Source organism: Scomber scombrus, chromosome 3 (genome assembly GCF_963691925.1).
Source record: "Scomber scombrus chromosome 3, fScoSco1.1, whole genome shotgun sequence".
NCBI classification, from domain to species: Eukaryota; Metazoa; Chordata; class Actinopteri; order Scombriformes; family Scombridae; genus Scomber; species Scomber scombrus.
Window position 1 is genome coordinate 9,019,483 of NC_084972.1, and position 144,179 is coordinate 9,163,661.

Below are 144,179 nucleotides of genomic sequence, written 5' to 3' on the forward strand. Positions count from 1 at the left end.
TAGGGAAATGAAGCAGATGCTTAATTTTCTCTTTCTCCTCTCCTCAGTGGATTGGCTGACTTTGGGATATTACATCCAAATTAGCACTGTGAAGTGACAGGTTTTTTTTCTCTCATTAGCACAGTGACAAGTATGAATCAAAGCCTCAACAAAATCCCCTCTCACATCCATCCTCACGCATGGACTCCTGAATTCTTCAGTCATTTGACCTTTGGCAGGACGTGTGATTTATTCTGGAGCCACTTCATGCACATTCCTACTACCCAACTAACCTCTGTGTATACTCAGTGTGCACCACTAGCAGCCCTGAAGGGCCGTGGCTCAGATATCCTTGTCATGTAACACCTAAAGACAGTCAAAGGTCAGGTAGTGGAGGAACAGAAGGGCCACAGATGGAGCTGCACCGACTGGCCCTGTTCTGCCCCAGCGCTGTCACATCACCACGTGCCTAGTCCCAACCATCCCACCATCTCACCCCCTGGAGGGCCAGACCAGTTTCTTCACACACACACACACACAGACACAGAGGGCCGTATATGCACTCCTGGCTACACAGCCACACATTAAAACGCACACATTTCTGCACACACACACATATACTGGATAGATTAATGAGGGGTAACATGCATTTGAGTCAGAATGCAAGGAGTTTAAGTGGCGGTCTGCTGAGTGCGTCCACGGTGACCCCCGGGCAACATGGTGAACACGTAGGAAGAGCAGGTGGTCAGGTTTGTGGATAGTGTGGCATGGCTCTCTCTTTCTTTCTCTCTCTCTCTCTCTTTCTCTCTCTCTCTCTCTCTCTCTCTCTCCCTCTCTCTCTTTCATTGTGTCAAGCCCCTGGCATTCTTCCAGTGTTAAATGTATTTTACGTTTTCACACCTGTCACTTGGGCATTTCTGTGTGACCAAGAGGAAAATTATATTTATTACGATTTAAACTGTCCCCTTCATTTATTATTATTTTTGCATCAACAAATATAAGTTGATCCAATACAGCCAAAATAGCAACATATGTGTTTCATACACATCTGTTGAAGCCATATCATTTAGAAACATTTCTCACTAAATTGGAGGTTTTCTGCAGTTTGCTAAAAATCCAGAGTGATTAGTCAGCTGTCAAAACTGTGGTCAGTCCAAAACCTCTCTGAGGACATGAGTTTCTGTGCACAAGGTCCAGGATGTAAATGATATATCACCACTGGCTGACTAACTGACATGGAGCTTGTCCCACACTCTCGTTTTGAAGTGTAGTCTGGACTACATACGTCAACTGCATTTATCATTAGCACAGGGCTTAAGCTGTAAACAGGCCACATCATTACCAAGTCTAATTACATTTGGGTCCAAGTTCTCACTGCAGACAGACACTAGCACACACACAAGGGCACACTTCTAAACATATACACACAGTTGTCCAGTGCAAGTAAAAGGGCAAGCTAAATAACAGTCTTGACTACATTAAACAGTATTTATAAAAGGGTAAGCTTTTAAAATGGATATAAGCAAGCAGAGGCATTTTTTGACATCATTTTGAGTCCACTGTTGCAACTTGGAGCCAATATGCACATCAAGCAAGAGGTTTGAAAGCAGTAGTTTAATGCTCTCTCATCCCAGAGGCAGTGCTGACTCTCTTGGCAGGAACTATGATCTACAGTTCAAGCAGGTGACGCCAACAAAACCTGCGGAGGGTTTGACAGCACTGCGCTGTATTACACCTTGGACTTCATAAGAGTGGAAGGCCTGGATAATGATCTGATGCACAAATGATCAGCAGCACCATGTCCTGATTAGCACTGACAGCCTGATGACGAGAGTGCTGTGACAGCAAAAGCAGTAGTAGGAGACTGTGAAAGAAAGACATGGCGAGAGTGAGGTAGATGCAAAGTGAGTGATGAGAAAGAGAGAAGGAGAAGTGAGAAAAAAATTTCTAACACGAAATAAGAAGAAGCGCCATAACAAAGTCTGGCATGGAAACGTCTTAATCAATGAGAAAAAGTGTGAGAAAGGGTGATTAGGTGGGATGTTTATGTGGTAAATACAAACGTCCATTACAGCTGAAAACATAATCAATATGCCCTTTTAAAGAGACAGCTAGCAAACACTGAGACATTCCCTAGTGCTTGATAATGCCACCAAAATTATTTCCCCCTCCATCTCCCTCTTTTTTTCAGCCCCTCTCCTCCTTTCCCCATCTCATACACCCTCACCGCGACAATATGTCATGCAATGGATATAATTGCAATAATGCAATTTGGTTTGGAGGCGAATTGAGAGAATAATTGGACTCAACCCCAACGAAGTGACAGGCTAATGATTTAGCATGGCCACTGGCTATTGTGAGAAGCGAGCGCTTTCAACGCTACCGAGCTAATTTCCTCTGATGATGGTCTTAGCGTGTTGTCTTTGTGTCGGCACAGAGGAGCATATGGCCATGAGGCGGACGGATAGATGATGTAACCCACCCACCCAATGCCAAACAAACACATGTCTCTTGTCTGGGAGAAGCCACCCACTGTTCTCAGTTACTTCATGCACAAAATGGGCCTCATTTGAAGTAAAAAATAAAGCAAATCCCAGAGCAAAACGAAGTCCAAAAAAAGTCCTCATCTCTATTCACTTTCCCCAGACACAAGAGCTCTGTAGGAAACCAAAAGAGAGCTGCCAAGAGAGTAGAAAGCATTAGTATAGCCATCACAGCTAATTGCGAAGTGTAAAGAAAGACCACAACTTTAAATTACTGTAGCAACTGCAGTCAGTTGGAATGGATATGGGGGGGGGGGGTTGGGGGGATGAATCTGTATGACTTTGAAGTAGAAACTATTCTGATGTGGTACTGTACAATTTCCAAGCACAATGTTTGTAACGTATTCTGATAAAGAATACAGGAAATATACAGTCAAAGCACCTAATGGTACAGCTGTACGACTTTGTTCAAAGAGAAATTAGCATTTGAATAGAGCGTGTGCCCATCACTCGCACAACAATAACAAGGCAGCAGCGCTTTAACCAGTGACCGGTGTTGAGAAATGTCACATCTTTATACCTATTCTGTTTGATGAGACGAGAATAAGACTTCAAGACGTTCTCTCCTACTTCTGCAAAGTACTGCTCAAGTGAAACAACCACAGATAAGCTTGTTTCTCAGTCAGCGGACATGATGTGAATGTGAAGTGTGCAAAGTCAAAAGAGCCTGTGAAACAGTGTGTGCTTGTGTCTGTGTTTGCGTGCATGTGTGTATATGCCCATTTGTGTAGTGCTGGCATACACGTGTGTATATGTGTGTGTGTGTCGGCAGACTGACAAGCGGGGCTTGAAACCGCGATGGTGAATTTATTTATATCAGCTCGTTTTATGAGCCCCACAGCTGGTGAGATGAAAGGGTTACCACAATATAAATGATGTGTGTGTGTGTGTGTGTGTGTGTGTGTGTGTGTGTGTGTGTGTGTGTGTGTGTGTGTGTGTGTGTGTGTGTGTGCGCGCGCGCGCGCTTCTAAGTATGTTTGGGTGTGTGCAAGAGCAGATTAATGACTTTCATCCAGGTAAAGTGCGGAAGTCTCACAAACTTTTATTAGTTGCTTTCTGACATTTTGTGCCAGAGGCAGACAGAGTGAAATGTTCTCCTATGACACTGTTCCTCTCTCCGTACCCTTTTACTAAGGCGCTATCATTTTTCTCCTCCTTCTATCTCCCTGTTTTTCTATTTTGTTTCCCTCTTCCTCTTTTCCTTGTGTAATTTGTCCTGTGTCTTTCATCATTTCTTTCTTTTATTTCTCTTTCTCTCTCTCTCGCTTTTTCTCTGTAGCCATCTGCTCTTTTGTTTCTCTCTGGCTATGTTGTTGTCATGCATGGGCATGATGTCTTAGCCACCATTTCACACACAAAAAAAGCAATACAATAGGAGAACATAGAGAGAAGCTGGAGAGGAATGGAGGCAGGCAGAAAATACTGTACCTGGCAAGCATAAAATCACCAGGGCTGGGCAAAGTGGGGGCTAAAGGAAAGAGAAAAGCATTTATGAAAGGTTAGCACCATGAAAGCCTTTCTCTCCCCCCCCCCCCTGCTCACTCCCTCTCAGCCAGAATCAATGCTCCAAAATCCCCCAAAGCCAGATCCTCTTACATCCGATCAATTATTCAACCTGCCTCTTTTGTACAACCACTCCTGTTTACAAGGACTGCCTGGCCAATTGTAAATGTTTGCGTGCCCGCTGAGCCCCCATCACCTCCCAACCACACACATTGATTACACAGTGATTTCGCTCTATTCTACCATCCCCCGTCGCCTCCACACCACTCACATCTGCGCTGACGGGGCATCTGTCAGGTTGGCACAGAGGCAACCGTAGAGGCAGATAGCCCTGAGCTCTGGGGGTGAACAGGGTAGAGCGGGATGAGAGATGCCAGTCACCGCCTGTGGAGCCTGTCATCTGGGCTGAGGTTTGACGGAGGGCACGGCATCTGGCAGCCAGTCCCGGCAGATGTGCAGGCACGCTCAGGAGGCTCTGAAAATGTGCGTCAGCCTGCTCTACAGCACCAACAGGGTGGCTGGTAGACAGAAAATATGGCCCAATCTCGGCGTCCACACTCACGGACTCACTGACTTTGAGGCTCATTCCCACTAAGACTGCGAGGGCTTAGGGCTGTCCCACTGTCAAATCGTCAAGTGCATGAGGGCTTTCTTGCAGATTTTTTGAGACCTTCATGCACACTTCCATAAGTCTGCATTTCTGCAGACTTTGCCTAAATGAATCACCCTGAATTCAAACCGTTGTGGTGTCAAATACAGGGTTACAAGGGGAAGCCCAGAAGCGTTTTGAGCCCTTGCAGCCTCTCGCACTTAAGCACTTACCAGGTGACGTCAATTAAGTCCGTGAGGGCTCAGAGTTTAGGCCTTAGGGGGAACATTGGGATTTGGCCTATGAGTTCCATCTCTCAATATCACTTTAACATATAGAGAGCTGAAGCTCCCCCCTAACCAGTGAAATGGAAATGTATACCCTTATGTTATTGTTTTAAGATTATGTTAAGCTGCCCTCATAGCCAAAAGCACATTGTAAGACTCTGTCTCTCTGCTTCCCATGTGAAAATGTTCCCAACAGGTACCATCAAAGGGGAGTTGTGGGTCTCGGTCACTCACTTTTTACTTCTCATTAGACAAAGGTAGAGAGGGAAAGGCAGATAAGGATTCGGCCTTCAACTCTTAATTCTTAGCAGAGAGTAAAATAAACTCTAGAGATATGGTGAATTGATTAAAAATACCTGTTAGGGTGACGAATATGGGATGATTGTGTAGCACACAGCTGTACAAATACTGACACTGAACTTCAGCCTACCAAAGTGAACTGGTTATTGCAGTAAAAACTCTGGAAGACAACTTGCTCATTTAAATTTAAATTTCCACGACTCTGAATCACTATAGCTTCATTAACTCAATAGATTTTCTAACCAAGGATTATTTTAATCTATCTTTCTGAAAGGCTGAAATATGTTCCTGGGGTTTATTATTCTAAGCTAAATATTACTGTGAAAGATAGTCTTAGAAATGGTACTGTCTACACCTTGAGCAGATGTCATAACATCACATGCAGGCTGGTGCTCCACTATGAGTGCAATATTTCATGAAGGGCTCTGTCATAGCTCTTTCTGAAAAAAGTGAAATAGTCTCAAAAGATTATATTCTTTTACCTTGTGTAGACCAGATATGAATCGGTTTCTCCTCTGTACTGTGGGCCATTGTGGCCCTGGTAGAGTCGGTTGAAAGTTAATCAAACCGCTGGTGGCCAGTCCCTGACTTACAGCTACACAAACGTTGGTGTGTGTGTGTGTGTGTGTGTGTGTGTGTGTGTGTGTGTGTGTGTGTGTGTGTGTGTGTGTGTGTGTGTGTGTGTGTGTGTGTGTGTGTGTGTGTGTGTGTGTAAGTGAGTGAAAGGCACCTCATAAGGTAGTTTGGGCATGGGAGGATTACTTAACGGGCCTATTGGGCCCAAGGGATCAGGGGGCCCCTAAGCCAGAGACTCTGTATGAATTTGCCAGGTCTCACTTGCAAAAGAGGTTTTAATCTCAATGTGAATTCCAGGTTAAATAAAAAATAAAATTTGCTGTTTTTAGCTTTGTGTTTCTTGTACAATACTAGAACCCCATAAGTCCTATTAAAAAGCTGAAGGAGTTGCCTAATCATTCATTCTGAAGATTTGACAAGAAAGAAACCATTGTGATACCTTTTAAGTGAGTGTTTATTCCCTCAGTTTATCTGTAGGATTTAAGGGCTGAGTAGTCCCTGCAATATGGGCCTTCAACTCTGTGGGTAGAAATCCAAAAAGCAAAACAGCATTAGAAGCTCTGTCCGAGGATCGATCAACCCCCCCTCCCCATACAACTGCATGGCCATACAGTACATTTTTTGTCTGATATTTGAGGTGCTGAGAGTGCTGCTTGTTGAAAAATATTATGCATGCTAGATCACCTACACTGATTGATTTATTATTATTACTATTATTCATGTTTTGTGGTGTATAACTTGGCTGCTCCTTTAAATACACTCACCAGCCACTTTAATAGGATTACCTGTGCAATCTAATGCAATCCAATACAACAGCTCTGCCATAAATTCTACGCTTACAAAGCTTTAACATTATACATGGTGATAATTCCTTTATGTTTGTAATTGAACTGCACACTGATCGTAGTGGGTGGTGGTGGCATACTGGAGTGCATTTTGGTAAGAAAAATGTTCCTAATATTTTGTCCAGCTCAAGTTAATGGAACGGACTGAATATAAGAAGGGCCATTCGATTTTAATGTTGCCATTGACAACGTCTGGGGGCCTACAAGCACCTATGTAGTTAGTTCAGTATGCTTTTCTATTCCAGTGCCTCAGTAATTGAGAAGACCACAGTTCTGGCTTCTGCATATCCATCTGACCTAGATGACAGAACTAATTCAGCTCAGATCATTTCTCAAGCCTGAAGATGATACAAGCCCAAAAGGATTGCTCCGAATAATTCTTGATTATGGCCTGCAATCTATGTTTCCAAATGTTTATGTCGCTGCAGCTATTTCTGACTCTGCCTGTCAGTAATTGCGAAGCAGAGCAGTCATTCTCTCTCCTGTTCAGGATTAAAAATGAATTGAGGACTAAGATGACGAAAAAAATGCCTCAAGCACTTTTTTTTTTCTTATGGCAAATGAGAGCAAACTGACCAATGTTATTGTCGATGATTTTGCATGAAGCATGAAGAGAGGAAAAAATGCAAAGCATAATGTAAGACTATTTTATAATTGATTTAGGCTCATACACTTCCTGTGTTTGCTATATGTAACACCATAGCTTGCTTTCAATTGTTATTTAGGCTTGTTTTTGTTAATATTATTTATGTCTTAAACTCATCTCTTATTTGTGATTGAGAGCAGTGTATTTTGTTAATGTGCTCTTGGCTTTAATTCAGTGTGCATGCGCTGTAAATCCTGTGTTGTTGAGATACAGGTGAATTGATTTCTAGTTATTGTGCTGTTGGCTTTGAGTGTTCCCATGCTGTAAATCCTGTTGAGATCCGTGTGAATGTATGTCTTGGTTAATATGGCGTTGGCGTGAATTGTGTTTATGTGCGCCGTAAATCCTGTTGAGGTACAGATGATTTTGTTATTGTGATCTTGGCTGTAAGTCAGTGAACCTACCTTTTACCTTTCACGCATCCTTGCCCAAGGGCCCATTGTCTCATAATCCGCCTATGGCTTTGGGTAAGAGCTCTCCATGAATGCAGTCCATGTGTAGAAGACAGCCGAGCAGGTGGACCCAAATGCAGAGACCGAATGCAGGGCTGAAGGAAACGGTCTTTACTCTTTAGCAAAAACAAAAGTGAATGACCAGAACAAAACAGAATACAGAAAGAGACTGAAAACATAGAACAGAACTGGAACAAACTTGACAAAACTAGACAAAGGATCCAACAAAGAATGAACAGAAAATCAAGACTTAGACACTTAGGCAGGGCTAACGAGATTGATACAGGACAGGTGTGAAAGCTGGGGAAAAAACAATGATGAAGGCTAAGCTAACAAACATGATGCAGGGCAGGTGTGTGAGGAGGAGCACATGAACACAAGAGAGGAGAAGGAACACACAAGGGAAACACAGAGCAAACCAGAACCCTGAAAACACAACAACTCTCAATAAAAATCAATAATAATCCAGCACAAATAAAACCGTCCAAGAATAAAAAACTCAAGTACACCACACCATGAGCTAATTCAGAAAGCAAGAAAGTTCGAAGATAGTCAAATAATGAGGAAAACCAAATGATCCAAAATCATAGCAACGTAAGAGTACCACAGTAAAACCTAAAGAACAAAACAAAGAGTTCAAAAACTATAAGGCCATGACACCATGTCTTTCCCAATTTAATAACATTTTCTCAACACCCTCTTCTGATGTCATCTTTCCAACTTTATATAGCTATGATCTTCGCTGTTTGGTTCCCCTGCTCATTATGTTTTTCTTGTTTCTGGAGCAGAACCCAGAAGTTACAGTTTCACTTTGGCTTTCTGTTGCAGCTGTATTGAAAGCTGACATATCAGAGAAGCAAGGCATAGAAATTTACGGCATTAGCATCACCATATGAAAACTAGATAAATATTTAGCTTAGAAAATGGACAGAAAACCCCAGGAACCTGTTTTAACTTCAGAGAGAAAAGCCTGGAGCACACTGATCGATTTGCAGTCTTAACAGTGCAAACAGACACTTCATATGAGTCAAAGAGAAAAGATGTTTTAGCTTTTCAGAAAGATGGATGGGAAAAAAAAAACATCTACACACTGAGCTACAGAAACTAATGGAGCAGAGAGTTGCTAAGAGATGGGGCAGGAGTGTGGCTCTCAATTATGCTACAAGTAGCCTACCACAACATTGTAGAACTTGTGAGTCACCCGCGTGCAATGATTTTAAATCTGTAGCAGCAGGCCACAGAAGCAGCGGAACTAATGGTTTCTCTGTATTTGATCCTCCCTTGTTCTGTCTCATCACTCTCTCCATACCTCACCTGCCAGGGAAATTTATGAGAACGCTGTTTCTCCACCCAACGTACCGGACAGGAGACATTTCTCAGGAAAAAAACCCATTAATTTGGTAAATAAGGAAGTTTAGCACATTTGGATAATTAATTATGAATAATTCATGCATACCTGTTGTTGTCATTGGTGTAAACAGTGAAACACCAGTATGCTATTTTTCTACTTAGCACAAGGCTGTTTGTCATACAGATAAATTCATATTTATGTGTCAACCCTAATGTGGGTTCTCATGTCAGGGAGCTCGCTACATGGTTGCAATAATATAGCGTGACAGTACAGGAAATGCAATTTCTTCAAATTAGAAACAGGCTTTAAATAGCACTATAACCATATTGGCCAAGAGTGCCACAGGCCGCACACCAAACCATGCTTTTTGTAGTTATACGCTTAGCAGCAAGAAACACATTCCCCTGCAAGCACTACAACTCATCATATTGTCATAATATATGTGTGTAATCTTATAGCTTTAGTCAGCAAAATTAAATGTCACTTGTGTCACGCTTATGCACCACATACCACATAATACAATGCAGAGATTGTGTATTGAAATGTATATTGCTGGTGTCTGATAGCTGCTGTGTATGTTATCTGCATTACTGTGCATTCAGCAATTGATTTTTTTGTGTGTCGTGGCATAAAGGCAAACAAAATTAAATTTACACACATATGCATTGCTTACATTCAATGCTAAGTTATTCACACCCCCTGTGTGCAAACAGGACTACACCAAAAACACACAAACACACAAACACACAAACACACACACGGAGCCCATACATACATTAAAAGTCTATAGGTCCTCAATACAAATGGCACAGTGATAGCAGGTAGCTAATATGCATGTATGTAGCTCTCGTATTCTCCCAAACACACACACACACACACACACACATGCATGTGCACACACCGCAGGGATCCTCTCTTTATCAGTGCTGCTCACATTGGCACAGACACATGCATTGCCAAGACTGCCAGGCTACGGCCATGCTAATGTAGCCCGTTAGTCTAACAAAGGCTCAGGTCAATAGAGCCTCCAGTGGCTAATTGCTTCAGAGAGATAAGTGAGTTTGACGACGCAGCAAGGAACGGCTCTGTGAGAGAAAGCAGTGAGGGAAAAGATGTTAATGAATCCCCGTTCACTCCACCGTCAATATCGGCCCGTCACAGGCCTGCCGGTTGCCGCAAAATGAATATTAAAGACACTTTTGATTGTTTCCTCTCCTTTTTTTGCTTGGTTTCATTGAATTTTAATGGGCTTTGTTGTGGTGTTTTTGTCACATATTCTATGGTGGGTAAGAGACTGTAGCTAATGCAATTAATCCCCACACCATCCACCTGATGGCAAACCAGCTGTGGTAGCCAGTAAAATTCACGTGACTGTGTTGCACTATTCCAATGTGCTGCATCAGAATACTGAATGAAGGAGACTGACTGCATTATGTTCTATAGTGAGCTGAATGGTGGGGAAAAAAGGCCTGAATACAATTAAATGGAGTTTAATAATGTATTTTTGAGAGCCTTTTTGGCACACGTCGTAGCACATTTGAGTAATTAGCCTATATCTTACATTTTTTGGGGCTTGAAAGATTTGATCTCTTGAAGGAAACATTTTGGCTTGACTTGATTTGTTCCCTCTGAAGTGACAGCGACAAGACTAGCGACTGCCATGCGGCACTGATAACGCAGATCGGATCTTCTTAATCAGCTAATCTTCCTCTGACTTATATTAAATCAATGTCAGTTTCAGGAGTTGCAGCCTGTTTCCTCTACAATGACAAAGCTCGCTTTTCCTAGAGCTGACTCAAGTTGTCACACATCTCTTTGCCTCTGACAGACTCACTTCATCTGAAGATTACCATTCTCACTGAACATGAATCCTGAACCCATATTTCCTGTATATGGCTGGAGGCTAATACAAATTGGACTTGACAAAAGATGATGCATAAGCCAAGACAACTGTGTTTCATCCCTTTATTTCTCCCTCTCGGAAGCGTTTGGTTTGACGATGCAAGTGGCCTCTCGGGAGCCACCCAGACTTAGCACATAAACAAAGACATACTTAAAATACTCTTCACCCCCCGTTCCCCCCTCCCCTCTCTGAAACACTATAGCTATACCTCTTTATCTGTATTTTTTTTCTTTCAGGTATCTCATTGCTCCTCTGTTTTCCACTCATGCTCAAAACTGCCTATCTTCTCTCATTAGCATGTTGTTCTGCAGTCATTTCCTCCAAGCTGTTTGTTTGCTCCTGTGGGTCCTGCCCTCTGGGTCCCACCAGTTGCTAAACCATGGAGATGAAAGCATCCAGCCTGCATGGGACATTTGGGAGGTTAGACCCCTGCTGACACTATAGACATATCCACTTCCACTTAAAAACAAAATGGGTAATGTAAGTAATTCAAACAGTGAATATATTTATTTCATTATTTTAAAGCCATCTGTTTACAAGGATGCAGAAAACTTGACGGTTTTTATACAAAGAGCAGACAATGTATAGACCTGTGGATATGTTTGATGCCTGCTAAATTTGCGTGCTATGTAGCATCTCATTAAAGGTGAATATGGTAATATGCAATCCCTTCAAGATACCTTGAGGCATCTTTGCAAGTCCAGTCGTCCTCCTCATAAATTGGCAAAGGTGGAGGAGTTCTACTGCAGGGCTGGTCAGCCTGCACAGCAGTTGTAAATGTATGTATGGTGCACTTTGCAAATCTTCTTGTTAAATAACAGTGACCTGAGACAATGTGCGAATCGGTCCTAGGCACGCCTTCTCCGTGTCAGGGTCTGAATTGCGGCTGGAGCTGCAGCTTCAAACCCTAGCCACCAGGGAGCATCACAGTGCAAATTGTCCTCAAATATTGATTCTGCTGAAGAAAGCCTTGTAGGATGGAGGGAGCAAGGCGCCAGGCTCATCCACAGAACACCAAACCTCTGGGGGAGAACGAGAGAGGCAGAAGGAGAGAGGGAAGGCAAGGATCCCCTCATATGGTTTGAATTTGCACAGCTCTGGAGACATTTTGCCTTATGTTGGCTATAATTAAGTTTTGCCACTTCATCTGCTGATTCCAGTTCTCGCACATCAGCGTGTCTATATGGGTGTGAGTGCGATACTTTAAAAAAAAAAGTGAGTACATGTCGGTGTATTTGCTTGTGTGTGAGTGTGGCTGCAGAATGTCATTGTATCCCCACTCTAAATGGACCATTGTTGCTGAGACACCGCTCAAGGAAAGAGGGCATTGTGGTGTGACTGGCCTAACTGCAGTGCTGCACCGTAGGCCTAAAAATATTCCATGTCAGTGGTCCCGAGAGAAGCCCAGTGCTATCCAGGCCTCTCAGTAATTAGAGAGTGGAGCTGCCTGCCACTGGTAGCCCTGCTGTCCCCAAGCTCCCTCTGGCTCAGAGCTCAGCACTGGAGCTGAAGAGGCAGCAGCTCGGTTCCCACAGATTTATCATAGCTCACAAAGCAGCACGTCTGAAAGCAGAGGCTCTCATTCGAAGAGGACCAGCCCCAGGCGGGCTAACCCCTGGGCACAATGACCCAACACATTCACATATCAGAGAGTCAGACAGACACAGTTTGAGAAAGACCTGCACTTGGATGTGTGTCGACGAGAGAAAAAATGGATTTGGGGAAAGCGTGAGAGGAAAAAGCAGCACACTAGCACAAACAGCTGGGAAATAAAGATACAGTGTGTGGGACAGGCTGAGTGAAAACTATTTTAACTGTGCCATCTTTTTCTATGCTACGCAATGTGTTGGAAAAGAGAGAGGGGCGCAAGAGAGATTCAAAGACGAGGGGAGTATGAGAGGGAGAATGCACAGAGATAATTGAGAGATGTAAGACGGTTGTTTGGGTGCTACACTATTGTACTATTGTAGCGCGGTAATGATCGAACCCTGTAGGGGGAAAAAACATGTTTGCCAAGGGTTGAACTGCCATTATCCCTGGCAATTATTTCAGTATATCTCACTGAAGCATTGATGTGGAGAGGGTTTCTGAGGGCAATCAATGGGTGATGTGCATACAAAAACATACTGTATCTCCTCATAAAGGTAGTTAAAAAGACCCCTAGTCATACAATTATATTGCATTTGCAGTGCTTTTAAAGACTAATAACCTGAACATTCACTGAGAGAAAAAATAAACCATTCCCAATAAGGTGAAATAATAACATAAAGACAACTCATCCCCCTTGTTTGAACATTTTATGGGCCTCCTTTTAACATTTAACATAAGAGATGTCATAGACCGAATATAATAGATCAAAGATAGATAACTTTAAAGGCTGAGATTGGAAATGTGATTGGGCAAAAATGAGACAGATGAATCACACTTTGCTAGTTCATATTGTACCAAGCTGTATGTAAGCGAAGCTCAGTAGCTGGAGCCATTTTTAACCAATAACTACTCAGGAATAATGGGGCATGATACATACAGTATATTTATCTACTTCAAGTGTCAGACATTTTACAAAATGCTCACCTTCAATTCCATGTGACATCCACAGCCAAAGATGGGAGATATCTAGAAAAACAAAACATTCCCAAATGCTTTCAACTAGTGCAAATATCTTACATGAATTTTTAATATGTTGTTATGATCCTACACTGCAATTCCTAATTGGAATTGGAAACTGCAAAAGGACTTTTGCAAAACAGTCATGATGGTAGTGACTTGACCCACAAGAGCAATTTGATGCTAATTTGCTATTTGCTAGTTATGAGCTGCAATCTGTTTCATTTCTCCCAAATCGTCTCCACCATATAAGCTCTACATATTGACAACAGGTTTGGATTGTGTCCAGCAGCACTCTAAGCACAGCTTTTAGTTCACATCTCACACTCACCCACAAATGCTTTGTTGAAATATATACTTTGAAATGCTTATTCAGTGTTTCAAATTGACCTTTTTTTTTTTTCTTTTTTTTTTTTAAATCAATCCACACTTCGTCCGTTATTGGAAAATATAAGTCCATTTTTGTCCCGATGTACCCTGGGTGTCCATGATTTTAGTCCATTGGTCTCAACAACCAGCATAGTGAATATGCTGTATGTTTGGCTCCACATAGCCGAGTGTACATAGTTTGTAATGAGTACATTTTATCCCATTGTTTTCTGATGGATAGCCTGGCAGCAGTTCTTTCCTTGATATTTTCCCCATTGTACAGTAAATATGTGTGAGTCATCCATCCTTTCCACATGGAAAGCTTCAGGTTTCCTCGTGGCTCAGTGGTTCTTTTGCTATCGTGTGACCTAAAAAAGAAACAATACCACAGATGAGAGCTGAGAATCCTTTTTACAGAGACATGTAATTACATGGAGGTGCACTAAGTCTGTGCTTTGCAGTCAATGAATGAACGTTTCAATTTGAAAGATCCAATCAGGAGTCAGAGGGAAATGTTCTGAATCAAAGCGCTTTGTATTTTTTAATTCCTGGCTCTCTGTCCTTTTTATTGGACTGAAAAGGTTTGTTTGCAGTTTATTGTGCAGACTGATTGCAGGGACCAGCAATGTCTCAACTGCTAAAGCCAGGGTTCACATGTGTTTCCGAGCTGTAATGGTTTGTTTACACTTGGGCAGCGAGTTGAAGGTGTATAATTGGAGATATAAAGAGCTTGTTTTTCAACTAACCTTATCCTATGTGCATTTGCAATAAACATATATGCTCATATATCAGTGCTGTTAATCTGTAAATTGTCTGTTTTTCCACAAACTGAGACATGGAATTTGGCATGTGAAAATATGCATCTTATGTTGTGGTTGTCTTTGCTTCTCCTTGTTAAATAGTGTTCCTATACCTAGGCCAGGCAATCTATACATCTTTCTACAGAAAACCTACGCTGTGTGGGAGTGAAAGAGAGATGGACAGATACAAATCATCATGGTGAATGAGATACTGAGGTGGTGAAAGGAGGTCATGGGTAGAAAAGGAGACGTAGGATAAAGAAAAGAGACAGAGAGAGCGAGAGAGCGAGAGAGCAGGGCCGTGCGAGCAGTTGCCAGGTAATCGATGTCTCATTGCAACTATCTTCAGTGACATCTGCCACCAAGTCTCCAAGTAACTGCACCCTGGTCCCAAAGCACCTTGGAAATGCACAATTAATGTCCACTGATGCAGTCAGCCATTGGCTCCTCATTCCTCTCTCAGCTGATCGGCTAGTCAGACAAGGTGGGGGGAGACAAAACCAAAAGAAAGGGAGAGAAGAAGCAGAAAGATGGCAATGTGCGGCAGAATCAGGATAATTGCACCTATCAGTCCCAGAGTTGGTGTAATGCCCTGGGTCATTAATTCCACTGCCTGTGACTGAGACCAACAGTGCCTCTGTTCCTCAGTCTATCCCGCTCACCAATTTAATTATGATTCTTAATTGTAAAGCCTCTGTGGAAGGCCCTCGCCATAATGCATTCTAATGAATGCGACAGATGTTGGGCTGTTATGCCATCTCTCAAGCAATTACTCTTATGGCGCCTGTGCCGCTTCCCTCACAACTGTTTCTCTTTTTATTTTTCACCTGTAAATAAACTGCACCTGCTCAATCCCACGACACGCACTCTGGCATGTATATACGCACACCCCCGTCGTCAGTCCTGCAAATTAACTTTCACACTTCAACAGCTTACAAAGGGCCATGAAGGACCCTCATTTAAATCAATTTATCTCATCTGAATAGCATCACTTTACATGACATCACACTGTGGTTTTGCATCTTACAGAGCGTACAGAGGTTTTGTGTTTTCTGCATCCATTGTTCCTTTCACCCATGCCAGAGCAGATACAGTTGTATCAGATTAATAAATAAGGCTCACTCTGGGCCTCGCTTGTTAATTAGCTCTGTATTGCGCCTGTAATTTTTATTGATGTTTGAAGTTAGTACTTAAATTAGACTATACTCATTTGTGGAGTCTTAGAGATCCAAACTTTGCTTTGCAAGATTATCTTTAATTTGTTTGGTAAGCACTTTCTTTTCATATACAATGCAGTCATCTACAGTGTGAAAAAGAGGAATAAAAGTCATCAAGTTGAAAGTTTGTTTACCAGACACTAATTGAGGCAAGATATTTTCTCAGAAAAAAACAAGAAACATCAGTTCAATTGAAGATCAAGGTCAATTCTAACTACATCAAATGTTAGTCAAGCTGGAAGATGCTCAGTAATACATGTATTTATTCTTTCTGGACATCATGTGTTTCTCAAGGGACTTTATGATGTGAGCACTGATAAGGTTACTTGCTTTGTTGTTGCATACGAATTAGAAGACGTTCTTTATCAAAGACTCTACAGTAATTGGGGTTGGTTGGATATAAGTGTAGGTGTCACCGTGCAAACAGAGAATACAGCACAGGCAACACATGCAAGGAGAAGAGCACCATGTGTGTGGTGACATGTGCATAAAATATACACACAGTAATTGCACTGATACGCACTGAAGAGATACAGGCATGCAAACAGGCTGGTAGTTATACAATCGCACAGACACAGACAGGCATCCTTCTCACCTTGGTGGTTTTGACTTTGTTGCCAGTGCTGCAGGACCAGCCAGTCAGGTCAGGCAAGACCTTACACTCCTCTCCATCCATACACGGCTGCATCTGGCACCACCATTTCTGGGCTACAATGGAGGCTAGAGTAGTGAATGGAGGAAAAAAATAGACAGCAGGTCACTGAATGAAAAAAAAGATTATTCAGAGCACTGAATAATGACAAAACGCTAGACTAGATCAGATCAAAAATAATGCCTGCACCATATTTTCACAGTGTAAATGTCACAAGCGCTGTCCATGGTGCTGATCCTCTCTCTTGACAAACATCATGGTCTTGAATTGCTCACTGAGGAGTCATGTGAGGGTTTTTATTCTGTAATAAGATTATTGTGATTTTCCCAGTAGTTATAATATATAGCAGGTAACTTTTTTTCCTCTTCATTTTAATCAGATTATTGTAATCCCTCGACATAGGATCTTAAACCCTGCATGAAATAAGTATGTCTGCCATTCACAAGAAAATAAGTAGACAGAATAGAAAAAATGTGACCAACATAAATATTTCACTGCCATACCTTGGAAGCAATAACTAATAGAATTCCCAAATACCCTGAATAGAACTAATCAGACATGACTACCCTGTGCTGCTCCTCTAAAAGGGCAGAGGTCTTTGAATTAATATTTTCACTACTCCAAGAGATGAATTTATGCATATTTTCTGCAGTGGTGCATGCATGAGTATGCAGTCACTACCGAGAACTTAAACGTAAACCGCTTCACCCACCTTCCCTCCTGTTTCTGGTATAATCAGCATTATGAGCATTATGAGCATTATTCACTTTGCATAATAAAGAGAACAAGACCAGGATTTTGATGAAGTATTAATTAAAACATCAGTGTGCTCACATATATCCGAGATAAGAGACGTAATGTTTATGATTTACTGTATGATATTTGCAGCAGCCTTTTGATTTTTTTTAAAAGAAAGTTCCTCAGTTGTATCTAAATCAAGAAAAACGTGATCTGCTGCATTTATATGTGCAAGAAAATTGATAAAATCCAGCTTCAGAAATATGGGCAGATCTACAGTTAATCCAGTATTAAACCCCAAAGTTTTCTCACTTATTTGCAGCTGATACTCAAATCTTCTAGATCATCTGACCCACTGTCTAAACAGGAGACAGCCCGACGGCTAAGAATAACTCAATTTCCCTCTCTTAAAACTCATCATCTATCCATCCTCCTGTCTCAACTGTGGATGCAGGCATGGATAAAAGAGTGCACCCATTTCTCCAACTTCATTAAGTTGCTGGATTGATGGTGTTTATACAGGATCTCTGGTGACTACTGTTTTCAACAAAGGGAGGAGGATGAGGTAGTATTGGCAGGAAAATGAGCTTTCAACTACATAATGCAAAAGAACACAGGCAAATCCTCTCAAGCATCGTGTAAGAAGAAACAATGTGGCTGAGGGGAAGAGAGGGAGGAATAGGGAGGAGGACCAGGCTAAATAATAACTGTTCACCAAGAAAACATCTTTGTAGTGTGGAAATGAGCAGTGAGGGGAACTGAGAGAGGCAGAAGTGAAGGGTAAGAAGCTGTTTGAGGGTGACTATCCAACAGAGAAAGAGTGAAGGAGCAGATTAAACAAAGACAACAGAGAGAAACAAGTAACGAACTGAAGCGGAGTGGAAAAATAGGCAGCACGAATGCAACACTAGAGACAGGAAGAGGTATAGGAAGAAGAGGGAGGCCACACCAAGATGCCAGGTCACCACCAAAAAAATAAATAAAAATCTCACAGCTATCACAAAGTGTAATGTTGAACACATTGTTATGATGCATGAGCTCAGTGGCAGTAAGCGGTTCTAAAAACCAATGGCTGTGTAATGCTTGTTAATGTGGCCATTACGGTGTCGACGACGGCGCTTTGCACTACGAGAGTGTTATTTAGAGCTAATGGGCATGGCCTTTGAGTGCTATTATGGAGTTAGCTTTCCCTGCAAGCTTATCTCATGCTATACTGGGAGAGCGGAGCAGGCGTGACCTATAAGCACCTGCATGTCAAGTCAGAAAATGAACAGGGGCCCAGAACGTGGCCTGTGATGTCATGGTTAGTTCAGATGTTGGACAGCACTCACAGATAGGTCTCAACAGGTCGATGATAAAAAGATTACAGAGGTACTTAGTCTGTCTGCGGCAGTTAATTCTGAGCTCCTCATCTCTGGGGCCACGTTTTTCCTCACCTTACTAATAGTGAATGTGCAGAGAAAGATGGCTGCCAGTTTGATGTGCCATAAAGCTGTGCTGTCTTCAAGGTCAGCCACTGCTAAAAAAAAAGAGTCTTCTTTTGCTCAACTGTATCTGAAAGTAGAGCATTTATATTCTGCTTTAAATTCATAGTTCAACATTTAACCTCTCTCATGTCTGTTCACTTTTAGACAGAGCCAGGCTAGCTTTTTCCAGGTATTCAGGTTTTATGCTAAACTAGGTTAACTGTCTGCCATTAGTAGCTTCACATTTGGTATTAATGTGCTTTTCTAACTCTAACAAAGAAAGGGAATACGCGCATTTTCCAAAACATTCAACTCTTGATTAGAAGAAAAATACTTTAGAGGGCATTATAAGCTTAGTGGCTTTTAAAATGATGGAGCTAATTTGACATTGTCGGCTTTACACTCTGTCTGCACAATGGTCCCTGGGACATTTTGACTATGATATTCAACAAGAAAATGTGAAAATGAATCATTGCCAAGTTCTTGAAATAGAAAAAGGATGCATATTCTCCAGGAGAAAAAAAAGATATGCACAACACATGGAACACTTCTAAGCCTACCTACTCTAATTGCATCAGTCTCATTAAGAGTCTATATTTATATTCACAAAAGGTGCATATGCTAATTAAAATAAGGTTTAACGCTCAAGTCTTACATTTCATCACAGTTACTATCAGCTCATTACAATGAAATCTGCACTCAAAATGGCTCCCTTTCAAGTTCTCCCTCAAACTTAAAGTGTGGGATCAGCTAAGGGCAAACGTCTAGACAGTGCTTTGCTTAAGGTGCATGTGATTAGGCAACACAAGGGACTGAGGCTATGTTACTCCCCAGGTTCTCATCTAATCTCTGGGGTTCTCTAAATGGGGTCTGCAGAGGTTTTGCGCCACGAGGCTGCCTATAGCTCTGCCTCTCTTCCTACTGATCACAACATGTCAATCTAACACTCACCTGATAGTTGTCACTCATTATGCCTATTGTGGCTACAGCATTTCATTTTTGTTTGTGCACGAGCAAACATGTCAGCTGAATGAGCATTCATCCCAACACAGCCCCTGCTCATTTCTTCCTGCTCTGCTGCCTGCATTGTCGTTGTAATGTTTGTGACATCAAGTGGACAAAGTTGAAACTGCATCCACACGTTCACTCTCACACATCACTGATGTATTGTTCAGACCTTTGAGACCAAATATAAGCCTGTATGCCTAATTAATGTAATACTGTTGTTGATATGACGCTTTGTTGCTGGCTAATTAACACTTTTAGAATGTATGACATGTTCCACCTGTGCAGGTATTTAATAAGTGTTACGGACAATTAAGACCCCGCCACCATGAAAAAAAACTATATATATTAGCACTGCTTTGCTTGTGAGATATTTCTCTCATTTTCACCATTACTTCACAAACACAGAGTTAACACCCTGCTCTCCCCCCCGTGGAACCAAAAAACAGGCTTAAATCAATCTGACATTATTCGGTGGATTTTATTTCATACTATATGAACAGTAGTGATTCATCTATGACTACGCATCATTTCTTTTGAGAGCACACAGAGAGCACACACAAGCCAGGATCAGCCCACTACGTCTACTTTCAAAGGATGATGCGGGAAATGTATTATTTCATGAGATGAATTGGCATAAGTCACCAAGTTCAAAGGGACTTCCTTCACCTCTAACCCTTTCATCCAAAGTAATTCAAGTCAGATGATGAAGAAAAATAGGCTAACCTTAACTAATTCAATGATTCTGTTATGTCATTCAAATGTAGACTGATGTAAGGCAGGGCATACAATATGTGCACTCAGGCGTGCGTCTGTTAGAGTGTTTGCCAGTTAATACTTTATAAGGGTACCGCCTGTACTCACTCAATGGACCAACACAAAATGCAACGGGGAGTTTACTTTTACTTTGCATGTGTACGTACATGCCTGTGTGTCTATGTGTTTTGACCAGTGTGCACATAGATGCCCTTGCGGGTTTACAGTGTGTGCATGTATGCAGTCCCCACTGTGCAGTTAGTATTAGTCATAAAAGCAGAATCACACGCAGTCCCATGCCCTTGCTCCCAGGTCATTACTATTTAAAGGGCGTATGATGCACCTTCACACACACACACACACACACACACACTGTACAGAGGTACAGATACCCTCAGGCATTGTAACTGTTCCACTCTGTGATCCTGGAGTGCAGAAGCAGTTGGAGAGAGGCATCCATCTCTTTCTACAATGATTTACTAACACACTGTATCTCTGTTGCCTCGACTCACACAGCCATGCCAGCACAGCCAGGTATCCATGACGAGAAAACACAAGTAGTGAGTGCGGTTGAAAAACTGTCAGAAATAGATTATACACGGTGAACACACACACACACACACACACACACACACACACACACACACACACACACACACACACACACACACACACACACACACACACACTTACAGGAACAGACACTGTCAAAATGACAAAAGCATGACATTATGGAGCAGATATTACAGTAAACAACAGCAGGTTGAAACACTTAACTAGATTTCTTTGCCCAAAATGAAACACGGTTTGTCTTGGTTCACCATATCACAAACCAAACTAAATCCACTCATCCATCGTTTTTATCAGGTCACTGTGCTCGCTGTTTTCCTCCACCGCCAAAAACACTTTAATGGCAGTGTTCGGGGAGAAAATTAAAGTTCTTTTTTACTGTTACAGCATCTCAGACACACAAAAATGCAAGCGTTAAAGGTTAACCAAGTACACTTGTCCATGCTGTATGGGTATTGTTACTTTTTTTTTCTACATTTAACCCTAACCCTAACACTAAACCCTAACCCTAATCCTAACCACCAACCCCATGTGACACAAACACACAAGTGGTACCCTGTGCATTTCTCCTGCAGAGTGTTCTTAAACACAGATTGACCTCTTGACCTCTGCTTATTGGCTATTAATTCTCCCCCTTAAAACTTTCCACGCTATGACTCAGACTTCTCCAAAAACACCTTACAATTCACAGCACTAACTTGTCACTCTCACACACGAGTGCCACTAATTCGAAATAAAAACAGAAAGAAGTATGTTTCTTGATTGATGAAAAAAAAATCTCGGAAAGTACAGCGTTGAATAGAGTTCAGTTGAAAAAGTTAGGCTCACAGTAATGGGCCCCACCGTGCAGCAGCCGGTAATGGGACCTGCTGCCATTTACTCCTCTTTCAGCCGGCATCAATAATGTAACTCCATTTACACTATGACTTTTCTACAAAGGCTGGCTTCTGAGAGGGGTTTGTCTCTTTCCATCAGTGCTCAAGCCTAAAAGGTGTGAGTAGCATGCGTACGTGTGTGTAGGTGTGTGTTTGTGTGTGTGTAAGAATGTGTTGGATGAGGCGAGATCTTTTGTAACTGTGAACTCAGAGGTCAAGCATGACTCATGAGATAAGTGCTGCTGAGCACTGGATTTGGAAGTGAGAGGTGGTGAGACTCAGAGGTGAGATCTGAATAGGAAATTAGAAAACCTCATGACTAGTGTGATAGAGGAAATGAGGGGTTTGTGTGTAACTGTGTGTGTGTGTGTGTGTGTGCGTGTGGGTGACTGTGTGTTTGTGAGGAAGAAAGAGTGGGAGCGATTAAGAGCATCAAAAAGAATTTATCACTGAATGACTTTCAGTCATGCAGTCGTCCTGTCTATCTATTATTTTCTCATCAGTGTCATTCCTTCCTCTTAGAAGACTTTACCAAGTCCATACCAAAAGTTTCACATGATTCCTTATTCATCCCAACTTTCATTACAAAACCAATCATCTTTGCTATGGTTGCCTGATTTTATCATTATCGAGCGATTGTTCCCATCGAGGAACTCATCAAAGAGGTTAAACAACTAATCTTTTTTATTGGGTGAAAATAGTGTTGAAATGAAGTAGCAGGTATGTTTGTGATGGAGTCATTTGAATGGGAAAAGCACCGTCTACTGGCCACATGCGAGAATAGCAACACAGACTGGATGAAGGTTGAGAGACGGCTGTTGTAGGAATAATGGGTCCCAAAATAGAGATGCGTACTTCTATGCAAATAGATTAGTTTAGGGCAAGATGAGTTTTCTTTTCCTTATCAAATTAAATAAATTATAAAACCAGAAAACAAAGATACAAAGAAAGTGTGCTAATGAATAATTAAGTAATAGTTAATAATAATTAACTAAACAAATAATCAAATATACAAAATTCTATAGTTTAAAAAAAGTGTAACTAGTTATTTACATTTTCCTAAATTGAAAAACGTTCTATACTTAAATACAATAACCTTTTTGCTTTTATTTACTGAGATAAATACAGTGAGTGTGCTTAATTTCTTCTATATTGTCTATTAATAGAAGTCAAACACAAAAGCTATGGCAAGGTGGTGAAGGTGTTTATTTATTTGTTTATTGTTTCCTCTTAACAATTTCCATATCTTTCATTTGCTGCATTAGGAAGATAATATGCTAATACTGTATTCTCATAAGAAATAAACAAAACAAAAATAGTAAATCTGTAACAAGTCTAAAGAAATACATTTCTTCATTTTTGTTCACATATCTCTAATCAAAGTCTCTATTTCTGTGTGTTTATCAGTCATTCGGGTGTGTGTGAGTATAAATTCAGTTTCCAGCCCCCGTCTGACCTTAACAGTTTGAATAACCCTTCGAAGATTAACTGGCTCTACTCGCGTATGAGACAACTATGTATTTTCTTGTGGTAGGGGGCTAATACAGCGTGATTGGATCAGGTTGGCTGACACTGTGTGTATGTTTGTGATCTCAGTGGAGCGTCTGTGGATGATGGGGGTCACTGACACTGCTTGTTTCTTGCAGGGCAGAAGCTCTCCGAGCGAACAAACGGGTAGAACAAACGTCAATGAAGACAATCATCTGTCTATCATTTTTATCCACACACATATGCAGCATGCATAAATAAGCAAAAACACATGTTATATTTGTATGTACATTCTTGCTGTGTATGTGAGAGCAAAATTCTATAATACATTTAATTTGCTTTCAATCATTTTTCCTCAAACCCCAGATGTTAGATCTTGACCTATAAAAGAGATCAGAGGAACATATTTCTCCATCACCATCTGTCATATACTCATGTGGCCCGGCTAGATATGAAATGGAATGCTGTTCCGAATAAAATCAGGCTTTTAAAACTGCAGTTTAAATTTCTAGTCTTGAGGCTGAGGCCGTCTTGTCCGATAGCTGTCGTATATTTGCTTCTCCTTTGATATGGCACAGGGGAATAAGGAAGGCAAGGAGACACTGGTGACTGGGCTTCTATTACCTGCATTAGTGGCTTAAACCTTTCATGTTACGTGATCTCCTTGGGACATGATAAACTGTTGGACTAGCAGGGCAGAGATGAGCAGCCTTACTTTGTCCCACAAATACCTTTTAAAAGTAGAATTTAACCGCTTATCAAAAGTATTTGTAGCATTTTGAAATGTTAAAATTAGGTGGAAAAGATTGATATGATTACCATACAATCATGGATGGATTTATAGTCTAGGAATTGTTTTTCAGGTATTCTTTGTCTCATTTTCTCACCTCTTGTGTGATTTTTTTTTCCTAGTATAGAAAGGATAACATTTTCCCCATTAGCTTTCCATGTTTTTCCATCTGCCATTAATGAAACTTTGAATGGTCTGGTTCAGTTTGTGCTGGAAGTGGAACAAAGTAATTACAGTTTTAACATATAACCAACTGTAAAGGTAAAGCCTATATGCAATCCCTGCAGCAGACTCACTGACTAGTATTATCTCCAATCTGCTAATAATTAGTTTACGGTGACATATTTCATGAAGGAATTGAAAACAATTTCTAACCTCTTTAACCCTGTCTGTCAGATTCTTCAGTGCATCCATCATTACACACACTAGCTGTGCATCCAAAATCACAAAACTTTATTGTAAATTGTTGTCGTCTTTCCAAACATACTGAGGAGGTCAGGTGGAGTTGTGGAAAAATGTGTGTAAAATGTTGTGTGAGACAACTAGAGTATTTCTGTTTGATTTAATGGTGCAGCCATAAAAACATGACATTTTGGGTTTGGGTATTTTACTGACTATGTGTGTATGATAGATTTACTGTTGTTGGAACGAGCTCCTACTGATTATACTTTCATACAGTGTGGAAAAAATATTCATTCTAACTTCAAAGCTACTCGATGGCACATTTAAAGGGAAAGGGTAAAGGGCTTAAAAAGGACACTGCAGTTGAAGTAGGTGATGCATCCACTACAAAGACTGATGCTTTGCAGTTGACCAGTATAAACAGACTGTTGGTCACTGTGCAGCTGCACAAAAGTCACTGCGAGGTATGCAGTTTGCCAAACACTGCATAGTTGTGCTTTTCATTGCATAGTTTTATTACAGTTTGTATCTGCTAGATCAGTTTTTCTTCACATAAATATAAACTGACATTTTTTACAGAAAACAAAAATGCACACTGGCTCTTTATTCATTTAAGAGATGTGACAGCTGCCTGTTTGGATACATTTGCTACTTTTGGAATTGATACTCGAAGCCAGGCGTTAAAAAATGATAAAAAATGAATATATAAAGGATTTACAGGAATGTGTAAATACTAAGGTAAGATATATGAATATACATTCACACACACACACACACACACACACACACACACACACACACACACACACACACAAGCACACTGGGTTGAGAGGTTTTTACCTTCCACACAGGAGGGTCTGGCTCTGGTGGTGCCCGCGACCTGCCCGGGGAAACAGGAACACTTGACGGTTTGAGAGCGCTCCTCAATCTTATTCTTATTACAGCAGCGATGGTTAGCCACGACCTCACATGTCCCCTGTTTCACCTGGTAGGAGACTGAGACAGACAGAGAGAGAGAGAGATATGCAGAGACAGACAGAGAGAGAGGGGAGAGGGGGATTATTTGCTACAAATTCATACTTTTAGAGGGCTTATTTGTATTTTGATGGTTTGTTGGCACTAAAATCGAGTTTAAATTCATATATATTTGTGATGCAAATAACAATAATATGAACACCTCACCAGCCACTTTAAGGATTAAAGAAATCTGCTGAATTATTTACTTTTGTATAAAGTCTTCAATTTATTCCAGTCTCATACTCTTTGATTCATAAGTAAACACTCTTTAGCGAGACTTGGCTTTCATTCTCAGCCCGGTGCCCTCATTAACTTCGTCACAGAAGCGGCTCTGTTGTTGTCATTGTGTGCAGGAGAAGAGTAGAGAAACAAGGAGAGCAGGAAATGTTGAAAAAAAACAACATTCTCTCTTTGGACTCCTTTCAGACAAAATAAATCACTTGATCTGAGCAAAGAAAAGACATGCACATTTTATGAGGGAGTTATGTGGTGGAGAAGAGTGACCCACTAATCGGATACACTTAAATCATTATGGATTCTAGACAGAACCCATCAGTGTTAAGTGGGTATACGCATGTGTGGGCGTGTACATTCTACATGTGTGTGGATGGCTGCATGTCTGCACCTGTTCTCACATATCACTGCATTTCTGTTGCTGTCTTTGTGCTTGGTTTTGTGTGTGTATGCTCCTGAAAGTCATAATTTATATAAGGATAATTGCTTTTCACCTGACACCTCAAACACATAAACAGCTTCTAATCTCACTTGATTATCCTCACCCTTCCCACGGGACCTCGGTCCGGTTAATTATAACATTCCCTTGACAGTAATGGGACAGAAGGGCACGCTTAACTTAAAGTAAATGTTCACCCAAAGCTATCTGCCCAGTGGTATTTAAGTGTGTGTGTGTGTGTGTGTGTGTGTGTGTGTGTGTGTGTGTGCGTGTGTGTGCGCATGCTTTTAATGAGAATTATTTCCGTTAAGTCAAATCGTTTATCTCTCATTACTCCTCTTCAGGGAATTGCGTTTTGTTGAATAGACTAGTCTCCAAATGCTTTGGGATAATTGTGACTTAATTCTGTTTAAAAGAGCTCACGGGGGTGATTCATGTATGAGGCAGCTGTGGATATCTTGACATCATCACATCTGTCACATGCGTTGGTGTAGGTTCTGTGGTCTGTTCGCAGGTTTTCAACACACACAGTGCAACAGCATGCTGAAAGGATAATGTGTGAATAGGCTTATGCTGTATGGTAATGTTTAGAAGTGTGCACTGCCTACAGTGTCTGCTTGTGTTATATTTTACTCAGCACATTAAACCCATGAATCTCTCAGGAGGAGGTTTTTTTTATTTATTGCCACCGAAAGGAAAACGCACCGACCACAAATGTTGGATAAAATGTTTAGTAAATCTAATCTTTGCTTATGGCTTCTGAACGGATTCCAGCGGCCTTATCTTCGCTCCCAAAGCTTGTTGTGCACTCCGGAGAGTCTCTGGCACCATTTCCCAGAGCACAGCAAACCCTGTTGGCGACATTACTACCTATAAGCTTCTTTACAGCCCTGGAAAAACCTTGGTTATACTGTACCATAAGCCCAGGTTTCATTTATGTACGTGACTTTACCCAGACTCCAAAACTTTTCATGCTCAGCCCGAATGATCTTTACAGGTAGACACAAAGGCGAGCACATAAACACACACACACACACACACACACATACACATACATTCACAGCTGCTAACAGACAAACAGAGCACACACACACACATAGCAAACACACACTCTGTAGAGGGTTCCATTTCTGTAGGCCATGGCCCCTCTCATCCTTTCTGATTTAAAGTTTGTTTGTTCTCTTCTCCAGAGAGCACCATCAATGATCCCTGGCTCTCTGAGGGCGTACTATCATCCCTCCACTTTCATTTCCCTCACTCCTCTCTTTCAGGGTCTACTGAGGATGGAGCAGCTGCCGGATCCCCCTCGCACACACACGCACTCACAAACACACGCAGGCATAAACACACACACACATAAATCCACTGATAAAATCTATAATAGAACAGAATAGAACTTGATGGGACAAGGGCTGTCAGTGCAGCATTATTACAACAGATAATGCCAATTTCAGTATTTGGTAACAATGGAGGAAAAAATGATTGTGACCAATATGATAATGAATAAGGATATAACGAGATTTGGGGGAGGGGGGGGGGGTGTGAAAGTCTAAATCAAACATCATCAAATTGTTTTGTTTGTAATCAGACTTGTGCCCTCATTATCATTATTGGAAATGAATTGTGCTGTTTGGTGACTTGGCTGCCCCCCCTTCACCCCACTCCCCATCTCAGAAATAGGCAGCTTGTTAGTGAGAAAGTGGGAGTCATACAGGAGGAGGAGAAGCAGTGTCACAGGCAGCAGGGAGAACAAAGAGCGGCTCGCCTCCTGCTGGCATAATGAGGTCAGAAGGTTCACAGGTCTCCTCTCTTTATTGCCTACATCAGACCCGGGCTAAGGCTGTTTGTATTCTAAAACTGTAAAGCTGTGAGGGTGAGCAGCAGGGAAGTGGAGGAGAAACCCACCTGAACTTTATTTATGCCCCTTTTTTTGTGTCAGCCCAGCTTTTGCAGGCTGATTTGAATTTAAATGAAGAATACATTAGCCGATATGAGGAAAATTCCTAATGTTGTAAGGTATATGTTAGGTATATGGGGATAGTTTACACGATTCAAAAGTGTTAGAGAAGACAGCATGACTCTGTTGGGTTTTCTTGCAGTTTACTGTGGCAGTTTACTTTGAGAGTCCAAGGTGCTCTTGAAGCAAATCATTTAAAAGGTTTTCTTTCATGGAAAGTTGAAAAGGACATTCAAAACAACTTCAGTGTGTTTCAGATGTTGCCGGTGTGGCCTTCATCAGGGAGTATCAGAACAAACTACAGGCAGAAACACGTCTTTTATACTGATGAATTATTGCCTTGAAACGATCACGAACTGCAGCAAAATGATGAGGGGAAAAATGTGATAAAAATGTGGTTCTTTTTGCAGTTGGCTGAATATTTCTGACAGAGTTTTTTAATCAAATGTCCCTGTAATTACGTCATCTCCTTTAGTTTGATAAATAAGTCTGGAAATTTACTGAAGATTTCTTTGGAAAGTTTTGCATGACCAATAACCTTAAACTGAGCCTGCATGCATACTTAACTCCCCACAAAGCTGTCGTCCCACACAAATAAGCTACTTTCAACTTATCACATCTGAAAATATGGAGATTTAGAAAAACATCAAACATGTTGCAACTTCAGAACACATTAGAGTCTGTTCAGTTTGTGGTTTTGCTGTCAACTTCATAATATAGAGCCAATTCAAACAATTCGACTTTTAAAAGGTGAGGTGGTAAGATTTCTATAAGGCATTATAGTTATATGAATAAAGAATAAAGCATGGAGGAAGTAATATTAGAAGTTGTATATCGATGGCAGTTTGACCTTCTTTTTTTAAAACTTTAATAACCGACAGCCGGCATTTTCTCCCATGCAGAGGTAAAGATTTTTCATACCACAACCAATGATAATGTGCCAGAAAAGGTCAAAATACTAATGTTGATTATTAATTTCTGTAGAATGTATGCAGTGGGTGGATATGTCAATGTGTGCATGAAGTTATGTCTAAAGTGAATATGTTTGTAGGCCTGTAGGTGTGGGCTTGTGTCTAAGCACATATACACACACATTAAAACAAGCTGCGTAGGTATGATTTATATGCCCTTGAATATCCAAAGTACTTAATCAATGATTAGAGGTTAGAGAGCCACACAGTTTACAGCCAAAATCTATTTCATATAGGAGAAATACACTCAAAACCACCCACTCTTGTTGCCCAGAAACAAGAAACTTGTGTTAACCAATGTTAGCACTTTTAGTGCAATATATCCATGTATCGTTTGTGGTGTACTACAGTACACAGATGTAACTGGGGCTATTCACATTCACTGTAACTATGGAAATGGCCACCATTGTCTAAACTTTCAAATTGTTTAGAACCAACTATTCATAAACATTAAATCGATAGTGCAACCATACAGAATTGGGGAGAAAATTGCCTACATCTGTCTTATTAGAAGGAACCTGTATGATTTTCTGTAATACAAAAGTTCATTTTCAGAAGATTTTCTGCATCAAAGAAGTAATCAGAATAAAGTCAGCTGTGGCTAACACCAGCTTTGAATTGAAATGGTACAAAACCACAACATGTCCCACATATCAGAAAAGTGGTTTGGAGAACGTGTTGAAGCACAGCAGCTCAACTGTGAGGCCTCTCAGTTTTGTCTTCTCTCCACCAGCCCCTGTTCAGAGCACTGCTGCCTCTCACCCCTCATCTGTAGTCTGCCTTCAGCTACATACACATAATAACACTGTATCTAATGTCTCAGTGTTGCCTTTAAACCATTCTGTTATGGCCGTCTCAATGTAATAGAACTCACAGCACACGCTGAGATGAAGACTTCTCAAGCATGGCTAAATGCTTCTATTCCCGCGGCGGGCGAAAAAGGAGGTGGGAGGGGTGGCAACAGTAGCTGGGCAGCCAACAAACCAAGCTACCTTGAACTGATGGGTTATCCAGGCGATTGATGTATTCTGACAGACACAGGCAAGCAGGAGAATCATGCAATTTATCAAAAAGCTGTGTCTTTCCGCTGTCAATACCTGACAGGCATGTCCGCTGCTGTGTAGGACCAGATCTCTAGCAAATCTGTCGGAGTCAATGTGGAAAGGACTTACTGTTCAAGACAGCAAGATTACAAAGATAAGTTGTGTGGAACAAAGTGGAAACTATGTCAAACATCTTCCCATACGCTCTCTAAACATCAACATGAATACATGTTGCAGCTAAAACTCCTGTTTTTCTTTTTTTATCTCTTATCATTCCTCCTTCCTTCCTTCCTTCCTTCATTTGCCCTCTTCCAGCACGAGCTCACTCTTTGCCCTTCCTTACCCTCCTCCACTTTCCTCACTTGCTCCATCTCCTCCTCACCCCGATCCTGCGCAGCCCATCAATCCTACTGACATTATCAGTGTTTAACAGGCCCACATCAGGCTTCACCCGGCTTTATGCTAATTATCATAACAGGACGATGGTACGATGGTGCGTAATAAATCTATCCCCAATAAAAACCTGCTCGCTGAGACCTTGCCAGTATTGTTTTTTAAGGAGACATCTCATAAGAAGCTCAAGATAAGGACACAGAGGCCGGTGTACAGTATACTCAAATATATGCAGGGACAAATTCAAGCAGTGTCTACAGTGTGAAGGAGGCGTGACTATGACAGCAGTCCCTTTTATACAGTTGTTGCTCATATGAGCTAATGTGAATACAGGAGGTCCCGCTAACAAATAGATGAAAAAAAGTATCTTTCTGGCGATTTAAGATATAATTTGTCATCAATAGTATGTTGGAGCAGGGAATTTTAGATGATGACACAGGATTAGGGATTAATCCCAGACACCGACAAATGTATTGGTTTGCTGAGTGTTCTATAATAAGCTGTGGAAAGTTGTCATGCTCACTGTTAGTTTTGCACTTGGTCTCAGATAATCACATTTCAAACATTCAAAAAAGAGAAGACAAAGGGTATAAGGGAACTTTAGCTCCAGGGATTTAATAAAAGAATAATGTTGCTCAGAAGCAGAAATCTAAGCGCACAGACAATGGTTTTACCTGCAAGAAAGTTTGGATGTTTAAATAAGAAACAAGACATAAGGTTGAAGTGGGTAATTATTTGTATTGGATTATTTGACACCTCTGCTGTTCATTGTGCGACCTGCTTATGAATTGCTTGGTGTAATTATTATGAAATGCTAAACTAAATGAATAGCAATTAAGATCTGATGGGTGTGCCAAAATATTTCTCTCACTGTGTGTTTGGTAAAAGGTTTGAAAATGTCCCACGCAGTTTTGTTCTATTTGTGAGGGAGCTAACTGTAAACATGGCAGTATGAATACATTAGCTTATTTTTGTTAGCTGAATGTTTCAGTGTTATACAGATCTGGGTAGGGGAAAGCTCTTACCTGTGCTACAATATTTAAATGATATGCAGTCTGTTTGTGCCATTAACACTTAATGTTATGTGAGCAGCTGGGAATGAGAGCGAGAAGGACAGGGGTTATTTTGTTCTGGGCAACAGCTTTTTATATCCTGCCTGCACTCATTTGTAGGCTCTATATCTATTAGTATCTCCATGCCATTTGCTAGTCAGTGGCAGGTCATGAGGGCCATAAAATGTGATACATTTCTCTAAATGTGTTTTTATTTTATTTTACATTTAATCATTTTTATCATATTTTTAAAAAAAGATGCATTCAGTATGTTCTGCCCCCGATAGGCCAAATAAAACATGACTTAAACTGATATAAATTGGTTTTAAGACACCTTAGGGCTGGTGTGCATGAGCTGAAATTATTAAGACACCATAACTGTGAGCCAGGAACACATTTTGTTGACTCATTCTTGATATTTTAAGCCCATGAGAGTACTCTCAGAAAACCAAAGAGAAGCAGGTGTTATTTTTTCCACACTGATTTAAAGTGACAACTGTCGGCCATACTATGTCTGCATGGTTTGTTGACATTCACTCCATCCATTCCCATTATAGAACTGTTTTTGAGGTGAGTTTCTGCAAAATGAAAGATTGCCTCGGAGAATGACATCGAGTAAATGAGACTAAGATTTAAAAAAAAAAAAAAAAAACATACATCTAGTAGAGCATTTTTTGACCTCTAGAGCCACCATGTGGCTGTTAATGGTACATCAACAGCAACGTGGATCAAACTAATGTCTAACTGACCTGCCAGCAAAACAGCAGTAAAACACTTAAGTAGAAACATAGAAAATGTATCTAGCAGCCAAATATTTTTCATCCTCACACTGCTGTGTTAGTGTGTGCGCGTGTGTGTGTTTGCGTGTGTCATGTTGGTATTCACAGCCGACAAGTACTAAACCTCCACCAATTAGAGTAAACCCTCTAATAAAAAGTGCCAGTCGGTTTGGAAGCAAGTCATCTTGTTCCACAGCAAGAGTGAAATAAGAAGGGGCTGGACACCCATGCTGACCTTCACAATATACAGGGCCTGCAATTAGTAATGTCCCTGCCGTAAGCAGGCTGCCTCCTCTCCATCAAAAGGAAACTAATACCATCACTCACTGCACAGACTAGATGCTGGTAGCATTTCGATGGCACATAAAGGTCACCTTGCAAAACCCAAGCGGTGAGAGCAAAGAAACCAAGACATAATTAAGGAAATTGTCATAATTAAGTGTGAGGAAGAGGTGACTTGGGAGGCTGTCGCCGACAAGTCAAAGCGCAAGATGCTGTGTGACTCAGCACAACTGTCCCTGTATCCAGCCCTAATGAAATATTAATAAGACCATGTTGGTCATTTTTTGGTTGGAGGTCTGTCTGGATGACTTATGGAAATTAAAGATAGAGAATAGATTTAGCTTGTGGGCCACAATTAAGTCAGCAGTGGCTACACTTTTCTATCTTTTTTTTCATGGATTTCACAGGGAATAAGTGAAGCGGTGCTCTGGTTGAAAGGGGGACTGCAGAGCTATGCATATTAATGTAGGCGCTGGCAATTATAGGCCTGAGGATTAGAAACATACATGGCCTCTTCTGCAGGGGACATGCGCCCTATTTTATAGCAACCCTAAACCACTAAGAATCAGACCGCTTGAGAACAATGGCTCTGAACTGCTGGATGTCTCCACAGTCAACTACTCTGAATAGATCAGATCACACCCACACTGATCTATTTGTGTTGACAGCTCCTGACAGCTTAAGTGCCATTTGTATCTGTATGGGCTCGATCATTCAACAGGGGTGGGTTTGCATCCAAGCCCAAAACAAGATCTTGTCTAGATTACATTCTGTCATACTGAGGGGCGGAGCAAATACTCCCTGCTCAGCCCCCTCCTTCAGGATCGGGATGGCTCAGTCAGTGGCAGCCTTAGGGAACATGTGTTGTACCTCTGCAGTGACAGTGTAATTAACCTCTTGTGGTGTTGGAAGGGGCGGAATTCAGAGCAAGACCTGGTGTACCTGTCGATCCCCGATGGTTACGGTTGCTAGTGGACACCGGGTCGACCCAGAGCATCACCAAGGCAACGAGGAAGGCCACCTGCAAAGGCCAAGCTGACCTCCTCCATAGTTTCATCCTGAAAGAGGAGATAGAGGTTGCAATGAGGGAGTAAAAGGGGGAGAGGAAAAAGAAGAGGGCATGAGAAGAAGTTAGAACACTCCCCAAAAACAAGCAGAAACAATGTGAGGGGTGAGGCAGCAAAGGTCAAAGGAAGAAAATAAATTACAAGCTCAAGATCAGAATAGACCTGAGGAAAGTTTTCTTTAACACCACACATACAGTACACTGATGTCCATGAGAGTAAATAACCAGCAGCACCACTGTGCCACCAGCATCCTATATGCCTGTTAGAATTACATTAGGATTAATGCTTGTTTTCTTCTGGCAGCAGGAACAGACAGTTATAAAAAAGTTGACTTTATAAATCATGATAGGTTGACACTGAAAGAAACTTGAGGCTTACAACCAAATTTATAATATGTGTTGAATGTTTGCTGCTTTTCTTTATTTTAATATTCATGCATATTTGGTGTTTAGACTGTTGATTGGACAATATTGTTAGTTAAGCTCCTGAAACTTGTGAAAGGCATTTTATTGACTAAACATAATAATAATCTACTGATTAACCAATAATGAACATCATCATTAGTTGCTGCCCCAGCTGTATTTTCTATTGTTATCCTGTCTTCATGTGTATCTGCACAGGATGTCATTTCACCTGTTGGTCGTCTTTGATCTGTCTTCCACTGAGTAGCTCCTCAATGGACAGGGGGTACAGGCCATGGCTGCATTCACTCACACCTCAGCTCTCCTCCTCCTCCTCCTCGTCTTCCTCTTGCTTCTTCTCTTCCTCACCTCAACCAGAAGAAGCCCCTGGAGAGAGGAGGTACAAAGACACTCGGTCAGAGAGGCCAGTCTGCCCTGGGGTTCCTCTGTGGCCTCCAATGGCCTTATATGAAGGTCCACACACACTCACACATATATACACACACCCACACATATGCACACACAAGGGTAGAGATGTGAAGGCCTAGATTCTGTCAGATCCATTGTTTACAATAGGTTCACCTACCCCCAGGCTGAATGTGATCCCCACTCTAGACATCACACATAGCTCTCCCTCTCTCTCTCTTCCAAACAGATTTTCACATTTCCTCTTACTCTATCATGCACACATACACATAGATGGAGACGGACAGTAGACACCAAAGAGTGTACAAAACAGTTAAAACTTTAATTGACTCTAAAATGGGTGAGCCTCCAAGCTAAAACAGTCACTGGCCGCAAATCAAATGATCAAACAAGCAATAAACACAAGTTGACGCTCTACACACACACGCACACGCACCCACAGACACACACATTTGCACACACAGTGTTTGCAAGGTAAATTCAAACAGTGTCGGATGACAGCAGGAGAGACTCTCACTAATTACAGCTGAGTGACAGCTTCTGATGCATGTGCACTTCTGCACACTCATACACACACAGAGTAAATTACCATCCTGCCGTAAGAGTGTGTCAACACACCTCTCTTTACAAAGGGACTAACTGTGCAATCTAAATGAAAGACAACAGATTCACATTAATAACAAAATGTTCTCCCCTCCTCAAACCTTCATTATTCATCATGACTCATTGATATTCAGCTCAGTCCACTGTTATGCTCAGAAACTTCCTGGGAATGCATCAGCTCCAACCAAGCCTGATACCACCACTGAGCCATCAGTGTGGTGCCACTGCCCCCTAGTGGGGAACAAACTAAAAACAAAGGGAATTAATCAGTCTAAGATCGAGAGGACATACCTTGGATACACCATGTGAGACAGGGCTAATGAACAGCAGTACTGTTTGAATATGAAGTGTGACTATTAACAAAAAATCTATATCAAGGAGTGACATTGATCAGGGAGAGAAAGATAGGATGTCAAGGAAAAGACAAGGATCGGATAGAAAATGTAAAGGGGATGAGAGGAAAGGCTATGGTAAAGAGAAAAGGCGAAGATGACAGAGATCATACACTGGATTATATATATGTTAGTAGAGTGACACAAAAAATACAGTCTGCATTAAGTAGTGGATGTGTTTGAATGTGTGTACGGAGTGCCTCTTAAGTGTATGCCTGTGCAGATGAAGTGGAATGCAAATGCAGAAACAGTGTCAGATCCATCCTCTACAGCAGAGTGAAGAGTTGTATCCACAGTGACATGTACAGTATTTATATATGTGTGTATTCTGGATTTGTGTTTATTTGTTGGTTTGCAATGTGCATATCTATGTTGATTTACTTATTTGTGTATGTGTGTATGTGCGTGTGTGTGTGTGTGTTCCATTCCTGTACAGTATGCAAGGTGCATGTGCTGTGTGTGCCAGAGTGATTAGGAATGCTGCATGGCAGCACAGTAGCCCATTTCTTATTCTCTTTTTAAAGGCTGGGCCATGGTTCGCATTTTTATCAGCTTTGTTCTCTGATACACTCATTAAAAGAGCACAATAGTGCATGTGTATGTGCGTGTGTGTATGTATGTGTGGTCTCCAGTTACAGCAAATTTTCGTCAAGACTTGAGGGACAAAGAGTCCCATCAGTCACAGCCATGTTGTCACCTCTACTGGGTCTCAAGCTCACATACACAGATTGTGTCCTCATAACAGAGTAATAAACAAGAAAAAATAAATAAAATAATGTATAATCTGTGCAAATAGGCATGAAGACACAATCTCTCACACACACACACACACACACACACACACACACACACACACATTTCTATACAAAACATTCATGTCACAAAAAAGGCCCAAGTGTCCCTGTGGGTCATATGTTGAAGAAAGCAGAGGTGTGCAGGGGGCTCAGCTGGTCATCATGGCTGTGAGGCGTCGCTGGTTTTGGCAGCAGTAAAGACACACACACACAAACCCACACACAGACACACGCACGCATGCACGCACACACCCACACACTCGCTTTAACTACAAGTACACAGACATGCTCGAGATTATCAGAGAACATCAAGTCTCGCTCTTTCTAAAATTATCTCTTCTCCTGTATCACCCTCTCCACCTCCTCTCTCTTTGTGTCTCTGAGGGCTGAAAGGCTGATTTGTGTCATTTCTTGCAATAATCACACAAGAGTGACATGGGGGCTCATTGACATGCAATGAGACAATCCCACCTCAGCCACAAATATATTTGTGTGCCCTGCATCCAAACAGCATCATCAGCTAGCACTGTCGCACTTGCACAATCGCAAAAAACATACATACGCACACATTAATCCAGAAAATTATACATGTACATAAAGTCTCTGTGACCTCATCTGCCACATCAGGAAGCATGAATGTTGTGCATTAAAAATAAAACAGCATGACACTTCTTGTGCATGATCTTTGTCCGTGATATGGATGTCACTGACACTATGCTGTTTGTCAGTAACATGCAGTCACAGAGATTATATCATTTGTCAGGACAGTACAGGAAGTTCCCGTTCAATTGAACTGAGCTCCTACAAAGAATAGAAAACTGCACCATTACTTGATAACCTCAGTGTCACCTGTTTAGTATGTAACAGTGTTCGTCTCTGGGCTTTTGTGAATATCTCTGGTTTATCTGTTTTAAATGGATGTGTTATCTCTCGCTGGAGTAATTGCATTCCCTAACATGCTGTTTATCAGATTTGATGACAAAAACAAAAATGAGATATGTATCTGCAAAAGTATTTTTCTGACTTTTAGATAATAGATAATGTATGATTTAGCCTTGACATTATGGATGTGAATACTATGGATTTTCCCATCATAGAGTCTTTGATAGCTCCTGACCTGCAAGGTCAAAGTTTGTCTGTGATTAATATTGTAGTCAATTATCATGAAAACTAAATTGAGACTCCATGATTCCTGATATGCATCCCACTAGAGCATCTCCTATTTTTTGTGATCACCCATGTATAAAATATTCACTTCTAAACATGAAATATTAAAATCCAAATGAACAGGATGCCAGGAAAACATTTTTTATTGCCACAAAAATGAAACTTTTTTTCTCCCCTACATTTTAAGCTCAACTACTGACCCAACACTACTGTGTGCAATCAACACTGTTATTTATTTGGTCTCTCACACACTCACACACACACCATGAATGTAGATTACAGTTAGACTGATATATTGGCTGGCCAATTCATTAGACCAATCATGGCCTTTAGTTTATTATCAGATATGTAACACTGTCACATAGAGTTTTCTGCCTGCTGGGTCATGTGGAGAGGGTGATACTTCATGACCCCAGTTACATAGAGTCTGTAAACCTGAAATGTAATTTTCTGTGACTTATTTAATTTAATCAAATTCAATGATTCAAGTCAGTAAAGCCTCATAAAATAATTCTTCAAGGGCAACATTGTGTCCTGGAGTAACTTCTTCTATTAATCATGTATAGTGATTTATACAAACTATTACTAAAACTGCCAAAATAATTTCGTCACTGTTTTGAAAAAAAGTGTTGTTTTTTTTGTCATGCTGACAGAATAGTTTTCTGAAAACTAATGAATACTTGAATCAATAATAAAGTAGATTCCAGACACTGGCATAAAAATGTCAGTATATGGGTTTACATGGTTCCTGGTTGAGCTCCAATGTGCGTGTGTGAAAAAAACAGCAATGCAGTGAGATTGAAGAAGACCACACAAGAATCACACTAGTATCTCTGTAAGCTGATTTTCTGCACCCAGACACAGGCCAAACAGACAAAAAGCATATCAGTGTAAAACAAAGTGCATCTCCCTAAGGCGGAAAGATATTGAAAATGAAACAGGCGAAAGCACAGAGCCCAGTGGAATCTTATGTGAAGCGTTTCAGATTTCTGCCGATATGCATGGTATTAACATTCAGTTAGAGTGTGTAATTTTCTGCTTCTATATATTTGTCTGCCTCTGACTCTAAACCATTACAGCATTCGGCTCCTCGCCATTTCCTCTGGGTCACTGGGCAGATAGAGGTGTGTGCCCCCCACACACACATACACAAACACGCACACATGCACGCACACACACACAGAAACACACACACGAAAAACAAAAAAACACTTTCACACATCAACACAAACTCAAATTAACACACTAGTATGTATTCAGAAGCCAGAGGCCATCACATCCCCTTTTCTATCCCTTTATGCTCACGCTATTTTCCTGGTTCTTGTTTGTTCTTCCTTATGTCTCTTACTATTGGTGTCTACAGCATCCATGCCCCCTATATGTCTGTGTCTCTCTCTCTCTCTCTCTCTCTCTCTCTCTCTCTCTCTCTCTCTCTCTCTCTCTCTCTCTCTCTCTCTCTCTCTCTCTCTCTCTCTCTCTCTCTCTCTCTCTCTCTCTCTCTCTCTCTCTCTCTCTCTCTCTCTCTCTCTCTCTCTTGCTCGCTTTCTTCCTCCCTTCTACTCCCTTTATCAATGTGCAGACGGGTATCTCTGCTTTCTCCTCTCCCACTGTTTTCTGTCTGCTACAAAGTCAATACCCCCCAACTGCAAGTTCTAATAATATCATATCAAATGTTCTTCTTCACCTTAAATGAACACATTGCAGAGCATAACCATGTATAAATATATATGTATGTGTGTGTGTAATAAATTGTGTCAGAATGTGTATGAGAGTTCCTCTGACTATGGCATTAGGCAGAAACACACACTTAAATTAACCCACAGTTCTACATCCATGTGAAACTGTATGTACTCCAATACAAATTGTGCACACATAATTGTTTTGGGTTTTTTGTATGTTTTATGTGCATGATTACAATCGTGTTGCTGCTGATTTTATACTGCTACTATTGACACAACTTAGTCACATATCACTATATTTTGCATATGGTAATTTAGTAACCCCTTAATGTAATTATGTGTTCCTAAATCGGCATATACAAATATTTAAATACAGTTTTGAATGACAGCGGCTATAGCTGAGCACTGTATGTTCCTATATAAGGTACACAGATGTTGTAAATTGTATAACATATGATTCTCATACAGGAGAGGGTCAGAAGCCATCTGAGAGTCACATAAACACATAACATCTGTTTACTGTCATCCATCCGTACCGCCACACTTCCCTATCTGTATTGTTTTCTCCAATAAACCAACAAGCAATTAAGTGAAGGATTTTCTGTTTGGTGAAATGTTCAGACGGGGAGAACAAGAAAACAAGAAGAAGAGAACAAGAAGAGAGATTTGTGAGTTTAAGTCTGAATTCAGGACCATTACCTGGCTCTGGTATTGACTGCAGGGTCCAGAGAATGGCCTTGGCACTAAGGTACCATTACAGCTCAATTGATCTGTCTGCACTTAAGTCCAAATCCCACCTTGTTGCACAAACCATCGTTTGGGGATCCGGTGACCACAAAAAATGTGTGTGTTTGTGTTTGTGCATGTGCATGTTATTAACGTGAATCAATTTCTTAGTTTCTCGTCTTTGGCGTTTTCCAAGGTTGCTCTTTGTCTCCTCTGTCATTCCCTTTCTACCAACTCCAATCCATCTCTATTCAGCACCTCTCTCCTTCTGTCTCAGTCTCCTCACCCACTTTCATGGATACAAGTCAGAAATGATCAGAGTGCCAGAGCATGTTTTACATGCCAAAGCTAGCAGACTTTAGTAGACTCATGCTATATTTACACAAAACTAATCTACATAATGTGCACAATTGCTGTCTACCAATGGTTTAATAAACACACAAAAATGTCCACATAAACACACAGCTGTACAAAAAACTCCTGTTTCAGTCTGCTTTTGCTGAATGCACTTGTCACATTCACACATTTCTAGCAAGTCTCATTAAAGTCTATTAACAACCTCTTCCACTACAGCAGAGGAGGGGTAGAGGCAGATGTAGGCTGTTGCTTGTTTTATGGAGGGGGGTAAAAAAGCAGAGACACTAACAAGCTTATAAACATTAGCTCGCTAACACAACAAGTCTGCAGCCACGGCCCTGTCCCCGGTTTTTTGCTCTTTTTACAAGTTTGTCATTTAAAACTCAGACAGCCAGCATGGGTCGGCATTGATAAGAGCGACCCTCCTCCGTGCCGCTGACAGACAGAGGCAGAACCTGGGCTGTAAATCTAGCGCGCTCTAATAAAGCAATAAAAGGCCACTAAAAGTCAGTGTCCCTCAGTGCTAGAAGATGGATAGAAAGGTGGAAAGCAAGGGAGACACTTTTAGATTACAGTACACACCCACACACATTTTGGAAGAATTTTCCTCCCATCAACACAACCGAGAAAAACTAGGTATCTGCAATATTGATGCCTTTTCCCTGTTGTTACTCTTTTATTCTTGCTGGCTGCAGCTTGCTTTTGTGATAAAAAAAAGAAGTGATTTAGAATGGTGAAGCGCAATCTTTATGTACTGTTATGCTCACTCAGTAAGCTCTCTGTCTCCAATACTAATCTGCCTTCCTCCCTGCGAGGTCTACTGGTACATTTACCGCTAGAATGATTCCACACTGGCCCTGGTGCACGCTGCAATTGTAAAGTTGCCTCTCACATCTTGGCTCTATTTGCTACCTGTAGCAAAGTAACAATACCAGACTTTCTTAGGGTTGAGATTGTAATCATTCATGAGCATTTTAAAAGTTTGTAACATGACCATTTTCCAGTAATAGGAAACCAACTCTTTCCTGTACAGTCTGCTACTTTATTTTCTTTTTTCATCTTCTCTCTCTACAATCACTGAACCTTTCACTGAGCCTCTAGTCTTTTCACCAGTTCCCATACCGTCCCCATGTTTTTCTACCCTTTCCAAACCTGTAGAAATGAAGTATCAAAAGGAGGAGAGGGGAGAAATAGTGAACCACAGCAGGGAGGGAGGGTGAAAGCACAGTCTAGCCTAGTAATAGAACAGAGTTTCCACACACACACACGATCACACACACACACACACACACACTCACACTCACTGATCCCTGCTCCTTTCTGTGTATTGCCAACCCTGACTGGACCCTTACTATGTGGCTGATGGTATCGAATGGCAGGCCAGAGCCAAACAAAAACAGGCCGAAGCCCTGACAGTGAGTCTCCCGAGAGCAGTGGCCATTCATTGTGCTTTGTGTTCAAATTATGATTAATGGAAAATGAACAACCTTGATGTGGAGCCTGCTTTGATTTTGTATGAGCTCTGTAGTTGTAGCTACTCCTCGGGCCCAGACAAAAGCACTGAACAAACTCTCACTGAAAACCAACTCTGAGCTGATTCTTAACACAACAGCTTTAAATCAATTGACGCGCACGCAGATAAAGCTCATTCGCGGTTGCTTTCACAACATCTGCTACGCTTTCAGAGAGAAGTAACACTCTTTTTTTGCTATCTCCGCACATCTATACACACACACAGAAACTCATATAAGCAGACAAACCGACATCTTGATTATATCGGTCCCCTCTGCTGCTAATGACCAGCTTGTGCGTAATTATATTAATTACCGTACGTGCCATGCCTGTCAACTGGCCGGCCAAAAGAAAGGGGGAAGCTGAAAAGAGAGGAGGAAAGAAGTAAAAAGAAAGGAAAGGTAGGAAAGTGCAGAGGAAGCCAAGCTGGAGAAGGGGAGAGAAAGAAAGACGGAGAAAAGGAGAAAGAAAGAGAAAGAGGGCGAGAAAATGAAGTGTGAGAGAGAGCGAGAGAGAGACAAAGACATAGAGCGGAGAGAGAGAGAGGAAGCCTGATCAATTGTTCATTTTACAAAGTCACTGAGACGTGTCAGCAGTGTCAATAAGTGAATTAATTTGTCTTCGGGTCTCCAGAGCATGACACCATATCAGTCTGCTCCCCTGAGACAAGCAGGGCCTCTAACCCTCTCTTTCCTTCACACACACACACACACACACACACACACACACACACACACACACACACACACACACACACACACACACACACACACACAGTCTTACAAAGCAAGTCCATACAACGATCATGATTAAAAACATTTAACACAAATGTACTCATGTTTGTACATGCATATTCTCAAAAGCACTTGTTTTTATAATGTGTGAAGACTTTGCATTAACTCCCTGGAGACAACAACCACTACCTGAACCCTAACAAAAAACCAAGTCCAAACTGATTTTCAAATCAAGACGTGATCCTTGTGGGAGCAGCTGTTTGTTCCCAAATTGCACGTGAGTCACCATAATGTGACTGTGTGAACACGATTTTTGATCTTACAGCATGATTACAGTACTAGAAGTACATTCATATGCAGACTTTCATAAATTCAAATGTAACTGAAAGATCTGACTCAATGGAAAGCTGTACGTGACAGGAAACCATCAATTCTAAGTTATTTCATTGTGGATGAGATATGCACAAAAATGTCAAATTCTCTTCCCGGATGATTTACAGTGAATGTGAAATAACTCACTTAAAATGTACACATACACACACACACACACACACACACACACACCCAGAGATACAGTGATTCACCCTCATCCGAGCAGCCATCCCCAAGGGAGGCTATTGTCCGCTGGTGACTGACATCAGTCAGATAGTAAGAGGGACCCTCCACCACTGGCTGCCTGCTGTTTTCATTACAAAGCCATCACCTCCAGCACACACACACTTTAACGGTGCACACAAACACACACATTTACACACACTTGCTCACTCCTCTGACAGATTTCCCCCTCAGTCCTGACTACCCATACTCCTTTCTTTCACCCATCCATTTAATCCAGCTCACTTAACCAACCCTCATTCTCTCTTCTCTCTTCTTCTCTCCCTCCATCCTTCCACCGCTTCCCCCTTTCATGCTCAGCATCCCACAGGGTTAAACCCCCACTGCCCCCCTCATGAGGAGCGGTGTTGTTTGAGGGCTGATGTGATGACCGCCCCAGGCTCAGCCGCCACCACACCGCTTCCTCCCAGCGGCTTCACGGTGAACCCATACTGCAGCCCATGCTGGGAGCTTTTCATAATCCCACAAACACACTAATACTCCCACACATTCACACTGTCGCTCACGGTTACTAACACATCTGCCAGCTGCCAGAGGGGAGTGAACAGGGACGCACCACCTCTCGCAGAAACACACAGACAGACAGACACATGCACAAATACATACACACACACGAGTGGAAGCAGCAGATTGCATCCAAGGTGATAGATAGAGCACTGTGGGAAGGAACTGTGCCTGTTCAATTACAATCATTACTATCACTTAGGGAGATTTGTCATGGTCAAAGTGAGTTGGAGCTGTGGAGAAAATCACCTTGAGGCGGGTGAAGTAGTGTTATTTCCAGTTTTAGCAAAAGGGTTATGTCGTCCTCAAAGCTCTCTCCCAATTAACAATGACTAAAATTAAACAGAAATTAATTAATCTAAAACTCCCAACAGATGTTTGTTATTTTTATATTCATGACAGAATGTTAAAATGCACTTGGCACATAAAGAACAATAATCCATTAACCTGCAATCTGTCAACTACAATTCAAGCCATAAGAGCAGTAACTCCAAATGTGGCTACTGTGCCTTTCATTGTCTTCTCTGGGCTGGACAGGGGAAGGCCATGTGGCAGTGGAAGCTGTCACTCAAAGCTGGGCCTTTTAAATGGAATTAGAGAGTCCGGAGGGTGTGAAGGTGCCACACAGGTGACCACTGCCTCTCTGTCACTGACTGACTGACAGAGGGGAGAATGGAGGACAAAGAGCACACATGGCCGTGGAGCTAAAACATGAGACCTCCAATGTTCTCAGCAGTTGGTCCTCACTCGTATAAAGTGATAGCTGGATAGCAAAAAACCAAACTTTAGAATGATCTTCCACACCTTTTCTTACAGGACACTTAGAGGAATTTTAGTGCTGGATCAGCTGTGTTCAGTTTGTTTTTATTGATATTTATGTGGGTAAAAGATAAATTGAATTATTGAATTAAAATGAATTTATATGTAGTTACTCATCCCTGCCCTATGATCCCAGTCTATGAAGGGATGACAATGATGTTGTATCAAATGTCTTCAGATAAAGAGCCAGTTTAACAGAGTTTAAGCACATTGATATATAAATGTTGTATAGAAGTTCTTTTGTGTTTTTGTTTGTTTTTTTTTTTTTAAATGAGGTATGAGAGTACAACATACTCACATAAATTGGCATATACAAAATGCAAAGGGGTTTTAATACAGAAGCAGAATGCTGATCACTTTAACACAGTGATCAATTATAGTTGTAAACAAAAAAACAAACTCAATGTTGGGTGTATTAACTGAAATGAATAGTTTCTAGTTTCCTGAGTCAGATTACACCACAGGTAAAAAATCTCTTAGTTTGAGGAATCCAGCTTTTTTTACCAGGGGTCATGACCTCTGTCCAATTGTGGTTTTGTGGCAAGAAACAGTTACATGCTATGCAGAGACAACACTTGCAGTCATTGATCTAATATCTCTCTCCTTCCTCTATTAGAGTCACGTCTCTCCTGCTTAAAAAAAATACATCAGTGGATTTTCTCTGAACCGGATTTTATGAGGTGAGTGAAGGTGTTATTGTCCACTGCTTCAACATGACGCCTATTCATGTTCTCTGACTCAATACACCCAGAAACTGCCTGAGATGAAAAGCTGTCCTGGACACTGTCATTTACAAATGAGAAGTCCTCTCTCCATCTTTTTTGCCCATGACATGAAAGACTGCCTCTCCTCTCTTCTCCTCTCGTCTCTTTTCTCCTCTCCTCCTCCTCGCAGTCGGGAAGTATCCATTCATCACAGTCAGTCTCTTAATGCCAATGTGTGTGGAGGTGATCTCCAATATGTCGCGCTGCTGTCACCTTACCAGTCCTACATGCCTGATCTCTGCTTATTCATCTGGCATATCCCCCGGAACGCCTTTCTCACTCTTTTTCTCTCTCTCTCTCTCTCTCTCTCTCTCTCTCTCTCTCTCTCTCTCTCTCTCTCTCTCTTCTCTCTCTTCTCTCTCTCTCTCTCTCTCTCTCTCTCTCTCTCACACACACACACACACATCCTCATCATCATCTCACTTGTGCAGTCTCTCCTGTGTACATACATGTACAAGAACACACAAATACACAAGATCCCACTGTGCAGAGTTCCTTCTAGACACACACACACACACACACACACAATCTCCTTCCCTCGCCTCATCTCTCACAAATATTTTTTCTCTCTCCAGCTCATTTCTCTCGCCTCCCTCGCTCGCCCTTCTCCTCGCTACCATCCGTCGCCTCTCTGCTTGGCCGTGTCCTCGTGCACAATCACAAATGCACACAATCCATTCCCCCTTATTCCCAGCCAGTCATCCTGAACAGCCCTCTGTGGGGTAAGTAGATAGGAGGCCGCTGAAACATGTAGAGCCAAACGGCCCTCTGAGGATACCGGCTGTCCCACTGCTGGGAACTACTATAGGAGGGTGGGTAGGGGGTGGGGGGGGGGGGGTGGGGGGGTGGGTGTTTGAGACTGAGGAGTAATGGCCAAGTGTGTGAATTTTTGTGCGTGTGGATTCGTGAAAAGTGCAGTGGGAGGGAGGGAAGATGGGTGTGAGGAGATGAGAAAGGGTGACAAAGATATTTGGCGAAGCCATCCACTACGGTCAGGAAACGCAGCAGAGCCAGGATCCCTCATACAGGTGTGTGTGTCAGTGTGTGAGTGTGTGTGTGTGTGGGAGGACGGCTGGGTGACAGGGGGTCAGGTTGAAGAGAGTAATCTCCCCAGGATTAAGAGTGCTGCTCCTGTGTTAATGTGACTGTCAATGAGAATTAAGTCCCTGGACGATCCTCTCCACCATTCTCTCTCCTCTCTCTCTCGCCTCCTGTCCACCCGTCACACTAATGACACTACTTTCTGTGGAGTGTGCCAGTGCTGTATGCTAAAAACAATTGGGAAATAATTACACTCTCTCAATACAGTACAAATTGCAGAGCCGAGCAGCGGGACAGGGAGAGATATAATCAGAGAGGGAGGGAGGAGAGAGAGAGAGAGAGAGAGAGAGAGAGAGAGAGAGAGAGAGAGAGGAGAGAGAGAGAGAGAGAGAGAGAGAGAGAGAGGAGGGGTAGAGGCAAGGATGACTAACAATTACAACACGATAGGGGCTGGGTCTAATTACTGCGCCCATTAACATGCACCAAGTAATTTTCCCCTCTTAGTTTGTGTGTGTGTGCATGAAAAAGAGAGAGGGGGAGAGAGAGAGAGAGAGAGAGAGGGAGAGAGAGAGAGAGAGAGAGGAGAGAGAGAGAGAGAGAGAGAGAGAGAGAGAGAGAGAGAGAGAGAGAGAGAGAGAGAGAGAGTGTGTGTGTCTGTGCGCGCCTGGAGTGTGCGTGTGCGCCCAATAGAGTGTGCCCATTAGGTTCTGCAACACACCTCCCTGCCTCCGTGCGCAATCTGCCCGGAGAACCCCCGGCGGCACCTCATCTCTCTCCCATATGTCCGAGCTCCGCGCGCTCTCCCCTTTCCTTCCCCAGCCGATCACGATCCATGCAAAGCGATTAGAAGGCGCGTGAAAAGAGCCCGGTCAGCGGATCAGCCTCGCAGATCACTCAATAAGCACCGCTAAGCAGAGCCGGGCTCCGACCGATCGCTTATTTAACCTCGCCGTGGTGAAACACTGCATCAATCTCACCTCAATCTTCCCCTGCCCCTCACCGACAGCGTGCGCCCTACACACGGTCAGCAGAATTGATGCCCGTTTTGGATCGCCTCATTATATGTGTTCCATTTTTTTTTTACGCATGGCAATCACGCACGGAGAAGGAGCGGAGTTACTTGAGAGATCAAGAAGGTTTTCGTTTGAAATCCTGATGTTCTTTTAAGAAATCGGTCCTCAGCAAAAAATGTGTTCGCTGCGCTCCGAGCCAAGAAAATCAAAGTTGCTTTCAGCTCGCCAGTCGTTTAGTGAGCCAGGCAGCCAGTCACCACTCCTTCTCTCCCTTCTCCCGATGGAAAATGCTCCACATCCCCTCAGCCAAAGTCCCCCTCTGACCCCCATCCTCGTTTCATTAGCCTATTGACCGCGCGCCATAAACAGAAACAGGGAATTCAAACATGAATCTATACTAATTAAAGTGTTGAATTTTAATTAAAAAAAACAAAACACCACCTTACCGAAATCTATAACCTCGATGACATGATCACAGGAAATTGTAAAAGATCCAAGTTGAGACAGTGGAGCCTCTTTGCCACTTTCAGCTTCAACTCCACTGATTGTGATTTCCAGACTCGGGGCAATCCTTTCGAGCCTCCTGTCCAGTTCCCGGAGCCCGCGACAAACACGCCGAAGCAAGGGGTGAAGAGAGAGCTACTACCACGCAAGACTGCCAGCTCTCCGGAGCCGGGTGAGAAAACAGAGCTCGATCAATGGCGATATGGTCCAATCTGCCATTATTTCGCCACGTCCCATTTCAAAGCCACACTGAGGAGAAAGTCATCAAAAGTGCGTAATTCCCCCCAAAAGACGCCGGGTTGGTGTTCTTTTTAATTTATTTTTTTAGTGAACACTCCACACAAGTTTATCCCCCTGCGCGCCGCTGTCACACAGAGGCGTTATAGTCGCCGGAGAGACGCTGATGAGAGTGATGGTATTGTGATGCAGGAGTGATAGTTGCGCTCCCGTCGATCCTCCCGAGCAGGGATCGATTGGACATGAGAAATGCGATGCGAGCCCGTCTTCCCCCATTCAGAACACGTGCAACAGCGCCCGCCCAGTTCACCAGCTCCCAAGTACACCCCCCCCCCCCCCCCCCCCCTCCTGCTCGCTGATGTCATGTAGTTTACAAGTAGCCTGGGCTGTTGGGGTGGAGGGGATGGGGGTGACGATTCTGTACCTATATATCCGAGGAGAGAGGGGTTACATGACAGCCGTTCATAGACTGCCAATAGCTCATTCCAGCAAGTCATTTCCCAACTTTTATTAGTTTGTGTCTTTGCTTTTCTGTGTCAGTGACCTAATATATGACAGCACATTACGCACAGACATGACAATTTATTCAGGTGGACCAAATTAATGATCTGACCCTAAATGGTATAGATTTAGAGTGTTTGGGGTGAAAAGGTCAATCCCAAATGACATCAGTCTACCAACAGTTGTATTTGTACACTGCACAGTTTAAGGTTGTCAATAATCTTACATAAATATAGTCCTCTTAAGTTAGGAGTAAGAAATGTGAGTACCATCTGAAAGTATCTGTCCACATTGGTTGGATTTTGTGATGACCACAGGCTAGAGGTCATACCTTACCCGTCAATGTACACGTCAATACTACAGGGCTGCAACTGGTGTGTGTGTGTGTTGAGTTGAGGAGGTGGTCTCATTGGTTCTGGACTGACTGACAGGTGCAATATCGTGCATCAGTCGATGACCCCTGCTCATCACATAAGAGCCCACCGCGCTTCTACACTTCGATCATGTTACAGGCGGTGTGTGGATATCAATAGACTCTACTTGGTTCTGTGCTCGGCCATACGCGCGGATGGTGTAAACCCCCCCCCCCCCCCCCCCCCCCCCCCCCCCGACCGAGATGTTAAACAGAATTTAATCACCGCCGCCTCTCCGTTACGCACCAGGAGACAGCCTATCAATTATTCCATCCCTGGAAAATTCTGGTATGTTGATGGCGATTGATTGCTTTGCGCTGTATTTGCAGTCGTTAAGACTTAGAGGGGGTCGATGTCTGCTAACGACCCAAGGTGAAGAGTATCCGATACATTCAGATGTCTTCCTTGTAGCCAGCATTGCCGGGCCACACGGTGGGCCGTGTCAGGCATTTCCGTTGGAAGAGACGTGCCTTTTAATTTATCTAAGCAAAAGTGGCCGTGCGCCGTGGAAATATAGGATTGCAGCATGGTACACACTTGCTGAACTCTTTATGTCATCGTAATCACTGACAACCTTGCCAGGTACTGTCCTCAATTACTTTTGACCATTTTGCTAGATGCCCATGTCCAGTGAGAAAGTGTTGTATGCTATTTTCACCTGATTAAGCAAGGCTTGAATCTATTACAAATCGATCTGTCTGACTTTTAACTGAGAACAGATTAGACATTGATGCGGTTTTGCTGGGACTTTATATGGCACATGCAGCCCCTTTGTTGCAGCATTTAGATGAAAAAACTTTAAACTGAAATAGAAGTGCTAGTCTCAGGACCATGGACAGTGCTAGAAGCGCCGCACCTAAATTCACTACACTGGACAGCTCCAGCCTGTCCTGTCACTGCGCTTCTGCGTGCTTACTGCTGTCAAGCAGCTAATCCAGTGCAGAGACAAAACAGACAAAAGTCGTTTGAGTGTGTAATGCATAAGTAAAAAGAAAAAAAATAAACACACCAGAAAGTTGATGAAATTTAGACTAATATATCCTGTCTGCATCGGCAAGTGGTTGTGTCTCCAGTTCTGAACCTGTGTCTCAACAGCGGATCAGAGGCCTTGTAGTGAGGCAGCTAATGGATGCAACGGCCCATAGCACTTATCTCATCAATCCTTCCTCAGAGGGGCCAGATAGTATCAGAGGGAACCACATCATAAACACTCTGCTGGACTACAAAGCGTGAACGGTGCGAAATTGAATTTACTTCCCTTATACTAACCATTATATGTCCAGCTGTTGTTACAGAAGCATCAGTTTCAATGTCAAAGTCTTAAGCAGAAATGGTTAAGTTAAAGGATGCATATTGCGGCCTCTTGGCGCTTCGTGTGTCAGAGTCGCGGGGTTATAGGATCTCCTCCTGGATATATTCTCCCAATAATCATCTCCCAAGAGAGAAAAACATTAGCAAGATATCTGCTCATAACTTGTGGAATATTTCTTCCTCCTAAATCGATATTCCTTCATTAATCCCTCTCAAAGATATTGTTTATCTGGTGTCGTGGGGACGCCTGGAAAAGTGGCCGATGTAAGATGAGCGGTTTGTAATTGATTCATTTGAAGTCACAGGGTGAGACATGTTCGGGTTTTTTTCAAGATAAATTAGATTATGCTAATGATCACAAGAGAAATGGTTGTTAGATCAGCTTTAGACAATAATAAGGACATAAAGTAAATATACGCTGGCGTGGAGCATGTAAGTGTAAATAATGGACCGGAACCTTCAGCGTACAACTGCGGAAATGTCAAACTTAAATAGGACACTAAAAGTCAGACAAAGCAGCAGCTGGTGAGGTTATTTTTTTTAACCAGACCCGTAAAAACCTCAACGTATAAACTTCTTTCAAATTTAAAAGTGTACATTACGACTCAGACGTGATCTAATGACTTTACTCACAGCTTGGTGACGATGCTTTTTGAGCTCTTTTGTCCTGACGCGTGTACAGCTCCTTTCTTCAGTTCACAAGGCCTGAGCTATGGCCTATAAGGATTTTTAAAAATCAACACTTTTACTCAAGGCACGGCAAAAATAATGCCATCCAAGAATAGCTGATGTAGAACTTGGGGTGGTTAACTTTCAGAGGACCCCAAATCGTGGCCTGAGGCGATAAAATGTGGGGCGTGTTTGTTAATGATAGATAGAGAGAGGGATGCCAGCAACACCACTAATTACACAATCACACATACGCTGCGCCCTGGCGGTCGGTGGAGCAAAAATCTAAGGTTAGACTGCGCTCCATCACATCGACCACACCACAGACAAGGGGAGGGGGTATATACTTTGTAGACCGTGATTTGCTTCATAATTTAGAAAGAAGGGTGGGATTGTTCGGATTTTGGATATATCCAGCAGACAGGTTTGAACTAAAACAAGACTTGATCATCGATTTGGTGCTGCCATGAAGGTTAATGAGAACAGACATCTTGGTTCCTCTGCTTTTGATCCCCCCCGTGCATAGAGATTCTTCATTTCTTTACGAGGTCACTGGCAGTAACCCGAGCAGGGCCATAAATAGTGTCCATGCCAGACAGGCCCGGTGTCTGTCAATACTCAGAAAGTTCAGACACAACATCCGCAAAGAGCAGGCAGAAGCACGACTGCTGACACCAAACTTGTGGTATTGGAGGAAACACTATTTAAAAAAACCCATTGTAGTCCTATGACCCTTTGAATGTATTAGTGAATAAATCATTCTCTCTCCGTACGATGTTGGAAAGCGGCTGACAGGCACGATCACACAGCGCAGGATGAAGGTTTGGCCTCATGTGTGGTGTTGTACTGCCCCCGTGTGGTTATGGTGCGCTACTAATAACTCAGGTAGTTTTTGAGGTCATCCAGATTTATTATGGTGACAGTAAAAACTGAACTAGTGCCCTTTTGCGCAAGAGCCCTTTCCCTCCTTAGACCTGAACTCACTAAAATAATGAAACCCACAGCAAAGAGCTGTCTGGCATCAGCAAGAACTGGCAAGACAGAGGCTTCAGTTTTTTCCCTCCAAGGTCAGACTTCAAAAGATGATTGATTAAATTAAGATGAATTAAATCTCTGATGCCTAACATGGCCAGCACAGACTGGAAGACATGCTTCAGCATTTTTTAGAATTATTTATTTCAAAATATTACACAGCTTTTGAATATGAAATTGCCTACAAGTCTTGAAAAGCCCTGACCAAAAAGGTCTGACTCAGTTCAACATGGTTTCATTGATAAATAAAACATCAAGCTCACGGAGAGGCCAAGGAACACGATAATGATCTTCTCAACTCTCAAAATACTCCTGTGCTTTGCACCAGACTGCATGCAAATTGTGCTCATTTCATTTCAGACCAATTAACAGCATTCAAAAGGCTTTAGGAAAAGGGAATTGTAGCAGCACCCTCATCATTTGACCATACTGACAATGGATTTCCTTTGGTAAAACGCAAAGGAATTTATAATAAAACAAACATCAGTATGAATGGCATATTCCATCAAACCATAAGACACACATTTAAATAATAATTGAGACCAATTATAAAAGAAAAGCCTGTAAACTATGTAAATAAACATATAATACTAAGAGTTACATTTAAAAATCCTGTTCAATATTTGTGATATTCAGCTGACAAAAGCAACATTATTGTCTTTATGTTTTGTAAAACAATGGAGTGTTGGATTTTATCCATAAATACTTGAATCTATGTTTCACAATACTTAAAATGTAAGTGTTTAAAAGTATCACTGTACACACATGCACAACACCACAAATACTGACGATAAAAAAGAAAATGTATCTTGGCTTTCTGTCTCTTACTGTTTAGAGTAATAAACGTTTCTAGTAAGCAGAACTTAAAAACTACATTCATTCACTATGTTGTTGTTTACGTTTGTAACAATATGTTTGAATCCAGCATGTGAGTACTGCACATCATAGGAATGTATTCTGGATGTGCTCAGAAACTGTGATTGTCAACAGCTCTGACGAGACTCCCGTCAAGGTGACACTGATCAAAGGTGACAAGATGTCGGATGTGAAGAGATGCCGTAACAGCTGCTCATTAGCTAACTTTGTCTGCACAGAATGAAGCAGACACAGCAGACGTAATGAAGAAACATAGGACGCATCTTATCAGTCTCCAGATGTTACCACTGCACACAGCTCGTCCTTTAACTGATTTTACACCAACAGAGCTGATGGAAGCTATTCAAACCCAAACTGCTTTCACTCATCCAGACCTATCAAAGCAGCAGACGGGAAGTGACAAATACTGTGACAGAGGTCCACTGGTGTGTGAGATAACTTTAAAATAGTCACAAAGTGTACACTGCAAATGTCAAGATGTCACGATGTTTGTAGCCAAATGTGTATGATTTAAAGGTTCTTCAGTAGCCAGATGTCTGCACACGATTCCCACTCCAAGAGATTTTAGAGTTCCTCATGAAGGATACGACGCTGCCATTTGGGATGGTGTGTGACGTAATCGGCTGCGTCCAGCACAAGGCGCATGAACTCCCCCACGTCAAAGGAGTAGTTGGTAAACTTTGGATGGTCCCCAAGGGTGGGATGGTGACCCTGAGAAAAGTGTAGAACAAATAGTAAATAGACATATCAAAGCACGTGGAAACAAAAACATGACAGCATATGAATGTGTGTGCTTGTGTTGTCAGGTTGCCCTCGCAGTTAGATGGCAGAGATAATACAGGTGAGAAACAAAATAATGCGTGTTTGCTCTGCCGTGCCTATAACTGCTTGCACACATAATTAAGTGCATGCATACGAGCGTAAGTGTGTGTGTGTGTGTAAGACAGGTGAGATGAATTGAGAAGGCTCATGCTGAGATGTCAGAGAGCTAATGGCTGGTACGAGAGTTTCCCCTACCTTGTCCTGTGGGAGCACTTTGTCCATTGTCTGCCAAGTCACATATCGAATGCCCCGCAGCCGAGCCAAATCTTGATAGCAGCTCTCATCCTGACAATTATATCTGGGAGGGACAGATGCAGACACTTTATCTCTTGCTCTCTTAGGTGTGCCTCACTTTCACTCTTTTCCTGCTCAGTCTTTCTCTCGCGCACGTGCTCTATGCACACTGTGGCTTTCTCTGGGTGTCACTCACCAAAATGCACAAACACACATGCTCCTACAAGTACACACACACATACACACATTCCAATCAGTCGCTCCTACCCAGGGTAGCCAGGTGTGATGAATGCCTGGTTAATTAGGCAGTATTTCACAGTCATACACCAAGTGACTGAAGGGGAACTTTGGGCACAGCGCAAAGCCAAACCCATCGGTCTCCCTGCTCTCCTCTCTTTCTGTCTTTTCTGTGTCACACACACACACACACACACACAAACACAAACACAAACACAAAGTGTCACTCACAGCTCAAAGATGACAGCCCAGTCGGGGAGGAAGAGGAGGTGTGTAAGACCCGCCCCGTGCATCCCTATGAAGATGTCAGAGTTGTGGGTGATCCTCAGCTGCTCCAAGAAGGGAACATCCCTAAAGGATAGAGGGAGTCGTGCATCAATCATCTTCATTGAGTAAACACTGTCGCTACTACACAATTTCAAAAGCTACACACTTTCTGTATTCGTACACAGCGCCGCTACACTCCTGGCCAATGCTAAGCTGCACTGAATAGTTCCTGCAATAATGTGGCGAACACGCTATAACTCACTTGTATTTGTAGTCCACCACATTGACCTCCAGCAGTGGCACGGTCTTGAGGGCATTTACAAGCTGTAATAACAACATAAGGATGAGTTCTCTGATCAATGGGAGAGCAGACAAATACGGGCAGTGGCCATATAAATCACACGCCTCTTTTACTCATACTGTTTATAGCAAGTAAGATTTTAAATAGGCACTTAACAGAGGCGGGCAGTAAATCAATGACGGGAAGGAGGGGCTGAGGGAGTGGGAGAGTTGTACAAGAGTGAAGAAACAGAAAGAGACAAGAAAGGAAGATGGGGAGACAGAAAAAAAAGAAAAAGGACGACAGTTGGCAGAACGTGGCGAAGGGAAAAGAATAAGTGCTTGAAAGAAAGGCACAGAAGAAGGGAGGGTGGGAGGAAGGGAAGGAGGTGCTTGACTCACCTCCACTTGGTTTAATATCCTTCTGTATTCTGTGCTGCGTGCCAGCAGGGTGACACGAACACGCCCCTCCTGAAAACAGCAATGCACCCAATAATCAATCAGACAAGGACAGAAAAGATAGGCGGCAGGGAAAACATGACGCTCATTCAAAATAACTTCAAGGCTTCTACTTCAAAGGTCTCTTCTGTATGTCACAGAGGAACAAATAAATGAGCTAAAATAACATTATATGAGTAATTCTTTAAGTGGAATCATCAAAGAAGTTCCTCTGATGTGTTCTTATTAGTTTGAACGGTGTGTACATTCATCTTCTTATTCTGTATTCTTCTACTGCCACCTTGTGTCTTTAAAGAGTATTTATACTTTTTTGGAGGTGTCACCATTTGTGCAAAAAATGTTGTAACAAATGACAGTAAACAATGAGTCGAAGTAATGACGGTTACAGCAAAGTACAACTTGTGCAATCTCCAGAACACAACAAGCTAAAACCACAACAACTTTACAGGCAGTGAGCATACTGTCCTATGGATTCAGCGCAGACATAATGTCTCATCTTCGAAGTATTGAAAATGATGCCATTCTGAATAGGACCAGACCAGAGAAAATTACGAGGAGGGGTAGATAGTGGGGAAAGAGTGGTGAGGGCACTTGAATAGGACACAATAGAGGAGAGCAGCAGTGCGAGTCTCTAGCTGTGCCATTAATCTAAGGATGAAAGGAGGAGCTGGAGAGAGGGTCAGGGCCAAGAAGACCTCTCATTCAGTCACTGGCTATCGCTAGCAGCCCTGTGTGTCACTAAAAAGCCTCTTAGCATATTTCCAGTGAAGGCCATGAATACTCAATGAGCTGATCCACAGGAATGTAGAAGTTATCGGACTTTGCCGGTCATAAAGATACTAGGGCTGTACCCAACTCAGAATTTTGATTACATAGTCAGTTGATTTGGATTTGGCTGTTCAACACAAATATTTGACTATTTGTTCCTTTTTTTTTCATATGGACTATTTGGTAATCAGAAAATCCACTGGCATGAGTTTCAGCACACATGTATTTCTGTTTAAATCAAGCTCTCATAGCCTATTTTTTATTTAATTCATTTTCAGTTTTATATTATTTTCATTAAAAAACAACATGTAAATGAATAAACAATGAAAAAGTTTAGCAGCATTGGCCACTATGTAATAACTGACATCTCGTCTTTAATATAATAGGCCTCCTTCCTTATTTCTCTTTAAACATCAAAATTAATAAATAAATATAAACAAGATTTAAGATATTTTAGATGAAAACAGTATTCCTGAAAATTTAAATAAATTCAAGGCATTGCCTGCTTTGAAATAATAACTTTTCATCTTCATCAAAATTGGCTTATTAGGCCACTGTATTTCTTTTTAAATATTAAATGAATTAATCTGACGTGTAAATGATTAAATAAACAAACTTGAACTACTCGACGTGAACTATCCGAGTGGACTGAGGGGTCTCCAACTGATGATTTGACTAATTGACTTTCAGGGGGCAGCCCTAAAAGAAACAGTCAAACACCTCAAACCTGGTACCATAAAACATCTGTGAGGAGTGCTGGAGTGTAAAATATATAGGTGATGAATGAGGACGTGAATGCATGGCAGTGGGAGCCACGTGTGCCTGTATGTACATTAAACGTGCATGTATTCTTTCAGAAACTAGTAAGCTACACATATCAGAGAGGAGTTTATTGTTTTAGTAAGATCACCCACACTAATGTCTGGTTTTAGCTAGCGTAGGGACTAAAATGTACAATGAAATCCTGATCTGGGCTTCACAATTGCAAAGACTGAAATGAAATGAATGACTCCAAGCTCCACGTCCAACTATAATATTTCCCTCTGATAACATGACTAAATCAGTTCTTAGAAATCAATTTTTAAAATGTATTTTAAGCATTAATATTATCAAGTGTTATGCCCAGCTTTTGAAATATACCAAATTAGACAATATTCAGCTGAAATGTGTGTTTTATCTGCTTCAAAAGTAGCCATGTAGCATCCTGGTGGTCACGTGGTTTACAGTTGGCAGTTTTAATCTCTTTCTGTTACCTTGTCCACATCAAATTTGAAGTACATTAGGATCATCCATCTAAAACTTGATTGGTTAGAATCATTTGATTTATAAAGTATTAGAAATATTTTCAATTTGCCTGGTGTCTGGCCTCTATCAGAACTTAACATTATTTACTTAACGAGAGATTTTCATAGAGATTTCAGAAATTTCAACAAGATGGTTTGTTAGTATTTGAGCAAAGCCTCAATAAAAAGCATGAGTCATCACAGATGGTAACTTCTCCCTACTCTCATCATGATGCCTCTGCATACATTTTTGTCAGCTGGTATAGTCCTATATCCTAAATGTGAAGACATGTAGGCATAAAGCTTCTCTCAGCCTTGTTCGAACTCTTACCCCTCTACTTTCACACCGGTATGGGTGTAGATAAATAAAAGTGCTTGAGTAGGTGTAACCAGTGTCACAAGTGTATGAACTTCTGGTCAATTAGCTTAAATGTATAAAATCACCAGTATGGTCCTTTTCAGATGGCCATCCCTGAATGGCCGTGCGACTGTCACATAAAAAGTCCTTCAATTGGTTCTTCCAGGTCCCTGGTGGTCTAGTGGTTAGGATTCGGCGCTCTCACCGCCGCGGCCCGGGTTCGATTCCCGGTCAGGGAACATAAACTTTATGTCTGTGTGGCACAAAATCTCATGACTCACACTTAAATACATGCCCAGGCCACTTAACACTGATAGTCAATTGTACAGCTGGTTATGTTTGTCATTGTTAAATGAACATACTGGAAAAGTGCTTTGGCAAAGAGCAGAGGTCCCCCTTTTCATTTTTATCATATTAGATCTGTTTCTGTATATATGACTGGAAGTAGTTTGTTTTTAGGTTATGTTCATTTAGCATGCATTTAATTAAGCCCCTTGGGCTTGTTTAATTAAGCCCCTTGGGCTTGGGCTTAATTAAACATGGAATGTTGTGATAAACAGACAGATTGCATTAGACATAAAGTGTGTGTTCCCTGACCAGGAATCGAACCCGGGCCACGGCGGTGAGAGCGCCAAACCCTAGCCACTAGACCACCAGGGACCTGTGACTAAAACTAGTGATTGTATGATAACTCTAGGGCCTTTCTTAAACTGGAGATTTGTTTTTCATGTTTAACTTAACTGACCAATAAGTACATACAAAGATGTTACTGCTCACCATTTCCAGTGCAGTGATTTAAACTTACAGATACTTGAAATTTGAGGAATATAATCTATTTATTGATTTGAATGGTAAATGGTAAATGGTTAAAGTCCTGTTCTCACTCTGTGCCAGTTGTTCCTTCCACTCATGCTATTTTGGTACATGTGTTAAATAATACTAAAATAACACATGTGCAGACAGTTTTTGCTGGTCTGCTGCTTTGGTTTTGGTTTTCACTAATGTAGTCTGAGTTTGAATCCCTTTAAAGGAATGCTTTACACTGTGAGCTGAATTTAAAACACAATGTTACACAATATACCATTTCTATATGGCACACTATTATTAAACCTTCTAAAACACATAACATTTTAATGTCATTTTCTATATTTGTAATCTTGTCTGGTGGTCTAGTGGTTAGGATTCCGCGCTCTCGCCGCCACAGCCCGGGTTCGATTCCCGGTCAGGGAACACACACTTTATGTGTAATGTTAACTGCTGACCTGGGAAGTTGGCAAATGATAGATTGATTCACAGCAGTTCTATGTACATTTCTAGCTTGTTTCACTGTCTGTGTTCCACACCCTTCAACGACTCAAGCTTAAATACATGTCCAAGCCGTTTATGACTGATTGTTAATTGTATGGCTGGTTATGTTTGTGAATGTCAAAAAGAAACTAACTCCAACAACTAGAAAACTGCCATGGAAAAGAGGAGAGGTTATCACCAACAGTGGCAGAAAGTTACTAAACAAGATACTTACTTAACAACACCCCAACCCTCAGTCTGTGAAAGTGACTGATGATTGTTGGCTTGTTACACTGTCTTTGTGAGAACAGGAAAATTAAACAAATAATGACAGCAGAAACACAGATGAAATTCAGCAAAAAACCCCAACTTGACAATAGTGCATTACGGACAAGAGGTCTGCAGAACATTCACAAGGATCGGAAACATTAAAAATGTGTTCCCTGACCGGGAATCGAACCCGGGCCGCGGCGGTGAGAGCGCCGAATCCTAACCACTAGACCACCAGGGACCTGTGCAACCAAGGTGAAGCACCTTTTGATTTAGACCCGTATGGCCATTCATGGATGACAATTTGTAAAGGACCATCCACATGATTTTATATGTTTAAGCTGATTGAGCAGAAAATAGAAATCTGACATATTTTGCTCTTGACAAGAGCAATATTAGTACAGCAATGTGTTTAGCAATCAGTTTTTAGTAAAGCACAGTACACGGAAGCTATCAGAGCAACAAAATATTGTATACAAGTACAAATGTGTTATACAAGTAGCCTAGATCTTTTAAGGAATAGCTCAGTTCGTAGCAAGTATGCGGTTGATAGAGAGAGCGGTAGTGTATCACACTAAGACTGCAGCTACCAGAGGAACCTGCTTAAAAGAGCAGGCAGAGCAGGAAGAGAGCGGGAGAGATTCTGCCGAAAACAAGCAATGAGACCCGGGGAGACAAGGGACTGCCTACTGGCTTATAGCTGAATGCTCACCAATGTTTCTGGGGGAAACCTTGAATTGTGAACCCCTTTCCTATTCATTCAGTCGAGAATCAATTCTGAATGAAATCAGACACCAGAGAATCTGAATTTTATCGAATACAAACATTTCCAAATTAGCTCTGATGAGTGTGTTTGTGTTCCCACTACTTTTCTTATGTCTTCCATTTAATACATGTAGATGATCTGTTTAGCCGTCAACAAAAGATATGTTGATTCTGACATACCCAACACCCTCCCTGGTGGTCTAGTGGTTAGGATTCGACGCTCTCACCGCCGCGGCCCGGGTTCGATTCCCGGTCAGGGAACACTGACTTTATGTCTAGTGCAATGACAGTCTGGAAAAGTGATACTTGATAGCAATTTCTCACTTGTATGTAAATCACAATCTTCAATACCTCAAAGCCACTTGACTGATTGTTAATTGTAATGCTGGTTATGTTTGTGAATGTCAAAAAAAACATACTCCAACAACTTTAAAGCTGCTTTGGCAGAGAGGAGAGCCCCCTGTTTCATTTTTATCGTATTAGATCTGTTTCCATATCTGTGGATGGATATATGTGTTTTGGTGAAGGCTGGGAAAACGGCAGGTGATGTGCATGCATCATGTCTTTGCCTTTTGATTGTGTACATACATTATCAAAGAAATACAAAATACAGAAACTCAGAGCTATACAAAGGTAGGTAAGACAAGAGACGCAGAAAATGCTAACAGCAGAAACACTGGTGAAATTCAGCAAAATACCCCCACTTGAAAATGGTGCATTATGAACAAGAGGTCTGGAGAACATTCACAAAGATCAGAAACATTAATAATAAGTGGTTAGGATTCGGCACTCTCACCGCCACGGCCCAGATTTGATTCCCAGTCAGGGAACATACACTTTATGTCTGATTGACGTAATAACTGCAAGCAGAACCATTTGACCTTCTAGCAGAAGTTACGTGGGCAGCTACAAAATCTGGACATAAGTGGTCAGCTTGTGATGCATAATAGACAGGTGTGAACGACAATGTGTCTCAGCTGTCCACTTGTGATCAGATAACCCGAGATGCATGTTAATGCCAGGTGATGGAACGCAAAAGTCAGAACTCTGCTGAAAAGGCAGTGCTGCACCCGGACAGTCGCCGCGGCCCGGGTTCGATTCCCGGTCAGGGAACACACACTTTATGTCTAATGCAAACTGTCTGGTTATCACAACAATCCATGACTTGGGCTTAATTAAATACATGCTGAATGAACATCACCTTCTGATTTCCCAGCCCTCACCAAAACACATACTACTTCCATTCACAGATACAGATACAGAAACAGATCTAATATGATAAAAATTAAATGGGGGACCTCTGCTCTTTTCCAGTTTTTGGAGTATGTTCTTTTAACAATGACAAACATAACCAGCCATACAATTGACTATCAGTGTTAAGTGGCCTGGGCATGTATTTAAGTGTGAGTCATGGGATGTTGTACCACACAGACATAAAGTGTGTGTTCCCTGACCGGGAATCGAACCCGGGCCGCGGCGGTGAGAGCGCCGAATCCTAACCACTAGACCACCAGGGACCTGTAAGAACAAATTGAAGGACCTTTTATGTGACAGCCGCAAGGCCATTCAGGGATGGCCATTTGAAAAGGACCATACTGGTGATTTTATACGTTTAAGCTAATTGACCAGAAGTTCATACACTTGTGACACTGGTTACACCTGGCATTAATATGCGTCTCAGGTGATCAGATCACAAATGGACAGCGTTATACAAGTGTAAAATACCTCCAAGACGCACTGTGTTCTGACCACTCAAACCACTTGCTGAGGTGGTCTGGGATGCATTTGACCACATACATGTAAAATGCTAATCCATCCTGATGCATCACAGCCAGGATGTAACAGGAAAATATGTCATCGATGCAAGACTTAGCAGTTGTATGTCTGTTTGTAAACAGTTGAAAGAATGGAGAGGAGCATAGATGTAAGTGATTGGAGTAATCTGAACAGTTGGAATAGCCCATGCATGTATATTAGTTTATGAAACATTTTTCTTAGCTCTTTAGCCGACAATAACAACAAAACTGGCGCTAGTCTGATTGACGTAATAACTGCAAGCAGAACCATTTGACCTTATAGCAGAAGTGACGTGGGCAGCTACAAAATCTGGACACAAGTGGTCAGCTTGTGATGCATAATAGACAGGTGTGAAGGACAATGTGTCTCAGCTGTCCACTTGTGATCAGGTAACCCGAGATGCATGTTAATGCCAGGTGATGGAACGCACAAGTCGGAACTCAGCTGAAAAGGCCGTGCTGCACCCGGACTGTCTACAGCACGTGTTTTTAAATCACCCAAACATATGTTGGTGTACTGTTTCATTCTCAGAAATTTGACAACATCCCTGGTGGTTAGGATTCGGTGCTCTCACCGCCACGGCCCAGATTTGATTCCCAGTCAGGGAACACACACTTTATGTCAAATGCAAACTGTGAGTCTGGCAAAGTGACTAATCATCAACTGCTAGACAGCACAAATAAGTATTTATGGCTTGTTTCACTGTCTGTCTATCACAACATCCAATGCCTTACGCTTAAATACATGCCCAGGCCACTTATGGCTAATTGTTAATTGTAATGCTGGTTATGTTTGTGAATGTCAAAAAATAAAAAAAACATACTTCAACAACTAGAAAACTGCTTTGGCAAAGAGGAGAGGTTATCACCAATACTGAAAGAAAGATACCAACAACAGTTAAGTCATAGCCCCCCTTTTTATTTTAGAGAGGACAGAAAGACAGCAAGAAACATTTTTCTTAGCTCTTTAGCTCACAGTAACAACAAATCGGGTGCTTGTCTGAATGACGTAATATCTGCGAGCAGGGCCATTTGACCTTCCAGCGGAAGTGACTTGGGCAGCAACAAAATCTGGACACAAGTGGTCAGCTCGGGTTAGCATGATGCCTTGGAAATGTTGTCAGTGATAGGCAGGTGATTTTTTAATTTAAAAATTAATTTTAAAAAATCCTTTATTTCTTACATTGCTGTTACTGTTAGTATTGTACTGTTGATTAAACTGATAAAGAATGAATAAACTAAATGAGGATTTATGATTATTAGCACTGATGAGTGTTTGTGTTCTCACTACTTTTCTTAGGTCTTCAGTCTAATAATTGTTCAATGGTGCAAACTCAACCACCTACAACTTAACACTGCTAAGACCAAGGAGATGGAGGTGGATTTCCGTAGGTCTAAGCCCACGCTGCTACAGTCTCCATTGAGGGAGTCAATATGGAGGTGGTAAGCACATATAAGTACCTGGGGGTACATCTGGACAATAAACTTGACTGGTCAGCCAATACTGACGCCATCTACAAAAAAGGACAGAGCCGGCTGTACTTCCTGAGGAGGCTGCGGTCCTTCAACGTATGCAGCAAACTCCTCGGGATGTTTTACCACTCTGTGGTCACCAGCGTCCTCTTCTATGCGGTGGTGTGCTGGGGAGGAAGCACTAAGAAGAGGGATGCCGGGCGACTGGATAGGCTGGTAAAGAAAACTGGCTCTGTTGTGGGAGCTGAACTGGAGAGCTTCACTTCAGTAACAGACAAAAGGACCCTGAACAAACTGCTCACCATCATGGACAATGAAGGTCATCCACTTCACAACACCATCATCCAGCAGAAGAGCATGATCAGCTGGAGACTACGCTCACTGTCATGCAAAACTGACAGACTGAGTAATTCATTTGTCCCCAGGGCCATACAACTTCACAATATGGCAATAAAAGGACAGCCACAGCCTGGACTAAATTCACTAAATTCACTTTAAATTGTATATTGCACTATATTTTTATTTTTACTTTTATTTTATTTTATTTCTGCAATTTATCACACAGCCTCATCCTCAGAACTTGGTGTTCTTATTTTAGTATTTAGTATTTAGTTTTTCTTCTTATTTAGTATTTAGTATTTTGTATAGTATTTTGTATTTTGTATTTAATGTTTTAGTATATTGTTCTTTGTTGTCTTTGTGTATTAAGCTGCTGGACCCTAAATTTCCCCAAGGGGATCAATAAAGTTTACATCTATCTATCTATCTATCTATCTATCTATCTATCTATCTATCTATCTATCTATCTATCTATCTATCTATCTATCTATCTATCTATCTATCTATCTATCTATCTATCTATCTAATACACATAGATGACCCATTTTTCGTCACTCAAACATATGTTGCTGTAGTGTTTCATTCTCAGTAAGCTGACACTGTCCCTGGTGGTCTAGTGGTTAGGATTCGGTGCTCTCACCGCCGCGGCCCGGGTTCGATTCCCGGTCAGGGAACTCACACTTAATGTCTAATGCAAACTGTGAGTCTCGCAAAGTGACTGAAGACCAGCTGCAAACTGTCTGGTTATCACAACATTCCATGATTTAGGCTTAATTAAATACATGCTGAATGAACATCACCTTCTGATTTCCCAGCCCCCACCAAAACACATACTACTTCCATTCACAGATACGGAAACAGATCTAATATGATAAAAATGAAAAGGGGGAACAATGCTCTTTGCTACTTTTCGGAGTATGTTCTTTTAACAATGACAAACATAACCAGCTGTACAATCAGTGTTAAGTGGCCTGGGTATGTATTTAAGTGTGAGTCATGGGATGTTGTACCACACAGACATAAAGTGTGTGTTCCCTGACCGGGAATCGAACCCGGGCCGCGGCGGTGAGAGCGCCGAATCCTAACCACTAGACCACCAGGGAATTAAAAGCACCAGTTGAAGCACCTTTTAAGTGACAGCAGCATGGCCATTGACGGATGGCCATCTGAAAAGGACCATCCAGGTGATTTAATACGTTTAAGCTGATTGACCAGAAGTTCATACACTTAATGACCCTATTTACACCTGGCATTAATATGCATCTCAGGCAAGGATGTAACAGGAAAATATGTCATCAATGCAAGACTTAGCAGTTATGTTTGTAAACAGTTGAAAGAATGGAGAGGAACATAGATGTACGTGACTGGAGTAATCTGAACAGTTTGAATAGCCCGTACATGTATATTAGTTCAAGAAACATTTTTCTAAGCTCTTATGCTGTGAACACACCAAAGAGCAGTTAATAGCAGCACGCCGCAAAAACATAATTTTTCCGCAGCCAGGGGGGGTTTCATTTCTGTCATTCTGTAATATACCACTGATTTGAACCAAAATATATTGTTGACAATTTATTGACATCTGATGCTCTTTAAAGTGAGGTAGGTTGCCAATTAGATGTTATCTCACTAAACTTCAACTTTTCAGTGGTAAATGGATTCTTATTGATATAGATCGAATGAATAAACTAAATGAGGATTTATGATTATTAGCACTGATGAGTGTTTGTGTTCTCACTACTTCTCTTAGGTCTTCAGTCTAATACACATAGATGACCTGTTTTTCCATCACCCACACATATGTATGCGTACTATTTCATTCACATAAAATTGACACCCTCCCTGGTGGTCTAGTGGTTAGGATTCAGCGCTCTCACCACCGCGGCCCGGGTTCGATTCCCGGTCAGGGAACACATACTTTATGTCTAATGCAAACTGTCCATGTATCATGACTGGTTGTTAATTGTATGGCTGGTTATGTTTGTGAATGTCAAAAAAACATATTCCAACAAGTAAAGAGGAGAGGTTATCACCAACACTGACAGAAAGATACTTGTTTAACAACACCTCAACCTGCAGCCACAATAATTACTATGAGATGAATCAACATCGATAATATTTAATTGTCAGATATCAAGTAGTATTTTCTACAAGATGTTATCCTACCTTTGGTCTTTCCTGTGGGATGTTCAGCCGATGGATGATATGTTGAGAGAACGCCCTAAACATCCCTTCACTGTAGCAATCCGAAATCTTCCATGAACATACAACAGAAATGATTATTAATACATATAATTTGAATTTATTTTTCATCCGTCCAATTTAAAATATTGTTCCAAAATTACTATTTTATTATACTTTGGATATGGAAATGTGAAAACACTAAAAAATACTTCTAGGAAATCTACTCTCTGATTTGAAATGAATTGAAAGCAAATTGAATGTGGCAACATGTGCGCACTGTACTGGTCTGTGATGAAAAACATCCTGCACACTGGGAATCTGGCAATTGTGAACATATTTCCTAATCTCTCCGGAATGAATATCATATGAGCCCATGCATTTCTCAAATTTCTGAATCTTATATACCCTGCTACACAGCAGCTGTAAATAAGAGCATATGAATATAAACATGACCTGCCACAGGGGCAATCAAAAGCATCGGCTTGAGACTGACCTATCAATATTTCACACCTCAAGGCTAGAGCCACAGGACAAAACACATTTACATGGTATCATCTTTATAGTAATCTCCTTGGAATTATCATTTAAATAGCATCACATAAATATCTGACCTGAACTGCATGTTTATGAGTAAACCGGATATCAGTGTGTGTGGGGGGAGGAAATAAGCACAAATAAGCACAAATAAGCCAACACTGAAAGTATGGGAGACTGCAATTTACTCAGAGCTAATGTGAAAATGTTAAGTAATGATTAGCAGTTACACCTAGACACACATACACTTGACAATTAACTTACGAGAGGCGTGTTGTAAAAGAGGCCGTATCTCATTCTTGGGAGAAGGGAGAAGAAGGCATCTTTGAAACATACCTATGGACAAGTTTGAATAGGTTAATGAATAAGATGCTATATAAGCAGAATACATCACAGCATAGCACAGACATCAGTTTGTATGGTGTCGTTTCTCAAGGGCAAAATCAACCCAGTCTCACTCTACAACAAAACTGTAAAAGCTTTTGTTAACTGATCAACCACCATTAATACAGCTCATATGTTGTCACTTCCAAACAAGAATACATGAGTAAGTGATCAGATCAACACCCAGTGACGTTAAACCTACCCTTTTTGAGTCATAGGTCTTTAGGTGGATGATGTCATAATCTGAGAAGGCTTTCCACGTTTCACTGAACAGATCTCCATAACCATAAACACTCTAATGAAAGACATGAAAAGGAAAGGAACAAATGTTGATTTAATGTTGAAATAAAAAACAAGGCACAAAATCAAAATCAGCCACAGCCTTTAGCGTTGATGAAGTCAGCCATCTATTTTCAAATTCTGTTGGGTATGGATACCCCACTTAATATGAACTGCACTACCTCACCTTACTCTGTTTTGTCTGTTCTACACTGTCTTTTATGGGTTTTTTTCTTAATTGTAGGGTGTCCTCGAGTGCCCAGAGAGGCGCCTTCAAATAAAATGTATTATTATTATTATTATGGTTGTACTGCTCTTAAGTATTGTTTTTATCTGTTATCATATAATTATCTGCCAGTCTGCCCCTGTTTGGACCGCGGTGTGCAGTTTCTGAAGAAAGGTCGCTGTTTTCTTTCTCATTCTGTTTTTCTCTCCCTCCCCTCTCTCCTTCCTTTTTCCTCTTCATTTCTGTGCACAGTGGGGGAAACAATGGGCCGGAAAAGGCTCTGATGTCTTCATCAGGCACAGGAACCACTGACTTGTTCAATGAAAACTGTCTACAGTATACACACTGAAGACTTTCTAACTGGGTTGGCATACATGGGTGAGCTATATCTCAGGCATGAGACACTGTTCCCTTTTATCTTGTAAGTTTATGGTCAGGATCTTGTTTATGTCCTGGTCTCACCCATAATGGTCTTTGGTCCAAACAAATAGTAGTAAACAAACAGCACAGATGGCAAACTAAAAGATTCTTCTATGGAGGAAACATAACTTTCTAAACAGAAATAACTGTACCATATGCTGTGAGGTGCACCATTATTTTGTGAACCACGAGTGATACTTAACTGTGAATATGGGTGTTTCAATTTAATTATAGTTTTGAAACTCCTATGATCCAGGATAAGTTTGACCAGTTCTTAAATAAATGTGCATTTATTTATAACATTTTTGGAAAAGACAATCACTAGATTATTGGCTCTGCGGGGGTAAGGGTGGTGTGAGATAAAACAGCCAGTTTCAGACAGGCTAAAGGGCTGCGTAAAGGATCAGTAGGAGTTTAATACATTTTTTAGTATTTTTGTTACTGTAAATCAAGCAAAATATTCCACTGAGGCCCAAACTAAAAATATAGACCTGTAAATATGTATATTAGGTACCCACCGTGTCCCACATGATAATATTGGTATCTGAGCTGAAGGAGTTATTAATGTGTTGGGAGATGTAGAGGTTGACAAAGTCACAGAAATGGTGGTACATGTTGACACCTGTTGAACAAAACACACAATTATTATTCTGTAATCATGTCACAACTGAAAATAGGAAATAGGTGAACTGTGAACATCAGCCTGTCTTTAGACTGCAATATAAAAAACTAATAATATAATATCAATACCTGATGAAACTGGATACACTCGCAATATAGCAACTATCCAATTTACAAGTTTTCTAAAGGTGTTTCTTTAGATGTAATAGGCTGCAGGAACTATGTATGCAGTAATGTAGTGTCTAGGCTCAAACAAATTAAATGTGAACACATAAAAAGCTGCATATATACTGTTCATTTATTAAGGTAATGAGGATAAAGGTTTTGGCAACCTGATTAGATCACAGGGGTTTAAACTGAGACACTGTATCATTACTTACCAGCATCCAGTTTCATGAAAACAGTGGGTTTTTCAATTATGACGTCACAGTGTCCATCCTGTATGGGATGAAAGTCCAACTCTGTGTACGTCTGGAGCTCTGCATACCTACAAAAATAATTAGTGAGAGAGTGAGAGTTTATTAGGTCCAATCTTGATTGATAATGCATCAAATATTATTCAAACTGGGAGCAATATGATCAAATTCATCACACTAAATGAACTGGACGACTTGTGACCGAGCAAGCACAACACTCACTATACAGGAAGTGATGAGACACTGTATTGCTATAATAAGTGCACATTATGCGTAAGAATTTACATATGCTACCAAATTTGCTTTCTCTGCTCTACTCTATTTTAGTCACTTCAGCACCGATCTCATCACAAATGAGGAAGAAAATAACACAAGTCAGCCAAAAGTGAAACCTAGAATCTTCTCAGCTGTGGTCAGACACATTATCATTATACCACTGGAGAAACACTGTCATGTGATTTAACTCATTTGGGTTAATATTGACTGAATCACGGATATGTTGGGTATTCCCTAATGGTTCTTTCACAGTTAACTTCAGGTAGGGATGGGTCATACAGTCTCTGAGAAAAGTGTGTGGCCATGATAGCAAACTTAGAGACATTTCAATTCATCAGAAGGTTCTTAAATATTTACATTGAATTGTAATGCATCTTTCAAATCCAGGAAAGTTAGTTCCAGCTTTATAATTTGTTAAAATTCAAACATGGTTCCAAGTGTATTATCATTAATTTCATCAGACAAAATTAATTTGAGCACTTGTATTGTAACAGACACATTAGTCACTACACAGGAAGCTAACTGGCTGACAATCATAGATTGTTTATAAGGAATGGTGTGGTGAGGAATGAAGTCACCCATCAGTTTGTACTGGAGCCAGTTTGAAGCCAAGAGTTGCTGCTGAGGCTTTCTGGTATCTTTTACATTTGGAGCCAGGATCTTCCAAATAATAAGTAGGAAATGTTGCTTTTCTCATTCTGGAAACACCTGAAAAACCTCAGACTGAAGCTTGGAATACTGAGTGGTGCACCCTTGGGCTAACATTTATTAATTCAGCTAAAATTTACCAAAATATAGCAGCAATAGTCCGACAATAGCGCAAGTTCCAAAGCCAGGAGAGCAGCAATTGAGCGAACTGTCAATCACAGCTGTCAATCAAAGCCCACATTGCATATATCACAACACCTACTTCCAAAGTAACCACTAGCAGACTCATTAGAGGGTCAAATTTTGTGAAAATGATTGCCTTTGTATTTCTCAAGAGAAATTTACACCTAATGAACGGTAGCATTCATTAAGCCATGGTGGTTGCAGATCGCTGAAAATACAGGGTCCTTTAATTCAAATTACATTGTGTACACAAGTGTTTCTTTTCCATTTCAGTGCAGCAGGCATGTCTGATTGAGGGGATTGTTTCATCCTTTCTGGTCTATTCTGACTGCAGCACCCCTCTATCCACAAATGAGAAAAAAGATCACGAGCCAGCCAGGAGTCGAACCTAGAATCTTCTGATCCGTAGTCAGACGCGTTATCCATTGCGCCACTGGCCCGCTGTCAATAACCTGCCTTTACATGGGTCATTAAGTGGAGGGGGCTAGTTCATTAGGCTTGATATTTGCTGGTGATTTGGGTGAGCCTATTGTTGCAGGAACCATTTCAGTTAGTTGTGAGCATTTTTGGTTTATTTCAAACCGTCTTTTCAAAATGTCTGAAGATTTTAACACATGATTGTAATTCATCCCTAAAAGCAGGAAAGCTGCCATGCCACCATTTTCTTTTCAGGTGTGGATAAAGCTACGAGTAACATAATTTAATTCATCAAAGTACATAATTTGAAGAAGTGTGCTAACAGGCATTACATTCACTGTACAGGAATGTCACTGGGTGACAAAACCTTCTCTTTACTTCAAAAACCACAAGACTGCTGCGGCTGGCTTTTAAATTTCAGCCTGTGTAACAGAATTACTTTTGACATTGTCACTAAGACAAGGTTGAACTTTTAAATCTAACAACTCAAAATCTTACACAAACTACTGACAAAATACAACAAAACAAAAAACAAAACATGTTTGATATTAATTTTTAATTGCCATATTAGGTGCACATTATGAGCATAGTTTTGCATATGTTGTCCAACTTACTTACTTTGTTCTAGTATGTTTCACTTACTGCAGCGCCTGACTATCCACAAATGAGAGAAAAAAAGCTATCGAGCCAGCCAGGAGTCGAACCTAGAATCTTCTGATCCGTAGTCAGACGCGTTATCCATTGCGCCACTGGCCCACAACACAGCCATGTGCTTTCAAGAAGACATATCCATGGGGCACAAACTCCACCCTCTCACATTCCTTACCACCCCTGCATCCCCCGTTCCCCTTTAGCACTGCTTTAGAAAAGGAGCACTGTTTGTCACTACCTTCAGAAATGACATGATCACAACAACAGCAGCTTCAAGTGCTGTAAAATGTAAGTGGCGCACCTTAACTGAATTATTTGAAAGAGATCAAATGTATATGCTCTGATCTATGAGTCACATTTAATTTTCACTTTTATCAGTAAGGTGAGAAGTGACATCATTAGTTCTGTCAAACATTTCAAAGTAAGTCTCACTGCACCAGCTCTCTATTTGATCATTTAAAATGACAGAGAGATCTTTGTATCTTTCAGTATTCAGCTACACTGTTCTGCCTGTAATGGACAAATAGCTTTCCCAACTCAAAGTAAATATGACAAATGCTTAATTTGCTAATTCTCCAGACAGGGAGGCCCCTAAGCTTTACAGGACATTAATACCAACAGATGCCTGTTCAGCGTAATTCTGGCAACATAGTGCACAGAGGAGTTTATCATAGTGGGAGAAAAGCACCACTTAGTGTTGATCTGTGTTACCACATCCATAAAGTCCCATCCCACTAGTGTCACAAATGCCAAACATTCCAAAAGTTCTTAAGCCTGTTAAGGCATATCCCTGGTGGTCTAGTGGTTAGGATTCGGCGCTCTCACCGCCGCGGCCCGGGTTCGATTCCCGGTCAGGGAACACATTTTAGGACCATTTAATTAACAAAAGAATATCAAATATGCACAAAAGTGAATATGCTTTTAAGAATAAAGATGAAATCAAATCATTTCATGTACTTGTGTGGGGATATGTTGCCGTTCTCAACACCACTCACACAGATGTTGGTCATTCATCAAATGTGGCCTCCACATAAGACCATTAACAAGCTCCTTACAACTCAGTCCCATTAGGAGTGATACATTACACATGGATAACCTATGCATATCATACATTCCAAAATATATGTGCTCTGAGTGTCATCTATAAGTCCCTGGTGGTCTAGTGGTTACGGTCGCTCTCACCGCCGCGGCCCGGGTTCGATTCCCGGTCAGGGAACACATTTTGGGACCATTTAATTGACAAAAGAATATCAAATATGCACAAAAGTGAATAAGCTTTTAAGAATAAAGATGAAATCAAATCATTTCAGGTACTTGTGTGGGGATATGTTGCCGTTCTCAACACCACTCACACATATGTTGGTCATTCATCAAATGTGGCCTCCACATAAGACCATTTACAAGCTCCTTACAACTCAGTCCCATTAGGAGTGATACATTACACATGGGTAACCTATGCATATCATACATTGGAAAATATATGTGCTCTGAGTGTCATTTATAAGTCCCTGGTGGTCTAGTGGTTAGGATTCGGCGCTCTCACCGCCGCGGCCCGGGTTCGATTCCCGGTCAGGGAACATTCTTTTAGCCTCTTTAAAAATAAAACTCATTCCAAAATCATACCATTCACTAAAGCTCAGTAACTGGGTGCTGCTGAGTGTGTGGATGTGTGTGCCCTGCCTCACCAAGACTGCAAGGGGCTCTTGTGCTCTCCCTCAGCAGCAAGCGCTTGCTGGTTGAGTCTGCAACGACCACCAATCTCACCCCTCTGGAGGAAGTCTTCCTTGTATCTGCAGCATAATCATTGGTGAGTTTCAAAACACTCTCATCAGTATTTGTGTGATGCTTTTTTTTAATAGACACGTTGCTTTTAAAAATACTGACCTCTCATGACCTCTGCGCAGCTTCCGTAAGTCCAGGTAAAGGTTAGTTGCCTTACAGAATCGAGTGTGGCTACTGCATCTTAATGATGAGTCCCCCTGGAAACATTTTCAGATTAGAAATATTTGGTATAAGTAATAGTGAAGAACTCTGTGGACCTTGAGGATTGTGACAATGTTCTATACTTCTGCACTATACTCTCTCTAAATTCCTGCTTTTGAACTGCAAAGAAAGTACTGGCCTATTGTCTGTGGAGTATTTTGTTTAACACTGCTTCTGCTTCTACCTGTTGTTTCTTCCTGTTGACTCAGTAGGCCCATGGGAACTAAGGAAATGAGTGGACTTACTGGCTTGGTGGCCTTGCAGAGTGTTTTGAGCTCAGTGAGGCGTTCCTTGACGTAGCCAAAATCAGCCTGCTTCCAGAAAACCTCCTGGGCTGCATCCAGTGAACGAGCCCTAACACAGCAGAGACTTGTTTCAGATGAGCAAAGCCAAAACCATAATGGCCCATTAATGATACATGCTGTGAATGAGCACACTTTTACTTTGAACTGTGGTTTAATAAGTTAAGCACCCAGGAATAAAAGGCTACAATTATTTGTGATACTGACACATCATGGATGGCAGAATGAATGAACGAAGAGGTAAATTATGTAAACATTATACATAACATTAATCATTATAGCATTATTGAGGAGGATAAACTGAGAACATGAACTGTGTTGGATGTGATGTGATGTGAGGAGCAGTACCATCCAGAGTCAGCTTTGGTACAGACAGGATAGCTGAAGCGCTTCTCAGGATCACAGTTCTTCTCATAACCCCAACAGGCAGACAAATCCTCCAGTGCATCCTGTTGTAAAAACAAACAAGTGTAAACGTACAAGCACGTCTATAGGTGTATGTGTGTATGAGAGAGAGAGAGAGAGAGAGAGAGAGAGAGAGAGAGAGAGAGAGAGAGAGAGAGAGAGAGAGAGAGAGAGAGAGAGAGAGAGAAATGGGGATGGGAATCAAGTAAAAATTCACCATTTAATTCGATCGCTGTAATGGGATTTAAATTCTAAGACTAATGAACAAACTGTATTATGCAGTGAACGCTAAAACTGTCAGGAGCTTTGTTCAACAATTTGAGTTTGACAGATTTTTGGATACAGTCATTTTCATGAGTCCTGACAGCCAGATTCGACCAAAAAGAATCTTTGCTGAGCCTTTGAACAAGCTAACTAACAGTGATGAAGATACAACATAGGTCAAAATATGCATATTATTCATTTTAGTTAATAGTAAAGATCTAAACGTATGATTTCCTTTCTGCACGTGTGGAGTGCCGTTTTAAAAAAGTAAAAACAAGGGCTATTAACTACAGAGCAAAGACATGCTGATATTTTATATATACATATATATATACAGTCATTCACAGCCATCTTTCTAATTTGTCTGTTCAAAACTGCAAATGAGTGCAATCTTAATTTGATAGAGTGCTGCCAATTCTGACAAATCATAAGGCCATCACCCCTACCCAGAACTAAAGACTATTCAACTAACTCATAAATCAAATCTAAAGGCACTTAACACGTAATAAACAAAAGCCTTTGTTTTGTGCACCGAAGAGCTTTTTCTACACAAGGTCAACACAACTAAAAGGGTCAAACTAATTTTGCACAATGAAAAAATATTTGCACACTGAATAGTTGAGTGCATATCTTACTTTAAAAGGGCAGAGTGGGTCCAGGCGGCATTGCTTGGCGACCCTCTTGTTGTTGTAGAGGAAATAGGATACGTGCTCTGGCGGGAGGGAGATCCTGCTGTAGTTGAGCAGCAGTGCTGGTGGTTTGTGGCTGGTTTTCTCAACCCTCTCAGTGGTGACCACAATGGAAGAAAAAACTATGCCCAGTGCTACCAAGAGCAGCATAGTCAGAATTACACAGACATGTGAGATAGCCGTCTCTCTTCACAGGACTCTGTGGGGGGAAAAAAGAAGGGAGAGACACAGACTCAGACTTGTACTCTGTAATCTTGGTTGGAAGCCACACCACAGTATACAAGCATGTGGGCACAAGCAAGTGTGTGGGAACTTCACTCAAGGCGGCTCCAAGTTCCACATAAGGCAAGGTCCTGTTGCAGGAAGTATTAGTAACCTTTTTCCGTCTGTTGTCTAGGCAATCATAACTGAGACTGAAGGTCCACATAAAAACTACTGGCTTACAGTGATGTGACCTGAGCAGCTCCAAGTGGCCAAACCAGCAGCTACACACAACACAGGCTGTCATATTTCCATGATCCATATTATCTCGTTAGATGCTTGCAGCACAATCATTTAAACCTCCCAAAGTTAGGTATGAATATTTCAGTGTCATTTCAGTCACTGCTGTTACTCCATTGTGCTGTATAACAAGGCTCCCAAATCTATACACAACTATGTTAAAGAAAGGGCTGAGAAAACCAGCCTGTGAGGACTAATGTAGCTGGACCTGTGGTATGAAAAGTCATTAATTACATCATCTTATTAAATTAACATCAAGGCAATTCAAATAACGGTGCTGCATCAAAACTACGACATCGTCTATAAAAGACTTTTGCAGGAGCTAACTTGCATATGGACCCACAGCGCTGAAAAGCTTTTAGTTGTAAGTCATGGCTAATTATTTTAAGGTTTAACGCTAACTGTATTTGTTTGCTATATTTCTTTCTCTTTTTTTCCTTTGCTTTTTTCACAAGCTCGACCCAAAAGTCCCCCAAAATTGTATTTTTTCTTTTTCTCACTCATGGACACCAGGAAAAGAGGCAAACTAAATGTTAGCTCGCTAATGAAGATAAATCTAGCGTTAAATGTAGCTATCAAACTTTTAGCTAGCGTCAGTCAACCTTTAGCGTCAGCTGCTTTAAGATAACGTTACAGTGAAGACCTTGTGTAGACCTGAGGGAGAAATATTAAGACGGAGGAGATTTGAGGTTAATAAAGCATTACTTACCCTTTTCCTGTACAGGGGGTAAAATATGAAAAAAAACTTCCTACGTGACTTCATGGAGGCTCATGTCTGAAATGTTTAATGTGGTGGCTAACACGTAGCGTTAGTTATATTGACAAAGACCCTTAACGCTCATTTAAACTGCACCACTGTGGCAGAGAGAACTGGACAGGAAAAAAATTGTTTCCGTTTTCGTGGTGCAAAAACCTGCAGCAGACATTAAACTCGCTTTTAGTTGTCGCCTAAATAAGGTTGGTGTGAGTTTACCGGGGAGGCAGTTTACCTGGATACACAGCCTGCTAGTGTCCAGACTGAAGCGCTGATGTTGCCGGTGGGCGCCATAACACCGGAAATCTTATACCGGCATGTAATATATACCGACAGCCACAAGGTGGCGCAGTGCTCCACACTTTCAACCCATCTAGACCATGGATGCATCTGGACTCCCTAAACTGTATTTCATGCATCACTTTTAAATAAATCCCAACATTAGTAGTTGATTGGATCAGGTTTTAAATTCTTTATCTGAATGGAAAAATAAACAAGTTCTGACTTAGACCTGTTTCTCACAATTTCTGTAGTACGAAGTAATATTTTAACAAAATCAATCACATTTTGTAAGTATAGTTTGTTATGGAGTAAAATACAAAGTAACTGTATGAAACTGTTTCAAACAGGGATTTTTATTTATTTTGTCTGAGTATTGTGTAGCATTTCTAAAAAGTGGTATTTTGTGTGAATCCTATGAAAATCACAGTTTCTCATGGGTGATTCCACACAATTTAAATTAAGCATGACAAGCAAGTATTTTCCACCACTCAAATAAATGTTTATTCATTTACACATTTATACAGTTTAAAATCCAATCTTCAGGATTTCAATCACAGACTACCCTCAAGTCTACGCCACATTTTGTGATCTGTAAGGAGTTAGGAACACAACATAATTTTCTCTTTACACTTTCATATATTTCTTAAAGTATTCTGATGATGTACTAAAGGATGAATTTGTATAGTGCAAAAACCTTCACCATCTCCTACAGTTAAAAACTGTCTACAATACCATGTCAAAGTTTCAATCATGGGAAATGATGTCTAAAGTTTGTACTAAGTCCCAAAGATTTCAAATGGAACACCTGAATTAGATTGCAGCTATCCTTCATACCGATTCTGTAATATGCATTGTAGATTATGCATAATCCCAACGTCCCCACTTAAATAGAGTACATGATAATTAAAATAATATATAAAGATAAATGAATTTTCTTTCAACAGTGATGAAACTTAAATTCTCTTCCCAATCTTTTGTAGTGAATGTATGTGTGGCAAAGGTGGTCGATCGGTTTCTTTTTGAGTCTCCCAGAAAAAACAAAGCGCAAGAAGCTACTTTATTTCTGGTTCTTCAGCAGTTCATCAATCTGGGTTTTGTACATGTTCTTCACATCTTCAAGGTCCAGTCTTAGCTCCTCTGCCTCTTCAGCCTTTTCTCCGTACATCTGCAGGATGGTGTTGTGCCTTTGCTCCAGATCCTGAAATGCAAAGACACACAAATTCAAAAGAACCTCTGCAAATACCTCTCGAGAGGAAATCTCAAACAGGCCTTACTATGTACAATTCATGTGCTGGGAAGATTTGTTTGTATCAACATATACAGTATTTCCTTATTGGGCCCCTCACCTTAAGCAGAACTTTCAACTTGGGGATGTCCTTAACCTTCTCCTCCATCTCATCGTTTTGATTGGTGAGTCGAACCAGTTCTTCTGACATCACAGAACGACTCCTCTCCAGACCAGAGATCTCAAGCTAAGACAATCGAATAAAACAAGTGTGTAATTAAAACTGTGTACATAACTGTCTTTTTAATTGCAGGACTTAATATTTTTGTCTATCAAAGTGAAAATGCTGCTGTCGATACATGTTTTTTGATTTGGCAGATTTTTGGTCAGGACATGTAGCCAAACCATCAAACTAATCATTAAAATCTTAAAGCTGTATTTTAGTTTATTTTTGATTGCTACCTGCAGCTGTGCGATCTCCCCTTCTCTCAGCTTGAGTTGAGACTGGAGGTTCTCTATGATGCTGGAGCCTCCAGACAGCCTGGCGGCCTCGTACAGGTTGGTCCCGCTCATTGACATAGACATGGTCATGGTGCCCAGCGAGTGGTCTAAAGAGTCATCCTGTGGAAAGGACACGGACGATACAGTGTCCAGTGTGTGGACCAGTCAGGCTACACAAATCCAATCTTCATGTCCAGATTTCAAATTTTTCTATACTGCATATATTCATAATAACCAGAGCTGTGGGTAAAGCAGTGTGTACCTGGGAAAGAATAGATGTGTGCAGACCAGCGTTCTCCGCCCCACTGATGGAGCTAGAGCGGGAAAGTGAAGGTGTGGAAGAAGCTGGGGGCTCTCCTACAGAGTGGGTCATGGCCTTCCGCTCCTTAGGTGGAAAAATAAAATAAAAAAAAAATACAAAACAGAATTAAAACATCTTAAATTGATGCATTACAATAAAATCAGACTGAAGATAAAACATTTATTGTCAATATTCCCTAAAATTCTCCTCAACCTTTTCCTTGAGTGCCTCTTGTGCCAGGTAGCATTTCTTCTTCTCTTGCTCCACCTTCATCTTCTCCATCTCTAGTTGATTGGTGAGCAGCAGCTGGTAGAAGATGCACACAAAAAAAAGACATACATGAGGAAGTTGTTTCAAAGATGACAGCAACAACAAGAGGATAGAGCTTTATGGTACCTTTTCTTTCTTCGTCTCTTCCAGCATTCGACTGTGTTCTCCTCGGAGATTCTCCAGTTCAACATGTTCCCTATACATTGAGAATCAAGCAAGATGTGACTAAAAAGAGTCAACCAGTGGAAAACCTCTCTGAGATGCTTGTAATCAAATGAAAGAAAAACAGTGTAAAATATACTAAAAATCCTATATGAGCTTTTCCCCTGAAGAAGGAGCTGCATGGCTCTTCAAGCACTCAGGACTATTATACTACATTACTTTAAATAGATATACACTTAGACATATGTTTCTTCCTTTGTTCTATAACGCAGTAAGCATGTTTACCACATTTCAGAAAGAGATTTAAATGTAGGATGACCGCTGCACTGCCTGGCTTAGTCTTTTTAAGGTGCTGGAAGCATCAGTTAGTCTAAACTTGATGAAAGAGAGTTTTAAAAAACTTTCGAGCCAGCCAGGAGTCGAACCTAGAATCTTCTGATCCGTAGTCAGACGCGTTATCCATTGCGCCACTGGCCCGATGACATATGACAGCCCTATCACAACCCTAACCTCATGGCTCAAAGACCACATGCTCATGCATGACTGCTTCCCTCAGGGGAAGCCCCCACGCCCCCAAGCCCCCAAGCCCCCAAGCCTCCACGCCCCCACCCTCTCTACTCCCCCTTGGGTCCTCTGTTTCACAATGTGCCTGACAAATGGGTTTGTTTTACAATAGGGGAAGCATTAGCATCACAAGAAGACATGTGGTGGCTAAATATTCGTCACAATTAAACTTAACTGTATGCAACAAGCTACCTAACTCCATTAGCTATTTTTATTTTCAAGCAGCTTCTCAATGTGCATCTAAATCTACATATCATATTTATGCAGGCTGCTGTATTAACTTCAGTATAATGTATGGAGAGAGGATCATGCACTGGAATAAATTCACTATTGTTAACTGTCTGCAAAACAAAATCAAACGTGTACAGTTAAGTTAAATCATTTAGAATAAAAACAATTAGGATCAATGATTAATCATTAGGCACACACATTCACAGCTTATTCAGGACTGGATCATAATTGGTCCACTGAATGTGCTGCTGCCCCAAACCACTGAACAGTCAATCCAGAGTGGCACATTAGAGCTCACTCACTGCGAAATACTGGCTACTCACTTCAAGGAGAGGAGTCACTAAATCTAGCAACAGAGTCACTACAATGGCAATGCTGGACAAAGCAACAGGCATCAAACCACAAATAAAGTAACCACATATAAAGATAGGTTGAGTGTGGAGGGCTGTGATTTTTCTTCTTGAGCTACAAAATTACATCTAAATTAATGTTGCAAGACAGAGCAAAATTGTGTATCGACACTCCTCTACATTTCACATGGATATGCAATCAGGATGAGGAAATTTTAGGGTCAAAATCCAGACAACAGAAAAAATTAATACAGGATCAAATTACTTGATGTTGTCTTTTAATTTTTCTGTCTAAATCTATCAAAAAATGACACAGAAACACTACTGTTAGGAAGAAACTCAGATAGAGGACTCCTCCTGCCTGCAGTCTGCTACACAGAACTTAGCTGAGCTTAGCTCCTTCAGCTTGAAAGCTATAGCGTACACACACATGCATCACAGCCTCATTCATTCAACCCCCCACATCTACATAAAAACAAAAGCATTGTGTGTATTATTATTATTATGTGATAGTTGATGGGTGGATGTACATGGTCACTAAATCTAATAGGCCAAAGTTTTTAGTTGTTTGTTACCTGCTGCTATCATCTTCCAGTTTCTCTCTCTTGTTCTTCTCAGTCTCCATCTGCGCCAGGAGCCGAGCCTTCTCCTGGCGGAACAGAGAATTCTGGGACTCTAGAGATGCCAGCTGGGACTTGATGGAAAGAAGTTCTTCTGTTGCTGAACGCTCCTTCTCCACGGCGACAGCCAGCTGCGCCTGAGCATCCACTGTTGAAAAAAGTATGTAAGGATAGAAGGAAGAGTAAAAAACATAGATTTAAAAGATTTTTTCTCACAATTCTGCATTCTGTGACTTGTTTACTTATTCCGTAAAACTCCTGCCTCTTACCTAGCCTGTCAGAGATGTTCTTTTCCAGTTTTTCCCAGGATGCCGTTTGTCCGCCCAATGAGGCCTGTAAGTTCTCAATTTGCCGCAGAAGGGGCCGTGTTGCTGAGGTAACACTCTGACTGAGCTCCTGGTTCCTAGTCTCTGCTTCCTGGAGCCTCTGTGGAAGATGAGAAAAAGAAGGTGTGCATGAAACAGATCCTGTCCCTGACATATTGTCAAAAAGCTTCCTTAGTCAGACATATATTTATGTTACCTGTTGCAGCTCACTGATCTCCTCCCTCAAATAATCTTCTTTTCTCGCCTGCTGTTGCTCAGCTCTCTGCAGGGCCAGCCTTAAGTCAGCCACCTGTACACATTAGAAAGAGCTGATGATGAATGTCCTGAAATGTAATGTCAACTGCTGGAAATTCAGACCTTCACAATCAAGAATTTGCTATAAATGTTCAGTATATCTCTCAGCCCAGGTTGTATCACATATATAGTGATACTGTCAATGAAAGATGAAGCTGCTGAACAAACAAATTACACACTGTCGACTATGCGTTTCTGAGCGAGGGTAAATACCACTATGACCACAGACCACAGTATTGCCTGTACTACAGCCAAAATCATTTGCAAAAAATAGCTGCACCACCGATTCAAACTTAAAGATCGAGGTTTATTAAGCCTGCACCGGAATATCCATATTATATTAATATTCACAACAAGTGCAGTGCCCATTCAAAACATGCCTGTTTAGAACAGGCCAACTGCTGCTTCAATGTATAGAAAAATATGACAGAAACTAACATGTTGTTAAGTACTGTGATAGTGAATCTTTTCTAATATTAAGTATAATAAGGCCTGCGCTTAAAATATAGAAGAATTGTGCATCCTTAAATAAAAGAATAAGTGGATGGATCATATTGGGCTCTTCAGATCATTTAATTTTCTCGGTTTCAGTTGGGATCATTTAAGTGGGTATATTTACTCAAAAGATTTATGCTTATATGAGACACACTGGTTTTCAACTGCCAGTGAGAAGAAAATGAGAAAGGCAGACGAGGAAAATCTGTCTCCATAGTTAATCATATGTAGAGTGTTTGATGATTGTTTATTTGTGCTTTAGAATGTAACTGCTGTGAAACAATCAGAAAATTAAATACTTTTGTCATTCACAGGCTTTCTCTCTCTCTCTCAGAGAAAGATGAACCTTTAATGCTTAACTTACAAAAATAGCATGGTGTGTGTCTACAGCATGAGCCAGCCTTACCTGGTTGGCCAGGGCCTCCTGCTGCATCCTGCCCTCCTCCTGGGCCTTCTCAAGAGCCAGGCTGAGCTGCTCCTTGGCCTGCGTTTCCCTGCTCAGAGCTGCTTCTTCAACCTCACTGGCTCTGCTGGCATTCACCTTGTGAAGTTCTGCCAGCTCCCTGACAACAGAGACATTAAACCACCATCACCATCATGCATCAGATTACAGTGCAGTCCACAAGTGACTTTGAATCACTGTGTGTTGTTTTGGCTGTGTATTCCATCATCCTAGATTTGAAATGAAACAAATACTATGGGGTTAAAGTGAAATGTTTCACCTTCAAGAGTGTTTGACAGTGTTTACATGCACATCTGCATGCCCAGTCCTTCAGCTTTAGCCAAATTAGTTTTATGAACAAACAGTGGAATTGTTTCTTCTCTATCTTTTGGAAGAAGTAACACAATCTATTTAATAATATGACATTATGTAAGTTTAAAAACAAAAGAGTCAAATCTAATAAGTAGTACAACACAATAAATATGCACCTTTCCTTACAGTCTGTACTGAATATTCTCTCAACTAAGAAATGATTGCATGAAATGTGAAGTAGATTACAACACAATCATTGGTCCTTGTGGTTAGATTTACAGTAAGAGCTCTGGTCCATATATGGTATTCAGTATCAATAGCAGGGTGTGACAGTGTTTACTTGTAAGCGTTGTCCAGAGCAGCCTGCAGACTCCTGTTTTTCTCCTGCAGCTCCTCACAGTCTGTCTGCAGCCTGCTCAGCTCCTTCTCCTGCCGCTCCACCACACCGTTCAGCTTCTTGATGTTCTCCCTGTGCTGTTTCTCCACCTCCTCCTTCCCATCCAGAACCTGAAGACATAAAAGAAAAACACACAGATAGAAAGGCAGCCATGATTATACAAAAGATAGTTATTAGAGTTAATTATACACATAGGCTTAAAAGTCATGTTCTCCAAAACAACAAATTGAATGGTGTGAATCTTTTTACATGTTTTACACTGGTTTAAATAGTGGAAGACAAAGAGATAACAGTAATGAATAGAGGCAATAACAGTAAATAATATAAATAAATGCACTGATGCACAACATTTAAAGGCTTTATATTCTTCAGCTTTCCTGAACAATATAAGACACTGCAAAAAAATAAGGTGTTTTATCATGTTGTGTGTTTTGTCAACTAATGCAATGCTGTTATGAGATTTCATTAAGTGTTTTATACACTGATATTATTATTATTATTATTATTATTATTATTATTATTATTATCATCATTATTCAACCAAAAAATGACTTTGACATGACTCAGCTTACTCGAGCCATTATCATGTTATACCCAAAAGTCTACCATAATCCCTAAGATAACTAACACTGGCAGCAATAACATGACGTGCGTATTTGGGTGTCAATTTGCAAAGACAGTAACTGATACAGTTTTCAAACCTCAAAGTAAACATGTTTAACCGGATGTTTTGTACTAAGTCCTGACCTGCTGCAGGTGTCTGAGCTCCTCCTCCTGCTCCTTGACTTTCTTCTGTTGCTTGTTGATCCTTGCGTCGCTCTCTTTCTCCTTCACACGCAGTTTCTTGATGATGTTGCTGTGCTGCAGCTGCTGCTTGGATAGTTTTTCACCTGAAAGTCATATGATGTGAAACAGACACCTCTTCAGTTCAATTGATAAGCTCATGTCTGATCTCTGGCTTAGTTTCTGAGCTCTTTTTACACATTTTCCATTAATTCAGACACAGTTCAAAGCTTTGAAAGTGTTGTTCATCTACAGAATAAAATAAATGAGGTAACTAAAATATGATTGGGTAGCAGTTCTTGTGGGACAGCTTCTCTTTAGACTTGTGGTTTGTATATCCTCATGGTAAGACCTGTCTTTTAGCCTTCAGGTTTTTTTTCCATTAAGCGTCAAGTATCCTGGACCTATTAAGCCTCTTTTTTGTACAACAACATTCCTTAGAGCCAAAACCTACGATGATGCAACTTTTTGTGTAGTTGGCTATAGTAAAAGCAGCTGTGGTACTATTTGAGACAGAGTGTGCTGGCTTAAATCAAACATTTTCTTGTCAGTACAACCCGTCTACAGCGGAAATGTGTGGTAACTCACCCTCTTCCAGCAGTCCTCTGATCTGCTCCTCCTTCTCTTTGATGATCTCCATTGTATCACTGGAGTTCAGCCTTGTTGAGAGCTCCTCTCGCAAGCCCTTTATCTCCTGTAGCATAAATAAATGGACATAGATTAGATTTTGTGCATCCAACTGGATTAAAAAATCATGATATTTTTGCAGCTCTTGGATAACTACGGTATCTCAATTTATTTGATGGGAGGTGGAGGAAGTAGAGCCTCAATATCTCAGTTACCTTCTTGGCTATGTCTCTTTCTTTGCAGGCCAGCTGGGCCTTCCTCTCTGTATCTGCTATGCGCTGGGTGAATTCATCCTTTAGCGACTGAACAGTGGAGCTCTCCTCCTTCAGGCTTATCACTTCACTGGAAGATGCACAGACTCATTAGTGTAAAAGCTCATTGTGATCCATACAGCCTCGAGGCCAAGACAGCTTTTGAGAATAATAACAAGTAGATAATTTTAAGCTTTTAACAGTCAGAGACCTAATGAAAACATCTCTTGAAATTTTCAGGTTGTGACAAAGTCCGCCAAATCAAACACTGCCCTTTCTCTGAGGAAATGAACGCAACAGCACTGAATCTGTGTTCAGAGACACTGAAAATCCATATCCGACTAGATGAGTCAAATATCTTTCTCATATTTGAAAAGTGAAAACATCTGGTCACTCAGATGATTATCCTGCAGGCTAAAAATAGCACAATTACATAGTTGCATAAATGCATATAAATAAAAGCGTGTTATATTCATGGAAACCAATATAAATATAATAAACATAGTGATATGATGTTGGCAAAGCCTTGCCTGACCTGGATATCAACGAGAACATTAGTCTCAAAACAGCTTTCTTATCAAGGTCATTTGCACTGTGAGGCCACTGTGTCGCCAGCGTGTGTGCCAGATACTCACTCTTTGAGATTGTCACACTCCTCTTCCAGTCTAGCCTTGTCTTTGCTGACAGCCAGCAGCTGAGACTCTCTCTTCTCAAGGCGGCCTGATAGTTCATCAATGACCTGCAATGTGCCCCCGTAATGTTTTTGTGTTTAGAACAGCGTTTACACAGAAACGGCTACAAAAAATATTGCACTCATAAGGAATGCAAATGTTTAAATATACAGTATAATCCCTACCAATTACTTTTTTAGATAAATGACATATTAAACAAACTTCTACAGTTGAAACTACCAGCTACATGTGACTATGGTACCACTTGTTACCTTTTGAAGCTCCAGAATCTGAAATGTTGAGACACTCTTCATCTCTTCTGTGATTGGAGGAGCGAGCCTTTCATCTGCTTTGGAGGTGGGATCGGAGAGTGTGACATTAGCCTGAGATTCCTGTTCCTGCTCTGTCAACTCCTCGGGCTGCTCACTATTTACAGGCGTCGCACTCCGTCCACTCTCCTCCATCTCATCCACCGACTGCTCCCTCATAGTTTCAGTGAAGCGCTCTTCCTCTTCCTTCTCCTCGTCTTCCTCCCCCTCTCCTTCCTTCTCTGCCGCTCCGTCTTCCTGCTTCTGATATGCAGCTGATGACACAACTGTTAAAGGTGCGGGGCCTGAAGTAACGGATGCTAGTGTCCGACTGCCAGGGATCTCGTCATCCGAGTTAACCTCGCTGACGCTCCGGCTGTCCAGCGACTGCACGCTGAATGAATCGATGCGCTCAAATGCATCCGAGGAGGAGCCGCAGCTCTCCGTGAGTTTGGGGTAGTCCTCCAGGCGAGGGAAATCTCCACAGGTGGAGGCAGTGAGAAGCTGGAAGGAGCCCTGCATTAGGTGAAGGCCAGCCTTTCCTTCACCTGTCTCTTGTCTGGAGCTAGCCGAGCTCTCACTCAACACGCTTTCATGGTCCAACACTTCAATGTCACTGGTGGTAGAGGTTCCTGAGGAGAAGGCGCTGACTGGAGGGGAGGGGGTATCATTTTGACGATCCTCCACCTTTGAGTCTTTGTGCTCTAGGAGTGCTTCTTTAGAGGATTGGGGGGGTGATGGATCGGAAGGGGTAGAGCTTTTAGGTTCAGAGGTGACAGCAGAAGGTTCAGAGGACTCTGAGGTGTTTTGATCAACCTGCTGTTCTGATGGAGTCTGTGGTTGCTCTGTTTTTGAGTCAACAGAATCTGTATCTGAGTCAGCATCTGTTTTTACTCTGCTCGTATTGGTCGTTTTGCTGTCAGGGTTACAAGGATGATCACTGCAAGTAGAAACAGGAGAAACTGGCTGCAAGAGAATAGTGTCTAGATATGGAGCTTCTGGCGAGGACATGGGCTCTACAGGCTGGCCGTCAGTAACTGTCTGATTCTCATGACTCTCATCAGCAGATTCTGAATTTAGAATCTCCACATCTTTTTTGACCACAGCCTCTTTGCTCTTCTTTTCCTTCTCCTGAGGCCGCCTTTGGGATTTAGCGGGAGGTACAGAGACTACCTGGGCTTTGGTGACACTTGGTGCATCTCCAGGTGGCAGAAAGGCACTGAAAAAGTTTTCGGATTCATCCACAACTGTTCGGGTAACGGGTGTGGTGATGGCCTCAGAGGAAGGAGGTAGAGTGATGTTTTTTTCTTCAGGTGGTGCTTCCCACTGCGTCATTCCCCATCCTCCACTTAATGACAGCTTTCCAGGTATTGTGACATCTGACAGAAAAAGACAGAGAACCTCTTTGATCTTAGAAGCAGTTAAAAATAGACTTGCACAGACAACATTAGCTGTCACCACCCTATGTTACATTATTTACCATCATAGGGCATTACAGTCGTGTCTCCCCATTGGTCCTCTTCTTTGATGTCCAGAACCCGGTCGATTGACTTCTGTGCTGTTGTTAAAGCTTGTTTAGCGAAGCTGGACAGGGATGCGTTGAACCAACTCATTTTGACTATGAAGCTAGCTAGCTGGCTAACGTTACCATCAAGTTCAGAAACTGTTCAGCGGATTTGGATGACAGACACTTCGGCGTCACCATACAAAACACAACCACTTTAACTGTCTCGACATGTTTTGGTATCAGCGATAACCTGGTATGAACAGTATTTCCCTATTTTAATAATAGTTCTGCCCAGAAACGCTTCGTTGACAGCCAGCTACCACATAGCTAGCTAGCATAAGGTTAGTGTACATCAATCCCAGATACAGTTACAGCTCGCGAACTGGCCAGTTGGTACCCAAAATCGCATAATCTCCGCACGTCAATCGCGTAGAAATACAGACATGTCTAATAGCGAATCCCGAACTCCACCATAACTATCAAAGCGAACGCATTCCCGTAGTTAACCTGTGCTTTTTTCGGCTTCTTTGCTCGGGCGTCATCGTTTGTTTTGGTCGCTTTCAACTTGTAGCCCAGCTAGCATTAGCCTGCTAACACTTCCTTTCCACGTCGCACCATGACGTCATGATTCTGTCTGACTATAACTGGGCCCTGAAATGCTGACCCAGTCTGTTCGAACTAATCACTCAAAATGTTCAATATTAACCCCTCCAATTACAGTGCACATACATTATTAGTGCAATGTGTTGATTTTTAGACTTTAGCCTGTACCTTGAAAATGAGTTTTGAAAGATGTAAACAAAAGGGCCCTTATAGCAAAGTAGATCTAATATAGTGCAGCCTCTCAACAGATTCAGTGAATATAAATGCACTCCTTAAAATACATTCAGGTACATACAGTAAACGGAGACGGTGCTTTGTAAGAAAAAGATTTTATTCCAGTTCTCTCATCATTTTCAGAGTCTCTTATTTACCAATTCAGTGGTTACTGCAACTAAAAACAACTGCGTTGGAATAAATAAATATTCAATATATTCAAAACTATAACAAGTACAGAGTAATCATTGCTTGTCTCTTTCTTTACACAGAGCACACTTCAGGTTTTCAGGTTGTAGTGCAGATAACACATTAATGCAGAAATCCTTAACAATCACAAACAATGCATCACCAAAACATGAAAAGATGTGAACTATGATTTGGCTTTTCAGTGCAAAACATAAATACAATGAAATTAGCTACAATCATTTACACTGTGACTGAATACACTGTAAACTGTTCTAGTTTTTAGGCCATTTTAAATATTCTGAATCAAGTCATGGCTGGCCAAGAAACAAGAATGACATCAACCAGTTGGGGGAGTGCTTGAGTTTGCCCTATGAGGTAAAGCTGAGTCTGAACAACATGGTCTGGGGTGTGGTGACGTCAGCAACAGCCAGCTCTTGTCCGTCTGACAGCCCCAGCTCTGGAAAAAAAATGTTCATGACATAAGTGAGTCAGCATATTCATAATGTAACCATTTGACTGATTCAGGCTGTATGCAGAGTCATTTCTAGGATTAATATTCAGTAAAGAAAGCAACTCACCTGTGAGGGTTTTGTTCAAATTTGGCCGTGTCCTCTGTTCAATTGAAGCAACAGACTACAAAACAAAATATATTATTATATAATTGCATACATTTAACAGAACACATATCAAGTTACCATGAGACTGGAGTGAAATCACAAAAAAACCTATGGTTATTAACCAGAGGTTAATTACCTGTAAATATAAGGTTTTGTTTTTTCCTTCCACTGTTGCCGTAATAGCAGGTGATTTCATTTGTCTGAAAAAAAATAATTACAAATGGCAGTTGAAGACAATACACATGGCACACAACAACAACAAAAAAACCAACACAAAAACAATAAAAAGGTGTGATCATAAACCAGGACTAGAACGGATTAATTAACTGGATTAACAGTATAGTAATTGAATTGGATTAACAGTGTAGTGAATGATAATACATCATAATGAGAAAGGCAAACTTACAATGAGGCGCTTTCAGTCAAGTAGTCTAATATCTCCTGGAGTTTGGAGGATGGAGAAAAGTGCAAGTCCAGAGGTACTTGGCTGCAGGCTGAACAGCTTTCCTGCGTCAGGAGTGAACACAAACACATCTTGTACAAAAAGGCAACTTGATCACTCTAGTAAAACATGAACTGTCAGTTCAGGGACAAACCTTTCGTTCTGCCTCAAAAGTGTAGGTGTACAGGCCGTCAACGTCATTGAAGACCATGTAGTTATTCAGAGGTATATAGGCACTGTCGGTGCAAAAGGTAACATCATGAGGATTAATGAAATGCATGTGCAGTTTATGCAAATATTAACTTTGTGCATATTGCTGCAAAGCACAGCCTGCAAACTCACCTTGATGCTATTTTGAAAACCTCAGTTGCACAAGCAGCTGGTCATCAAAAACAGAAAAAAAACAGTTATTTCCTGTTTGACATCCCTGTTTACAGAAAGTTGGTTGGAAATTATTAACTCTTTTATGGCTGGGCATAAACTTTTAGTTACTTACCAGCTATTACAGCATTTGTAGACGCTACAGCTGGGATTATCCTCTTTACAACACCTGAAACATAGTATAGATACACAGGATATAGAAAATATATGTTTATCTTATATTTCTTATTATTCCTTCCCATCCCTAACCCTAATAATGGACAGTCAAAGAAAGATCACAGAAAGACACAATGTTTTACAGGCACACACTAGTATAGAGGTTCCTTAAGACGGCAACAGCTTGCTCTGTTTTGTGTACTTTGGCTCATCTCCCAGAGTAGCAGAGGAGAGGGTAAGGAAAAGTAGCACTGTTCTGGTGGTGACAGATAGATGTGTATGCTCACCCTGCGTAAGTCTGTATGTGACTCCTGTTATGTTGAACTCTGCTGCTCTCTCCAGAGATCTCTGGTACACCCACTGGATGTGTTTTGGGTCATCCCCATCCAGGCCCACACCATCTAAACCACACACACACAAACCAAAGCAACAGTTTACTCTTTTTATTCACAGGTTTTGCAACTCAAGGGGGATCTGTGATGTTTCAAGGTAACTTCAAGAGTGTTTTTATACCTCCAAAGGGTGTCTCTTTGGGCCACAGCAACATGCGGACATACTCAATGCAATGCTCTGGCAAACGTGGCATGGAGGCTATTGTACACATGGGAAAGTTGATCTACAAAGACAGGTGTGTTTTAGAAACAACAAACTGACCAGGAACTGTTTCTGTAAGAGCAAATCAACATGTGATCAGTTTGGTTTGTGACAGTGTTTTACACAAAGGCTACCTTACCTGAGGAGGGTAAAGCTCAAGTGTGCAGTCAATGCAAGCGGTCATGCCAGGAAGAATGACTCTGGCATTGCCCTTGAAGCCCTCTGTCCCACCATCAATTAGAGGAATGATGGAACTCGGGTCCAAGACACCATCTTCATACACCAGTAAAGATAGCTGCACAGAAAGACAAAAGGATTTTAGATGATTAGAAATGCAAGCAATACGCAAAGAAACTTTAGTAAAGACAAATACTGACAAAAAAGTGTACAGATGACTTACCAGCATACCATTCATCCACCTCCTGGCAATGATAGAGTCCAGCCCACAGACAATTATGTGAAATTCTATAAAAAACCGAATGAGAATGATATGCATCTTGGAGACAAACAATAGATCACAGTGAGTTGTGCATATAAGTGTACAGAGCTGTTAAGCTGCTTTTTAGTCAAGGCACCAGTGTTTTTCACAATAACAAGCAAACTGCATTAAAAGGTCTCTTGTTGACTGCTGCAATGGCTTTTTAAATCTTTGTAAACCAGCAGTGATCCTGTATGGGACACCCCAAGAGACTGATTTCCTTCAGACTCCTCTTTCTCTACATTAACAAAGTCTTACAACTAGTTAAAACCAACACATTTTCACTCAAGTGGAATGTGGGCAGCAAATAAGGAATTTTCATGTGTCATCATAGTTTATTTGGAGTCAACATGATAAATGTATTTTGAGTGTATCAAACTGTAAACTGTAATGCACTGAACTAAACTGTAAGCAGACTGTACCGTTACACCCTTGAAGCAATTAGGAAGCAAAAGGTCTTAAAGATACTTACGTCTGTAGAATGTTTCATCAAAGTCTTGTATTTTCTTAAAATGTCTGTCCAGACATTAAGGAGAAGTTCATGTTTGGACAGGATGTTCATTTGATTTCAGAGCTCAAGAAGATTACGTATGGTGTCTACGTCTATTAAAACCTGACTGATGCTGGATTTTTGGGCCCAATGCCAATATCAATATTAAGGAGAAAAAACATTCCAATATCGACATATTGGCCAATAATCTTATATATATGGAATATATACACGATCACACTTGTTTTGCAAAGATCCCTCAAATGTGGTAATCAAACACTTGTGACAAAGATATGTAATGTTGGCATGATATATTTCTTTAATTTGATAATTATAAATTACTATAATTAAAAAAACAAAACAAAAAAAATACATGTACACATATATTAAACTTGAATTAAGAAAAAGGATCAAATATATAAAGTGCTGCCTATATAACTTCAATTTTTTTTAAATAACAGGGAATACATGATGACTACACATATGCCGATACCAATATACCTGTGATAGGCCAATATCAGCCAATAATATCACCTGACTGAACTATTGTTTGGGCTCTAATATCTACGTTGGGGAATGGCTGGTGCAACAAATTCCCCATTTTGTTTTCACAGTTTTAAGAATTCTGTCACATGCTATGGAAGAGCTGCCTTGATCTTTACATTTGGGTTGTTGACAGTGTGTTTGAGTAAATGTGTCTGAGTCTAGCATTTAAAATATGGCAATTTGTTTTAACCACACACAGACACAGACACACAGTGTCTTATGATCAAAAGGATACGGCACCACACAGCATCCAGGTATGCGACTGTTGATAAAATCAGCTGCAACATCCGCCTTTGGTCGACCCACATCTTTTGGCCTGGTCAACATCACACATTTATTAACAGAAACTACTTGATTCAAACATAACATTGACTTGATTATACTGGTGAGAAATTTCAACATAATTAATTCCATCATTCTACTGACCTGAAAAGGAACTGTCGATTCAGGTTAGAAACATCAATGGTGTCCATGTCGACAACATGAATGTTATGAAAACCAGATAAAGCCTGATCCACAACAGGGATGAAAACAAAAAAGCAAAACATTGACAATTCAATCCAACATCTATCTCTACAATCTATAATACTAATAAAAGTGATCATACCAGGTCTTTAAGAAGCTCACATCCCAGACCACCGGCACCAATGACCAAGATTTTGCAGGTTTGTAGCATGAACTGTAATGACTGTGGTGACGAGTGATGAAGACAATTACATGTCAGAGCAATAAATGACTGCTTAGATCAAACAGCAAAAGCAAGCTTGATGTAACACAACTTCCTCTAATGTTACCTCTGTGCTTGGTTCAAAGTCGGGATGCGTGAAGGGCCCCGATCTTTCCAGAAACTTTTTGATATGGTTCCATCGCCCGTCCCACTCACAGGTGTGTCCACTGCCTCCATCAACCACCATCCTGTAGACAACAACATGTACATTTAACATCTGTCAGCAGCAGCACCTCTGACTGATTATTTAATGGTAGATGGCATGCATATTACTGTCACAGAAAAACCATGCAAACATTTAACTCAATCTAGACCTCAACTGAATACTGTGATTAACTTTTAGATCCTAAGGGTAAGTTTATATTTACTCTTAACAGCAGATCATGCAATAATTAAAGACGTTAAAGAAACCAAATGAGTATTGTATTAATATCCACTGTTTTAATGTTAGCGCTCTATAGAGTATTTTGTTAAAATTGCATATTTCTGATGTGTTAATCTATTCTTTTGCCAGGACAGCTCAAAGTAAGTGAATAGCTAACATGTCAACAGTGAAGAGGTACAGTGAAGTCCTCTGCTTTTGCTTTGAGGTAAATGATACAATCCAATACTCACTGTATAGATATGTTAGCTACTCACGCTCAACTAGTCAGTATTTTTTGCCCATGGCTTAGCTATTAACATTGAATACTTAGTTTATAACCAGTATTAGGTTATCTTCTCCAGCTAACTAGCTAACGTTAACCTTCCTCCTGTCTAGTAACCTCAAACCTTCCGCCACTTCTACCAATTCATCACTAACTTCTCAGTCAGCTCCACTACTCTCCTTCTTTTCTTCTCCCTAAAAAGAGAGAATAAAAGAAGGTTCATACATGCTGTGCTTTCGTAGGTTAATGAGATTTGAAAGCATCTTTCGGGGCAGTTAATAACTGTTTCCTCAGCAGCTACTTACGGCTCGTCCGTATCCGCCATGTTTGAATACTTATCTGCCTTCAAGTGCCCAAGTAAGCAGTAGAAAATACACCTTCTCTAAAATGTCAAAGGTTACATTTTACTGTCACGGAGGTAGATTTTGACGCGATTTGATTTTGAGACGCTCAAGGCTACTGTGTCGTGCAGCTACGAGGTGAAGAGTACAAACGCAGAAATACAAACTTGTCGTTATCTATATAGTTTCTGTTGAGGTTAAATATTTCCGATAGTCATGAATGCAGCATGGTCAACTGTGCATTGCAATTACAGAAAATATCCAACAGGTGGCAGCATTTACCCTTAATGTTTGTGCGGCTCGGCTGTAAAGCACATCCACCACTGTGACACCTCTTGCAAACAGTAGTATATCAAACTGTATTTCACACATATCAATGGTTAGAGTTGTATTTGCAAAATTGTCCGAATGTTTTTTCGCTAAAGAAGAATTTATCCTTTCTAAAAGTGTATGACACTAGAGCAGTAGCCTAAATTTCACAGTGACAAAGAGAGTTACACTGATTCACTAGTAATTACTCTATAATTACTCTGCTTTGTGTGGTTCAGTTCTATAACTTTAGCAATTATCTATAAAAACACTTAACAGTCAAGGGGAGACAGAAAGAAAGAAGATAGACCATTAGAGTCGAGTAAACCTTTTTAACAGCAGAAATTAATCAAATTTTCCAGATTGGCTTGGATGCAAACTGTAATTGGATTCATATTTCAACCCTACAGTGTATAGCGTTTCTACTTGTGTTATTATTATACATTTTAATTGTAACAAACACCAGAACAAACTGGATAAAAATGAACTATGTTGCAGATTTATTACTTTGAGTTCGCTTTCATTGTAAATTGCTGCATGAGGAACTTGGAATGAAAAAGACATGAAATTGAGATGTTGCTATTAAGTTTAACGACTTTACAAGTGAGGTCATCTCTCTCAAGTATCTATTCACTGTGCCCACATTGTGTTACTGAATCTCAGTGTTTAATTTCTCATTATAGAATGATTAATACACCTTAGATGGGCTTCTACGCATTTTAAGAGACATGCCTGTGGGCAGAAGAATGTAATTAATCCATCTGTCCGCACCCTCTTTAATGTTAAAGGAAATGTAGAGTAGATACCTTTTGCAGAGGTCACCAAAGATCTGCCTAATGTGTGCACTGATAGCCTGCTCTCAAATTATTTGAAGCTGATATAGGACTGAGTGTGTGTCCATGCATGTGTTTGTGTGTGTGTGTGTGTGTGTGTGTGTGTGTGTGTGTGTGTGTGTGTGTGTGTGTGTGTGTGTGTGTGTGTGTGTGTGTGTGTGTGTGTGTGTGTGTGTGTGTGTGTGTGTGTGTGTGTGTGTGTGTGTGTGTGTGTGTGTGTGCAGGACATGGAGCTTTTTCTTTCTGAGTTTCGGTGATTTGAATGGTTTGATGGAGCATCAAGATTTTTTTCAGATTTTAATGAGATGTTCCGAATGACAGCCTTCGAAAACTGATAACTAAAAATAACTGCTGCGGCCATGTCCTTCATAGCTGACTGCCTGCCATCTCAGCCCTCCTCTCTCTCTCTCTCTTTCTATTTGTTCTGTCTATCTTGTCCGCATTCATTTAACCTCAGCTATGCTCTCATGTTAAACAGTAGGGAAATGTGATGACATTTCATTTAAAAAAAGATGAAAGATGGAAGCCCAGAAGACACTTTAGAATAATTTTAATGAAGAATGAGGCCATGTGCTGTGGAGGTATTGCTCATAGGCACTTCAGTAGGAATAATTTTTAGGTTGAAACTAACTTGCTTCTTTTATTATGCCTCCAGCAATGTATAATTTTCACAACTATCTTATGATGTTGGATGAACACTGGCTCTAAAGTAGGGCAGCGGAGGACTAGAGAGTCAAAATATCTTCCAGAGCTGACATATTTTTATAGATTCCATTGAAATGCCATCTGTCATTCCCCCACCTTAAGCAGGGATACTCTGAATGTCACTGCCGTGCCTTTGAAGTGACCCAGCTCTCTGCCATCCATCACAGCCAACTAACGTGTCCATGCAGAGATTGAAGAGTCCACAGTTAAATAGACCATTACTTGAAATACTTGATCATACTGTAGCAGGCTATCAGTCATGTGACACATAGCTTGGAAGTGGAACCTCTGAGGATTTGCTGATACTTTGTGTTTCTCTTCATCTTGCTCTCCCAGTTTTAAGAAAACCCAAGGAGAGAATCTTGTTTTCTCTTCGCACATTTCCTTCAAACGCATTGACATGAGCACCAAGGTTTTTCAGCTTTATCTCTGTATCCATTTGCCCATTTGATGGCTTTCTGTCAGGATGTCCAAAGTGGTGTTGATTGTGCTAATGATAATGTGTCACAGCGATATGTCCCATGTTTAGGCTCAGAGCTGGGGCTGCCAGCCGGAAGACAAGGAGACGCCACAGGCTGATGTTGTGTTGTGCTGTAGTAAAGTGATTGATGACTCTCTCTGTTGTGGTGCTTTGATTAAGACCTCAGTGATTTATCGCCACCGCTCGCAATGTAATTAGACTCTATATACACTCAACAAAACAGTGTCGTCTTGCTATATGATCCCAATATGTGTGTGAGTATGTGTTTTATCTTCATAATTGTGGTGGTGTACATCTTAATGCTTCTCAAGTCTGTCTGAATAGATTCCCAGGAAAGAAGTCTCCCTCTGTTCACTTTTTTTTGTACTGAAGCTGGAAATGTGTTGCACGTGAGGTATTTATTAAATTATTTAATATGTGATGGATGTGTTTACCTTTAACTGAAATTGCCTGGAGTTAATTCACGTCACAATTGCCGAAAAGATTGTTTGCTGTAAAAATGTATCCATGTTTTGCTTGATGGTTCAAGGTTGTGGGTTTTGGTTTGTCTTGGTCTCTTTAGTCTGACAGAAGAAGAAGAAGAAGAAGAAGAAGAAGAAGAAGAAGAAGAAGAAGAAGAAGAAGAAGAAGAAGAAGAAGAAGAAGAAGAAGAATAGAAGAAGAAGAAGAGGAAGAAGAAGAAGAAGAAGAAGAAGAAGAAGAAGAAGAAGAAGAAGAAGAAGAAGAAGAAGAAGAAGAATAGGAAGAAGAAGAAGAAGAAGAAGAAGAAGAAGAAGAAGAAGAAGAAGAAGAAGAAGAAGAAGAAGAAGAAGAAGAAGAAGAAGAAGAAGAAGAAAATGAGAGATAGCAGAGACCATTACAGAAAGAGATTCAATATAAAATGTATGTATGTAAAATGTAATAATTTTTTTAAGTAACCACTGATGATGGGCAAAAGATCAGGCTCTGATTTATCCCAGTGAAGACCATTAAACCCCTCTGAGCTAGACACATACATATGGAGTTTTTAATGGCAACCACAGGTTTCTACTATTACTGTCACCATTGCATCAATTGTCGAAAAGGGAAGTGACTGGACCAGGGTTGTTGCAACATCACCAAGGTGTTCAACAACACAATCCATCTTCTTAGCGTGAGGGGTGTGGCGTCATTGCTAGTTTGCACTTTGTACTTCCTGTTTCGGATGGGCAGAGCCCCACAGACGATTTGTACTCGGCGCTTCCTGCCTAAAGGGGTGGAGGACTTGCTGTGACCTTGCTGCACATAGTTTTTTCCCCGCTGTTTGGTCCCTAAGAGCTTTTCTAAGATGGAAGAAAAAGTTAGGATTTGGGCCAAAAAATGCTGATCACATGGGGTCTTTGAAGCAAATGGTCATACAAGGCTGAGTGATATGTAATTCAATGTAGTCAGGTTGAAAAATGCACTGCATTGAGAACTGTATCAATGTTCAAGTATTATTTCACATTCATACTTTTTCATTAACTTAACTTTAAAGCCATCAAACCTTTATATGTTCTCATGAAGCAAGTATGACTCCATCTATGACCAAAAGTAGAAAAAACAGTTTCTTTCGAACATTTACAGTCAAGTCACTTTATATCTAACATTTAGCCAGGAGGTCAGTGATATTTTCTCTGTATACTAACAACAAAAAGAGCCATATGTTAAACATGCAGGAAAATATGACTGCAGCTTTGAAGGTGAAGTGTGTAGAATTTAGTGGCATAACAGAACGGACTTGTCAGAAATGGAATACAACATTCATCAGTGTTTTAATAGGTATAATCACCTGAAAATAAGAATTGTTGTGTTTTTATTACCTTGGAGTGAGGCTTTTATATCTAAACAGGGAGTGGGTCCTCTTCCACAGAGGCTGCCATGTTGCATCACCAATGTTTCTACAGTAGCCCAGAACGAGCAAATTAAACAGGGCCTTTCGCTCTTAAAAAAAAAACAACTTTATGAGTTTCGCAGCCACCTAGATTCTCCTACATGCTTGGAAGGGGAGGTTATGGGTGTATTGGGAGTATTCAGTGGGTTGCAATCTGCAAACTCACCACTAGATGCCACTAAATCTTATACACTGGTCCTTTAAAAGATAGAAAAGTAAAAAACTGGACATTATTTACATGGTTTGGTTGAGTCTTTTAAATAAACCAAATGGAGTTTGTTAGGTTCCCCAGCAGAACCAGACATGGATACATAAAGGGTGAAAAGCTGATTAAGAAAACAATACAATAAACTGCAGTAAGATCTCCTGTCTGAGTCCAACAAAGATTGTCTGATTTCAAGACATTAGTGTCAACATTGAAATGCCCCTCCAAGCATGTACCCAAACATGATTTTGTGACATCACAAGTAGTTTAGAAGCTAATCATGGTCCAATATGAAACACGTACACTGAGAATGGATAGGTCGTTTTCACCCCGTCTCTTTAAGGCCCTCCTCCTGATGAGCCCTCTTTGTTCTGATTGAGACTACATAACCAGTAGCAGTAGGATTTAATTTCTTTTTTCTTCTTTATTACTCTAAATGGAAAACTCTCACATACACCCATAGATGTTTAAACTCAAATCCAGTCCAAGATATGTGAGTGGACCACGTGAACAACACATGGAACAACCATAGCAACAAAGGCTATGGAACGGATGGACATTTGAAGGAATGCTTGAACAATCTTATGTCATCACAAGGAGGAAGCAGAGGTAACACTGCAAACAATGCATTCAATCTAAAGCATTTTGACTTGCAGGCAACATTTTTACATAAATTCAACTCAAGGTTTGGAACTTTGACCATGTTTAATATAGACATCCAACATCATAATGGTATAAAAAATAACAGAAAATCAAAAAAAACATCTGTCCCCTTTAAGTTTGACAGCTTGTAGTGACTGCCCCATAAAGGGTATAGACTGATGGTAGAGTAAGTTGGGGTTTTTTATTTATTTTGGCACTAAACCTTGTTGACATAAAATGCTCAGGCCGGTCAAATGTCACAAGACAAAGAATTGAATGTCCCCATGGAGCCGTGTCCCCATTGTGTTGATCTTTATCAGTTTGGTGTTATTATCAACCATGACATATGCCTTGTATCAGACCTTCATCTTTGGGAGAGGCTCACTGGCTGTGTCTTTCAAGGACAGCAGAGGAATTACTTGCGGGATAATCTTAAGTCAGTGGAGCGGAAATTTTCCTTCAGCTATTTCAACAGCGTTTATTCCTGCTTGCGCTTCCTATTTCCTGTCCTCCTCAGCATGCTTCCTGCTCTGCCATTCATACTGTTCCTCCATCACTATTGTCCCCTCCTCCCTGCATTGTGGAGACAACATCCAGTCTGTCAGCAGTCACCCAAAAATTTCCTCACAAGAGTGAAACCCCCCCAGGATTTAAATGGCAAACAACAAATACCTCAAGATTCAGATTTTCCATACAGAATCTGAGAGAGAAGGTACACGTCTAAAACAAAGCTTCCTTTTTTCTAAAATTCACTGTGTGGCATTACATCTAGTGGCATCAGTTGAGTTACATAGGGGTTGTGCTCTTGGCCAGCACCACTTGCAGCCCCTGTGATCATCCAATAGTCCAAGTTCCATTCTGTCATTATGTCATATTAGGGCAAACATGACATAACCATAAGCCTGAAGAAGTGTCTTTTTTTCATCACAGGAAATTATTTTCTTCTTCCATCAACGCCTCAAACCTCTTATATATCAAATACATTTTGGGGTGAAATGATGATCAGGTCAAATGAGAGCTCACATACGTATGACAAGTTCCACACCTGAACAGCTGCAATTTACGATAGAGAAGCTACCGTGTTTTGTCTGTACTGTTCACACCCAAAGGTTTAACCCCAGGGGAGCCCTGCATTTTATGTTCTCCTCTTTCCTCTGCAGAACATTGGGCAGGGTGGAGCTTTAGGAAGTGGGGTATATCCTTCCTCTCCACCGAGAACATGACTGAGGAGAGAGGCTGGAGGCTTGGAAGGCCGGGGCTCCGGACCAGCTATAGGACCACTAGCAGCTTATCCTCTCTGTCAGTGGATGTTTACAGGTAATATTTATATGAAACAGTCACTGGAGATAAAGCACCCTGAGATCTTTCAGTATCCACATTAAAGTAACAGTGCTTCTAGTAGCATGGCAGCCTTTAGAGTTAAATTGCCTGTGAGATTTGTACTGTTAAAGTAACACCTAAAAGAAAAAATGCTATGTTGTCATCACAGCTTCATTGCAGCTATATGTGTTTTATCTTGTAATTCTCACTGGCTGAATCATTACAGTGGGTTATAGAAGTTCCATCCACTGAAACACTGACTCATTTTTATATTCACTAATAATGGTACTTGAGATTGATTATATCATCTAATGAAAAGAGTATCCATTCAATTTTCACTAGATTTATACAAAGTGGTCGGCCATAATCATAACTGCAGAGACTGTTAGCTCAGAAAACAATGTGCACAATATTACTCATGCTGACATATCACACATTGATGAATCATGAGATTATTCACTTTTTTTTCCGCTTGATTTTTAATCTTCATCGTAGCGGCACATCTGCATGCAGCCTGCATTGTAAAGAGTCATAATTTAATCCATGAATACACTTGCAATTTTATCACCACATTATACAACCATTATGACAATATGATGTGACTGAATGCTTGTTAGACATCTCTGAGTGGTGGAGATACTTGAGCCAGTATCATTCAAATGACATGGCAAGATTAACAGTCAGTGTAAATTACTCTTTCAAGGAATATTCCAGTTTTTTTACAACTTGGGTCTCATTTTTGTAGATTTGACCATCCTTCCTGTAAGTATTACTTATATTGTAAACACCAAGTTAATTGCGCAGATGTAGAGAAGGTGGTGTCATGTCATAAAAATATGTGTGATAGGGCAAAGAAACAAGAACAGTCAAACGATCACACAGGTTTTAAACAAACTCCCAGCTTAGAAAAACGCCTCTATGGAAAGAGAAAAGAAATGCAAATAATAAAGTAGCATTTAGCACATCGTAAAGCAGATATTTCCTTCATGATTTTGGCCAAACAAAGTCAAAGGCAGGTTGAATATTGGATTTACTTATGTCGAGTGGACACAAAGACAATGATTCCAAATGAATGCTAATGTCAATCCGTGCCTGCTTAATGTGTTTCCTAACACATTCCCCCTATCCACAAGGTGATAAATATGTCAGTTCACAGTTTGTTGCGCTGCCTGCAAGTAACCAAAAAAAACAATAATGTAGGTTTAAAGACATTTTTCTGGTTCAACTTTGACCTACTGTTCTCGAGTTGGCTGTGCATGTTTGCAGCTTTCCTGTGCCGTTAGGGATTATTACTGGCATCTCAAGTGTGCTCAGTTTTACCGCCAAACAAAGTGTTAAGTTGCCAGAGCTCTGTCAAATTGTCTGACTGCTTGTGTATCTTACCCAGTTTGACTAAGTTGTAGCGATACGTGTTTCAGATCTCAGCAATCAAGTGTTTTCATGACTGATAGAAAGGATGGCAACAACTATGAAAATAAGGTAATTGTTCTGTAACCACAAGGGAAATCCATACACAATTTTGGATTATCACTGAGTCAGCTGTATTTGATGACATAACATTGACTCTCCCCACTGAGGATGCAAGTAACTTGTCAGCCAGTGTTGAGCTCAGTGCTCTCCCAAAGCTGCCATTATGAATTCATTAGTGTATAACTGAAATTAGATCCTGATTAAAAACAATTTGGTATTGCAGTGGTGGCCAAGTAATGTTTATAAGCTCCAGTGGGGCTGCTGAACTGAAGTAATAGCTGACACATGACTGAGTACACAGAATGACAGAAAGACAGAAACACACACACACACACACACACACACACACACACACACACATACACAAACATTTTAAACAGTTACACTTGTATGTTGCACACACGTTTCTCAATCCAGGACACTTGGGGCTTCATACCAAACAAAGGATTGCTCTCTCTCTCTCTCTCTCTCTCTCTCTCTCTCTCTCTCTCTCTCTCTCTCTCTCTCTCTCTCTCTCTCTCTCTCTCTCTCTCTCTCTCTCTCTCTCTCTCTCTCTCTCTCTCTCTCTCTCTCTCTCTCTCTCTCTCTCTCTCTCTCTCTCTCTCTCTCTCTCTCTCTCTCTCTCTCTCCTGCCTGGAATAATGACTCATATGTCACTGTCTCCCGGCATCACCCTGAATGATTGCCAGTCATGACACCCACCTGCTTGTACCACTAACACACCCAAATGCTCAGGAAATTAAATGCTCTGCCAAGGTAATAAAGAGAGTAAATCCTGGTTGTGTTCTCTGCCGATGGCCTGGGTGTTGTGGGGGCAGGTATTACCGTTTTAAACCAGGGCAGAGGGGATCACAGCCCAGCACTCTTTCATTACACCCCATCTAGTAGGAATGTACTGCTCTTCCAAAAACAGCTTGCCACATCTGCCGTCTGAGCCTGTGCTGTCTGCTGAGGCAGTTCATATTTAGATGCATCAACTCTGAGTTTTGATTTAATTAAATGCACATTAATGTTTCTGACATTACACTGCAACTACAATCACACATGGATTGGCTTGATTTATTTCCCTCATGTTCCCTATTAACCACCTATTCTTGTCATCATAAGTAGCCTGAGATAGTCTAGTACACTGAGATATTCTAGTTTGGATTTGTCTACCATACAAGAGTTAAGTCACAATAATGGATACAGTTAAAAAAAAAAAAAGAAAAAAAAAAAGAAAAGAGGAACAGCCGGTTTAAAGCTTTGCCAGGTTTTACCGTAATGAGAGTAAGCCAAAACATTAAAGTTGCAGCTGTAAAACCAAAACAATTAGCTGAAAGATGCTATAATTCTCCATAGAGCTGGACTGAACTGCAGAGTTAGGAGATAATTATCTGCTCACCAAGACCGACAACTTATAAATAATGAACTTATTGGAGTTCCTTCTTAGTAATATACTGTAATTTTTATAATAGGCATCACGCACCTCTGCCTGTTGGGTATTAACTAGTAAAGCAGTATGAGCAGCTTGCACAGTGACTGCAACAAACATGATGAAACCATTCATTTTGAGCTGATTTTCCCTCCTGATAACAGCTGCCATGGAACAGATTAATAATGAAGTAGAAAATGAGATTATGCTGAGTGATTAAGTTTACGACTCTCTGTAGAAGTAGATAATGGCTCTGCCAGTGATCATAATTGTTGCCGCAAAGTCCCCAGAATGCTTGATTATAAAAGAAGTCCTTGAAATCTTTCAAGTCTGGGAAATGATTTTTTTTTTTTTTTTAAACAGTTTATGAGTTACCAACAGTTGTTCTTATCTTAAAAGAGAGAGGAAAACACAAAAACACTTTAGGGCAGAAACTGACAACACGCTTATGCCCTTACAATTAGACAAGAAACAATTTTGTTATCATGAAAAATGTTAAATTATTCCTAATCTATACTTTCCTTTAATTTCATTCTCTAACATTTGAAAAAAGAGAGATTAAAATACACCCTGTCTTTGATTTTTTTGTTGTCCATATGTTCTGTCATTTAGATTTCACCTGCACTCTACCACCTCAATAAATGCATATTAAACTCATTGAGTCTCCCAGCAGGTCTCTACCCCATTTCCACAACAAACTCATTGTGGGCACAGGTATGTAGAACAAAACTGGCGCTTTTTCACACACACAACTACATTAATGTCACTGCAAACACTTAGTAAACAGCTTAAGGTGGCACTAAGCTGGTTTGCTGATGTATCTGTTTGTACACATTGTCTTCCTACAGTCAATCGACCGAAAGTAATCTATTGGCACAGCAAGGGATGAATGGTTGTCATTAGCACTGAGCGATATTTTCAACAAATTAATTTACCTTGGAGGATAGAAATTCAGTTTAGGCCTTAATGTTTTGAACAAGGGTGATTCTATGATCAGACATTTAGGGAGGCTCAGCTCCTAATGAGAATTTGACATACAATGCCCTGCAAGTGTTCAAACCCCCTGCTAAACTACACATTTGACTAGATAACATAAATTACAAACAAACTTTCCAAAGTACATTAAACCTGTTAAAATAAAACCATTTGAACCTGTAGCATAAGTGTCTGTCCCATCTCTAACAGACGGGCTCGCAAAATAATTAAAGTTAAATAATTTTTAGGAAAAAAAAAAACAGTATTTTTATCTATTTGTGGGGGTGCTGAGATCAAATTTTGGGGTGCTTGAGGACCTCTAAAAAGGGTCTAAAATCACCACTGGTTTTGAGCAAATGATGAATATGCATTCGGGAATGCACATTTAAAATAGTAGAACACTAATTCACACCATAACACATATTAAATGTATGGCTATAGTGTAAGGCAGCAGCAGTCAAAAATAAAAGCTCCTGGTTCACAAACGCATATCTGCAAAATTTAGTTCATTGCTAATTTTTTATTTTTCTACCAAACTGATGCACTGGTCTTTAATTGTTATCTGCAGTTAGTATACATTGGCTCTAATCTGGCTGCTGTATGTATTTAACTTCATATTGACTTGACATAACGGAACTGTGTGTGTTTTGGGCAGAGTTGTTATTTTAAATCCAAATGTGACTGCATTGCCAACAGATTTCAGTAGTTTTCTTTATGAACCGTCACACACCACCCACAGACAAACATCTGTGAAGTCTTCAATCATAGTTGTCAAGATGAGGATTTCGCATGTGGGATTTTGATGGAGGATCAATACAACTCCATCATGGCTCAGCTGTTCTCTCACCGCTAAACACAAACCGTTCACCACTTTATGAGGTCCACGGATAAACCAAATCCAACACACACTGATGATCCAGGGGGTTAAGATATAGACATAAAACAGGAAGGGGTGCTTCTGTTTTGTGCACTTGGAATGTGCTCACATACACCATTTTATGATATTTTCTCTCAGCTCAAAAATATTTCCAGCATATAAAGCCCAGCCTATGGCTAATCAGCGTCATATCACTAGAGTAGCTTGAATTCAGTGAGTGATCGTACTACAGTAATGTAACTTTTGCTGCTGTGTATCTTAAATTATTCAGTCATGAAATAAAACAATATATTGTACATTCCTTGATGGCGAGAATGGTGAAAATGGTGAGAAGTCAAATAAGAGCAGGTTCTTGAATGCCATATTTTTCATTATGCGATAATGCAAGGTGTATATCTGTGAGTGTCGGCCCTTTTTGAAATACGGGGACCCTTAAGCTATTGTTTGATAAGAGCTATATATTTGTCTTGGTTATATTCTTCCCACGGTGATGCTGAGGTTGAAAAATTACACCATGTGTTTCAAGACAAAGAGATAAAAACAAAAGTGGGTTAAAAAAAAATTGTTTATGTGGTTCTGGAATTTTCATATTGCCTGAAACCAGTAACATAAAATAAGATATCCCTCGAGGCCTCCAGGATAGTTTATATGAAACATATATAAAGTCCTCTCTGATGGGACACCACTTCTGCCTGTGGGTCCAGTCTCAGGTGGATTAGCACAAGATAGGTTTTATATAGAGATCTCCTGATTCAAAGCCTACAGCCATACTCTGCAGATCCGCCTCAACCACACAAAGAAACAACACCTTTTGTTATTGTCTCATAAGAAGAGGTGAAAGACACGTAAAAAAAAAAGTAAAGATTAATTGAAGACAAGAGCAGCAAAAGAGAAAGTTGCTTACAGGGGCAGAACAATAATCAAACGCATGTATTTAAAAAAAAGAGGGGATGTATTAGAAGGTGGGCTGCCATCTGTGTCTGTGCACAAAGTCACACTGAACGCTGGCTTTTAAACACATGCTCGACTGATCCGGCACACATTAGATCACTAAGCGTATGTGCTAAGGTGGCATGTTCCTGTGAAAGACTGGTGGCTCACAGGAGGTGTTAGGATTTACACCCTGTGTGAGTGACTGGTGCTCTAACCAGCAGTGAAAGATCCAATCAGCTAGATGTTAAGCAGACTGAGCATTGTTATAAGACAATTTAAAAAAACCTCTCACTGACTCTGATTAGCCCAGAAATTAGCCCAGACTTTAGACATTCCAATGCATATAATACAACACTGATAAATATACATATAGCTTGTATTTGATCAGTGAATGTATTAACATGATCAGACATAGGGGTAAGAAGAATATTTGTACCACTATCACCTCATCATGTTTGGTGCTAGTTTTATATTTTGCTTTTAATTATAATTCTTCATTCTCAAACTTTCATTCATTCTCTCACCTAACATTATTAAAAGCACTATTTTCAATATGTTTTCCATATGAAGAAAAATCATAGCTATACGTGGTGCAATATGTGATCACGAAATCCCTTGGGTCTGTTTAATCTGTAATACAACCAGCCACTTTTGTAGTCCTGTAAAATTCTGGCTAATTACATTTGCTGACAAAGTGTAAACTAAATGTTGACATGATGTATTGTAGCCTGCCAAATCCCCCCACCCCCCACCCCATCTCCAACCCCTGTGCATCACAGTGATTAAATAGCTTTAGAGATATCAACAACATTCACCAATCTCTTGTCTGCCAGGAGTGAAAGTCAATGACATTATGTCTATTTATGTGTTTTGATTAATTGTTAGGAATTGCCTTTTCAGTGCGCGTCTCCCTGGTGCTTACAGGAGTAGCTGTTGGCCGTCATTACCATAATCATGTTAGTGTTTGGCGCTGCCCTTGTAGTGGCTCTGTCCCATTATAATTCCACACAGTAATGGATGCACATCGTAGATGAGATTGTGACAGCCTTGTCCTCTGCAGGTTAGGACACTGGTCACGGCGGCAAAAAACAAAATCTGTTCCCTAAATGTGCTTTAATCTCATCAAATGTAATACTTCAAATTTGAAAAACACTCTATTGATGAAAAAGTCTGTTTATGTGCACTCCTTCAACCCATAAGTTGCTGAAGCAGAGCCCACGGGTGCAAATGTGTGTGTCTTATAATTCACATTGAGCACCAGTGACAGTCTCTGCAGGGAGCACAGCAGCTCTGCTGTTAGCTGGCTGTTATCTATCTGACTGAGACGTCTCCTGTTCCATCTCAGCGGCCACCTAAAGCTTCATTTCCCTGCCTGTCACCGTCCGCCCCGCTCACTGTCTGCCGCAAGGACGCACGATTTGATAAAAGCCACTCCGCCACATATTACATCTCATTTCACTCACACTAGTTGTGCACCGACGTTGTAAGACCCGAGCAGACCTTACCCCTTGACCTCACCTTATGAGAGTAATGAAAAGTGCAGCTGTGGATAAATGTAGGCCACCTCCATCTACACAAACACATTCACACTTCCCAAAGGCAAGAAGGAAAACGCTGACAGGTGTTGTTGCTAAAGGGATCAAGGGTTTGTTTAGCATAATAAGCAAGTGTCCAGCCTGAGGAATACAGGAATCCAATAGTGAGATTTGCCCAACGGATGATATCTCCAGTTTTATGGCCTCTTTATGTCTGTGTTTGCACAAACTTTGTAATGGAGCTAATAAAATGTTCGCATTGCTCGAAGGTACAGATTTTCTCACAGTTGGAACCTATAGCTGCAATTGAAAGAGCACTGATGCTTGTACTGTCTGAGTGTTATTTTTATCTTTTTCATTTTCATACATACTGCAGCACAATTCACAAAATAGTCATTTTTGATAGCGTAGCTTATGTAGCCACACTTTAAAATTATACAATAACAAACATTTAAAAACATTCTGCCTTTTTAACATGATGATATCCACAACCAATGCCAAGGTTAAGTCAGTTTAATGTGAGATGAGGATGCAGTCTGCAGACACGGAGAGCAGTGGAGACTATAATGATGATGATAACAGTTGTGCTTCGTGGCAGCCTGCTGGCTAACTCTGTTCATTCAAACAGTTCCATTTGAATACATCTAGTTAATCTAATCATCCACATATCATTGGTTTACTGTTGTTTCTATTGCAACATGTATTTCCCAATAACATTCAGATATGTTCTGCTACAACTCAATACTTTAGGTTGCATTTGGCTTCACTTCAGGGGAACCAAACTCAATTGAATAAAACATGACAAAAATGAATGCTCTGAATCATTTTGTCTGGCGGTCTGGCTATGACCTCAGCTGTGCTCCACCTTCAGGTGCCACTTAACCTCATTAGAGGAAAATGAAAAAAACGTATTTTTCCACCCATGCACACACACACACAGACACATGTGATATAAACAAATATTTCAACCTTTACACTCTCAACACTTAAAGAGAGACTTTCCCTACAGCAATATATCTTTATTACCTACTTAAGCTTAAAGTGGCTCCATCACCTGACATTTAAATCTCTGTTATTGCACTGGCGCCACAGTGCCGAATTCATAAACTAATACGACACAGCAGATCCAAGACCTCGCTCAGGGAAACAAGTGTGGGCATTACAGACAATCGCCACTGGGTCAATGAGGGGTGAGGGGAGAGAGTGAGTCCCAAGAGATGGAGCAAGAGGGATTTTCACTGCTCCAAATAATGACAACTCAGGCAATATAATGCTGCCAATGCGATGCGACGACAGTAACGATCGGTTGTGGTTCATTGTATCAAAGCTGACCTTTTTGACCTCTACGTTGCCATGGAAACACATCGTCCCTTGGAGTGATAGCTGCTGATTGACATCAGCTGACACAGTGTTGAGAATGACACCCATCACCTGGGGCAGATATTACTTATAGATAATGTTATTTCAAGTGTCTTCTCACTCTTCTCACTAAGAGACAGATGAGCACACATACTAAAGGTCTCTACAGGTCAACGTCTTTTTCATTATCACCAGTTTAACCACACCACTGGACTGCAGCAATGTTGTGACCTATGCATCATGGTAGTGATAAATTGCACAGTCAGATATACATGCTGAAGCATATTCCACACTTTAGTGGTTTTAGCAGCTTCCATAAATGAAAATTGACCGTGTTGTTTGTGCTGATGTTGGTAGAAAAGTGCATGAAGCATCCTCTCCCCTCCTCCCGCCACACCCTTCATCCCCCGAGGCTCACTTTGCATGAGAATACTCGAGAGCCCGGCTGAAACCACCTCAGCAAAATAGCTGACCGGAGACAGGACAGCTAGACCGCACCTGTCCCTAGAGTGTGTTTCACTTTGTATGTTTGTGAAAGCAATAAAAAGAGAATTAAACGAAAGGAAAACGATAGAGTGAAAGCTTGAGGATTTTAATAAGAATGAAATGAAAGAGAAGAAAAGGGGAAAACATGGGAAATGTTTTCAAATAAGCTGGTACGTCCAGCCAAACAGTAACAGCCTCCTATATAAGGTCACCTTGTGCACACAGAATGGACATCAATGTTCTCCAGGGAGGTATCGTCCTGCAAATGGAAAATTCACATTGACCTGAAGTGTTCCTGAGCATCAATTGGCACGACATACATGCAGAGAGGACACAATATCACACACGCTCACAGAGAATAAAAGAGTTGTTTGGAGTTATGCATAAATGGGAAGAGCTGGAAAACAGATAGTAATTCAAATTGGATCAATGTTAACACTTTAAAACAGACCAAAGTGAGTAATGATAATGAGCTGATATTGGATTAATCATTAACAATTCATTCATAATAACTCAGAATGGAAGTTTTTATACTAGATCATGATAAGTTACCAGAGATTAAACTAGGAGTTACTATATTAATGAATTATTAGTTAATGTTTAGTTAATAAATATCTGTGAATGATGACATAGTTGGCACTTTTTTCAGGAGTCATGCTGAGCAGTACAAAATCAGTAATGACTTATTCATTACTAATTACATAAACATAAATTGCTTTTTGAGCTAAAGTGAATTACCGCCTGGGTGCTATAGACCTCCATTGTTGTCCAGAAGCTATTAAAATCAGATCAGTGTTCCTTCACTAGTTTGTCAGTATCACATACATACTGTTCTTTTGCTGTAAATACTCACCAGTGCAAGTCAATTGGTGGCTGAAATTTGTGGCCAACAAAAGCACAAAGAATGGCTGTTTTAGGGAATTCATTTAATATATTTTTTAATTAAAGTATGTTGTCGGTTAGGCGATCAGGCTTTTGGCTGACAGCCATGCACAGGCTGGGGAAGTTAGAAAGTATTGGGAGATGAACTTCCTCACTGTTGGTTTTGGTCTTTTGATGGGATTTGTTAACAATAACAAAAATACAGAATGTCGCCTTTGTGATATATTATTGAATGGTTTTATATCCAGTACATGGACTGTATACATGAAGTCAGACATACAGAGAGGAGTAATCTACATCATCTACAATCACTGTCACAGAGTTGATGTACAGTGCTGAATTGCACAGTGTGATTAAAGATAAGCGCAAAAAACAGCACAATGATCTAGAGTGGATGCCCAGTACACTTTGTGTTTTTAATGAAATTAACTTTCATGAATGCAAATCTTTTTATTTCTGATTTAAACTTCAGTAGATAGTCAAACATATCATTTGATCAGTATGACAGCACATGTTGCATGACATAAACGTGTGTGTCATATCTGAGTGTAAAAACATAGATGTCCATGCAAACACTACCAAAAAAAATCCTCATCGTATTTTAATGCAGATCTCTCATTTCCTGTCTGTCAGGGGCCCGTCTTGATTAGAAAGGACTCAATTATTCCAAAACAAAAGCCTGGTGGAGACACAAAAGGGGAGGTTGTGGCGCTGGCTGTTGATATTGTTCTATCAGACAGCTCGAAGGGAGGAAGTCCTCTGTCTGAGCTGCCAGGCCTGGCTGTTTTTTGGGCGGGGGGGTCCTGGGGATAAGAGACCGCCCTGTTATCTTTGTGTAAAAAGGTCACACAGGTCTGGCGGAAGAAGCAAAAGCAACAACCATCTGTGTTTTCCACACACTCTGGTGCAGCTATCTCGGACCAGCGAGAGACAGGCTCAGTGAACACGCACACACACACACACACACACACACACACATGCATAGACATCACATCGCTCACTCATATCGGTCCACACGGGGCAGTATGATGAAAGATGCATTGTCACAAGAAGTTGGAAAACCCCAAGATATGTTTTCCTCCTTGTGAGTATCATTGTTTTTCTAATGCACACAATTTACGCACATGCTATTGCTCGGGAAAGAATAGTACTGATTTATAAGAGGTTTGACTTCTGGTTTGCATTATGCAGAATGCCATGTTTCTCTTATTCATGTGTCAAACATTTAGGCCAATATTTCATGTTGCAACTATGAAAGTATCACAAAGTTGTAAATGCTTCAGCTCTACATTTAATGCATTCTGATTACAGACACATGTTAGCCTTGTATATTGGTTTAAATGACAGTTTCTTTTGTTGCACGCTGTTACATAAGTCATTCAATGTGCTTACACCACCAGACTTGCGTGAGACTATTAAAAGCTTTGCCAAAGACCTGTGTTTCACTAGCAGGAGTATCTGCATCCTCTCAGTCTCCTTTGGCAGAGAAATGTGAAAACACTCACAGGAAGAGTACATTCTGGCTTGGGGCTTTTTCAAGATCCTATTGTTTTCCCTCTAGATCTTTTAGTGCCATACACAATCAGCACACACTCTTGCTTTATGTATGTACATATGTAGGCATGTGCAGCACACACCTGCAGGAACACGCACTCTCACTCATAACACACACACACACACACACACAGCCTGTTCTTGCAGAGCAGACCCCATGCAGGGAATGTATGTTATATTGCCACATGGGACCTGTGAGTGTTCAAGGCTATTAAAATGATAAACATAAAACATACTGCAGAGACTGAGGAAATATATAATGCAGTAAAAACCTGGAGAGACCTCCACAGTCTCTCATAATGGAAGGCCACAGCAGAGCTCATTAATCTGTGACACCAAATGCCAGAATATGATGTTTTGACTCTGCTATTGTCCTTTATTTGGATAATAATGCTTCTTTTTTTTAAAGGGCACCTTGAGGATTTTATTTTGAACCAGTAAATCATTGTTTTTACAGTGCAGCTTGGAGGATTGTCTCTGCTGCAATAGAGAAAAAGAAAAAGAAATTCATCCGTTATCAGACTCAGACCTACTCTCTTGGTTCAGGCTAATTAACGGCAGTGTGACAGCTATTGTGTCATAGCCATGGCCTTTACTACAGAGAAAGAATACTTTGTTTTTTAGTATTGGAGCAGCTCTGCCACTTAATCTTAGAGTAGGCTAGACTGAACACAAACAGCACATAAGCCACTGATACACCATGTCTCAGTCATTTCACACTTAATGGTAGCAGACAATTATTTGGATAACTTCTGTATTATTTCACAGAAGTGCTTACATGTGGAAAAAACCCCGAAACATTTTGATGACAGCAGCACAATGACAATAACATAGCTTGAATGTTTGAATTTAACGTTATGTATCTTTGTTATTCAAACTGCAACAATGATACAGGCCATTCATTGATTTCCTGTGGAGTACCGAAGGCCTTGTGGGGAATTAAACCTTTATTCGTTGCTTTTATGATGAAGTGCTGACTTCCATGCTCCACCTGTTTACTGCAAGACTCTGCTGTGTGTGTGTGTGTGTGTGTGTGTGTGTGTGTGTGTGTGTGTGTGTGTGTGTGTGTGTGTGTGTGTGTGTGTGTGTGTGTGTGTGTGTGTGTGTGTGTGTGTGTGTGTGTGTGTGTGTGTGTGTGTGTGTGTACATGCAAAGGCAGTCACTGGGGGTGTTGGGAAGTAGTCCTCGCTTTATATTGTTGGGAGAGTGGAGTACACACTGCTGACACCAGGGTTTTCTTATTTCACTCAGGTTACACAAAACTATTTTTATGTATAAAGACACCTGAGTTTCTCGGGCACTGGCAGTTGATCTTGTTCTGCTTAATAATGCATATCTATCTTGTCACTGTTCTCGTCAAAAACAACCAAACTCCATTAATCCTAAAATAATCTCTGCACTCTACATTTTAATAAAGTCTGTTGTCCTGCTATATATGTATCATCTGGTCTGGAGTTTCTTAATCAGAATCTAAAGCTCAGGGTAAACACACAAGTCTCAGAGGACCTGCCCAAGAAGACCGCTGCGGTCTTTACTGGTTGGGAATCAATAAAACATGTCAATAGTGATTCGATCCATTATAGCAGTCAAACACTTTGCCATCCAATTACAAAGGTGTTTGGGTCACTTTAAAGAGTGAAAGACTTCTACCTGATTGTACTTGAGCACCTCATAAATCAATACCTGAACTTAATACTCTACAGCTAGCTTGCATAACGGCATGATTAAGTGCCTTCTTCTCTTCGAAATGAATTCTGCAGCAAACCTGCCACTGATGTACATTAATGAATCACAGGAACACAAGGTGCCATAATGGGGCAAAAAAACCCAATGCATGTGCTTTCCAGTAATCAGCAGCATTAAAGTGCAATGTCATATGTCAGTGGGGAATAAAAACACTCAACACATCCATCCAGTCCGGTGTTCAGTCGCTGGCAAAGCAGGTGTTATAGATTGTCTCAGCTCTTGGAACAAGCTGCTGACCCCTTTCCCTGATCCCTTTCCTGTTTGGCGTGGTGTGCAGCTGAGTGGAGGGGAGATAGAGTGGGTTTGTTCTCTGCTACTACAGCATGTTTTTCCTAATAGTGCCATTCCCCCTTTCTCCTGTAGTCAAGTCGTTGTTCCAGGTGGGGTGACAGAGCACAGCGCACAGCTACAGGCAGTCCAGGAAATTTGTGTCCTCCGTCCAAAAACATGTTTTGACCGTCTGTGCCACATCTGGAGGGATATTTACCCCGAAAGCCATTCTTTTCTGCAGCCACATGACACAATACTCTTGACAGGTTCTATTTGCACACCCTGCAAAAGCAAAACATATTTTGCACATGGAACCAAAAAAAAAAAAAGAAGGTCATATGTAGCAATTGTGAATAGAATACTCACGAGAGAAACCCATTTGGCACTGCCAAAAGACCAGACGAGAGCTATCTTTAGCCATCCAACTGAAAAACAAAAGGTTGCTTTATGGCAGCTATAAATGTGCTACTACTAACACATTAAAAAAATTGTCTTGGCATCAACACTCCATAACAGTTATTACAGTGTCACATTGTAACAAGTGGAAGCAAAACAAATGAGTCACAGCGATTTAATTGTTTTGGTGAAGCATATTGCAAAATACATTACTCAGCATCCTATTTGCACAAATAAACAGCTTAATTACTGCAGCAAACACAATGGTCACATCTTCAGCACAAATTATTTTATATTTAATCGCCTCTTTAGTGGCATGCTTAATAATTCAGAAATTGTAAAGATAACATGAGCTGATTATGATGCGCACACTCTCCAACACCCTCTCTAAGACTGATGGAGCTTTGCACCTGCAGCAGAGCTTAATCCTCCCTGCATCAAACCATCTGGAATGGGGATTTTGCTGTGTGTATAACGTATGGCTCTGTATGCTGCTGCAGCAGTCAGGACCAGAGCCCTGTGGCGATAAAGCACAGCTGATTCTTTTATTGTGCTTGTCTATTCGATCACTATCCACTTCAACTCTGCTCTAAAAAAAAAACTAAAAAAAAACCCAGAGGTCTGTTGCATTGTTTGACCTTCAAGTGTGCAGAGGTGGAATATTCCCATCTCAATGTGTGGGCGTTTAACCAGCATTGGGGGCTGTCAAATCAAAGAACCCAAGTGGGCGACAGCCTCCCTCTGTGTTGCACAAGGTGTCTCTGTCCTTGAAAGCCCACCGTGAGTCCCACACTGAAGCTGGTGAAAGTTTGTCTGTTCCTCGAACCATCAGGCTCTGCACAGCACCAGTCAATCAGTTCTGTGGGAGGTTACCTAAGGGGTTAACATTGCCAACCTTTCCCATCTGTTGCTAAGGAAGTGTTGCCTGTTGTGCAGGAAACAGGGAGAGCGGTTTCCTGTTATGAAGAGAGGTTTTAAAGGGTTGCATTCATTCAATCATGCAACAGATGCCGGGCCAGGAAGCCCGGCCAATAGCAAAAGCTTTGGTGTCCTAGAGAAACTGTTTTTGGAAACTGCTTTTAGGAACTTTTCTATGCACCGTTCTGGTTCAGGAAATAATCCATGGGCAAAACATGCTGGGGGAAAACAGTGAGAAGGATCGCTGCATGATTTTGGAATAGCTGATGATTATTTACAAGTTTTACACTTATTTATAAGTTTGAAGAGTTATGCCATGACACAGTTCAATAGTTCATGACATGTAACTGTGCAGAGCCTAACTTTCCAACTGATGTGTGGTCTAAATCAGTGCAGGGACATGTGCCAGGCATCAAAACATGGCCTGATTAGATTTGAGCAAATGTTTTTTTTTGTGTGTGTGTGTGTGTGTGTGTGTGTGTGTGTGTGTGTGTGTGTGTGTGTGTGTGTGTGTGTGTGTGTGTGTGTGTGTGTGTGTGTGTGTGTGTGTGTGTGTGTGTGTAAAACAAAAGATTTAAAGACGCCCATCGTGACATTGAAACACTGAAAATGAATACTGGATCATTCTTTCTGTCTCATAATCACAGTAAGCTGCTCAGGCTAAGTGGGTTTGGTCTGGCTAAACTCTGCTCTTCACTGTTGTCGCATTCACTGCATCGTTATACACATCTGTGGATAAGGGTCCTGACCCAAAAACATAAACAGATGTGAATATGTGCAAAAACTTCCGCAGTAGAGAATATATAATGCTGTGCAGTGCAAAAATTGAAAACACATAGCTATAGAGAGTGGGTTTGGTTTGCGCTCCATGTCCGCGCTGTAGTCCTGCCTCAGGAAGCTCCAAGCAGCACCTCCCGTTTCCACACAGGAGCGCACCACTTTACTGGAGCATCAGCACTGGAGATGCACGCCGGCTGAAGACACAGCTGCCTCTCTGAAAACAGGCGTCTTCCGCAAGTAGACTTCCACTGGAGGAAAAACCAAGAATGTCCTGCAACTGTGCCTTTTCAACTTGATTTTTCCCGCAATGTGTTTGTATTTGGATTAAGTTTAAACGCCATTTGGAGGGACTCCGTCGGCATGGGGGCAATGAGGATAACTGTCGCTTCCCGTGGATGATGATGTCCCACAATGAACGCAGGTTTGTGGTAAATCTTTCATGGTCATGTTACGAGATCAGAGTTCAAACTTTAAACGATTTACTGCAAATAAAGTAGAGCAAAACTGTGTGAGTGTGTGTTTATGTGTGTGTGTGTGTGTGTGTGTGTGTGTGTGTGTGTGTGTGTGTGTGTGTGTGTGTGTGTGTGTGTGTGTGTGTGTGTGTGTGTGCGTGAAAGAGAGAGAGAGTGGTTAAGGGGTTAATTTCTGAAATTGGTTTATTCTGTCTGAAAACATATCACATTTCTCATCATTGTTAGGTCCATTTTTCAAAACATATTTTAAGGTTTTTAAGTTACAAACTGAAAGTGAATTCGGATTAAAGCAGCCTATTAAAGTGTGTACTGTTAATCACTCTGAACAATGACTAATAAACAGATCAATAGATTGATCATATAATACTACAATTTTAATGGGAAAAATATTGCTTGTTTTCACATACATTTTTCGTAAGATGCATTACATATAAAGAAATTTCACTTTAAATCCACAGCTATGGATTAAGGTGTTTCCCACTAAAGTTGTTTTCAGTGTCAGTCTGTACTGAGAAAATAGTCTGTTTTAGGATTAGTATTAGAGTTAGAATTCGGATTATAATCTATGTCTGCAAGGGCGCACAGAGCCATTGTCCTGTACAGAAGGTCACCTGTCCTGCAAGTTCTGTGTCTTTCAAATCAATTAATTTTCAAATGAAAGAAGTGTAGAAATGTTCCTTCTTTTTGTGGTTGGACGTATGGTATTTGTCAAAGGAGACGATAAAGTCTGTTCTTCAGCCTCATCATACTAGATTTTAGACATGTTGTTTTTGCTTGACGGGTGACATTTCATGATGAGGACACAGTCTGAAATCATATCCTGTGAGTTTGTCATAGCCAAAGTCCTAGTGTCTATCTCTTCCTTTGTTTTTCAAACATTTGTTTTAATTGAATTCTTGTTGCATAATTCATATCCTGTTGTTTGCAGTTGGGTGCTTTGTCAGACTGGGAACCTTGTTTTCTCTCCCAGTTTTATTGTTCTTTGACGCACTCAAAGGACCTTTTCAGCAAAAAAAAAAATGTGTGTGTGTGTGTGTGTGTGTGTGTGTGTGTGTGTGTGTGTGTGTATGTGTGTGTGTGTGTGTGTGTGCGTGTGTGTGTGTGCTATGTGTGTATGTGTCTGTGTGAGTATGTTTCGTGAGAATCGGGAAAGAATGACGAGAAGGAAGTCCATTTATGCTGTGAAAATGTGTACTCCTAGAGAGGTTCATGGAGGAGTGATGGGGGGCCATGCTGTTAATGTCCTTCCCCCCGTGGACATCCTGTGTGGAGTCCTTCAAGGAGGCTTTCCTTGATGAGTTATTCAAACTTAGAATTCTTAAAAGACAAGCATGGAGACGTTCATAGAAACAAATTGTGGGCACAGTGTGATATATAGTAATGAATGACAGCCTCTCACAAAAAATACACATTCAGACTTATGAGTAAAGAAAAAGCGAGTGATAGGCAGACACACTGGCAGAAAGCGAAACAGTACTGCGAACACAGAGATAGCCAGAGTGCACACAGGGTTTAATAGGATGTGCGTCAAGGCAGGTACTAAATAACAGGAAGAGACAAGGGGTGTACACATTTTGTTAAGTATGGGTGTGTTTCATGATAATTCTGAATATCATAATGACTTCACAATTTTTAACACCAAATGCAGAGCAAAAAATAGTTTCTAAATTAGGTGTATACAGATTTACGGTATTTTATGTTGCCATTTCAATGTACATAACACATTGTGTTGTGGAGTGTAAAGACGTAAATCATCTTTAAAGGTTTTAAATACAATGAACCAATCGGTTGTTAAATGCTGTTATAAGCCTCCAACCTGCATGTGTCATTTCCCAGACAGGGAGATGTTATTGTTCCTCCTCTAAGTACCCTGTGGCTCTGTTGTTTTTCCTGCTGATAATGTCCCCTGCAGCATTCTGCATGTCACTGACTACTGTACAGGACTGGGCTTCCTCTTTTCACACTATACAGGAAAAGTGTCCACATTGGTATCCTCATGTAGTCAGTTTTTTTTTTTTAAGTACTGAAAATGTTTTATTTGTGTCACTTCTGTGACAGCTTTTTCATTATCTTCTGCTCTCTTTGTACAGATTTTCAAAATCCGCTGCAAGTCCCTCAACCAAAGGTCCGCAGTCATCTGACCATCAAAGTGCAGTCCAAGCTGATGTCAAGGCCTTGTCCCCCAGTCCGTGGTCCAAAACCTCCTGTTGCCCCCAAGCCTAAACCCCTGTATGAGCCACACCAACAGGGGGAGCTGTGTTCCCCACAGATCCTCAGTAACGGAGACCTGGCTCACTCTGATAGGGACATAGAAGATCTTCATGAGATGGTGGAGGAGAACCAGGACAATGAGAAAAGTGAAGCAGAAGATGGGGTTGATGACATAATAGAGGGAGAAATAGATGGCGAAACAGAAAACGTGGACATATTAGATGATAATGATGGCGACAGAGACAGCATTGGCTCTGAAGACACTGTCAAAGCAGATGATGGTTCTACTGTAGACACTACTGAGGATGAAAGCACTGACAATAACTTGAACCAGCCTGAAGGTGGCAATCACACAGATGATGAGAATACATCTACACCTTCACTTCCTTCAACTGAAAAGGAGGATGCAGCAGGAGAGGAGGAGGAGGGGGAGGAACAGGGTTTTAGTGAAAAGACTGAAATACCCTGTGAGCTTTCAGGACACCCAGACGAACATGTAGAAGAAAAAAACTTGGATCAAATACAGTCGCTCAGTCAGGGTGATAAGGTCAATGATATCGGACTTAATGAAGCTGACAGTGAACAAAATGAAGAGCACTGTGACTTACTCACAGATGAGACTGAGCTGGAAACTGGAGGATTTGCATTTGGATTCAGTGTGCTTCCAACTGTAACTGAGGAGTATCCCTACGATGTGATTGGCCCCACAGATGATACTAGTGATACATGTGAATCATGTGACCCAGCTGAAACAGAGGTGTGGCAACCAGAGCGTGCCACCAAGGACGTCTCCGGCTGTTTTCGATTCACATCCAGCACTGAGGATGTGTTCGGGCCTTATTCAGTCATTGAATCTGTTCCGTCATATTTGACTGCCACTGCCGACCCCGAGTGGGCTCAGGATGATACTGATGACAAACCGTCAAATGAACTGCAAACGCCAGGTGATTCTAACCAGGAACCTTATTATGTGTCATCAGATGACGTGGACAAGCAAGAGGATAAGGAAGCCCTCTCCGAACAGGCTGAGATTGAAGAAGGCACCGAACACTTGGATCAGCAAGCAAAGGACAGCGAGTCAGCAGATGAGTATGCAAACATTGATGATTCCCTATGCCCTAAAGAAGATGACGAGCAGGTAGAGTGTGTCTCATCAGAGGATTATGTTGAGATAGGTGATGAGGAGGAAGATGAAGAAACGGAAAAGAGACATATTAAAGGAAAAAGTGTAAAAGAAAGAACAGCTAAACGTGAGCAGGCTTTCCTCAGCCACAGAAAAAGCTGCCAGCCTCGTCTCAGGTTGTGTAACATCACAGTGCCGTTAGACCTAGACCTGGGCCGCACCCCAGAGCTCACCAACAGGGTGGTTTTCGCCCACACCACTGAGGCCTTTGAAGAAGACATTGAGGAACTGGACTGCCATATTGTGCCTTTTTATGAGGACACAGAGTCAGACAGCGAGGAGCATATATACGAAGAGGCTGGGTTTGACTCAGAAGGGGAGAACTTTATGACACTGGATAGGAAGACTATTGTCACTCGATCACGCTCTTATTCTGGGAAATTTCCAGCTTATGTCCCAGAGACTGTGCCAGAGGAGACAGGGACAGAGTACCAGAATCATGACTACTGCACAGTGGCCTTGGATAAGAACGGTGAACCACTCAGTCATTCACAGAAGCCTTCGGTCAACTGTTTGATCCCATCGATGAAGCCTCGTCATTTCTTGTTGTATTCACGTTCTGCTGAGGGTGCAGAATTGTCCCTTACCACCCCCACAGAGGATGGCAAATCTCTAAAGGATGAGATCAGGATGAAGAGGAAAGATGACACTCTTTCCCTTCCATGTGTCATAACTTCCTCTGGAAGCTTCTCCCAGCGTAGCCATCAGTCATCCAGTGGTGTTTCCACACCAACCTCTCTAGTGGATATCCCTCCACCCTTTGAGTTGGCATACATCACCAAGAGACCAGTCACCAAAAGTTCTCCTTCCCTTTTTATCCAGCACGAACCCAATGACCAACTCAAGAAGAAGAAGTCCTCCTTCAAGCGCTTCCTGGCACTCAAGTTCAAAAGGAAGACAGATTCAAAAGGTTTTAGCGATGGAAGTGTTCGCTCTTCACGTTCTTCCTCCGAGTCCAGCCACCACGGCCCAGTGAGGGTCATAGAGGTTGACCGTAGAAGCACCAGCAGCTCTCCTCAGCTCCAGTCGCAAATGATGAACCCACAGCAGCGTCCTTCAGACTTGCCATCCTCTTTTGTACTCTATAAAGACCACCAGAGGAGGAAAGGAGACCCCAAAGCTTATGGCAGAGGCGTCTCCAGAGTAGAGTCTTTTGAGGAGAGGTCTCGTCGCTCCGCCATGCCTCTGCCTTTAACCAAGCCCCGCTCCATCTCCTTCCCCAGTGCCGACACCTCCGACTACGAAAACATCCCAGCCATGAACTCAGACTATGAGAACATCCAGATCCCAGGCAGACCAGTCAGATCTCACACTGTGACTGAGTTTTTTGAGGGCTCAAACCGCACGACAGCTCCCTGCAATGAGAATGACGGCTATGTGGATATGAACAGTTTCCCTGGGATTGAAAGCAAACACCAGTCATTTAAAGAAGACACCGAAAGGTATAGTTAAAAATCACTGAATTTAAAATGGGTTTGCACCATTCCAAGCCAACCTAGGGTTAGTTTACCCAAATTACAAAAAAGCATATTGTCCAGGTTTTGAGAGAGCTGTCGCTGAGATTTCTGCTGCGAATCCACAATGGAAGACCCTTTTAAATTAAATTTATAGACCTTCACCCAATTAGTGGAAATGAATGGAATGTGCTCACAGCAATAAAAAGTTACATTTATTTGATAATACTCACACGTCACTATAAACTATAAATAAACACTATTTCATTGGAACTACTTTCTACCGGAAAAAGAGTCCCAATGAAAACAGCACATAATGTGTATCATTCAGAGTAACCAGGACAATGTATCTGGAAAGAGATGCTGCTGCTGAATTTTTTTAATATAACCTACATGAAATTGAATATCATTCACCTCTATTGTATTGGATTTGTAACAGAAATTTCAGGCAGATAGCTGAAAATGTGGGCAAATAAAGCCAAAACTATTTGCACGGCAACATATCAGAAACCTGGGTGAACTGATCCTTTAACGCAGTAGTATTCATCAGCACCATCTATTACTAATGATTACTGTGTATGCCTTAATACTTTTACATCTCATTGAAATGTGTTTTTATATATAATTATATAGTGCTTCAGCTTATCATCCTATGTATAACAGGATTTAATTCTAGATATGCAGCATACATCCTATATATTTATCTTTACTGTGTCCTTACTGTGTCCTGTAGTGTACTCAGAATGTTTATCACTTGAAGCACTCAGGTAGTTCGCTGAGTTGTCACATAACCACTCAGAAGTGCAATCTTGACCCCTCAACAGCTGACAAATATTCTTGCACTGTATCTCAACTGAGCAGTGGGCACCTGGCTGAGTAGAATCAGATCTCCCTCTTGTAGGAGCGTGTTCGGTATGAGATGAGCAGCCTGCTGTGTCAGGCATCGCTAGCTTTGGGAAGATGGACAATGCTTGTGGGAGAGCTTACTTCTGTTTTTCATTTGGTGGATTTAGAGGTCACATCTGGTGCCACTGCCTCCTATGCAGGTTTGAGGTGATAGAACAGGTAATGGCAATTGGGTAGCTCACTGAGTGCAGGTTATTCACATTAAAGAAAGTCATTATGGGCTGCAATTAAAAGTGAAATAGTATGGGGTGTCGATGACAAGAGAGCTCTTTTCACACAAGGAGGATGAGGAAAAGGTGAGAGAGCAAGGGGAGGGGATGTGTTAATAGAAGCAGCAGAAGAGTAATAGAAAACAAAGAGTAGAGCGATAAAGTAAGATGAAGGAGGGGGAGGGGAGAGCAAGAACTAGAGAAAGGGAACAAGAGCAGTTCTGGTGTAATTGCTCTCCTGTACCTGACACTTATGGTTAAGTTTAGGAGAGCTTTTATTAAAGTAGCTCTCTCCCCAGTGCTTCTCTTTCATTGGACCCTTGAGGGGCCGCAGGATTTACTGCAGTGTGTGATAGAGTGAGGAATCACTAGGGTCAGACGGTACCAAATTACCCTAGCCCGTGCTACTGCTTCAGCCACTACGGGCCACAGTCTTTCCCCAGTCTTAATAAAATAGTTACGTTTGATGACCTGTGTGTAGTCAGAGAGACAAGAGACCAAGAGCTCCCTTTAAGGCTGAAGATAATCTTGGGGTAGAATGTCTCAACCTCACTTTATTTTAATTTCTTGGGGTGCCCTTTGTTTTATAGTTCATGTGCAGCTACTCTCTTTCACAATTATTTGTCCATATTGAGGAGTTTTCAGCATATAATGTATACAACTTGTCACACACATCCAGCCTGTAGTTACCTCTCCTTTAGGCATTTCATGCAGCAGTAATTCCCTGCAGTTCATTTCCGGTGTAGTTTAAACTTTATACATTTCTCAGCATTTGAAATCCTTCCATTTCCCAGACAATGGTCCTTCAGTGAGTGTTTTTTTTTTCTCCCAGTGATGTTATCGATGTGGCTCATTGTGTGGTGGAGGTCTCACACCACTCACAATGCAGAGAGCCTATCTGTTCTGTCACCTCGACTTTACCACATTTCCCCTTGAGAGGTTTCTGTTGCCGGGGCCACTCTTTCTTATGTCTATACGGGGCTGTTTTTTGTTTATTTAAGTGTGTACATATGTGTGTGTGTGTGTATACATCCATGATCTTTGTTGTGTGTGTAGTCAGTGCAGTTGTTTGTCCCTGCCTTTGTGCATACGTCTTGCACTAAACTCTCTTCAAAGCTTGACATTACTGCCATCCCAGGCTGCCTTGATGATGGCAGTGATTTATTGAGAACACATTCAACTGTCATTTATTGAGAACACATTCAACAGTAAACATGCTTGTGGACCCACAGAGAAAAAGTCGATTGTTGTGGTGAGGAAAATGACTCCAGACTATTGCTACAGTGGCAAACATGCTTTTTCAAAGAACTTACAAAGCTTCTGTGCCACAGACCTGGCTTGTTTCCACTTGTGTGATTAATGTGTAACACTATTCAGACACTACTTCAGCGCATGCAAACAGACATCTTCATTAGCAAGCTACCACAGTGTACGGTGGAAAAAGAAAAGGCACACTAATGATTCATCCTTAAGCCTAGCCAAGGTATTTGTGTGTAAGTGTGTATGTAAATGCATACATGTGCACGTACACTTAGTTGCTGCTTTATCAAAGATGAAGCTCCTGCTGATAGTGCAGTCTCCGCAGCATTGTCCTTGCCAAATAGCAGTGCAGCAACACAATGAGGACAAAAACAAGCATTTTTAGCAAAGAAAGCCCAGGATTTGTGATTGTGTTCAACTTAGAGACCATTAAGCGCCAACTTTAAGCAGCTCCAGTTGGACTCACGACCACAATGCAGATGTGTTGTTGTCCCTATTCAGTGCTAGTTAGTTGGTGGTCTGTAAAGTAGTGCAAATGCATGCAGTATTGTACATCTGTAGCTTACCCTTCTGTGTTATTTTCGCTCCAAACAGTCGAACGTCAACCTCTTCAGAGTGATGACAAAGCCCTGCCATGGCCTCTAAAACAGCTCCTCCACCCACTGTTATGTTAGTGTTAGTAGTGATGAGGGAGCCATCTTAAGTACATTGTTGTACTGGGTGGTGGCTGTGTGCTGTGTGGCGAGGTGGTGGACAGGGTGTGTCTATGGCTCGCCAGGCCCGGTGCCAGGCGCTCTGAGGTCATTGCCAGGTCATCCCCAGGGAGGAAGTGTCCAGCCTAGGAGCTTCCCACCAGCCTGTTTACAGGAAATGCAGGACGAGGGCTGGGCTCTGGCGGGAGGCGGGGAGGTGGAGACAGGGTATAGGACAGATAGGATGAAGGGGGGAGAAGGGGGTCACCATGGTGAGGCGGAGGTTCCCAGACTCTCCCTTGAATAACAAGATGAGGTGTGGTCGTGTCAGGAATGCCAGGTCTGCTGTTATTGTTGGTCCAGTTTTTTCAGGTATACGTCCCGCCTCATACATCCATCACGCCACAAAGTACAGGATGAATCAACTACAAGCAAGAACGTAAAGGTTATAATATTGTTATAAGCATATGTGACCCTAAATCACAGACTTTCCCATGATGCAGGGTTATTGTTATCCATCATATCATAGGTATAGGGCAGTAGCAGTCATAGCACCGGCGTCTGCACAAATCACTTCATCACAACAGCACCAGCAACACAACAGCCACAGGCAACATGTAATCATCATCAGTAAAAGCAGCAAGCAATTTAAAACTGCCCCCATTTTCTTAATCCCCCTATCAGCGTCTCAATCTTCTATAGTTAACAGTCTAATGAACCTACTCAGCTGCGCCTATTTCCTGTAATAGTGCCATTACAAGTGGAAGAAGGCCTGTCTGATTGTGCCTAATATATATTTTAATAGTCAATGGTTAGCTCAATTGAATTACATATTACAGGCATCGTTGAATTCACAGGGCATTTGTGGGATATAGGTCTTTTTACAGAGAGCCACTGTGTCCTCTGAGTTCAATACAGTAGATTTAACTTTACTGTGTTATAAAAGACATTATAATCGGTCAGAATAATAGCATTGCCTTAATGGTCTTGTTAAAGAGATTTACAAATATCAAATATTTGTAGGTTTAAATATGGTTGAGTCGCACAAGCTATATTTGGGATTTCATTGTGGAAAATGGGCTTGGAAGTAAATAATTGGAACTTCCAGCAAGAGCAACATAAAATACACGTTTTCTGCCCAAGAGAGAGGAAATTAAAGAAATTATTGTAAATTAACCATTCATCGCTTCTTTTTTTTTTACCTTTGTTTGGTCTTTTCTGGGAGACATCATCATGAATTGGTCACAACTCTCCCTCAGAGCAGAAAAGGTGTATTCCCAGAGATTGCACTGTTGATGTTTTAGGGTGAAAAGGTGAAGACGAAAATCCGAGGGAGAGAGTCTGTCGGTCGTATAAAGGAATTCACCTCACTCGCACAATAAATCAGCTTAAGAATGAGTTCGAAGAAGAGCCATCTCTCCTCTTCACTTTCCTTACCAACATCACCCAGGAGCCAGGTTGACCTGACTACTCTGAGGTCAACCATGAGTAATGGCCCATAGGTGCTTTCTTCAGCCCACCCAATAGGTTAGGTTAGGTTGTGTGAACCTCATGAAGTATGAGCATGTCTGAATGAAAATGAAGTCCTGTGGGTATCTCTGTTAACCTCCAATCCCCTAACAGACATTGTGTGTGTCTGTGTGTGTGTGTGTGTGTGTGTGTGTGTGTGTGTGTGTGTGTGTGTGTGTGTGTGTGTGTGTGTGTGTGTGTGTGTTTGTGTGCGTGCGTGCGTGCGTGCGTGCGTGTGTGTGTGTGTGTAAATGAATGAGAGATTGTCTGTATAGCAGGTATGCAAGTGCAGATGTATCAAATTGTCTGCTTAATATATTTCCCCCCTAAAAAAAAATGCTGACATTACATTTCTGATATCTTTTTTTTTTTTTTGCACATGCCAAATTTGTTAAATAAAATGAAATAATTGTTATTTTTTTGTATTTCAGCAGTGGAGTTTAGAGTTAGTGGTCATAGGCTCAGAGCTGTCCCATGGCTGCTTAATAGCTGCTTTTAGATTGCTATCCACTTATCATCCTGATAATGTGAATTTTGTCAAACATACTGATGGGCCTTAATGGGCCAGAGGACACTAATAATTACCACAGGTAGCATTTAAAGGGATTACATGAGAACTGACCTACAGCGTGCCCCCCTCAGGTAGAGCGGCACACTAAAGGATTACCAATGTACGGACACGACTGTGCCATCTGTGATGAGATTGAATCAGGAAAGAGATTACAGTGTGCCACTGGAGGACTCCATGTGAGAACTGGAAATGTTCAGAGACACACACAGGAAAAGCAAAAATATATTCTTAAAGGAGAAATAGTCCTCCCCAGGCATATGGGTTATTGCTCAGTGTTTAGGAAAAATGGGGATGTGAAGATATTGTACAATATATTTTCACTGCAAATGTGCAATTTGGAATTTCTTTCCTTGAAGCACTGCTATTAAAGACATGCTGTAGTGTAGATGCAATTATACTGTGAAATATTTATATATATATCTGATGTTTGAGTACACTCTGCTTCTTTGCTGTACTCATACTATCTTTCTCTGTTTTATTCTTGGCAGTGCCTACACAGAGCCTTTCCCACTGAATCCAGTCTCTGCCGGGCTGTCCGCTGAGGAGGACCACGGGCGTACCTCAGAGGAGGAAGAGGGGGTTGGAGAGCAAAGTTATGACCGACAGGTGAGTTACGGCATTCAGAGACAAATGAAACAAGGGTAGAGAGCGCTGCTGCTCATTCATTCCTCTGAGCTACCAACTGGGCCAGCAAATCAACATGATGAGCAAAAAAACACTGCAAGGATCCTAATGAATTTTTTATTGTAATAATAGGCATTAGCATGGAATTTTTTATATTTCAGACATGCAGATGATATAAACCCAAATGACACCATACATTGAAATAAAATTAGTGAAAAAAAAAAACCTAATGACAGTTACTGAGCACTGTCCTATGTGAAGATGCATCAAAACACTGTAGCCTACATTCAACAACTAATATTGACAATATTGCAGATCAGATGTTACTCAATGAGTGAGTGGTCCATTTAACATTTGGGGGAGTTTACTGTTGTACTAATTGAAATAAATCATCTCAAACCTCCCTGCATTCCTTACAGTTACAAGCAGCCATTTTACAGTAGTTCGAAGATGGACCCCACCCGTCTTGCTCCCACAATGATATCAAGCCCTGCTCTCATCACGTGACATGCATTTCCTTGTTTTCTTCTTCTTCAAAGAAAAAAACATAATAAATGAGAGAAATGGGTCCAGTTTAATGGAAGTGTGTTTTGGTTTTTTTATTTTTGAGGAAATGAGCATCAGTGTGCTTTGAATGCAGTATTTGTGAAATGCCCGGCATAGGAAAAAATAACTGACAAAGTGCAGGAGCTTTGCCGGTAAACCCCTAAATGGCTTCAATGTTATGTTTTGGCTCGGATGTTTTGAGGCCTGTGATTAGCGTCTAAATCAATGGGCAGCATTGTTGTCACCACATACGCAGTCTCTCATACATAATGCATTCGAATTTTAAAGTGAGAAAGCCTTCATGTCTATGCTGCACTATAATGAAATAATCAGTCTTATGTTGACAGCAGATATTTAAAAAAGAAAAAAAAAAGAATTTGCTTTTTACCAGTCTCCTTGGCTGCTGGGCAGCTGTTCCTATTAATGTTTTAGAAGAATAAGTGCCCGCAGACAACCTTTAAACATTAGCTGTTTTCATTCATCTCCCGCTGTTCTCCCTCCATATCACACAGATTGATGGGCGATCCCGAGCGTTCTATGTCGCGAAGGAGCTCGTTGACACAGAGAGACTGTGAGTATCTGCACTCACTGATACCCCCATGTACACTGTTGTCCTGCTGCATGTCATCACACGTAAAAACGCTGCATCCAAATCAGATATTTTGCCTTTTTGCGCCCTTATGTCTCCTGCTATTCCTTTCAACTGCATCTCTCCTGTTCCTAAGCTAATTCATCGAGCTTCGTGCAGAATAACTGACAGCCAATTACACACTAGCCTTGCCCTTACCCTGCTTCACACTTAACCCTTCCTCTGATGTGGGTTTTTTCTCATAATTCATAATTTAAATAATTTAATGAGTCTTGTAAAAAGATTAACATTATTGTCTAAAAGGGTGAAAACTTCCCTTCACAGTTTAATTACATTCTCTCTTCTTGTTTTCCAGACATGTCAGCACCCTGAAGTACCTTCAAGAGGTAGGAAAAAATCTCCACTGCCACGCTGTGAGCGTGTCACACTAGCTTATTCTTAAAATGTCTCCAGCTTTAAAGGCCTATTTAACTTTCTTGAAAACCTACTGATAACATCATGTCCTGTGTGTCTGCTCCCCAGTCTCTGTCTCCTCCTTCTCCTCCCTCCCCTGTTGTAAAGCTCTGTTCAGGTTTATCAATGTTGTTGCAGCAAGATCTACTTCCTGGTCTTGACAAAGTTGACATGTTGTACTCTGGTGCGGTCAGTTGTAAGATGACGCAGCGTGTGTACACCAGGCGCTTGCTGATGCTGTCCTTATATCCTTAATCCACTGATATGTATACTCAGATACTCAAGCAGCTCGCCTGGCTATCTGCCACCTTAAGGTCATGAAAAGGCTGCGGGGTCCTTTTATATTGTTATACTGGATGTGCAACATGACCAGGTTGGCCCTAAAATGGAAATGTTTTTTTCTCTCAGTACCATAACGAGTGTAAAAAATGCAGGACAGAGGATTTTAAGGTGAGCTGTGGTAAGCCTTTAGAGGTCAGCCATGCATCAAAGCCAACTGTTGCCATCTTTTTCCATCATTTCCCACTCACCGCCTGTCAAAACAAGCCCACGTCCCTGTGGAGTTATAGGAACAAAGATGGATTTACCAAAAAGACCACACGAAATGAAACCCTGGAACCCGAAAGAGTTTCAACCATTTAAACAATGATTACATTTTGATCAGAAAGAAAAGTCATACGGGAGAGGTGAGATAGGCAACACTTGTGCAAGAACAGCGTAGAAGAGTTGCTATTAAGGTGACGGCTGCCAGTAGAGATCTGACAGGTAGAGTCATTGAACCCAGAGAAGCCCATCAGTCAGCCTGTACCTTATAACCTTGAATAAGGTCATAACCTGAATTTCTGACATGTGCTCTCACACGCTGATTTATGAAAGCCTTCTGTGAATACAAAAGCAACCACTTTGTGTTATGTGTCATTTGATGCCATTAAACAGCAATAATTCAAATATTATACAATGGACCTCTCTAATGATCATAAACCAGCAATCTCATGATGATACCCTATTAAACTAATTAGCTGCTGCATGCCAAAGTACAGGCAGAAACATGTGCTGCAAGTCAATATGGGCATTAATGCTTCAGATATGACATTTTGTCAGTCATTTACAAGTGTAGCATGAACTGTTACATCCCTCGTTCCTGTGTAAATGGTCTGTCCTCACAAATTCTCACTCTGAAAGAAACTGAGTAACCTTGGCTTGCACTCTTCTTCAGTGTTAGCGTACCACTTAATTGAATCTTTTTGCCACCTTTCAAAGGTGACATTGAAGGTTTTTTCATCATGCTGTTGCATAATGCATAGGTACATTGTTTTACTCGAGTTATTCTTCAAATTCCAAACAATTATGTGTCGAGATATTAGTGACTGTTTGTTGCAGACTGGTGTCATAATTAGCATGAAATTGAGTAATTCAGCCAGGACAGCACAACATGCAAAAACTGACAGTTTAGGGGAAATAACAAGAGCGTTGTTAAGTAAGAGGCAGATGAGCTGTTGTTCCATTGTTTGATAAGACATAACAAGAACACAAAGAATTTCCAGATCCTGTCTCCACATCGGAAGGGAGGCCCTGCTCCTCTCCTGAAGGACTTTCCCTATAACAGCTCCAACATATGAAGCTCAGACTTATTATTTTTTCTTGTTTATAACCCCCCCCCAACCGAACAGATTCTCTCTGAGTTATGACCGAGCATGACTTGCTGCTCAACCAACTGCTTAGCGTTGCTTCTTGACCTGCGTGAGGAAAATAGGGATGAGGTGGAGAGTGGCCCGGTGAAATTGAGAGTAAAGCTCCTCTCATTCATGGATCCGAGTGCGTATGCGCATGTATGTTGGTGTAACCCGGGAGACGGAGTCAGCCGGAGCCGTTAAAGTAGGCGCTCTTCTCCCGCCTGCAGACGTGATGAATGTTAACTCATACGAGATCGATTGTACATGATGAACGGCGTGTTCTGGAGTGCCCAGTGTCATCGCATTATCTCACAGCCAACTGGGACGTCTTTATTTGTTTTATGTCTGTGCTTTACTCATAACTGGAATAGATGGGCTCCAGACGCTTATCCCTTACAGACACAGCATGGCTTGATGTATGTTGTTAGTTTGCCAGCTTTGCCCACAGAGAAAACAGATTTTTTTTAAAAGCATGTTGACACCTCCTGACAATTCACCTACTTTCATTTATGTTTTTGTCTTCATTTCCTGAGTAGATAAATAACCTCTCCTCTGGTTCTTCACTCCCATGTGCCATAACTCTTCATATTAGTCCTCTTAGTCATCGACACTGCAGCTATTAGTGCCTGTTGCTAATGTTTTATGTGTGCTGAATGGACTTGAATTCACTGTATTTCGGTGGATTTTTAGACTCTTGTCTGAAGATAAATGAAAAGTAGAGGACTGTACAGTAAAAAAAAGACAGTAATGTGGAGTACCAAGGTCATTATACAAGAACACCTGGTGGTGTAACTCTTGTGCAGGCAGTGCCGCCTTTCCTGAATGCCTGGACAGAGCCCAAAGTGGTGGGGAGGCATCGAGGTGATATGAAGAGGTTGGGAGGGTGGCAGGAAGGATGTTTAGGAGGATCTGACCTTCCTTCCTTCCTTCCATTTTTTCCCCCTCCTCATTTTTCATTACTCTATGCCTTTAATTTCCCCTGACCTGCCTCCCTTCCTCCTTCCCCCATCACAACCCTTTCCCCAAATTCTGCTCTCTTTTTCTAACCCACACCTTTTCCCTACTCTCATCTTCTCTCTTTTTCTCTTGTGTAGGACTTTAGGTCAGCGGTGGTTGAGGCTGTGGGTGAGGAAGGGGAGCCGGTCTTAGAGGAGCAGAGGTTGGAGGAGATATTGGGTGTGCTCCCTCAGGTCTACACTCTGCACAGCAGCATCCTCACAGAGCTGGAGGAGCACATTACTCAGTGGTAAGAAACATCACAGATATAACTGATATTCTTGCTGTGGCCTACTCTTTTATGGTATAGATTATGCTCAGTTTTCATATAATTTGATACAGTGGTATATTTTAACATATAGCCACAACACACACACATGAAGTGCCATACTATGACAAACTAATGACATGGATTCTCCTCTGAGGTGACAATAATTACTTTACATCTATCTTAAAGCTGCTTTAAAATGCACAGTCAATTGGTGTGATAATAAGAGATCATTCTTCAACTAGAAACCAGGATTTCTGTCTTTTTGGAGAACAAAGACCTCAAAAATGAAACTATCACAAAAGAATGCTGCCTGTCTGAGAGTTCCACCATGGTGCAGATGATTCTTTCCTTATCTTAAACATCAGTACTGATGTTTTAGTATCACCCTTAGCATTGCCTCATTCTAGACTCAACATTTTGTACCGGTGCTTCACAATCATAAAGAGACAAAAGATAAGAGAACACGATGCATGCAGTCACAACATAGTACATTTCACACACCTGGAATGCACATCACAGACTTGCTTTATTTAGCAGTGTAAGTTTTTTGGCGTTTTTTTAAACTCAAATCATAAGTGTATATTAAGTGTTTAAAGAGAGTGGACTCAATCTCTGACTTTCATCCCTGTTTAGGGAGGAGAACCAAAGGGTGGTAGATGTGATCCTGTCACGTCGCGAGGACTTCGGGGTGTTTGACACCTATATCTCTGAGTATGATCGCAGCATGTCTTTACTGGATGAGAGCTGCAGGAACAACCCAGCCTTCGCCAGCATCGTCAAGAAATTTGAGGTAAAATGTTGGACAGACTAGACTAAAACCTAACTACAGAAAGGGAGCTATTAATTGTGTCTCCTGCCAACACTTGGTCTTTTTGTTTTTCCCAATTTTTTTCTTTTTTTAAATTATTTTACTGGGCATGCTAAATGTGAGTTTAGAGCACCGCATGATGTCAACTGATCCTCTTTAAAGGGGAACTGGAGGAAGTATTTTGGCAGTCACATTTTCAAATCTCATGCTCAGTTTCCATATTTGTGGCAAGAAAGTTTCTACGGAGGAGAGATTGAACCTCACTCACTCAGTAGCTCTCAACTTAGATTTTGTCAACCAGCTTCCAGGGGGAGATAATGGCCTTTCTAAAAACCCCTCTCTATCCCACGTCTCTCCATGGGACTGACCTTTCCACTGTCATGCTCGCATATCTTATATCCACTCCATACCAAACACTCATTCTTTGTCTAGTGTGGATCTCTTCATCCTTGATACTCCCTGAAGAGCAGTGAAGTGGGAATTGGGTGAAAGGATCAAAACTCAGCTGAGTCCCTTTCTAACATCAGGGCAGTGGTCCATGAATTGTATTTCTGGTGCATTTGATTAACACTTTATCTCTATTTTGAAAGGGAATGTGTGTAGTCAGAGCTGGTAACAATGAGAACACTGACTACTTTTAATTAAAAGACAGGATATTAAGAAAGCCAATAGATAAGACACAGAGACAAAAACCATAGATTTCTCATTTTCATGCAGTGCTGGTCTATAGGACTCATGAACCGAGTTAAAACGGCTGTGAGGCAGCATGCAGGTCACCTTGGTCTGGTGACCTAGTTTTGTTTGGCAATTTAAGAGTTACTAGTTGTTTTGTGTAATTTTGTGTATGTTAAAGTTCGTATTTTACAAAGGGTTAAGGTTATGGTTAGGGTTTTTTTATCCAAATTTACACAATTCAACAATCCTGTTGTACTTTGAGTTGCTGTGAGTGGCTGACACAATGGTTTCAGGCGTTTCTAGTTTGATAAGAAAAGCTAACGGACAAGGCACCAACTGTCTCCGCTCATGAATATTCAGCAGCAGCTGCCCCTTCCCAGGAAAACTTTGGCTCTGCCAGACTTTAGTTGAGCTAATGTAAATAGAAAAGAGAGGGGAGATGAGAGATGAAGACTCTTAAACATTGCCATGTACAGAAAACACTGACCTTTTTGTATCTTACAGCATGCTTTCACACTCGGTCTATGTCAGACGATGATTTAGCCTATGATAACCTTGATCTAATTCTATAAAATGCCTGTTCGTTATAGCCTCATGAAGTTGATATTAGTGCCTTTATTCATCGTGAACCACTAATTGCTGCCTGCAAAAGCCATAAATGCATTGACCTGCAAAGGAAGGCAAAAGTATGTAGGGATATTATCTTATATAAGGACACACGTTTATTTTTTTCTGCAGAAAGGTTGGTTTGTAAAAAAAAAAAGTGGATTTATTTTTTTTCTTGCTCCTCATTTTTGTCCATGTAAAGATTGTGTCTCATCTTACAGTGCTAAAAACACCCTGAGGCATATTCAATAACCTTTTCTCAGTCAACTGGCAGATTCACCACACCTGCTACCACATAGGAACACTGCATATTGTATTTATGTTTCCCATATTGCATATAACCCTGAAACCTGGGGTCTGTTGTCCCCCCCCCCCCCCCCCCCCCACACACACACACACACCAGAGCATTGTGGGAGTGTGTGATGGATATCTCTGCTGTATCAGAGCACTGTTTTGGGACTTGCATTGTGTGTGTGACCCCGCTATAATGAGAGGGAAGGAGGGCCGAGGGATCACACTGGTCATTGGATACACTATACCTACCACTGAGAGGGACAACGGTCATTTATCTGTTGGCTGTGTGACTCTTCACAAGTCGTTATATGTCATAGAAATGATATTTATTTGAATATTTTGTGAACTGCTTCCAGCTGTTTTGGTGAATTCAAAAATGTTCATTCTTCATCCATCACAGCCATTTTCTTCTCTTCCTTCTTCAAAATCTTCAGTCTTTGCCTCTCTAAACGCCTCTCTTTCCTCTCCACCACCCTGCTTCCTTGCCTTTATTGCTACAAGCCAAAAGTCCAGCAGTATAAGTGGTAGTAACTTCATTGTGGATGTGGTGATGACAGTGATGAAGTAGCCACAGACCCTGATCAGATCAGCGCTAGACCCTTACAGGATTAAAGCCCCCTCTCCACAACCTTTTGCTTGTTTACTGCACCGTCTGTAAACATCGGCCAACACAGTGTTGTGTTAGTGTGTCTCTTCCATGTGAGAGTGTTTGCGCCTCTCTGTGTTTGTATCTGATTGTTTTGCAAAGGCATGTTCGTTCACAAATTGCACGGATCTGGTGAAACTGGTTCTTATGAAATCTCTTTCCAAACCACTCCAGCTTGGATTCATATTCATATCATGGCTCATGTTTGTGCAAAGTCGGTGTGTTTTCTCTTGTGCAAGAAGCCCAAGAGGAGGCTGTGCAGCAGGTGGACAGAGAGTGATAGAGGGAGAGAGCGATGAAGTGAATTGCTTGTAAAGGCAGCTGGGCAATGAGGCGGACAGAAGCTAATTAGAGAAGCAGCCTCCTTTACAAGTCCCCAATTAGATCAGTTATGTGTGCGCGGGCAGCAAATCGGCTGGCTGTGAAAGAGCCTGAAAGGTGTGTTTGTTTGTCCGCACGCTTGTGTTTGTGTGCGTCTATGTGTCTACCTCCCAGCACGAGGCATCGCGCCACCTCCTCTCTCCTCCTCCATTTGGCTCGCTCACCCAAACAAACCACACGCTAATTATCATCTCTGGCGCGCCTGAGAAAGCCACTTCCTCAGAACAAGTGTCAATTGGATGACAATTTACAAGTGACACTTGAGGAGAGCGGATGTTCTGAAGCCAAGCGGGCTTAATAATGTAGTGCTGGTTATTATTGTACTCGATGCATCATGCAGTGATGAAGAGAGAGAGGGTTGGGAGGAGGAAAGATGAGAGACAAAAAAGTGAGAGAAATTGAGGTGGAGTAGAGAAAATATATAGAGAAGCACAGAAAAGCAAAAGCAAAATCAAAAAATTAAAAGTGAAAGTGTGAATTCATTGAGGCTTGATCATTAAAAAAACAGCATCAGGCCTCTGTTTTGCTTTGACTCCACAGTGCAGAGTGTGATAATGAAGATAAAGAATGGTGTGTTGAACTTACATTCCATCCCTCCCCTTTGCAGGCCTAATCAGTGTTATCTCACTAGCTCAAGGTCTGTGTGTGTGTGTGTGTGTGTGTGTGTGTGTGTGTGTGTGTGTGTGTGTGTGTGTGTGTGTGTGTGTGTGTGTGTGTGTGTGTGTGTGTGTGTGTGTGTGTGTGTGTGTGTGTGTGTGTGTAGAGGAACATCAATGATATGTTGTATATGTTTGTGAATGAATGAGATGGGATGGAATATCAGTGTGTGTGTGTGTGTGTGTGTGTGTGTGTGTGTGTGTGTGTGTGTGTGTGTGTGTGTGTGTGTGTGTGTGTGTGTGTGTGTGTGTGTGTGTGGGTGTGTGGGTGTGGGTGTGTGAGTGGATGTGTGTGTATCTGTGCGTGTGTATGTGTGTGTCTGCACGCGTATGTGTGTTCAGTGTAAATAAGATGAAGATGCTGTTTCCTGCAGGGTACTATCTGTGCCTCTGTATTGAAGGGTAGGACTTTATTGGATTAAAATAGACCTGTGTGTGTGCGTCTGTGTGTGCGTCTGTGTGTGTGTGTGTGTGTGTGTGTGTGTGTGTGTGTGTGTGTGTGTGTGTGTGTGTGTGTGTGTGTGTGTGTGTGTGTGTGTGTGTGTGTGTGTGTGTGTGTGTGTGTTCCTAGTTCCCCGTTGCTCCTCTACCGCTCAGGGCATAAATACCTGTCAGAGACAATTAGATCCTGATTGATTTTCTAAAGCTCTCTTTGATTGTGCCAATTTCTTTACCCTTTCACCTGCAAATGACTGTTCTGGGAAGAAGAATGGGAGTTGTTCAGGTTTTTTTGTGTTCCAGAAAGATGTGTTAAGGTCAGCCTGACCGACAATGTTCCCCATGGTCACTTCTGACCTTGACTTGTAGTGTCAAATTGTAGAGGTTAGAGGACCCACAGTAGAGTGGTGGTTTTCTGCATGCAGTGCAGAGACACCCAGTGGTTCTTTGGCGGGTCATCACAAAGAGGAAGCATTTAATTTTACTATAATTTAATTCAGCAGAAATGATAACACTCACACAAATCCATCTCATACAGGGTTTCACAATGTGTGTGTTTGTGTGTGTGCGTGCAGACAAAAAGCCCAGAGGATGCTGAAGTCCCACTGAAACACCAGCTGCTACAGGTTATAGTGAGAGTCCTCCAATATCGCATGCTTCTCACAGGTAACACACAATCACACACTCATGCACATAATCTTTATAGCAAGCCTTTAATTCTGTAACTTAACAGCAGCCACTGTAGCCACAAGTAGCAATTATGGGATAATGTTAAATGCCAAAACACTATTGTAACAGCAGAGCACATAGAGAGGCTTCACAAAAGTCAGTAAACGGATCCAGAAATATCAGTAACTCAGCAATACTTATCCTCAGTTAGCTGACATTGTCTATCATTGGCCACCAAAAGCTACTGGTCATACATGACCAAGTACAGTTATAGCCTCAAAGCCTGTTTTTCTTCTAAAAAAAAAACTAAGTGGTCTCACTTTAAAGGATAGGTTCACATTTTTGTAAATCTGTCCCAAATGAGCCCTTAAAGAGATTTTCCTCCTATTGATACTGGCTCTTTAAAGATCCCCTTCAAGTGCGCTTTCATTTTAAGTGATGGGGTCATTTTGTGGGAAAAAATGCATTTAAAAGTTGGTGTGAAGCTTATATGAGGCTTCGGCAGTCTGAGTTTGCCATATAAAGTGGATATCTGACACATTTACAGTCTTTTTAGGATCAAATTTCCTCTTCATGTTTCCTCGGACAGTGTTTCCCTGATGAGCTCCGGTGGAAGTATTGTGACAAAAAGAGGGGCTTTGCCACTGAAAATACTAACATTGACATATCTTCTTGATTTGACTAATTCAGATGGTTGAAGCTTCATATTAGCTTTAGATTAAACATTTAAATACATTTTAAGAAGTGGATTTTGGCCTTCATTACTTACATTGTAAGTGCATCATGAGGAGATATTCTAATGGCCAGTATGAACAGGAAGATTAAGGCGAGAAAAATCTGTATCAATGCACATTTGAGCACCTGGCTATTATTTTAAGACAGTCTTTAAAGATTGTGAATCTGTCCCTTCATATTCACCAATTAAAGAGAAGATAGGAGTATTATCATAATGCCAAGGACTAGCCTCATCAGCCAACATTACAAACGGTTTAAAAAATTGTCACCATTTTTCTTAGTAAGTATTGAACATACTTAAACAATCCATTTGTGTGCCATATTTTCATGTCTTAACTGTTTTTTCTGCATCTTCTCCAGATTACCTGAACAACCTCTCACCTGACTCTAAAGAATACGAGGACACGCAAGGTAAACTTGCAGAAAGGAGCTCTTTGATATTCATAACCTGATCCACAGTATTGATGTTTTTTTTAAGTTAGTGAAAGACATACTGACGCACACTGCAGCTGCTCAATATGCATCACAGCCTAGTTATTGAGACACAGCCACTGAGTGTGTTTTTATTGAATCCAGTTACGCATAAATCTCTCTCTTTCTTTCTCTGTTTGTGTTGCAGCTGCCTTGGTGATTGTGTCCGAGGTGGCAGACAAGGCCAATGACAATCTGAAACAGGGGGTGAGTTTAGTCTGTATACAGCCCATGTGTTTGTTACATTCAGAGTGTTTAGCTCCTGTTGAGTTTGACGTTGTCATAGCACAGCGCTGCCATTACTGAGATGCTTCTTTATTCTCCACTTGGCAATGAAAGAGCAATTTTCAGACGGACACCAAGCGTGAAGAAGTTAGACAGCTGTAGTTTTCCTGCGTATGAACCCCTCTTCTAAATGACATGCTGGAGTGAAGGAGAGCTCTATCCTTCCCTGGCGACGGCCTCCGCAGCTTGTTGATTAACGCAAGTGGCGAGGAAAGTTGATGTCATCAGAGTCCCAGGTGTATCATTACAAAGGGAGCAGTGTTAGGGTGGACATTACTTACGCTCCCCCTCAAACATGAGGGAGATCATTCTCAAACCCTCCCCCTACTGTCTCTCTCACAGCTCACTGTCAAGATCCCCTGTGCCTCACTTTGGCTCGCCCCCTCTCTTTATCACACTCCCTTTATTTCCCTTATTTTCTCTTTAATGCGCACAGGCTGACAGACAGTGGAAACACAGGCTCCCTCTATCTTTGTACCCCCCTATTCAGTTTTCAGTATCACATCCCTTTCCGCCTCCCCCTCTTTCATTCACAAACAAACAGTAATGGTTTCATTCTCTGCTTCTTCCTCTGTCCATCACTGGATAATCACCCTCCATCTCCTTGCTCTCTCCTCCTCCACAGGAGAACTTGCTGCGCCTGGTCCACATAGAGTATAGCATGAAAGGCAAGAGGGACCTCCTGAAGCATGGAAGGGTGAGCATCTGGCCAGCATTAGTTTCACTATACAGCAACACTTTATTCTGTAATGATATCTGATGACTGATCCTTATTGACCTTTACAGTATATAATAACCACATACTTGATGAAAGCAGCGATTTGATGCCCTAACATGCCTTTCTTATGTTTTAATGCTTATTTTTTTTGGCAGATGTTTGTCAAAGAGGGCACACTTATGAAGGTCTCGAGGAAAAGCCGGCAACCCCGACACCTGTTTCTGGTAATAATAATCTTCTTTCCATACTACAGTGATTTTATCACATTAGACACATTACAAGACAACAAAGCTAGTGTTTAAAATACCACTCTCGTGCACACTAAAGCAGAAACTACAGTCAACAGCTTAGCTTAGCATAAAGACTGGAAGCAGAGGGAAACAGTTAGCTTGGCTGTGTCCAAGGCTCACAAGTTAACACCTTATATTTCATTTGTGTAAAAAATACAAATTGTGGTTTTATAGAGCTTTGCTGGACTATTTCTTGGCTGGGCACAGTGCATTCTTAAAGTCTCTGCTGGTTGCTAGGCAACCTCAAGGTGAGGTTTTTTATGGATATAACAAATGAAATATAATGTGTTAATTAGTGAGCATAAGGTTGGGAGGCAGATTTTTTTTTTACCTTCAGAGACAGAGCTAGGCTAGCTGTTTCCCCCTGATTCCAGTCTTGATGCTAAGCTGTGTTTACCACCTGCTAGCTGTGGCTTGATATTTAACAGGCATGATATTGATCTTCTCATCTAACTCGGGGCAAATAAGTAAATGATTGTTTAGCCCAAAATGTCAACCTATTAATTTAAGGTTGTTATATTTCTCTTACTCCACTCTGTCTGACAGTTTATTTTGTATCAGCTTGTTCCAGCATTTCTTTAAAGCTATATGATGTTTATCCTGAGTCAATTCAAACCCATGACTCCCATTTGTCTTGGTCATCATTTTATACACATTTCCCCATAATTCAGCCTCACATATTTGGTAACTTAGGACATTTTTGGATCTCTACCACAGTTTAAACATTGTATGACTGCCTGCTTATTAAGCAGATAAACTGTTACATCTGTGACTTGACATGGTCCAATGCAGTAGAGAAAGCATCTGCTTTATTATGGAATCAAGGGTGAAAACAAAGCTAGCATGGTCTGCAAAATATGGGGGAATGTTGGGCGGAGGTCAGTCTGGGAGGTGGTGAGGTTGGGAGGGACACGAGGCCAAGGCTGTAAGACCTCCGCTAGGCACCACACCCATCAAGCAAGGGCCTCCCTCTCCACTCTTCTCCTCTCCTCTTCTCCCCTCTCAGGACTTGTTTTCCAGGGCCCCGCTTCCTTACAGGATGTTTGGTGTGGGTCACTGGATGCCGGCTTCCTGTGTATTGGGAGGGGACTGACAGCAAATTGAAGGCCAGACAGCCTGTAGAATGCAGGGAAGAGGAGGTGGAGGAGGTGGAGGAGGTTGAAGGGGTGTGGGGGTGTTAGACAAACACATAACGTGAAATAGAGAAGCCCACTCTATTGTTTCATGGGCAATCAGTGCTGTCTCATGTTATGAATTATGCTTAAGCTACAAATCCGCAGGAGCAGCATTTATGACTTTCCTTTATACTGGTTGAGCCAAATAGAATACCGTATATGGATACTTATTTATCTTTCTTCATTTTGCTTTATTCCATCATTCTTCCCTACCCTCTAAAGGACATTGCAGTTGAGCAATAACTGAAAAGGATTGGTGGTTGATGCTTCTAAACTATTACGGTTATATAGCCATTCGCTCCCTTGTGGACAGCTTAAGTCGGTCAGGTGTTATTTATGGGCTTTTAAGGAAAGAGAATCTGAACAACAGTGATGATGAAAGCCATCACTCACCTCAGCGACAGAGAGCATGGCAAACATGTTCACAAGCCTGGGCTCAAAGAAGAAAAGAAAGCACGAGTGAGTGAAGGGATCAGAAGGAGAATGGAGATCCAGAGTGATAGAGGCAGGTGAGGGAGGTGAAGGGTTAGTGAGATGACACTCCTGACAAAAGTAAAATGTCTATATGTTGTCTCTCATCTGGGAAAGTCGTTTGCGAAGTCTGCTGGCACTCAGTCGGGTTCCCTTGGAAGGAATCTTCGAGTAAATGAGCAGCTCAGGGTGGAGTGGACAAATTGCTGTGGCTGCAGCCCAGAGGTCGCAGGCGGGGCTCAGGCTTGGCTATCATTTACTGTTTTGTCTCCAGCCAGTCAGCCAGTGAACCCGTAACTGTGACTGTTTGTGTTGTTGTTGTTGTGGTGAAGGTGGCCGGTTCCACCCAGTCCTGGTTCTCAGTGTAGCCTGAGAAGGTTGGAAGGGCGAGGGGAGGCCTGGAGCCCGGAGCAGGGTGGAGAATTCCTGGATGCTGCCTTTACGGCCCCAGCGGATGTTTAGAGCACACATTAGGTGTGACCAATGATGTCATCTCTTTTGTCTGGGAAGAAATGAAATACCTCTCATAACACAATGGACTCTCTGTGTGTTCAAGGGATCATAATACTTTTGGTCTGATAAGCAAATAAACAGTTTTAATGCCTTAGTTTGTTGTGTGCATACATGGGAATTTGGCGCTGAGGGCTTGCACAGACATATGTGAGGTCTGTGAAAGGAAACACAACTGAAACAGTTAAGCCCAGAAAGTTGCTTTGAAGAAAGAAAGAATAAACAAAGAGGTCTGTGCTGCATTTTGAGATGTTTCTCTGAAGGTTACAATGCCACCTTGTGGTGATCATGTGGTATTACATTCTGAACAGCTGAGAATTGAGGTGTCACTCACTCTTGATAACCCAAAACTTTTAATTATATATAACTGCTATTAACCTACTATTATGTTTTTATAAAACTAAATAAATGAATAAATAACCTTATCTTATATTTTTATTGTAACATTTTGTCTTTCTGTCTGTGTCTTCCATCAGATGAATGATATAATGCTGTACACCTACCCTCAGCAAGATGGAAAATACAGGCTTAAGAACACATTATCACTGTCTGGGATGAAGGTATGTTGACTTTTCACATCTGACAATCTCATCTCATCTCCACCTTATTTGTACACAAGGTTTGTTGACTGAGCTGTGGTGTGTTTTTGCCCCTCTCTCTCACGCACACAGGTGAGCAAACCCGTCCTAGACAATGTGCTGAACTGTCTTAGGATTGAGGTGTCTGACATCACCATTACACTCTCTGCCAGGTGAGCATCTGATTGTCAAAATGCTAAAATGCTTGTTGTTTAATGGCTCACACAATTTTTGCTTCTCACCTGTTGTTGAAAATGACTCTGGATGCTCTGGGTGTGATCGTTTTCATGTTGTCTCTATTCAGCTCGGTTGGAGAGAGGGAGGACTGGTTCCACACGCTGAGTCGAGCCATAGCCGACCACGCTGCAGGACTCTGTACATTTGGTGGACCATGTAGTGAGGTAGGAAAAAGAAGTTACACACTCTACACTTTTTTGTTGAAAAAGAAATTATTTCATTGTTTCATAAGGCTTACAAAATTCCTGAATCAGCTACCAGAGGCAGAAGACTTAATTAGTGGTGAATGGTCATTAGTTTTTTGTATAAATTAAAAATGAACAGAAATAATACTATTATTATATTATACTTGTATCGCTGAAAAACAGTGATCCTCTCTAATCTGTGAAAATACCAACAACATGACTGAAACTAAAAGTTATATTGAGGTTTGTTTTGTAAAACTCAGATTTGTTCTTGGGGTCTTCAAACATCATACATTCAGATTCTAACATGTCAACATCATCTTGAACTTGTGCCAACAGGCCCGTGAGAAATTGTGGATGGCCTTGGGTGAGGCTGCTCCTGTACTGGTGCCAGTGTCTCATGTAATGATGTGCATGAACTGTACATCTGACTTCAGCCTCACGCTCAGACGACACCATTGCAATGCCTGTGGCAAGGTCAGATACTACTTTACTCGTTTGTGATCACTCGTTGATACAGTTTTGCTTCGGCAGAAGAGATGGCCAAGTTTATAAGATTATTGACCTGGATCAGACACATTGTGATAGACCAAGAATAAAAGCTGCTATGGAGCTAATAAACTCATTATCTCTGGGTCCTTATTTGAATTTATAGATTGTTGAATAGATTTATTGTGTCTGTTACCAAACAATAGACCTAGTATTTATTTATGGTGCCATTAGTCAAATTGCTCTTTGGATCATAAAAAGTAAGATGTCCATGGTTTTTTAAATGTTTTCTTCTGTCTCTCTGAGCAGGTGGTGTGCCGGGCTTGTTCCAGGAACAGATACCCACTAAAGTACCTCAAAGACAGGGTGGCCAAAGTGTGTGACCACTGCTATGCCGAGCTCAGGAAAAGAGGTGAATCGCAGCTTTCTGTATGAGATACAGTATGAACATTGTTGTCCTTGAGTTCTTACTCTTTGGCATGATTTTAATTGTGTGTGTGTGTGTATGTGTGTCTATGTGTAGGTGGAAGTGTGTCTGGGGCTTGCGGTAATTCCAGTCCTCGGACTCACCGGGCCAGTCGTCCCCTCTCTGCTGTCTTCCAAAGCCTGCAGCCTCCAAATCTGTGGAAGAGCAGGAAGAGCACCTCCTCCCTCAACCAGGTGACAATTATTTCTTCCCCCTAAATAGGGCATCTTGTTTACTTGATTTTGTGCACAATCCATCATGCACAATTATTTACTTTCCAATTGCAAATATGATTCAGTTGTGTTTCAACAAGGTCAATGAGTTTATATTGAAGTCTAGTCGTTGGCTGGAATGATACCATGCTCAATTTCAGCATATACTGTAACTGCTACTCTAATATTGTACATTATATACTTTATGCAAGTAAATAGCGAGTTCCCTGACCGGGAATCGAACCCGGGCCGCGGCGGTGAGAGCGCCGAATCCTAACCACTAGACCACCAGGGAGATGTACAGTCAAGTGCAAAACTTGTGTACTGGAATGTCTGGAATTCATGACAGCTGCTCAGATGGAGATGTTAGGGTGTAGTGCACAACAGCTGCCAGTAGGGCTTGCTATTCAGTTTTTTTTAATAAATCTTCCTGTCTTCACGATTAGAAAAATGAACAGGAATGTAATGCAATCCTGCTCTTTCAATCAAATACTACATCTGATATTTACTACTGTGAGAAAAGTTGTAGATTGTAATTTTGTAGTTCGTGGTTCCTCAGGTGTCACTTGGCGTTGAGGGTTCAACCATGAGTGGTAGCCTACAGCGCCGGAAGAAGAGCAAAAGGAAGTGGAAGCGGCTGTGGTTCCTCCTCAAAGACAAGGTGCTCTACACCTTCACAGCCCGTGAGGTGAGGGGGCACAGAGTCTCCCACACCAGCCCCAAAACACTCAAACACTCTCTTGCTCACTTCATCACAGAGGCACGAACTTTGTCTATCCTTCTTCTTTAAGTCTGGTCCAGATTTGGTACAGAACTATTTAATGGCTATATTTCCACTTTTCAACCTTGCTTCCTGACCAGGTTTGCAGACTTTATGCAACTAATCAGGGGATTCTCTGTGCTCTCTCTTTCTATTTACAAGTATGCATCTGAATGTTGCATGGCTTTGTTCTTCTTGAAGCATGAAACATTTGTTATTCACATATTGCTGCTTACAGCAAGACTGGTGTTTTTCAACTCACATATCTGTGCTTGACATCTTCCATGTGGGTTCTTCAGGATAAAGTGGCCTCAGAGAGTCTACCTCTGCAAGGCTTCACCATTAAGCTGACTGAGAGGCCAGAGGGAGAGGAGAGCAGCAACGTCTTCCATCTTTACCACAAGAAGACCCTCTACTACACGTTCAGGGCTGATGATCAACACACTGCACGCAGGTTAGCAACTATGGTGATGACATGAACAGAGATCTGACATTTACTACCTACTCCTGTAACTCTATTGTTGTACATTGTATACATAAATAATGTTCCCTGACCGGGAATCGAACCCGGGCCGCGGCGGTGAGAGCGCCGAATCCTAACCACTAGACCACCAGGGACTTGTAGAGCTTCCTTGTTGGCATGTGTACTGTGTGGAAGCAGTCAGGGAGCATCTG

At 41.3% G+C, this 144,179-nt stretch overlaps 5 protein-coding genes and 12 non-coding genes across 20 annotated transcripts in view; 5 read left to right on the plus strand and 12 right to left on the minus strand.

Moving 5' to 3' along the window:
• Positions 1-14,306: 14,306 nt before the first annotated feature.
• On the minus strand, positions 14,307-34,641 carry tafa4b (TAFA chemokine like family member 4b). Its single transcript, XM_062442170.1, has 5 exons — positions 34,577-34,641; positions 33,819-33,934; positions 25,550-25,705; positions 16,563-16,687; positions 14,307-14,318 (listed from the first exon to the last, which is right to left on the minus strand). Exons 1-5 carry the CDS (start codon positions 34,639-34,641, stop codon positions 14,307-14,309), a joined length of 474 nt encoding a protein of 157 aa, XP_062298154.1.
• An 18,550-nt stretch (positions 34,642-53,191) lies between these two features.
• Positions 53,192-74,699, minus strand: eogt (EGF domain-specific O-linked N-acetylglucosamine (GlcNAc) transferase). Its single transcript, XM_062416022.1, has 15 exons — positions 74,496-74,699; positions 73,540-73,640; positions 73,135-73,243; positions 72,791-72,885; positions 72,592-72,696; positions 68,696-68,802; positions 68,213-68,316; positions 66,972-67,064; positions 66,650-66,721; positions 65,834-65,920; positions 55,275-55,343; positions 54,856-54,917; positions 54,558-54,677; positions 54,051-54,153; positions 53,192-53,744 (listed from the first exon to the last, which is right to left on the minus strand). The coding sequence occupies exons 1-15, from the start codon at positions 74,697-74,699 to the stop codon at positions 53,598-53,600; spliced, it is 1,578 nt and encodes a 525-aa protein (XP_062272006.1). The 3' UTR covers positions 53,192-53,597.
• Positions 57,908-57,979, plus strand: trnae-cuc (transfer RNA glutamic acid (anticodon CUC)). Its single transcript has one exon. It is a non-coding gene; the product is annotated as a tRNA-Glu (tRNA).
• On the minus strand, positions 59,467-59,538 carry trnae-cuc (transfer RNA glutamic acid (anticodon CUC)). Its single transcript has one exon. It is a non-coding gene; the product is annotated as a tRNA-Glu (tRNA).
• Positions 61,508-61,579, minus strand: trnae-cuc (transfer RNA glutamic acid (anticodon CUC)). Its single transcript has one exon. It is a non-coding gene; the product is annotated as a tRNA-Glu (tRNA).
• On the plus strand, positions 64,273-64,344 carry trnae-cuc (transfer RNA glutamic acid (anticodon CUC)). Its single transcript has one exon. It is a non-coding gene; the product is annotated as a tRNA-Glu (tRNA).
• Positions 64,702-64,773, minus strand: trnae-cuc (transfer RNA glutamic acid (anticodon CUC)). The gene has a single exon. It is a non-coding gene; the product is annotated as a tRNA-Glu (tRNA).
• Positions 70,206-70,278, minus strand: trnar-acg (transfer RNA arginine (anticodon ACG)). Its single transcript has one exon. It is a non-coding gene; the product is annotated as a tRNA-Arg (tRNA).
• On the minus strand, positions 70,939-71,011 carry trnar-acg (transfer RNA arginine (anticodon ACG)). The gene has a single exon. It is a non-coding gene; the product is annotated as a tRNA-Arg (tRNA).
• Positions 71,694-71,765, plus strand: trnae-cuc (transfer RNA glutamic acid (anticodon CUC)). The gene has a single exon. It is a non-coding gene; the product is annotated as a tRNA-Glu (tRNA).
• On the plus strand, positions 72,412-72,483 carry trnae-cuc (transfer RNA glutamic acid (anticodon CUC)). The gene has a single exon. It is a non-coding gene; the product is annotated as a tRNA-Glu (tRNA).
• A 1,868-nt stretch (positions 74,700-76,567) lies between the features above and the next one.
• Positions 76,568-87,282, minus strand: tmf1 (TATA element modulatory factor 1). Its single transcript, XM_062416369.1, has 17 exons — positions 86,697-87,282; positions 85,181-86,595; positions 84,873-84,976; positions 84,202-84,328; positions 83,948-84,053; positions 83,324-83,466; positions 82,520-82,686; positions 81,832-81,988; positions 80,833-80,925; positions 80,580-80,736; positions 80,266-80,458; positions 78,510-78,579; positions 78,327-78,419; positions 78,075-78,197; positions 77,774-77,932; positions 77,433-77,558; positions 76,568-77,284 (listed from the first exon to the last, which is right to left on the minus strand). The coding sequence occupies exons 1-17, from the start codon at positions 86,827-86,829 to the stop codon at positions 77,144-77,146; spliced, it is 3,507 nt and encodes a 1,168-aa protein (XP_062272353.1). The 5' UTR covers positions 86,830-87,282; the 3' UTR covers positions 76,568-77,143.
• On the minus strand, positions 78,950-79,022 carry trnar-acg (transfer RNA arginine (anticodon ACG)). Its single transcript has one exon. It is a non-coding gene; the product is annotated as a tRNA-Arg (tRNA).
• Positions 87,283-87,665: 383 nt separating the features above from the next.
• On the minus strand, positions 87,666-93,144 carry uba3 (ubiquitin-like modifier activating enzyme 3). 3 transcript variants are annotated; one of them, XM_062415432.1, is made up of 17 exons: positions 93,112-93,144; positions 92,227-92,347; positions 92,040-92,120; positions 91,859-91,941; positions 91,668-91,748; positions 90,869-90,912; positions 90,319-90,383; positions 90,058-90,213; positions 89,838-89,940; positions 89,612-89,725; positions 89,284-89,337; positions 89,130-89,166; positions 88,942-89,023; positions 88,752-88,852; positions 88,482-88,545; positions 88,307-88,361; positions 87,666-88,185 (listed from the first exon to the last, which is right to left on the minus strand). In XM_062415432.1, exons 1-17 carry the CDS (start codon positions 93,129-93,131, stop codon positions 88,097-88,099), a joined length of 1,350 nt encoding a protein of 449 aa, XP_062271416.1. In that variant the 5' UTR covers positions 93,132-93,144; the 3' UTR covers positions 87,666-88,096. The 3 variants fall into 3 exon arrangements, with proteins under 3 accessions (XP_062271416.1, XP_062271414.1, XP_062271415.1); XM_062415430.1 differs by lacking the exon at positions 93,112-93,144 and adding an exon at positions 92,962-93,078; XM_062415431.1 differs by lacking the exon at positions 93,112-93,144 and having other exon boundaries at positions 92,227-93,066.
• A 22,179-nt stretch (positions 93,145-115,323) lies between these two features.
• The window catches only part of fgd5a (FYVE, RhoGEF and PH domain containing 5a), a 31,682-nt gene continuing 2,826 nt past the window's right edge, over positions 115,324-144,179 (plus strand). The window contains exons 1-20 of one of the 2 annotated variants that reach the window (XM_062415884.1): positions 115,324-115,549; positions 117,692-120,437; positions 126,085-126,202; positions 127,279-127,337; positions 127,711-127,741; positions 130,576-130,727; positions 131,382-131,538; positions 135,829-135,919; positions 137,018-137,068; positions 137,277-137,335; positions 138,039-138,110; positions 138,287-138,355; positions 141,054-141,137; positions 141,249-141,328; positions 141,460-141,556; positions 141,917-142,054; positions 142,376-142,478; positions 142,590-142,726; positions 143,304-143,432; positions 143,804-143,958. In XM_062415884.1, the coding sequence (XP_062271868.1) occupies positions 115,540-115,549; positions 117,692-120,437; positions 126,085-126,202; positions 127,279-127,337; positions 127,711-127,741; positions 130,576-130,727; positions 131,382-131,538; positions 135,829-135,919; positions 137,018-137,068; positions 137,277-137,335; positions 138,039-138,110; positions 138,287-138,355; positions 141,054-141,137; positions 141,249-141,328; positions 141,460-141,556; positions 141,917-142,054; positions 142,376-142,478; positions 142,590-142,726; positions 143,304-143,432; positions 143,804-143,958 (4,538 nt within the window). In that variant the 5' untranslated portion in view covers positions 115,324-115,539. The remainder of the gene's footprint in view (positions 115,550-117,691; positions 120,438-126,084; positions 126,203-127,278; positions 127,338-127,710; positions 127,742-130,575; positions 130,728-131,381; positions 131,539-135,828; positions 135,920-137,017; positions 137,069-137,276; positions 137,336-138,038; positions 138,111-138,286; positions 138,356-141,053; positions 141,138-141,248; positions 141,329-141,459; positions 141,557-141,916; positions 142,055-142,375; positions 142,479-142,589; positions 142,727-143,303; positions 143,433-143,803; positions 143,959-144,179) is intronic. The other variant, XM_062415885.1, reaches the window with a different exon arrangement.
• Positions 142,968-143,039, minus strand: trnae-cuc (transfer RNA glutamic acid (anticodon CUC)). The gene has a single exon. It is a non-coding gene; the product is annotated as a tRNA-Glu (tRNA).
• trnae-cuc (transfer RNA glutamic acid (anticodon CUC)) lies at positions 144,051-144,122 on the minus strand. Its single transcript has one exon. It is a non-coding gene; the product is annotated as a tRNA-Glu (tRNA).

What these genes read in the sequence shown, in the direction of transcription:
- tafa4b (XM_062442170.1), bottom strand. Translation starts at nt 34,641, where the DNA reads ATGGCCTGTACCCCCTGTCCATTGAGGAGCTACTCAGTGGAAGACAGA. An exon ending in AGATCAAAGACGACCAACAG is followed by an intron (nt 33,935 to 34,576) that starts GTGAAATGACAT and finishes CTCCTCTTTCAG; the next exon opens with GATGAAACTATGGAGGAGGT. An exon ending in CAGACCCTCCTGTGTGGAAG is followed by an intron (nt 16,688 to 25,549) that starts GTAAAAACCTCT and finishes TCACTACTCTAG; the next exon opens with CCTCCATTGTAGCCCAGAAA.
- eogt (XM_062416022.1), bottom strand. Translation starts at nt 74,699, where the DNA reads ATGCTGCTCTTGGTAGCACTGGGCATAGTTTTTTCTTCCATTGTGGTC. An exon ending in ACCCACTCTGCCCTTTTAAA is followed by an intron (nt 73,641 to 74,495) that starts GTAAGATATGCA and finishes TTTTTACAACAG; the next exon opens with GATGCACTGGAGGATTTGTC. An exon ending in ATATTATCATGTGGGACACG is followed by an intron (nt 67,065 to 68,212) that starts GTGGGTACCTAA and finishes GTCTTTCATTAG; the next exon opens with AGTGTTTATGGTTATGGAGA.
- tmf1 (XM_062416369.1), bottom strand. Translation starts at nt 86,829, where the DNA reads ATGAGTTGGTTCAACGCATCCCTGTCCAGCTTCGCTAAACAAGCTTTA. An exon ending in AGCTCAGACACCTGCAGCAG is followed by an intron (nt 82,687 to 83,323) that starts GTCAGGACTTAG and finishes TTATGTCTTCAG; the next exon opens with GTTCTGGATGGGAAGGAGGA. An exon ending in ACACATCTATTCTTTCCCAG is followed by an intron (nt 77,933 to 78,074) that starts GTACACACTGCT and finishes TCCTTTCCACAG; the next exon opens with GATGACTCTTTAGACCACTC.
- uba3 (XM_062415430.1), bottom strand. Translation starts at nt 93,029, where the DNA reads ATGAACCTTCTTTTATTCTCTCTTTTTAGGGAGAAGAAAAGAAGGAGA. An exon ending in GTAGTGGAGCTGACTGAGAA is followed by an intron (nt 92,348 to 92,961) that starts GTTAGTGATGAA and finishes TGTTGTCTACAG; the next exon opens with GATGGTGGTTGATGGAGGCA. An exon ending in GGTGGATGAATGGTATGCTG is followed by an intron (nt 90,214 to 90,318) that starts GTAAGTCATCTG and finishes CTTTCTGTGCAG; the next exon opens with CTATCTTTACTGGTGTATGA.